Source organism: Phoca vitulina, unplaced genomic scaffold (genome assembly GCF_004348235.1).
Source record: "Phoca vitulina isolate PV1807 unplaced genomic scaffold, GSC_HSeal_1.0 scaffold21, whole genome shotgun sequence".
Classification (NCBI taxonomy): Eukaryota; Metazoa; Chordata; class Mammalia; order Carnivora; family Phocidae; genus Phoca; species Phoca vitulina.
The window spans coordinates 27,880,123-28,020,165 of NW_022589724.1; the positions used below are offsets into that span (position 1 = coordinate 27,880,123).

At 54.7% G+C, this 140,043-nt stretch overlaps 2 protein-coding genes across 2 annotated transcripts in view; both read left to right on the forward strand.

Annotated features, from left to right (window-relative positions):
• The window catches only part of HMCN2 (hemicentin 2), a 148,486-nt gene extending 115,576 nt beyond the window's left edge, over positions 1–32,910 (forward strand). The window contains exons 72-98 of the mRNA XM_032419010.1: positions 179–320; positions 410–554; positions 1,317–1,444; positions 2,018–2,174; positions 2,916–3,037; positions 3,828–3,992; positions 5,110–5,217; positions 5,500–5,634; positions 6,018–6,152; positions 6,621–6,811; positions 7,701–7,914; positions 8,861–8,995; positions 10,203–10,393; positions 11,888–11,969; positions 18,744–19,013; positions 22,392–22,541; positions 23,866–24,003; positions 24,104–24,225; positions 24,567–24,804; positions 26,712–26,774; positions 26,907–27,029; positions 27,761–27,895; positions 28,856–28,984; positions 29,513–29,833; positions 30,458–30,577; positions 31,464–31,590; positions 32,565–32,910. Coding sequence (XP_032274901.1) covers positions 179–320; positions 410–554; positions 1,317–1,444; positions 2,018–2,174; positions 2,916–3,037; positions 3,828–3,992; positions 5,110–5,217; positions 5,500–5,634; positions 6,018–6,152; positions 6,621–6,811; positions 7,701–7,914; positions 8,861–8,995; positions 10,203–10,393; positions 11,888–11,969; positions 18,744–19,013; positions 22,392–22,541; positions 23,866–24,003; positions 24,104–24,225; positions 24,567–24,804; positions 26,712–26,774; positions 26,907–27,029; positions 27,761–27,895; positions 28,856–28,984; positions 29,513–29,833; positions 30,458–30,577; positions 31,464–31,590; positions 32,565–32,910 — 4,332 coding nt within the window. The remainder of the gene's footprint in view (positions 1–178; positions 321–409; positions 555–1,316; positions 1,445–2,017; positions 2,175–2,915; positions 3,038–3,827; positions 3,993–5,109; positions 5,218–5,499; positions 5,635–6,017; positions 6,153–6,620; positions 6,812–7,700; positions 7,915–8,860; positions 8,996–10,202; positions 10,394–11,887; positions 11,970–18,743; positions 19,014–22,391; positions 22,542–23,865; positions 24,004–24,103; positions 24,226–24,566; positions 24,805–26,711; positions 26,775–26,906; positions 27,030–27,760; positions 27,896–28,855; positions 28,985–29,512; positions 29,834–30,457; positions 30,578–31,463; positions 31,591–32,564) is intronic.
• An 8,618-nt stretch (positions 32,911–41,528) lies between these two features.
• On the forward strand, positions 41,529–92,160 carry ASS1 (argininosuccinate synthase 1). Its single transcript, XM_032418415.1, has 16 exons — positions 41,529–41,611; positions 46,701–46,762; positions 48,541–48,650; positions 50,562–50,630; positions 53,894–54,082; positions 58,835–58,891; positions 61,013–61,087; positions 64,349–64,419; positions 64,979–65,009; positions 70,176–70,266; positions 73,075–73,159; positions 73,730–73,794; positions 81,619–81,750; positions 86,418–86,574; positions 90,343–90,408; positions 91,878–92,160. The coding sequence occupies exons 3-16, from the start codon at positions 48,546–48,548 to the stop codon at positions 91,921–91,923; spliced, it is 1,239 nt and encodes a 412-aa protein (XP_032274306.1). The 5' UTR covers positions 41,529–41,611; positions 46,701–46,762; positions 48,541–48,545; the 3' UTR covers positions 91,924–92,160.
• The last annotated feature ends 47,883 nt before the right edge of the window (positions 92,161–140,043 follow it).

Below are 140,043 nucleotides of genomic sequence, written 5' to 3' on the forward strand. Positions count from 1 at the left end.
CCACAGGAGCCTATTTCCCCCAGAGGGGCGTCAGGTGGGCATCTATAGGCCAGCCCAGAACGGGGCAGAGACCACTGTCCCGCCCCACCGGTTCCTTGGTCCTCCTTGCCTGGTGCCTGGGGCTGGCCTACCCTGGCCCAGCACTAACGAGGGTCTCTCCACCCTGGGGACCCTATAGGCGGATGCCCACACCCAGTTCCCAGAGCAGGGCAGGTTCCTCCAGCTGCAGGCCCTGAGCACGGCCGACGGGGGCGACTACAGCTGCACGGCCCACAATGCCGCGGGCAGCACCAGCGTGGCCTTCCGTGTGGAGATCCACGGTGAGTGGCCTCACCCTGCCGCCCCCCCACGCTGGCCCTCCTTCCGGCTGCAGCCCCCAGCACCCACTCCCTCTGTGGCTCTCCCCCAGCGGTGCCCACCATCCAGCCAGGACCCGCCACAGTGACCGCCTCTGTGAACCAGACGGCCCTGCTGCCCTGCCGGGTGGACGGCACCCCCCCTCCCCTCGTGAGCTGGCGGAAGGGCGGAGCCCCCCTGGATCCTGACGGCCCCAGGTGAGAGCTGGGCCGGGAGGGTCTCGGGGGCGGGTTCTAAGCAGAAACCCGCCTGCGCAGTTGGAGCAGGAAGGTGGCTGTGTGGCCAGCACGTGGGGGCTTCTCAGAACCCAAGAAACAGGCTTGGGGATGTCAGGAAACTCGGGTGGCTGTCTGTCTGTCTGTCTGTCTGGTTTTGACTCTTGGTTGCTCATCTCTGTTTCTGTGGGAGGGGGCTTCATGCTTCTCTCTTTGTGTCTTTCTCTCAGGCCCATTTTCTACACCTTCCCCACTATGAACATGGCAGAGACAGCCCCCTGGTCCCCTCTGCTCCCAGGTTATAGCTTCTGAGTTCATGCAACCTGCAGAGTCTAGAGAACTGCCTGACGATCCCAGTTCTGAGGGTGGAGCATTCCACTGGTCCAGCCTGAGTCTAGCTGGTCCAGCTCATCCCCAGTCCTGCTGGCTGGGGTGCAGTCCAGACGTGGCCCCAGGAAAGGACAGTCCTCAGATCTGGGGGACATGCTCAGAAAGGGTGCTTTCTGGATGCTGCCGCCTGCTGACTCTTAGGGAGAAGCTGGGCCCAGGTGGGAACACGGGAGGCCCCCACAGCTGCCCATGGCTGTGACCTCCTCTGACCTTGGCCTCATGGATGCAGGACTCCAGAGTTAGCACTTTCCTACCAGGAAAGCCAGGGGCAGAGGAGACACCACCAGGGTCCAGCTCCTCCAAGGGCCTCACTAGGCTGCTGGTCTTCGTGGCAACCCCCTCCCTCCATTCCAGGCTGCAGGTCCTGCCCGAGGGTTCCCTGAGGATCCAGCCCGTCCTTGCCCAGGACGCCGGCCACTACCTCTGTCTTGCATCCAACTCTGCAGGCTCTGATCGGCAAGGCCGCCATCTCCAGGTCTTTGGTAGGTAGACGAGGGAAAGCATGTTCCTTGCCTTCAGCATCCATCCCCTGTCTGGGCTGGGTCCAGCTTGGTTTTTGGGTTCATCCTTGCTGTCAGGAGCAATGGCTTCTCAGTGTTCTTGACTATGAAGCCTATGAATAAAACTTGCGACCACACATACTCAAAAGGTACATACTTATTTTATGCATATAGCACATACACTTAATACTATACTATTGTATTGAATGTGCACAGATAGAAAACATTTGAAAAGATAAGATTCAGAATCACTACCAGACGCTCTAATCTGCTGTTCTCATTCCAGTGGATCCTCTCGGTGGAGGCCACTCTGCTGGGCCCTGGCCTTGAGCAGGGCTGATGAGGAGTGGGACGCTGAGGGCTACATTCAGGGAGAAGTGGTTAGGGGGCCGCCAACCTGGGGGGCAAGCAAAGGTCCTATCACCCCAGATTTGGGAGCCTGTTGGAAGATTCCTGCAGAGTGTCTCCTGTTCTCCCCGTGAGGATGGGTAGATGGTGGTGGAAAAAGCCCCTGCCCCTGCCTCCATCCTGCACCCTTGTCTGCTGTCTCCCCAGAGCCTCCAGCCATCACCCCTGGCCCCTCCAGCCTCACCCTGACTGCCCACACCCCTGCCTCACTGCCCTGTGAGGCCAGCGGCTCCCCCAAGCCCCGGGTGGTCTGGTGGAAGGATAGACAGAAGTTGGATTTCCATCTGCAGCAGGATGCTTACCGGTACGGAGCTGGCTCTCGGGGTGGCACCATGAGGTGCTCAGGGTGGGGAAGGGGGTGCCCGTTTCATGGTGGGGAGCCCGGTCAGAAACAAGGCAGGGAGGCACTCTGGTCCTCAACAAAGCACCAGGATCTGTGTCTCAACCTCGGGGGTCTAGAAGGATCTTCACCGAGATGCCCAACAGGGGGTTTAACACCATTATAGTTGCTGGGGCCTAACAATGTCGATACCTGGAGGCCTGAGTTCGGTGCTGGGGCCTAACAATGTCGATACCTGGAGGCCCGTGTTTCTCAAAGGTAGCTGATCATGAAATGACCCCTGGGCACATTAAAGGAGTCAATTCACCAATTAATTCGCCAGATATTTGCTGTGTCAGGTGCCGGACCATCACGGAGCTTTTGTCTAAAGCAGGTGTTCAACCAACATAAGCTGTTCTGATAAGGGACTTGGATCTGGTCGCTATTATAGAAGTTGTCAGAGCTGGTGATTGCAGAAAACATACAGGGTAACAGAGAAACACAGGGATGAAAATTAAATTTGCCCACAAGCTCAACAGCCACATCTTTAAGAATAGAAACTTCTAGAAGAAATTTCTAGATTCAGGGCTGGGGAGCAGATACCAGAGGAGACATTAGTCATGAGATACCCAGTCCCCTGCATCCAGATTGCTGGGCAGGCAGGTCATAGCTGGCTGGGCTTGGGTCAGCCAGGCCCGCCGCTTAGCAGCCAACTGTCTGTCCCAGGCTCCTGCCCTCCAACGCCCTGCTCCTGGCAGCTCCCGGCCCCCAGGACTCAGCCCACTTTGAGTGCGTGGTGAGCAATGAGGTGGGCGAGGCCCGCAGGCTCTACCAGGTGACCATCCACGGTGAGTTGGAACAGGAGGAGTGAGAAGATAGGATGGGGGTGTCACCTGCATCTCTTGGTCCCACCTGACGCAGCCCTGACTCCAGCACTGTTCCTGTCACGTAGGATCTCTCAGGAGAGTCCTCTCCCCAGTCCAGATTATTCTAAACCCCAATCTGACTTTGTCATCACCCTGGTGAAAATTCCTCCCTTCACGGCTACCCACTGCACTCAGGATAGAATGCAAAGGTGTCACCTGGGTCCGCAGGGTCCTGTGCATGCTGGCCCAGCCAACCGCCCCCCCACCCCCAGGTTCAGCTCACCCCAAGGCCTACCTCACTCTGGGATCCAGTCATGCTGCTTAGCTTTTAGTTCCTCACCTCAGGGCCTTTGCATATTCTGTTTCCCTCTGCACATGCCATTCCCTCTGCTCTGAACACTTCACGCTTCACCCAGCGGACGCTTGCTCTTCCTTCAGATCTCAGGTTAAATGGCACTTTCCCTGGAGACCTTCTCTGGCCTCCCCAGCTCTGAGCTCCCACTCTTGTGAAGGCTGTCTTGTGAAACACTCCAGAGACACCTAGCTGGTATCTCTACAGAAAGCAGTTCTTAACTATACCCCAAAGCCCAGCAAAAAATACTTCCCGAGTGAGTGTTGTGACCTCTCTCTGTTGCCCCTCCCTCCCTGGTCCTTCGTCACTAATGTCACCTGTGTCTTAGTCTTCTGTTGATAGCTCTCATTCACCTGGCCCAATGGCTGCGTGGTCCCCCGTGGACCTCAGCAGGGCCTCAAGCCTTGTATTGCATTATAGTACCTCCCACCATTGCCGACGACCAGACAGACTTCACCGTGACCAAGATGGCGCCCGTGGTCCTCACATGTCACAGCACGGGTGTCCCGGCCCCGGTCGTGTCCTGGAGCAAGGCAGGCACCCAGCTGGGGAGGCGGGGGAACGGCTATCGTGTCTTGCCTTCGGGTAAGTAAGGGTGAGCCACAGAGAATGGAGACTGGGGGGATCGGGCGCAGGGTATGAAAGCAGACCATTGGAGCCAGGTGGGAGAACAAGATGGAGCGCCCCGGCCTGGCTCTGCTGTTCCCTGCTGTGTGACCTAGGGGGACCCCTCACCCTCTCTGGGCCTTAGTATCCCCACTTACGCACTAGCGTGTTGATGTTCATCAGTGGTCCCCTGATGTTAGTTGACAGATCGGTGCCGCTCCTCATGGCAACGTGAGGAAAATAATATCTACGTGAGAGTTTTCATAAAGCTAGTTTGATTTCATCCGAAGGATTTTCCATTACTCTGAAATTATACTTTTCTTAATATTTTAGTGTTAGAAGTTCCTCTCTTTCATGAAATCAAGGTGATAGTAGATGGGTGCTTTTGAAATGTCTTTGCCTGTCAAAATTAAAAGTTGGCAACTTTATGGGGATTATCCAAATTACATTTATTTGTTAGTTGGTGAGCTGGTGAAATCCTAAAGCCTGAGCACCACTGGCCAGATCTGCGGTTTTCAAACTCTTCCAAAGCAGTAGAACCCTTTCTTCTGACAATCGGTTATAGGGAAGCCCATCACGTAAAGGAAGTTGACATTCTGGTTCCATCTGGGGCTGGGGTGGTCCAGGAAGGTTAAAATGGTGTTCACCGAGCACCCAAGACTAAGGAAGACAGGGCAAAGGGAGGACAGATGAAGCAGTAATCTGGGAAGGCTTCCTGGAGGAGGCAAGTTTTGAGCAAATCACGGCAAAGGTAGCAGGGTGAGGGCCTGTGGAACTATGGGCGGGCCAGGGATTCTAGGCAGGGTGGTGGCAGGTCCTGGAACATCACAGCCAGAAGTTTCTAGAGACCACCCTGTCTGATTCCTCGTTGTACACATGGGGAAACTGAGGCCCCAAGAGTGGAAGGGACTTGCCCACAGTTATGCTCCAGACAGGGAACACAGACAGGCCTCGAACCCAGGTTTTCCCTTGCTGCTTACAAATGGGCAGGGAGGCAGGTGGAGTGGCCTGCAAGAGAGACACCAGGGTGGGGGTGGGTAAGGGACGTCTGTCCTGGGTCCCCTCAGCCCTCTCCATGCCCCGCTGCCACCCGCAGGTGCCCTGGAGATCGGGCAGGCCCTCCCCATCCACACCGGCCGCTACACTTGCACGGCCCGCAACTCTGCCGGCGTGGCCCACAAGCACGTGGTCCTTACTGTGCAGGGTAAGCGTCTCCTGGCAGGTGGAGGAGAGCTAGAGACAGGTAGGGCTGGGTAGGGAGGTGAGGACCCCAGGTTTCAGATGCCCAGACCTGCCTCTGATCTGACTCCCCGATGGGATTCCTTGGGAGGGAAGAACTGGCCCCCCGGAGTCCTCCGTGCTGCGATTTCAGGAATCCCCTGTTCCTTGTAGAGGCTCCTCTCTCTGGTGCTCAGGGACCCCTGGTGGGAGGGGCCTGGGCGTTAAAGGTGTCCCCAGGGACCTCTGCAGCCCTGTCCCCTTGCAGCCTCCCCCATGGTGAAGCCTCTGCCCAGCGTGGTCCGGGCTCTGGCAGCAGAGGAGGTGCTGCTGCCTTGTGAGGCTTCGGGCATCCCCCGGCCAAGCATCACCTGGCAGAAGGAGGGGCTCAGCATCCTTGCAGGTGAGTCTCAGCACCAGCAAGGGAAGAACTGTATGGGCCTGGGATCCTCCCGCGTGCCCCAGGGAGGGAGGGGGGGTACTGGGGGGGGCTCTGCAGACCTGCTGGGAGGTCCCAGAAAGTCCATGCGTCCGCTTCACCTCCTGCCCACCTGTCTCTGTTCACCAGCCAGAGCTTGATAGTCTGAGCACTCAGTGGCAGAGTTGGCAGGATGGGGGTGGCGGGGGCAGCCTGGCTGGGCTCTGGGGCTCTGTCCCCCTGAACCCTGTGATCACAATGAGGCACTTGCTGCCTGGTCAAACAGAATGGCCAAGTGGCCCTCCTGCCCTCCTCGGTGGTCCTGCTGCCCCCACCACCAGCCCCTGATTTCCTCCCCGCTAATCCAGGAGCAAGTACCCAGGTCCTACCCACCGGACAGCTTCGGATTATCCACGCCAGCCCAGGGGATGCCGGGAATTATTTTTGCCTTGCCCAGAACAGCGCGGGCAGCGCCGTGGGGAAAACACGGCTGGTGGTGCAAGGTGGGCCCAGGGAAGGGGGCTGAGGCGGACCCCAGCGGGCTAGGGCCTTTGGCATCCCTGCATCCTTCCCTATCCCAGCGTGGCTTGTATTCCAGACAGAACTGAGGGAAAAGCATCTTCTCCCATTTTGTGCTCAAGGTCTGCCTTTTGACCGTAACTCGGGTCCCTCTGCGTCCTCTGACCTTTCATGAATCATCCCTCATTCATTTGTGGCTTTCCAGTAACAAAAGCCATTTCTGTCCCCTTAGCCATTGTGTGTACATTGGCATCACCCTGTCACAGCTTCACCAAACTCAACAGTCCCCAGATTGTCCAGAGCACGGGCAGTGGCCTATGACAGAGGTGGTGGAGGCAGCAGATGGGGGTGGAGGAAGGGGCGAGGGGGATGCCGACTGCCTAGGGCGCTGGAGAGGGGCAGCCCACCCCAGCCCAGCCCCCGTCCCCACGTGGCCCTCCCTCTCCCCACAGTCCCGCCCGTGATCGAGACTGGCCTCCCTGACCTGTCCATTACCGAAGGCTCCCACGCCCTCTTGCCCTGCTCGCCCAGCGGCAGTCCTGAGCCCAGCATCACCTGGGAAAAAGATGGCCAGCCCGTGTCCGGAGCCGAGGGGAAGTTCACCATCCAGCCTTCAGGGGAGCTGCTGGTGAAGAACCTGGAGGTGAGCCTCCCACCCTGTGCGGCGCGAAGGGGAGTAATAATGACAACGGGAGCAGAAAACCTCTGCTGAGCAGCCCCCCGTTTGTCATGGTCTGTGCTGAGCGCTGTGCAGCTTTTAATCCCAGGGGTATTATAATCCCCAAGTACAGATGAAGAAACTGAGTGAGGCTCAGAGTGTATCCAGTTTTTGCCAAGAGGCAGAACCAAGATTTGAACCTGGACCCCCGTAGCTAATTCCTGAGGGACAGAAGGAGCCCTGGACGGGGTGGGGGGCGGGGCACAGAGATGACTCTGTGTCCACACTGTGCCTGTTTGTTGTCCACCCTGCTTTGTTGCTGACCTGAGCCCAGGGCGTGGGTGTGATCCCCACCCCCCTCCCCAACAGCACTTAGATTCTATAATTACAAACGGGCCTCTCTCTGGATGGATGGGTGGTGGCTCGGTGGGTGCACCTGCTGTGGGGGGGGGCAGGCACAGCGTCCTCTGACCTTGCCGCACGGAGAGCCAGATAGCATGGTGAGTGCACCAGCCTTGCTGCAATGCCCCACGGGACGTCTCAGAGCTTGGCTGAGCGCTCTCTATAAAAGGCACCCAACACGGGGCCTGTCTCAGGGATGATGGGAGCATGGATGAGCTGGTGCAGGTGAAGTCCCGGACAAGGCGTCCGGCACATCGTGGGTGTTGTTACCATCGTGCAGTCAGGGCTTGGATGGTTAGGAAGGCTGCAGGGGGGTGCAGTGGGTGAAGCAGAGCCATTTACTGGCTGTGTGACCTTGAGTAAGCCCCTTCACCTCTCTGGGCTGCATGCTCCCAGGGAACCTGCGGGAGAAGGGGTCCCTAGGAGCTGCGGGTGGGGGCAGTGCTCAGGCTGACCCCTCCTCTGCCGACAGAGCCAGGACGCTGGGACCTACACCTGCGTGGCCGAGAACGCCGTGGGCCGCGCCCGCCGCCGCGTGCACCTCAGCATCCTGGCACTGCCCGTCTTCACCACCCTGCCTGGGGACCGAAGCCTGCACCTCGGGGACAGGCTGTGGCTTCGCTGTGCGGCCCGGGGCAGCCCTACCCCCCGCATTGGCTGGACCATCAACGACCGGCCAGTCACGGGTCTGGGCCTCCTGGGAGCGGGTGGATGGGGACCCAGGACGTGGGAGGAGGGCAGACTGGTGGGGAGACCCAACCTCGTGGAGAGGAAGACGGTGTCAGGTTCTGGGTCTCCAGACTTGGCCCTGTGCGGGGGGAGCAGAGCAGACCCACGTGTGGCCGTATGTGACGGGTCACATGTCAGACCTGACAAGAAGCCACCTGCGAAAAAGACTCAACCCCGAGACCTCAGGGCCGGGAGGGGGCTTGAGTTCCAACCCAGCACTGCTGCTCCCACTGTGGGCCCCTGGGAAAACTCCTTTCCTTGGGGGCGGGGCTCTGTTCTCCCATCTGGTCCCCAGGTGATGGTGAGAGAGGCGCAGGGCCTGCACAGGACACAGGGTATATAGTAGGTGCTCAATAAATGTCTGCTGAATTGATGAATTGCTGAGTCCCCTCCACCGCAAAGTGATATTTTCAGACGCTCCTAAACCGGAGTCCAGGAGCTATGAAATGGGCTCAGCAGCTCACCTTTGTGCACCTGCGAGGACTACTTTGCCCGGACCCCGCCACCTCCCAGGGAGGGAGTTTGGGGGAGTGATTCAGCCTCTCTGAGCCCAGCTTCTTCATCTCAAGATGGAGATAACAGGGGTGCTGAGGGTGAACTGGTTTAATGCGGGAAGTGCATGTTAATAGGCCCCCAAAGACCTACCCTCGCCCGCGCAGCCAGCTCACGGTGCAGACTTGAAAATGATAGAAGTCTGGTTCTTCCAGCACATCCCCTACCGTGGCCTCTTGCCTGCCGTGAATGGGTCTGACATGGTCAAGCTCCCACCTCGGGAAGAGACACCTGTTTTCATGTCTTTGCTAAACACCTGCTGGGTACCCCGGCCTGAGTGAAGTATTCAGGGCAGGAGGGGTCCCTAGCACCCTGGACTCAAAACCCTGCGGGGCATCTCTTTTCTACCAGAGGGGGTGTCTGAGCAGGATGGGGGCAGCACACTGCAGCGGGTGGCCGTCACCAGAGAGGACAGCGGGACCTACGTCTGCTGGGCCGAGAACAGAGTGGGCCGCGTGCAGGCTGTCAGCTTCGTCCATGTGAAGGGTAGGGCATGAGCCTTGTGGCCTTTCCTGAGACCCCCGATGAACCCGATGTGTTGGTTTTTCTAAGAAATAGACCTCCTGACCTCTGAACTGGTAACCCTCCACCCTGACTGTGCCTTAGGATCTCCTGGGGGACTTTAGAAAATACTGAGGCCAGGTTCCCCCTCTGACTCCAAAAACCAGCCTCTCTGGGGTGAAGCCCCAGCATCAGGATTTCTTATGTTCCCCAGATGAGTTGGCTGCAGGTAGAATGAGATCTGACCAATTGGCGGGCAGCACCACCCTCAGCGGCATGGGGCCCGTGTAGAAGGAGGGCACGGGGGCCAAGGTACCCCGGCAGGAAAATGCCTGAAGTTTGCCAGCCTACCAGTTGTCCCCCACGGCCCTGCTCGGTCAAGGGCAGCATGGTAACCCTCCATGATGCCATGACTTAGTTTGCTTCCTTTCAGGATGGGTAGGGTGGAGCTTCATAGAGGGGAATGAGCAGCCCAAGGCACCAGGACGCAGGTGCAGCTGGGTTCAGCCTCAGGAAACCAGCAAGCCTGGAAACTGACACAGGGCAGCCAAGAGTGGTTTAAGATTTGCATGGGGGCGCTTGCATGGCTCAGTCCCTTAAGCATCCCACTCTTGATTTTGGCTCAGGTCATGATCTCATGGGTTGTGGGATCGAGCCCTGCATTGGGCTCCATGCTCAGCACAGAGTCTGCTTGAGATGCTCTCTCTCTCCCTCTCCCTCTGCCCCTCCCCCATTCGTGCACAATAAATAAATAAATAAATAAATAAATAAATAATAAAATCTTAAAAAAAACAATTTGCATGAAGCAAGGATCAGGGATGTCTTAGTGTTGCTGTGTCCAACCAAGGTGTCCTAATGGTTATGTAGTCTTTATTTCCCAAAGTCCCCGGCAGGTACTCTGCAGCTGGGACAATCCATCCATTCGAGCAAGTATATGACACTCATAACACTACCTTCTGTCCTGTACCTGCCTCAGGCATCACTAATCAATCACAGCACTATTCCCACTCTGTTTCAAATCGGTGTTCCCAGCAGTCTATTTCGCTTGACCCATGACATGGAAGTTGTGTGCCATCCCTGATGCGTTGACTATTCACAGTCATGCTGGGCCAGCAGGAGCCTCTGGGGATGGGTTTATGGGAGAGGCTGAGGGAACCTCCTTTCTGACATTTTGTCTGATGTTATCTTGCAGAAGCCCCTGTGTTGCAAGGGGAGGCCTTCTCCTACCTGGTGGAGCCTGTGGGGAGCAGCATCCAGCTGGACTGTGTGGTCCGTGGCGCCCCGGCACCTGACATCCACTGGATCAAAGATGGCCTCCCGCTCCGGGGCAGCCAGCTCCGGTATCGGCTACAGAATGGCTCGCTGACCATCCGCAGGACGGAGGCAAGGCGGGACCCTGTGCCTTGGGGTGGGGACGACCCACAGCCTTTCCTGATGGCTTAGGAGAGTTCTTTAGCTTGCCACAGTCCCCTACAGTCTACAAAGCACTTTCCCACCCATGACCCAGATTCTCCCCGCCACTAACTCAAGTAACCTCCAGCCTGTGACTTTTCTCTGTGCCTCAGTCACCCTAGCCGTTCAGTGGGGCTAATAGTTGTTTCTACCTCATAGGTTTATCGTAAGAAATCAGTGAGATGACCCATGCCAGGAATTTAAGAGTGACCGGCCCCTGGGTAATACCAATAAATGTGATTATTAACAACCCCATAGCGCAAAGTAGACAAGTAAGAGTGCCCCATTTTACAGATGAAGACACTGAGGCTCAGAGAGGCCCATGACCAGTAAGTGCCCAAGGCAGGACCCCATCCCAGCTTCCCTGACTCCTGCTCTATGCTGTTTCCAAAGTCTTGAGCCCTGGGGCAGCCCCCCTCACCTTCCCAGTGGTCATGTGGACATCCATAATACTGTCCTGTTAGGCTCTTCCTTGGGGCCCTTGCTTTCGCCCACCTTACCTGAGTCTCTACCACGGGCTAGGCCCTGGTAGATCCTTTTGCTCTGATGAGCATGATTTCCTGTCCAATCTTAGCGGCCATGATCCCCATTTTAGCAATGGGGAGATGACGTGTACTCGTATGGGGACATGGCAGTGTATTTGTAACGAGTCCAGGACCGTCCCCAGTGGAGCCAGATTTAGTCCCATCCTGATCTGACCCCCAAATCTCCACTCCCACCTGCATGCTGTGCTGCCCCCACAGTCCCTGGGGAGCGGCCTCCAGGCTATCACCTTCTGGGTGTAGACGGTGGCCTCAGGCTGCCCCCCAGCTCCCACTCCTGGTGGCACTGCCGCTCAGAAGTGAATCTGAGCCGTGTTCTTCCCGGGCTTCCTCACCGGCCGTGGTGGTGGGTATCCCGTAGAAAAAGCTTCTCTCTCGCTAAGCTGGGAAAACACCGCAAACCATCTCCCCTCTGGAAGGCTCGCGGCACACACAGTAAAAGCCCCAAGGAATCTCGCAGCCAGAAGTGGGTTGTTGTCTGACTCAGTGTTTCCCGAACTTACTTCACCACGGAGCCCTTTTTTCAAGGAATCCCTAGTAATGTGCCATGGAGTGATGATACTTCATTGTACCCAGTTTGGAAGAGGGGGATCTAAATCATGCTTTTGCAGCATGTGGCTCCGCCGAGGGCAGCAAATCCATGCTCTCAGTCACCACTGACCCCCATGTTCCAGGTGTGAAAGGGGCTAGATCCTCTTTGGATGTCTGTTGACAAGTGGCCGTGGAGGCTCTTCTGATGAACTCCACGAGCCCCCGGCTGGTTTACCCTCTAAGCTCCTCTGGTTAGATGGGTCTTACTCCAGTCGCCTGTTTCCATGCCCCAAATGGCCCCCTCATTCTGCTCTCCTGAACACCACGCACCCCCTCCCATGCCCCCCTGCAGATGGACGACGCTGGCCAGTACCAATGCCTCGCAGAGAATGAGGTGGGCGTGGTGGAGAAAGTAGTGATCCTCGTGCTGCAGAGTGAGTCTCGGCCTCCCCCTCGCTTGGGCCCTAGGTGGGTAGGGACAGTGTCGGGGGGCGCTCAGGGGGTCGGGCAGCCATGCTGAGGCTGGCGTGGTGCATCCCAGGCTGTCTGATCAGAATGGAGGGCAGAGAGGGAGGGCCACAGACTGGGAATTCTCTGACAAATATTTGTCGAGAACACGCAGTTGAGGTCCCATGAAGATCCAGGGACCCAACAGCCAGGCCTGGGCGGGGGCCCCATTTATTCAAACTCACAACCATCCACAAGATCACAGTCACAGCTCTTGGATTTGCCAAGTAGCTGGTAGTTTACAGAGTACCATCTGAGCCCCAGAGTAACCCTGCCAAATCGTCTAAATAGGGATTTTGAGTAAAACTTTTTATTGAAGATAAACACACATAGGGAGAATACAATGTTATAAGGGTATAGCTCAGTGAATTTTGTTTTTTAATCTTTTATTTATTTACTTACTTACTTAGAAAAAGAGAGAGAGAGAAAAGAGAGCGCAAGCAGGGAGGGGCGGGGGAGAGGGAGAGAGAGAATCTCAAGCAGGCTCCATGCCCAGTGCAGAGCCCCACACAGGGCTCAATCTCACGACCCTGAGATCATGACCTGAGCCGAAATCAAGAGTCGGATGCTTGACTGACTGAGCCAGCCAGGCGCCCCTCGACAAATCTGCATAACATGAACCCACCAGGTTAACTTGCACCCAGAGCAAAAATAGAAAAATGGAACACTACCAGCCCCCAGCCACTCCCATCATATCGTACCCCCTTTCCAGTCAATGCCCCCTGCCCCCAGGTGATCCCTGTCCAGAGTTTTACCTTTAAAAATCAGCTTGGGGTGCCTGGCTGGCTCAGTCGGTAGAGCATGGGGCTCTTGATCTTGGGGTCGTGAGTTCGAGCCCCATGTTGGGCATAGAGATTACTTTGAAAAAAACAGCTTCATTAAGATATATACCACAAAATTCACCCATTCATACAGTGGAATATTATCCACCCTTTAAAAAGAAGGAAATCTGACACCTGCTACAACATGAACGAAACTTGAGGGCCTCAAGTGAAATAAGGCAGTCACCAGAACACACTGTATGACTCCCAATTATATGAGGTATCTAGAGTTGTCAGAGTCATAGAAACAGAAAGCTGACGGTGGGGGGGACAATGGAGAGAAGTGGGTGAATGGATCTAGAGTTTTGGTTTTGCAAGATGAGAGGGTCCTAGAGGTGGACGGCAGTGAGGGTTGCCCAACAGTGTGAACACACTCCACTACTCAACACTATACTTCAAAATGGTTAAGATGGTAAACTTCATGTTATATGTTTTCTACCACACTTTTTAAAAATGAAAAATTCACCCATTCTAAGCCTGCAGTTAGCGATTCTTAGTAAACTCATAGCATTGTCCATCCATCACCACGATCTGTTTCTGGGACATTTCTTATCACTCCAGGAAGCTCCCTCTGCCCGTCTGCTCCCGCCCCCAGCCCCAGGCAGCTGCCAATCTGCCTTCTGCCTCTGTGGACACACCTTTCTGGAAACCTCATCTAAGTGGAATCCTGTGTATTCTTCAGTTCCGAGTTCTTTCACTCATCAATGTGTTCACACTTCATCCATATTATAGCACCTATCGGTGCTTCATCCCGTTTTATTGCTGAACAGATCCATTCATCAGTTACTAGACAGTTAGCTGGTTTCTGATTTGGGGCTGTTACAAATAATGCTGCTGTGAACATCGGCATGCAAGTCTTTGTGTGGATATGTGTCCTCTTTTGTCCTGGGTAGATTCCTAGGAGTGCATTGCTTGATAAAGCTAACTTTTCAGGAAACCACCAAACTGGCTGTACTATTTTGCTCTTCTTCTAGCAGTGTATGAGGCTTCTACATTCTACATTCTTGCCAACTTTTTTGTTGTCTGCCTTTTTTATTCAGTCATCCCGTGGGTGCAAACTAGTATCTCACCGCGGTTTTCATTTGCATCCCTCTAATAACTAATGATATTGAGCGTCTTTGTGTGTGTGTGTGTGTGTGTGTGTGTGTGTACAGCTCGTTCATGTGTCTTCTCTGGGTAAGTGTTTTTCAGATGTTTCGCTCATTTTACAATTGGGTTGTTTGTCTTATGAATGAGTTCTGAGAGTTCTTTATGTCGTCTGCATACAAGTCCTTTATCAGATACGTGATTTACAGATATTTCCCTCCAGGGGCGCCTGGGTGGCTCAGTCGTTAAGCGTCTGCCTTCGGCTCAGGTCATGATCCCAGGGTCCTGGGATCGAGCCCCGCATCGGGCTCTCTGCTCCGCGGGAAGCCTGCTTCTCCCTCTCCCACTCCCCCTGCTTGTGTTCCCTCTCTGGCTGTGTCTCTCTCTGTCAAATAAATAAAATCTTTAAAAAACAAAAAAAAACAGATATTTCCCTCCATTCTGTGGCTTGTCTCTGCATTTTCCTATCAGTGCTTTGGAAGAGCAAAAGCGTTAAAATTTGACGAAGTCCAAATTTATCGATTTTGTATTTTATAGACTGTGTGTTCGGTATTATAGCTAAAAAAATCTTTGTTTAGCCTAAGGTCACATTCTCCTATAAGGTTGACAGTTTTCATTTTTACATGGAAGTCTATGATCCACTTTCACTTTGAGTTAATTTTTGTGTGAAATAAGTTCCTTTTTCTAAATTCCTTTCTCTTTTTTTTTTTTTGCATATGGATATCCAATTGCTCTGTACAATTTATTTAGATCTTAGTTTCCTCAGTGATGTCTTAATAGTTCACAGGTCTTATCCCTCTTTTGTTACATTGATTACTAAGTATTTTATTATTTTTGATGCTATTGTGGATGGAATTATTATTGGTTTGATTTTTGGGTTTTGCATTGCTAATATACAAAAATCCAATTGATTTTTGTATCTCGATCTTAGAAACCTTGCTGAATTTGTTTTTGAGTTCTGGTCATTTTTGCTAGATTCCTTAGGAGCTTCTGTGTATAGGATTTCCTACACGTCACCTAGGAGTGGAGACAGTTTACCTCTCCCTTGCCTCTGCGGATACCTTTCATTTCTTTGCATTGCCGCATGTCATTGGTTAGACCCTTGATGCAAGACTGAGTAGAAGTAGAGAGAGCAGACAGCCTCACCTTGTTTCCAGCTGTAGACAGGGAGCATTCAGTCTTCCACCGTTGAGTATGATGGCAGCTGTGGGGTTTTGCAGGTGCTTTTTATCAGGTGGAGGAAGTTTTCTATGTAGTTTGTTGCGAGTTTTGGTCATGGACTGTGGGGGTTGGGGGTGATTCTGGTTCCAGACAAGACAGCGTAGATGTGCTTCTCCCTACTCCTCCCGCTGCATACGGCTGAACACCTTGGACGTTACATAGAAGACAAACATTGACTCTGAAAGAGAAAAGAAGGACTGACTAAGGATCTTGGGACCTGTGGAGTGACAATGCAGCGGATTCCCCCATTTCTCTTTTTGCCTCGTGTATCCTGGGCAGAATGTTTGCTAAGGGACCAAGGGGCCCTCACACACACACGTACAGACGGCCCCAGCAAAAGCCTGCTCTCTCTTGCTATAGGACCAGGAAAGGAACAGCATAGCAAGATGGAAAGCTTTACGATGATGACCACCCTAGTCCAGCCAAACACCGTGAAAAAAACTGCAGCCCCACCCCAAGCCCCTTCAACGAAGACCAAGTGGGTGGGGAGCCTACACTTCTACCCGTGCCCCCTATCCCAAGCACCCCTGTGCCCCCCCTGGGGGGGTGGAGTCAGGTGAGGCCAAGTGAGGGGCAATAGCACATGTTCCCCAACCCCCCAGCCAGGGTGACGTCGGCAGAGAGAAGTGGGAACCTTGAACCCCCATGCCTGCCTGGGAATAGTAGAGCACCCCTCGTGTTCTGGGGTGCCCACGGAGGCCACCTAGGGCAGCTGGATTTTTACTCTCACCTGGCAGCAATGAAGCAGCAGAGGAGGCCTGCTGGGAAGTAAGAAGCAGAGGCTTGTCATGCTCAGAGTGTTCAGGATGCAGTTGAAACTCACTCGTCTGATCAATAACAAGGAAACTCTCAACTGTCGCTGAGCCAGGGACAGCGAGGTTGGAATGATCTGACAAGGATCTTAAAATAAGCCTCCTTAAGAATGCCTGGCTGAGCAATTAGAAACATGCTTGAAACAAGACGGCACCAATAGGAGCTACGAAGAACCAAAGGGAAGTTGTAGGACTTAACTGATAATAAAATGAAAACTTCAGTGGTGTAGTATGAAGAGGACAAAGGAAAGAATTAGTGGTTTTGAAGATGTAACAATAGAATTTACCTAGTCTGCACAACAGAGAGGAAACAGACTTGGAAAAAAACAAGGAGCAGAGCTGCAGACACGTGTGGGACGAAGCCGAGATCTGACAGGGTGGCATCAGAGTCCTGGAGGGAAAGGAGAAAGGGGTGAAGAGTATTCAAAGAAACGAGAGCTGGAATTTTGCAAAATTTCACTAAAGGCCTAAGCCTACAGATTCAAGAAGCTGAGCAAAACTCAAACAGGATAAACCCAAGGAAATTCTGCACCAGAGACATCACAAAGTTGCTGAAAATTAAGGGCGAAGAAACTAAGGCTCCATCCTCCATGGATGCATCTGCGCATGGCCGTGGAGTGATTCAGAGTTCAGGCAGTCTGAGAGTGGCCTCGACTTTGACTCTTCCTGCCCCCCACCCCCGTCCACCCCTGGATCCCTGCACAGGTTCACATGGTCTATGGAAGCCAGGGATGTGCAGAGAGCTGATCTGGCCTTTCCAGGGCTCCCTCATTTCCCGGCTCTTCTCATTAAGCTTCCAGCTGGTCCCCTGCTTTCCTCAGGCCAGCAGAGGTGCCAGATCCCCATTTGCTTCCTGCCAGTTCTGCCCCCCCCGTCCCCCGACAACACCCTGGTCTCAGAATACGCCTGCATCCTCGCCTGCAAATCAAGCCGGTCCCTTGTGATAGCAAGAGCTGGGGGTTTGGCAGCCAGCCCTGCCCCAGCAAAACCACCAGGACGACCACGGTGAAGTGGGGGTGGGAGATGGGTGCAGCCCCAGGCCCCACACCTCCACCGTTCTCGCCTGAAGTTCTAGAAGCTTCTCACGGAGAAATGATGCTCAATTTGTTGTTTGCCTTTCATGGACTTCTAGAGCCCTGAAATAGTTGGTGTGGATAATTTTGTCAAGTTTTATGTTTGGTTTTTGGGGGAGCGGACTTGCTGGCCTCTTCACGCAGTGGTGGCCAGCGTTGTGCTCCTGTTTATTTCTGACCTTTATTTAAATGGAACCATATCGTATGTGCTCTCATGTCAGGCTTCCTGGGCACAGCACTGTGTGTGAGATCACACATGGAAGGCCTTCATCCGTTCTCATTGCTGTATGGTTGGCTGCCGAGTGGATACGCCGCAGTTTGCGTATTGCACCGCACTTCCAGGCAGTTATGAACAGCACTGCTTCCGTATTCTAACGCATGCCTTTGGTGGACACACATACATGTTTCTTTCTTTTTTTTTTTAAGATTTTTAAAATTTATTTATTTGAGAGAGAGAGAGTGAGAAACAGCATGAGAGGGGAGAGGGTGAGACAGAGAAGCAGGCTCCACGCTGAGCAGGGAGCCCGATGCAGGACTTGATCCCAGGACTCCGGGATCATGACCTGAGCCGAAGGCAGTCACCCAACCGACTGGGCCACCCAGGCGCCCCCGCATGCACGTTTCTGTTAGGGTATCGATCCAGGAGTGGCTGGGACATACGGCAGCCATACGTTCCGCTTTAGGAGATCCTGGCTCTGGGACCTGTGAATGTGATCTTATTTGGAAAAAGGATCTTTGCAGACATGATTAAGTTAAGGATCTTAAGATGAGGAGGTTATCTTGGGTTGTCTTGGTGGGCCCTAAATGCTATCACAAGTGCTTTTATAAGAGAGAGGCATATATCTCTTATATATGGGGGGGAAAGAGGAGGGGGAGGGGAGGAAGAGGAGGGGGAGGGGAGGAAGAGGAGGGGAAGATGGAGGCAGAGACTGGGGGGACGCAGCCTCAAGCCAGGGAACGCTAGAAGCCACCAGAAGCTGGAAGAGGCAAGAAACGGATTCTGCCCTGCAGCCTCTGGAGGAAGCAGGACGCCTTGACGTTACCCTGTGAAATAGCTGGGTTTGGACTCCTGGCCTCCAGAGCTGTGAGAGAGCAGACACCTGCTGTTTGAAGCCCTGGCCGGCCCTTCTCCACATGGCTGTGCACCTGTGCCCCCGTGTGTGCGAGCTCGCCTCACCCCCGTCCTCACCAGCGCTGGGAGTGTGATGCCTTTTCCTCACAGCCGCTCTGGAGGGCTTGTGGCAGTGAGTGGACAGGGATGGCCATCTTTCAGATGAGGAGACGGAGGGTCAGGGAGCCACTTGGTGAGACTCACCCACAGCAGGTGACGGGGCCCTGTCTCCCATCTGGCACCAAGTAGAGGCACCGCATTGGAAACGTCCCTGTAATAGACCCAAACAGTGGAACACCAAGTAGGCACTCAGAACGAATGTCTCATGGCATGGGGAGGCACTTAAGATTTATTGTGGGATGAAAAAGGAAGGAAGCAAGCAAGCAGCTGTGAGCACTACGGTCACATTCTGGGAAACAGTGTCTGGAGGGAAATACTGTCAGAACAGTAATTGGATGTGATGGTCACTTGTGATTCTATTGTCCCCTTTCTATCTCTGCATTTTCTAATCTGTTTGAATGAAGAAACATATACAAATAATAAAACGTGCCCTAAAGCCGCCCCGGGCCTCCCACAGGTGCCCCGGTGTTCCGGGTGGAGCCCCAGGACGTGACCGTGAGATCCGGGGAGGACGTGGCCCTGCAGTGTCAGGCCTCGGGAGAGCCGGTGCCCACAGTGGAGTGGCTGCGAGCGGGCCAGCCCTTGCGGGCCAGCCGGCGGCTCCGGACCCTGCCAGATGGGAGCCTGTGGCTGCAGCGAGTGGAAGCCGGGGACGCGGGCGCATACGAGTGCGTCGCTCACAACCTCCTGGGCTCCGCCACGGCTCGGTCCGTCCTGGCCGTGAGAGGTACGGGGCGTCTCCGCTCAGCCCGTGGGGGACAGAGGCGGGATCTGCTCAGTGGGGATTTGTGTGTTGCTTATGGGGGACGTGGCCCCCCGCCCTGCCAGCTCCCTGACTCTTCTCTTTGCTTAGAGTCACAAACTTACAAGGAGCCAGCCGGCAGGGACTGATCTTACCCACCGGGCCCTTTACAGTTGGGGAAACTGAGGCTCCAAGAGGCTAAGTGTTGGCCACTTGTACTGGACGGGTACCCTGGCCATTCCTGCTTACCTGGCACAAACATGGGTCTTCTTTTGGGGGTATTGCACAATTCTGTGAAGTAGGGAGAATAAAACAAGGACATCCATGGTGCCCCCTTTGGGGGTTGTTGGGTAGAGTCTGAATTAGGCCGTGGTAGGGAGGCGGTAACGGATGCTGCTTTCTGGCACCAGAGACCCCTGCCACATCGGGCCTCCCCGCTCAGCTCCCTTCTACCTGGGGCCAGACCAGACTTCAAAACAGAGAAAAGGGCTATCCTGAGAAACCACAGCAAAATGACTCAGACTGCACAATGCAAAGTCTCCGGATATTACTTCTGACTGTCGTTTCTGTGTCTCTGTAACAAATACTCCCCATCTGTGGCTTTACATGTCTGTCCCCGGCCATGGCGGCTGTCACTCATCTGTCTTCGCGCACACTGTCAGATCACTTCTTCACGTCTCTGTAGAATACCTTTCCAGGCAGCACTTCTAGACTATCAGGACTTGGGACTTGACACGCTGCTGCTTGAAAACCACTTGAAACCCATTGAGCCAACCCACGGTGGAACCCTTTCTGGCCCCTGATCTCCTCATCTCCTGCAGACAGGGCTAGAACACCCCCCACACAGCTCCAGAAACCCCGGGGTCCTCTGACACCCGGCCACAGATGCTGCCTCGGGGGCAGCTTTCGGTCTGAGCGGACCCTCCCTTTATTTCAGAGCTTGGTCCCCGTCCTTGTCCTCTCCCGTTCGGAAGCCCCCACCCCAAACCACCGAGCCCTGCATGTGGCTTCTGGTTGAGTCTCCCAGGGCTGCCATAGCAAAGTACTACAGCCTGGGTGGCTTCTCAGAAATGTAGTGTCTCTCAGTTCTGGAAGCCAGAAATCTAAGATCGAGGATAAGCAGGGTTGGTCCCCTCCAAGATCTGTGATAGAGAGTCTGTCCCATGCCCCGACCCTAGCTTCTGATGGTTTGCTGGCAACTTGTGGTGCTCCTTGGCTCATAGAAGCATCACCCAAATCTCCACCTACAAGTTCCCATGGTGTTTTGCCCCCGGGGAACATGCCCGCCTCTAAATTTCCCCTTCACATAAGGACATCAGTTATTAAGTTAGGGCCTACCCTAATGACCTTATGTTAACTTGATCCGCTCTGTACAGACCCTGTCTTCAAATAAGGTCACAGCCTCAAGTCTGGGGATTTGGACCCCTACACATCTTTTTAAGGGGACATCATTTAATTCATAACAGCCTCCTTACTTTTTAAATGGAAACGGCCATGTTTAAAGTCTCCTATATGCTAATTATAGAAAGGCCAGATAAGTTGGAAACGAATCTATGAAGAAAAAATGACTTACCAATTTTCTCACCTCCTTCAATGACCAGAAACAGCCATCTCAGCCATTACTTGGGGTATATCTCTCTACACTTTTTTTCCCTCGAATGTAAAGAGATGCACTTTTTCCTTTTTATAAATGAGGTCGAATTTATAGGTTGCCCTTACAACCTACCTGTTTGGACAACATCCCATGACAGTAATCCCAGCCTACATCTTCTTTTGTGGTTTCATATTCCACAGGGATGCTTTCCTAACTTAATTGCTGTTTTTTTTTTTAAGGTTTTATTTGTATTTATTTGACACAGAGTTTTTTTTTTAAGGTTTTATTTGTATTTATTTGACACACTCACAGAGAGTGCGAGCACAAGCAGGCGGAGGGGCAGAGGGAGAGGAAAAAGCAGGCTCCCCACTGAGCAGGGAGCCCGATGATGTGGGGCTCAATCCCAGGATCCTGGGATCATGACCTGAGCCGAAGGCAGCCGCTTAACCGACTGAGCCACCCAGGAGTCCCTAACTTAATTGCTGTTGGCTTTGTTAAATAAGCAACAGGTTTAGGGTTGTTGTTTTTTTTCCAGTCCCCTTTCTGAAATGGACACTGTGATGCACATCTTTGTGTGCTCGCCTGATTATGTCTATGGGATAAGTCCCTCCAATGGGGCATGGCTAGGTAAAGGGTGTTCAGGGGTTTTGAGGATCCCTCACCATGAACACTGTCTTCTCTTCCTCATTTCCCATCAGCCTGGGCAGCCCCTCCAGGCGTCATGGGAGGCAAGAGGCTGCCGAGTCACCCCATGTCTGAGAAAGTTGACGGTGGCTTGTCATCCCCAGACTCCAATTTCTTGTCCCCTTTGAAAGATGCCAGGCCATGCTGCTGCCTTTAGTCTCTGCACCCGACTTCTTCCTCTTCCCCTTTTTAAGAGGCCAGGGTTAGTAGGTTCATGGCCTGCTCCTCTGTCCCTCCCATAAATCCCAGAGCTGCGGATATTGATGAGAGACATCCCAGTTGGGCATCAAATCTCATCAAAACCCCAGCTCCGGGCTGCAGGAAACAGCGCTGCTTCCTGGAATCCAGAATGAACCAGCCCCCTGATTTACCCATTTAGGATCCTGGCAGTTGAGTGTTTTATGTTATTTTTTCAACAGATCATGGGCAATTGGTTGTTAATTTCCCCAGAGAGCCGGCGAGTGAAGAGGCAGGCTAGCTTCTGTCTCTCGCCCCCCCAGAATGCCATCTGTGCAGAGGAGACAGCTGGCCCATTAGCCAGAGGAAGCACCCTCTGATGAGGGCTGGAGAGCGCCTGCTTGCAGACCGCCCGGCTGCTCTTGGAAATCCAGCTGCGGGGCGGCTGGAGCCAGGGCCACGGATGGAATGAAGGATGTTCAGGGGGCAGCATTCAGGTCCTGGCCCGGTGCCCTGGCTCAGAGGAGCATGCCAGTCCCTCCATCAGGAGCTCCCGGCATTTTAGAACCCAACAGGTCTTTGGCACATCTGTGGTCCCACCTCCTCACTTTATAGATAAGCCAACTCAAGGGTGTCTTGGGGGCCTGACCTGCCCAGATTTCCAGGAAGGTGACGGCAGTGCCAGAATTAGAAGCCAACACCATCCCAGGCTCAAAAGCCTCTCCCTCTCTCTCTCTCTCAGAGCCAGGATCCCCTGGGCAATGAGTCCATCACCCACGAGCTGTGTGGCCTTGGGCAAATCATTTCCCCTCGCCGAGCCTCAGTTACTCCTCCGCGAAGTGGGTAACAGTACCTGCTTACTCTGAGGGCATAGAGGTGGGTAATGTCACCGTTCTCCCTCCTCGCAGGGGAGCCCCGCGGGAGCCAGGGCAGCATGTCCGGGGTGATCAATGGCCGGGAGTTTAGCAGGGCCACCCTCAACACCAGCGTGCAACAGGAGGCACGCTCTGGGATCACCACCATCCGGAGCAGCATCAACCACATCCCTGCGAGTGTGGGTAAGTGGGGGGCAGAGCTTCTCCTGCACCTGGGTTCTGAGGCTGGCTCAGGGCTTGACGGCTGGAGGAAATCTGACTGCCCCGAAGCCCCGAGTCCAAGCCAAAGTGGATTCAGGTGCGGGCCACTTCCCCCCCACCCCCAACTACCTCCCAACAAAACAAAATAAAAATCAGACCGAGACGGTGTGAAATAATCAGGATACATGAATGCAGTCAGATGATGATTTTTGAGGTCACTGATGGCCAAGTAAGGTTCCCCCCCACTGTTAAGAGCAGATAGAAAAGGAAGGATTAGGGGTATGGCCTGGAGGGGGCAGAAAGGGGGAAATGAGGACAATAAAATTAGCTCAAAGGCCCAGAGCACCAAGGAATGTCCACTTTCAAACAGATTCATACGTCAGTGTGCCCCAGCAGATGGAATGTTCTGGAGTGATGTTGCAGACCCTGCTGTCTCGCCCTTCCCAGGGCACCCTGAGGGTCCAGAGCAGGGAGGGGGCAGTGCTAAAGCACCTCCAGAACTGCCCTTGACCGCAGGCCTGTGTGAACGTTGTGGGGTCAGGGAGCTCTGGCTGGGGGTGACTCCAGGTGGGCTGTCAGCAGGGCGAGTGAAGTGAGAGGCTGTCCAGATGTAGGTGCTGCTTCCAGCCGCCCAGGCAGGAGCCAGGGAGAAGCAGCTGGCTCCCAGCCAGGTGGGCCAGCCTCCAAGTGGCGGAAACGGGCTCTCCTGGCCATGAGCACCGGTCCTCCACACCTCTCTTCCGAGGGGGCCGTTCCGCTGAGCTCAACCATCCCTGACCCCAAGCAAGTGGGGTTTCCCCATCCCCGGGCCAAGGCACCCCCTGCCCTGCAAGGAGGGCTGGGCATCATGTGAAGGTCTGGGAATCCATGTCCAGAGCAATATTTTGGCCCTGTTTTCCGAGTCAATGGCCTTCCTCTCCCAGGCTCTTCTGGAAGGCGTCTGTAAGTTCGGAGACTTGGTTGATTTTCAGCTTGGTCCAGCACCTATGTCCCAGGCTCTGTGGTGACCCAGTCACCCTTAGGATTTGTTGAACTGAGTTGAATATCAACAAGTTACGTGCCCTTTTTTGTATACATATATTCTGTTCGTTTTCACAACCTCTCCACAAACTGGATATTTGCCTTCACCCCTTCCCAGGTTCTGATCCAATAACTGACTCAGGTGATCACAGGGCTGGGCCTGGGCAGGGAGGGAAGGGGCTGAGCTCTCCTGGGGCAATAAGGAGCTACAGAGGGATCTTGAGCAGGAGAGTGGTGGCCTTTCGGGATCCGGCCCTGACCCAGCCTCCACGTCTGCCCCATGCAGGGCCTCTGATGCGGGTGCTTGTGGTCACCATCGCCCCCATCTACTGGGCCCTGGCTGGAGAGAGTGGGGACGCCCTGAACGGCCACTCTCTGACAGGCGGCAGCTTCCTGCAGAAGTCGCACGTGGAGTTTGCCACAGGTGGCAGGGGTCTCCTTCCAGGTGGGCTGGGTGGGGCTGAGGCCTGAGCCCGGGGCCTCTCCCCCATGGTGACTCCAGGCTGGGCGGGGACGGATTGCAGGGGAGCTGCTCACGATGACCCAGGAGGCCCGGGGCCTGGATCCCAATGGCCTCCTGCTCCTTGATGTGGTGATCAGTGGCGTCGTCCCCGAGAGCCTGGCTGATGCAGATCTTCAAGTGCAGGTGGGGGCCAGCCCCGAGGTGTGCGGGATGAGGGCAGGGGAGAGAATGGGATGTGCTGCCCCAAGCACCCCCTCCTGACACCCCAGCACTTAGCCCAGTGGGAGGATGCCCTGGGCCCAGCCTCTCAGGTGTCTTCCCCATTTCATACTTAAGAATGCCAAAGGGAAGTCATCTGCTCAAGGGTGCCCAACTGGCTGGAGGAGGGGGTGAAAAGTCCACCAGCCCTCCACCTCCAGCCTTCCTGGCCCCTTGAATAGGAGGCTGAGGGCCCTACCCCTTGGAAGCTGAAATCTGGGACGTTATTTGTCTCTCTCCTTCCCCTCCTCCTCCTCCTCCTCCAGGACTTCGAGGAGAGCTACGTGCAGATAGGGCCCGGCCGTCTCTTTGTGGGCTCCACACAGCCCTTCTTGCAGGACAGCCTTCCCACGTTCCTGCGATGTAACCACAGCATCCAGTACGACGCGGCCCAGGGCCTCCAGCCTCAGCTGGTGCAGCACCTGCGGGCCTCGGCTATCAGCTCGGCCTTCGACCCCAAGGCCGAGGCCCTGCACTTCCAGCTTACCACAGCCCTGCAAGCTGGTGAGGCCCCTACCCCTCGTCTCCACTCCCCACTGCCGCAGCTAAACACCCAGCAGGGGCCCCAGATGCACCTGGCTGAAAGCCAAGGGGACGGCCCACCTCCTGCACCCGCTGACCATGGGCCAGAAACTCGGGACTGGGACAGCTCAGCTCCTTGTCCACTCACCTCCAGCGTGTCCTCGCTCCCGTCCAACCATCCACACCCCCAGTAGGGACACAGCTCTTCGGGCCACTCGTCTTCGAACCCTCCAGAGCCTTTTCCTTGGTCCCATGGTGAAGGTCCAAGCCCTCCCCCCACCGGGCCGCTGTTCAAGACTCCGGCCACATGCCACCCCTCTGCTCAAGGGCCCTGCAGCAGAGGCCCCACCCAGGCAGCCAGGAGCCTCTGCTGGAGCCCCTGGCCGCCCACCTGAATATCTGTATATACACAACCAGTGGATGCTAAAGATACACCTGGTACCAAGAGTTGAGGTCCCAACTTGTTTGTAACATCGAACATGGGACCGTGGTAAGGGCACAGCTTTGGGGTCAGGCAGACCCTGGTTCAAACCCAGCCACACCATTTCCCAGCTGTGGGGCCTCGGCGGCAACGCCCTGGCCCTCTCCGAGCCTCAGGGTTCCCACCTGTAAAATGGGCATAGTATCCCCTGCCTTGGAGGGTATCAGGAGTAGCAGTGTTTTCTCTAAAACCCTCACCTGGCACCCAGTGACTGCTTTAGCAAGCGTGCGGTCCTTACAATAATTTAGGGAGTCTGATCTCCTGGCTCCAGACCACAGTCTGCACCAACCCCTGTGCTTGCTGCCGCCATCAGATGCCATCATTTACCCATTCTGCGCATCCCCTCCCCCACCCACGGCCCAGGGCCACGTCCACTCCTCTGGATTCTCAGAGTGTGTGTTTGCGTGCACGGACAGCCTGTTTTGTACTTTTCCATAATGATCTCTCCTGTGTCTGCCAGCTTACGTCTGGCCGGCCCGCCGTGAGCCTCCCCCATGGCATGACCCACAGCCAACACCTCTAATAGCCTGGGCTGAGGATGGGATCTCAGAAGGCTCCCCTCCTCCCTCTCCTCCCCTTCCTCCCTCTCCTCCCCCCTCATCCCCCTCCTCCTCCTCTCCCAAATCCCTCTCCTCCCCTCCTCCTCCTTCCCCTCCTCCTCCTCTCCCAAATCCCTCTCCCCCTCCTCCTCCTCTCCCTAGCTCCCTGTCCTCCCCCTCCGCCTCCTCTCCCTAGCTCCCTCTCCTCCCTCTCCTCCTCCTCTCCCTACCTCCCTCTCCCCCCCCCTCCCCCTCCTCCTCCCCCCCCCCCCCCCCTCACCCTCCTCTCCCCGACTCCCTCTCCTCCCCCTCCCCCCCCCCCCTCCCCCTCTTCCTCTCCCCTCCCCCTCTCCTCCTCCTCCTCCTCCTCCTCCTCCAGGATTTCGAGGAGCCCTACATGTAGGTGGGGCCTCTCTTTGTGGGATCCTATCTCCAGACCACAGTCTGCGCCAACCCCTGTGCTTGCTGCCGCCATCAGATGCTATCATTTACCCATTCTGTACATCCCCTCTCCCACCCGCAGCCCGGGGCCACGTCCACTCCTCTGGATTCTCAGGAGTGCGTGTTTGCGTGCACGGACAGCCTGTTTTGTACTTTTCTGTAACGATCTCTCCTGTGTGTGCCAGCTTACGTCTGGCCGGCCCGCCGTGAGCCCTCCGTGACATGACCCATAGCCAACACCTCCAGCAGGCCTGGGCTGGGTGGGAGTGAGCGCTCAGATGGGCTGGGCATCAGCCTGGCTCCCGGCTGAGGGGGCGTCGGCCTGGCCAAGCTGTCAGGAGAGAGCTACGGCCAGGGCTGCTGTCTGTCCCGGGGCACCTTGGCCACAGTGCCCTGGCGTCCTTACGACCTGTCCCTTTGGCTTGCAGAAGAGAATGAAGTCGGCTGCCCAGTGGGCTTTGAGCTGGATGCCCAGGGAGAGTTTTGTGTGGGTGAGTGCCTTTCCCTCCCTTGGCGCGGACGAGGGACGCCTCCCAGCCTGGGATGGACGACGTGTCCTGGCCAGCTGACAGGAGGCCCTGTGAGCACAGACCACCAGAGCTCTGCCCGCCTCCCCCCCCCAGACAGGGACGAATGTTTGGACGGCCCCAACCCCTGTTCTCACTCCTGCCACAATGCACCTGGTCGCTTCTCCTGCTCCTGTCCGGCGGGCTTTGCCCTGGCCAGGGATGACAGGAACTGCAGAGGTGAGTGGGCCCACGGCCAGAAGCTCTCCTTGGAGTTAGTTGGCCTGGGTGTGTGCGGGGCGTTCCGGAGCCAGGACCCCAGCCAGGGGCACACACCTCAGGACATGGCCTGTTCCTGGCGGCACTGGATGCCAGGCTGGGGGTGCCAACACCCTGTTTCCATTGGGAATTTCCTGCTCTGCGGGCTGCAGATGGGAGAGGCTCAAGTGCTGGGGGTGCTAGGGAGCCCCAGAGACATACACGTGGCCACCCCGTGCTCGTGGCGTGCGCACCTGCTGAGCCCGGACACGGCCTCGGGCGCTTTCCCACCACTCCTCGGTCACTCCCAGCCGACTGGGGTTGGAAGCGAGTGGACACCCATCTGCCCCACTTGCTCTACTTGGCCCCTTCACAAAGTTTCTGGACAACAAATCTGACCGTAGGACACGTAGATGCTGACCCTCCCCAGCTGCATGCCTCCACTCCCAGCAGTGAGACCTGGCCCTGCCGAGTCTCCACTGCTCTTTGACCTGGGTGCCCATGGGGCATCATCTGCAATCCCGTATCAGAGGCCCCACACCCAGGCCTGTGGGTCCCTTGGGGCAAGATGATGGAAAGAGTGAGCAGGAGGGGTGGGGCCTTCTTGCCAGGGGCGCCCGGGCCTGGGGAAGAAGCCTGTGTCGTTAGATTGGCCAGAGTGGGCCTGGGGGGACATGTGTTCACACAGCCCCCTGCCCCCATTTGCCCCCCAGATGTGGACGAGTGTGCCTGGGATGCCCACCTTTGTCAGGAGGGACAGCGCTGCGTGAACCTCTTTGGGTCCTACCACTGCCTCCCCGACTGCAGGCCTGGCTTCCGGGTGGCCCCTCATGGGGCCAGCTGCGAAGGTGACAGGGGCAGGGTGTGGGGCTGTCCGCACTCCAGTGGTCCCAGGCTCCAGCAGAGGAGGTGCTGTGTGCCCCTGGGCCTCTGGAGAAAGCAGACTCTGTCCGCGGAAGGAGCGGTGAGGCCGGGGAGGAAGTTTGAGCTGACCAGGTCAGGCATGGCAAACATGTTACATCTGTTGCCACTTGCCCGAGATCCCCTCCTGGATCATGGCCTGGCCTAAAGATGGCCTCTGGATCCTTCTCAACACAGCTTCTCCAGCAGCCACTAGGAATCAGCTGCAATTAGCCTTTGAGATGAAACTCAGGAGCCGCCCTGCATGGGTGACCTTCCTGCTCCAGCGTTCTAGAGCTTCCTGATCACGGGTCCTCTGGCTCCTCTGAGAGGGACAGGACCGCCCAGTGCAGGGGCGAAGTACGGGGGAACTGGAACTCAGGAGAGGAGGTGACCCCAGCTCTGTGGCTTCAGGGCCCACGGAGCACCCTGTCCACCCAGACGGCTCCTCTGCCTCCTGCCTCCCTCCTGCCCTCACTTCCTTCTTTCTCAGCAGCTCTCAGAGCTCTTTCCCCGAACCAGGCTCCTCCGGCCTTCTCGAGCGTGATCCAGGTTTTTCCTGAAGAGGTCCCGTCCTCACCCCTCTTTGCAGATAAGAAAACCAAGGCTGGGAGAGGGAGAGTTACTTACTCAAGGACCCAGAGATAAGGCAGAGCTCCGCCCCAACCCGGGACTCTGCCTCCAAAGCCCACCTTTTAAGCCCCTGCTTTGTTTCTGGACCCAGAACCTTCTCTCACTCTCCAAAGCTGGTCTGATTGGGAGAGGTGGTTGCAAACACTGGCATTCCACCTGGTGGCACTGAGGTTGGGGGGGGAGGGGTGAGGCCCAGATGTGGAGAGGCACGCCTGGCCGCCGGGAGCAGGGGGAGGGGCTCGGCCCCACCTCTGTCCACACCCCTCCCTCCGCAGATGTGGACGAGTGTCTGGAGCAGTTGGATGAGTGTCACTATAACCAGATCTGTGAGAACACCCCAGGCGGGCACCGCTGCAGCTGTCCCCGGGGGTACCGGATCCAGAGCCCCGGCCTGCCGTGCCTAGGTACCGGGACACTCAGCCACTGTGGGAGCCTGGGTCAGACCCGCCTGGCGCGCAGGCAGGGAGTGTTTCTGACAAGGGTGTTGTTGAGTTCTGTGACCAAAGCTAAGGCTGCCGGTGCGGCCCCCATGTGCCCGGATCCGTGCTTTGCTGCTGTCTGGCCCCGAACCTCACCCCCTACCCGGCAAGGTCACCTCCCCTGGGAGCCCAGGAGGAGGGGGAGGGTGGGCAGAAGTGGGTGGGTCTCCGAGAGGCTGAGCAGGGAGAATGGGCCTCCCCGGGATGCTGAAGAACCCTGGCGTCTGGGATGAGGCCCGGAGCTGGGGGAGGGGGGGGGCCTCCTTGAGCATCAGAGGCTGGAGGTGGTGCAGGAGGGGGAAGGCTTGCGGGCAGGCCCGGATGCGGTGGGGGGAGGCCCCTGGATTCTGGGGAAGGCTGGAGACCAGGAGAGGTGGCTATGGTCAGGTGGAGTGGCCATGGCGAGCCCTCTGAGCCACCCTTGGCACCCTGCCTGGCCTTGTTCCTTTCCAGATATCAACGAGTGCCTGCAGCCAGCCAAGACCTGCGCCTTCCAGTGCCAAAACCTCCAGGGCGGTTACCGCTGCCTGTGCCCCCCGGGCCAGACCCTCCTTCGTGATGGCAAGACCTGCATCCCGCTAGAGCAGAGTGAACAAAATGTGACCACTGTCAGCCACGGGGGCCCCTTAGTGCCCTGGCTGCGGCCCCGTGCCCCGCTCCCCAGGGGCTCCTACTACGCTTGGGTCTCCCTCCGGCGGGGCTCCGGGGCGCCGAGCAGCCTGGGCCGGGCCTGGTGCCCCGCGGGCTTCATCCGACAGAATGGCGTCTGCACAGGTTAGGCCAAGCCCCAGCTGTCCCACTGGGGACGCACCCGCTTCATCATATGGAGCTCCTAGGCCGGGTCTGTGGGCACCACACCCCATGTTCAGAACCCCAGGGCTCCCGGCAAGTGGGGTGGGCAGGGCAGGTGGATCGTTACGTCCCGGCTCCATGCCGTCTCCAAGCCCCGGCCGTTCGGATGGGCAGCGGGCTTCCAAGAGGGGGACGGAGGACTTTCCCAACCATTCGACTTCTGGACGCTTGACCCACTTTTGAGAAACACTCCTTTTGGTGCGCAGAGGTGAGGCAGTCAGGGAGGGAGGTTTGCAGGAGGGAAGGAGACTGTCGCAGGTTGACAGGAGGCGGTGAACTGGGACTGGTGGGGGTGGGGGTGGGGGTGGGGGACAAGCCCCCAGGCCCCGCGGGAGGCTGGCGCTGGGCTGCAGAGGCAACGGGAGGTAGTGTGGAGGGCAGACCCCCGCCTTCCTGCCGGGGCACAGGGGTCCTGTGCTGGAAGCAGTGTCTCCCGCCACCCCCCACGCCTGGCTGGGGGGGGACGTGGGGTGGGCGGGGCGGAGAGCCGGGGCCTCGGGGGCTCAGTCTGTCTCTGCCCCACCCCCACCCCTGGGCCTGGGCCAGACCTGGACGAGTGCCGGGTCAGAAGCCTGTGCCAGCACGCCTGCCGGAACACCGAGGGCAGCTACGAGTGCCTCTGCCCCGCTGGCTACCGCCTCCTCCCCAGCGGGAAAAACTGCCAGGGTGAGCGGCGGCCCTCCCAGTTCCAGGCGGGCCGGGCCGAGGCTTCACGGGAAGGGGGGGCTCTCTCCAGCCGCTTCTCCACCATCTCACGTGAGGGTGGGGCAGGGAGAGGAGCTCAGAGTACCCCAGGGGCCCACAGCCAGGCCGAAGCCTCCAAGCAGGACCTACGTATGCGGTTGCATGGGCAGGCTCCGAAAGCAGCCCTGGAGGTGGACCGCAGCTCTGCTGTGTGTCCCCAGGCAGCTCACTTCACCTCTCTGAGCCTCAGCCTCCTGGGGAAATGGGGCTAACACAGTCCTCCCGGCAATGGCTGGATGAGACCTGTGGAGGGCAGGCACGGAGACAGGATTCCAGCCAGGCAGCAGCTGCTGAGCAGCGGGGAGCCCCCTAACTCCCAAGCCAAGGTGCTCTCCTGAATGTGCTCCAGGGCTGGAGCCGGCCCAGCCGCTTGCCCCATCCCAGGAAAGTGGGAATCGGCCTGCCTTGCCTGTCTCCATCCCTTGCTCTCTGCCATGAGGATCTGTGAATGTCCTCTGAGAAGGGTGGGGCTTCCACTGGGACAGGCAGGGGTCGTGGGCAGTCGGCACTCTGGGTCCGAGGGCAGCCCCCATCTCTTCCAGACCCTGCAGCCCAGCTCCAGGCTCAAGAGGTCCCCAGGGTGCCCACCTGGGGAGATTGGAGAGGTGCTCAGGACCTGGCAGCTGGGCTGTCCTAGATCAGGGTGGCTGGGTTCAAGGGGAGACGGGCTGCCCGCCTTGCTGGTCCTCTGAAGGCATTTCTCTCCTGCTTCGCCCCTACTCCCATGCCTTCTGTGGTTCCTGCCCCGGGCCCGTCCATTCGCACCACCTTTTCATTCCCCATCTCTTTGCCAACCTCCCCCACCCAGACATCAACGAGTGTGAGGAGGACGGCATCGAGTGTGGGCCCAGCCAAATGTGCTTTAATACCCGTGGCAGCTACCAGTGTGTGGACACACCATGTCCGGCCACCTACCGGCAGGGCTCCAGCCCAGGGTAAGGGCTGAGCTGGCTGGGGATGGATGGGGGTACACTGTCTGCCAGGAGCTGGGTGCTTACGTTCTGGCTCCTGGACGGCTGGACCCTTTCTCCAGAAAGGCCATGTGTCAGGCGGGGCCCTGCTAGGGCCCGTGGGGTCCAACCCTGCCAGAATTCCCGAGCGGGGCATCTGTGCCCACAGGGCAGGGTGCCCTCATGAAAAGCACCTTCCTGCAGTCACTCGGGGTGCAAGTTCATTTGGACATTAGCGTTTAGTGCAGTGATGCTGCGGCCGGAGCATAAGGCCCTGGGGGCAGACATGTACACGTACACGTGAGACCCATGACTACACACAGAAAACCCTAGACACAGGTACACACACATAAACACCACCCAGAAACCCCCCAAAGCCCCAGGACTCCGACACACACTGGCACACAGACACAAAACACATCTTCACGCCGCTCACTGTGGCTACAGATCCTGGTAAAGACGCACACACACGGGGACCTTGGTGGACCCAAGCTGTAGCCGCAGCTGTCAGGGAAGCTGACTTGCCCTGGACTCTACCAATCGGGAAGCCTAGGCTAGGGGGGAGGGGGCATGGACGCCCTGGCAAGGCTAAGCACGTGTCCTTGAGTCCTCCTCCCCCGTTGCAAATCCAGAGCAGGTGACTCAGCTCTGGGGTTACCTGCGGACCTGGAGGGCTCTAAATTGTATTGCCCACCGGACTGCCCCCCGGGCGTGCGCTGGGAAAGTCCGATGGGATTATGGGACCCGCTCCCATGGGAAGGGGCACGTCTCTAGCTTCTTTGGGCCTCAGTTTGCTGATCTCTAAGGTGGGCTAACAGTGGTGCTTGGAGAGAAGACACTGGGGGCGAGGGGACGGGCAGCGCCTGGGAGTACTGCGGGGCTTGGGGCTGAGGGCCGGTTTATACCGCCGGCCCGCGCTCTGCCGGCCACCCGAGTAGGTCCGTGTGTCCCGCCCGCAGGACGTGCTTCCGACGCTGCTCGCTGGACTGCAGCGCGGGCGGCCCCTCCACGCTGCAGTACAAGCTGCTGCCGCTGCCCCTGGGCGTGCGCGCCCACCACGACGTGGCCCGCCTGGCCGCCTTCTCCGAGGCCGGCGTCCCCGCCAACCGCACCGAGCTCAGCGTGCTCGAGCCCGACCCGCGCAGCCCGTTCGCGCTCCGCCCGCTGCGCGCCGGCTACGGCGCCGTCTACACCCGCCGTGCGCTCACCCGCGCCGGCCTCTACCGGCTGACCGTGCGCGCCGCCGCGCCGCGCCACCAGAGCGTCTTCGTCCTGCTCATCGCAGTGTCCCCTTATCCCTACTGAGGGCCGTGGCCACTGGCCGCAGCTTTTGGGCCAGTGACCTCCGGGGGTGGGGGACAGGGAGGAGCGGGCCCAGCCCCCACCGCGCAGGTGGCCCTTGCCCTCACCGCCACCGGCTGTGGCAAGCGATGTCATCTCCCACCCCTGTGCGTCATCGAGCCCTTCAGCAAACAGGACCCTGCCTGCAACCTTGACCCCAGGACAGACAGGACCCGAGCTCCCCCTACCCCCGTGGAGGTGGAGCTCAGCAGTCAAGAGTGTAAGGCTGCCCTTGGGTGGTGAAGCCAGCTCGCAGGGCTAGCGGGAAGCCTGCTTGTCTGGCCGGCTCCTCCAAGGCTTGCCCCAAGCCCCAGGGAGACCTGGCTGGGACACAGCACACAGGAGGCCCGAGGGGAGGGACAGACCCCCGGAGGGCGGCAGCGGCCCTCCTCTGCCCATAGCTGGTGCTTTCACCCTGAACCCCGCGCGTGTACCTGTAATATAAAACCGTTTTCTTTTAACCAACTCGATTTCTTCGCCCACTTATTTTGCTTTGGTAAGGAGGGGCTTTGCCTGGGGTGGGGGGAGGCCACCACCCTTCTGGTCCAGCAGCCCTGGGCCGCAGGTAGGAAGGTGCTCTCTGCTGGACATCCTGCAAGAAGGTGGGGGAGGCTGAAGCTGCTGTGGGTTGGGGGAAAGAAGAGGCAGTCGTCATCAGAAAGGTAAGGGTGTTGGGTCAGATCCTTGGGGCCCCTGGGCCATTGCAGGGACTTTGGCTTTGATGGAATGAGCTGGGAAGGGGCAAGATTAGAGCATCTGTGTATGTATTGGTGTGTCTCCAGTGCGCTGGGATAGGGTCTGAGCCTCCAGGGATTCGGCAGAAGGGCCGTGCGCTGCTTCTCTTCCCACCCCCCTGGCCCCACCCTGGGCTGTCTGCAGCCCTTGCATCAGCGACCACGCTGTGGCCGGCTGCCCCTGGCCACGGCCTCTGGCAGAAAGAGGCTCTTTTGCACGTGGTTTTGAAGAGGAGAGATCCTTCCTTCCTCCTTGTTCGCCTTGCTCAGTGTGACACTGTCACCTCCCCCTTTGTATCCTCATGCTCTCATCTGGGCAAGGAGGAAAGCCGTCTTGAGTTATTTCTCATTAAGGGGTGGATGATAATCAGACTATGTAAACGGAGACTTCCAGCAATGCTGGATTAAACGCTGCTGGGTTAAATCGCTTTGTCCATTTGACAGATGGAGAAAACGAGGCTCGGAGAGAGGGGACGTGACCCAGCCACTTGCTGGATAGGTGACTGGCTCATGGTTAGACTGGGACTCCTGGCTTCCACCCGACAGCCCCTCCAGAATCTTCCCAGGGCGCTTCCACTTTCTTTTTTATTTTTTTTTTTAAGATTTTATTTATTTATTTGGTAGAGCGAGAGAGCACAAGAAGGGGGAATAGTAGAGGGAGAGGGAGAAGCAGGCTCCCCGCCAAGCAGGGAGCCCGAAGCGGGGCTCGATCCCAGGACCCTAGGATCATGACCTGAGCCGAAGGCAGACGCTTAACCATCTGAGCCACCCAGGTGCCCCACGCTTCCACTTTCAAAGCTGTTTTTTTGGGTTCTGTTTTTGTTTAAACCAGGGGTCTGCACACTTTTTCCGTAAAGGGCCAGTGCTTTTGGCTTTGCGGAACGGTCTCTGTTGAAACCACTCCCCTCACCGTAGCAGCACTGGAGGGCCAAGGTCAGCGCAAGAGTGAATGAACATGGCTGTGTTCCAATGAAACTGTTAGTGGGCACTTACGTTTGACGTCCATACAATTTTCACATGTCACGAAATATTCTTCCTTTGATTTTTTTCCAACCATTTACAAATGCAAACACCATTCTTAGCTTGCAGGCTTTATAAAAACTGGTGGGGACTGTCGTTTGCCATCCATGATTTAAGTAAGCCACAGAAGTCACTAATGGTGGGATTTCAGGCTGGGTGGAGGAGAAATTCGAGGGGGCGGGGTCCTCCAAGCACCCCCCCCCATACCCATTTGTCCAGCACCCACCTATGAGGACCTTCCCTGGGCTAGATGCCCCTCTTTGTGCAACCCTAGAGGCCATAGGTTACAACTTGAGCCCTGCTGTTTGCTGGGCTGTTAATTTTTTTATGGAGCCCATGAAAAGGTCAGTCCCAGGGTGAGGCACTGCAGAGGTGAGACAAGAGGGGAGGTGCCGCCGACTCCTCTTTCACCCCTGCTGTCTCCTGCCTGCTGCTTCCCAGTCTGCCCGTGGCTCTTCATGTTTGCAAACTGTCTGTTGAATGTCCAGTGCTGTATGGACCTGAGTTTTAATTCTCCCAGGCAATCCAGAGGCAAGACAGAGTATGCCCATTGCAAAGATGAAGGAATGGAGGCTCAGAGAAGGTGAGCCACCAGTCCAAGCTCACACAGCCTGGAGCTGGGAGAAGAGCTCAACCCAGGCCTTCTGACTCCAGAGCCCAGGGAGATTAGCCTGCAGGCCCCCCTGCCTCCACTCCCCCAAGAAAGGAGGATGGGGATGAGGGGGAGGGCCGGGAGCAGGATGAAGAGGAGGGACCACGGCAATTCAAGACCTGAAGAACCGCTGAGGGAGTGTCCATTCAGTTCTGCTTCCTTCCTGCCCCACCTTCTAAATTTCCATTTGAGGCTGGTGGAAAGGACAGATTGCTCAATGTCTTGCAGCAAGCTAGTGGCAGACTTGGCCTGGAATCCGGGCTGGGGATTCCCAGTCTTGTGCCCCCCACCCCTGACTCCACCCACCCCTGCCCGCATCCACTGGGATGGTCCCCTTGTGGAGGAGGAGCCTCCCCGGGGAGCTGCAGCTGGAGCCAGCTCCAAGGGAGCATTGGCTTCCACTTCTGCTTTGCCAGCTGCCAGCAGGCAATCATTGGCCAAGGCCCCATCTGGTGACCCAGCCCCCTAGCACCACCTGACCTCCAGGCTGAGGCTGTCGGGGACCATCAATGGTGGTAAACAGCCCTGCAGGTCACTTATTAAACTCCCTGATGTAGTTTTTCCAAGAACCCAAACTACTGGACTCTGTGTTCCCTCTGGGCAGGGACGGGCCACCTGGGGTCCAGCCTAGAGGACACTCTTGTTCCTGGAGGCAGTGCCCAGGCCTGGGCAGCAGCAAAGTGGCATCTGGTGCCAACCACGAGATGGTTGTGGGGTGATGTGCTTGGCGTCGCCACGTTCCCAGGCCCCTTTGTGACTAGCAGGTGCAGAGCCCTTGAGTGGCAGAGGAGAGACGGGAGACAAGAGGGGCCTACTCCTTGGTTAGACGCACAGGCTGTATCTATGTTCAGACAAGTGGCCACAAGAGTCAGGGCCGACCCTTTGGAAAGCCACCCTGGATTAGAGGGGGCAGTGAGCGTAGCCAGAAAGACAGGTGCAGTGCAGTACACGTGAGAGTTGATGACGGTCGAAGACAACAGCAATGGGGAGAGGGAGAAGGGTCCAGAGCCTTCAGTCCTCCATCTTGTTGCTGAAATTCCAGGCATCTACTATGTGTGAGCATGACAGATAGCATCTGACAAGGGACTGATCTGGTGGGAGGAAGGGAGGGGTCAGAGAGGCATCACCAAGGAACAGCAAGTGCAGAGACCATACAGCAGCAAGGAGCTTGACACGCTGAAGAAACCACAAGCAGGCCAGTGCAATCAGGGTGTAGTGGGTGAGGGCCGAGGAGGAAGCACAGGGCTCTACATTTGATGCTAAAAGTGATGAGGGACCATCAAAGTCTTTTTAAAAAACACTTTAATTCATTAATATTTCCAAATATATCTCTAAAACTTAAAAAAAAAATCTCAATAAAACCCCCTTATCAACAATACCATATCACATCTAGTCAAAACCAGTAATTCCTTGCTGTCATTCAAGATCCTGTCAGTGTTCAATTTCCAAATGCTCACAAAGAGGGTGTTTCTTTTATACTTAAAAAATCAGGATCCAAATGAAGTCTACATATTGTGATTAAGTACATCTTTTACATCCCTTTTAACCCTAAGCTCCCCTATCCCCCCCTTTTTTTCCTTAAAAACTTAAAAATCAACTTTATTGAGATATAATTATTCCAGGAATGCAAGGTTGGTTCAACACTAGAAAATCAATCAATGTAACTTACCATATTTATAGAATCAACACAAAATCATAAATGATCATCTCAACAGATACAGAAAAAGCACTTGACAAAATTCAGCCCCTACTCATGATAAAAACTCTCAATAAACTAGAAGTGAGCTTCTTCACCAGATGAAAAGTGTCTACAGAAAACCTACACTAACATCACAGTTATCAGTGAAAGACTGAATGAACGCATCCCCCTAAGATCATGAACGACGCAAGGATATCCACCCTCACCTTTTTTATTCAACATTATGCTGGGAATTCTCACCGTTGAAATAAGGCAAGAAGAAGAGACACAAAGATAATACAGGCAAACGTAAGATTGCTTCTATTCACAGACAGTGTTATTGTCTACATGGAAAATCCTAAGGTATTTACAAATATCTACTGGAATTAATCAGCGATATTAGCAAAGTTGCAGAATATAAGGCAAATATACAAAAATCAGTTGTATTGCTATGTACTAGCAACAAATGACAGAAAATGAAATTTAAAACATCGTGAACAATAGTATCAAAATACTTAAAATACTTAGAAATAAGTCTAATGGAAGATAAGCAAGAACTGTACACTGAAAACAACAAAACATTGCTCAGATATCTGAACCAAGATGGATCCTTTGGCACTCCCATTGAAATTGAGGACTTTTATACCACCCATCAAAAATGCACCAACCTCCCAGGTTTCCTTCTTCTCTGAGTAGAAGATTTGGCTGATTGCCTGAGAATAGACCTCCACCTGGCAAGTCATCCAAACTGGCCAGTCAAATGTCCATCTCAAAGCTGAGCTCTGGAGTAGCCATATTGGTGACTCCAAGAAGCCCTGTCTCTTCTAGCATGAGAAATGACCTTGTTCACACTGATGCCATGGACCCCAAGCCTTTCCCATAATCACCACATACTTTCCCAACTGGAGGATGTCCAGCCCCACCTAGTTTATTTGGAACACCTCATCACCCGCAGGGAACTTATAAAACTCCAGCTCTTCTAGCTTGGGTCCTGCTAGTCTATCTCCTTAAAAGATTCTTACCTGAGATTTCACATCAAATAAAGAAACCATTTTGTGACACTCAAGGGCATATATTTCAACACTATCTGAGAGATAAACTTTTGGTTTAAAACAAAAATTGAATTCATCACAAATGATGATCATCTCAAGATGTAACCTTCTATAGATTGGCCTGGCCGTTTGAGTTTCTTTCTCATTGCTCATGTAAATAGCAACTAATACTTTTCAATAAATAGTTTGAAGTCTTTTTAAATGCTGGAAGATTTAAGAATATATAAATAACTAGAGAGGTATACCATGATCATGGATTGAAAAACTCAATACTGTTAAGATATCCACTTCCCACCCCCAAGCTGATACATGGTTATTGGAATCCCCAATCAAAATCCCAGCAGGATTTTTATATAAACTGGCAATCTGTTTCTACTATTTATATGGAAATACAAAAGACCCAGAATATCCACAGCAATTTTGAAACAGAACAAAATCAGAAGACACACACTCTGACTTGAAAGCTTATTACAAAGCTGTAGTAATCAAGATGGTATAGTATTGGCATAAGAATAAATAAATAAATAAATAGATAGATAGATAGATAGATCAATGGAACAGATGAGGGAGTCCAGAAACATATTCACACTTACAGCGTCAACTAATGTTCAACAAAGGTGCCAATGTAATTCAATGGAGAAAGGAAAGTCTTCAACTAATGTTGTTAGAACAACTGGGAACTGATAGGGGAAAATGAACCACCAAAGGTTTTAAGAAGGGAGTGACTTGTTCTGAGTTTTTAAGAACTCTCTGCTCTTGGTGGAGAAAGGATCTGGGGGAAAGGAGGGGCGGGAATCTGGAGAAGCACAGAAATGATTAAGGAGGCTATAACAATGGTCTGAGTAAGAGAAGATGACAGGCCAATGTGGAGGAGGTGGAGATGGAAAGGAAGGGGCAGACTCTGGATACATGTAGAAGATACGAACATCCCAGACTCCAGCACCTCCATTTCTCCACCTGGTCAGGCCTAGGTGTTACTGTACTTTAAGAGGTAGCACCCAAGGTCACTTACTAGAGGTGTGTAGGCTCCTTTAGGAGCCCTGACCTGGGTATGGGTGAAAGGCAAAGGCCACGGTGGCTGGGCCCCAGGTGGGGGATCCCCCTGACCATGCTCCAGTGCTGGACCCAGGACCTGCTCTTCAGGGTGAGGGCTGGGGCAGGGTGTGGATGGAGGGGTGCAGGTGGAAAGTGGCTCATCGGGGAACCAGCCAAGACACCCTGGCCTTGATCTCTGCCTCTCATCCACCCTGACGCCCAGTGGGCAGGACCCCTGCTGGCAGTTGGGCCCCTTTTCCTTTCAGAAGAGCTGTGACACCATTGTCCCTAATGTCACCAGCACCTGTGCGTCAGAAAGGGATAGTCCCCTGGACTGGAGCCATTTCTGCAGCAGAGACTAAAGGTCCCCCACAGCCTGTGACCGTGGGACTGAGACCCTGGTGCCTCTACCAATTCACCTCAAGCCTGAGCTAGAACAGAGGGTTGGGCCAGAGCTTCAGGCACTGGGGTGTAGTCCTGCTCTGCCACTAACATGCTGTGTGGCCTTGGGGAAGATATACCCTCTCTGTGTGCTGCAGGTTCCTGTCTGTAAAATGGGGATAACAGTCACAGTGACTTCATATAGGGTAGTCGTGAAGAGCAAGTGAAGGTAAGGAGATAAAACAGTGCTTGGGGATAACCACAACAGTGTAATTGTGCCCCAGATCTATCCTAGACTGGCAGGGCTCATCCCTCAGCCCACCCTCTTTCTAAGGTCTGGGTAATGGGGCTTCTCTCTGGGGCCACCACTGGCTTTGGGGAGCTTGGGGGAACGCCAGGCCTCACTGCCTCAGTTTCCCTCCCCACTTCCTCTGTAATAACTCCAAGGAAGGTGTCCCCCTATGCACCCACACTCTCCCCAACTTTCTCAAAGGGCAGTGACATCTTAAAGGAAGAAACAAAGACCTAGCACAGAGTCATAGGATGGAGACAGAGAGGACAGCGGAAATGCTCCCCCTACTGCCCCGCCTCTGCTGGGGAAGGAAGCTGCCCAAGGCTGCACAACCTGCTGCAGGTGTGTTGTTTTGGCCGTTGTTTGCTTCCTGCTAGTGTGGAAGGCCAGGGGCTCAGTGAGTGGGCTAAGGGGGCCAGCTGCCATCCCGCCTCCCGGCAGGAAGGTGCCTCAGCTCACCAGCCCCACGCAGCTCATAAGGGGCTCCTTGCCATTTCGGCCACCTCTGGGGGTGCCCGAGGCTGGGGGCGTTCACGGGGACTGAAAGCCATGGCTTTGCTTGTGAATTGGTTTGATGCCTTTTCCCTCCTGATGGACTCACAGCTACTCGCCTGGCCCATGTGCTTGGTGGCCAGGCAGGAGTGCTCAGGTATGCGATGGGGGAGCTGACTGGTAGAGGGACTAAGTGACTAAGTGAGCAGCCTTCACCCCTCTCTGCTGAGAGTCCCTTTCTCTGGCTGCTTCTTGGTTGCAGGAAGGGGCCTGGGACAGGGCTGCCTCCTTACCACAAGCTCCCCCTTTTACAAGATGGCTGAATGGCAAACCAGCAGTATGGTCTGGGGGCTCCCACCTCCCAGGGGGTTCAGGGCTGAGATGACTCGGAGTCAGTCCTGTCTATGGCGTTGCCTTGAACAGGTGGGCACCTGCTATTTCACTCAGTTGTGGTTGCAGTGATGGGTGCTCTGGGGCCTCTGAACCAGGCTGGCAAAGGTCTGACACACAGAACCTTCGGAAGGCCCGGCTGGGGCAGCCGCTCCTCATTTCTTTGTGCAAGCAAGAAGCTTCACCTCTGTGAACCTCAGCTGTGAACCCCCGCTGCCCAGTGGCTTAGCAGTTGGGCAGTCTTCTATTCACTATTTACTGGGTGCCCCGGGGAGTTTGGTCAGGTGCCAGCCTCTGGGGAGACAGCCAAGAACGAACGAGCCCTGGATGAGGGATGAAACCCCGACCTTCTAGTGCCGCCTCCACCTGGGCTCCGGCTCAAGGGGGCTACTGTGGGGGAAGGGAGGGGTTTCGAGGTCTGCAGAAAGGCCACCACGGGATCAAAGTGGACACGAAACTCACCGCACCTAAGGGACTTTTATTCCCACTCCCACCCCGGAGCGGTGGCAAGTCTCTGGCAGGGCGGCCGCGGTCACCCGGCCAGTTGCGCGCGGTCCAGCCACCGCCGCGCCCCGAGGAGCCGCCTGCCCGCCGGCCAGGGCGAGAAGACCCGGGCCGCGTGTACTGCCCGGCGCCCTCGGGAGGCCGTGCGGCCCCGGGAGCCGGGCGGGGGTTGGGGCCCCGCGAGGGCCGGAGGGGGAAGGGGGCGGGCCAGGAGGGAGCGAGCGACCGGGCCCCGCCCACCCGCAGGTGGCCGCCGACGCTGAGCGGCTCCGCGTGGGGGCCGGGCCCGGGGGCGGGGCCTGTCGCGCGCGTCCCCCCACGTGTCCCCGGTCCCCGGCCCTGCCCCCGGCCCTGCCCCCGGCCCGGTGTTTATAATCCGGGATTCGCGACGCAACCGGCCCTGCTCCGCCGCCTGCCACCGCCGCCCGGGCCACGGTAAGGAGCCCCCGGCCCGAGACTCCCGCTCCCACCCCCTCGCCTAGGAGACACCCCGCCGCGGGTCCCGCCGACAGCCAGCCGAGGAGGCCGAGGGGACTGCGCTCCGGGCGCCCGCGCGGGCGGGAGCAGAGGGCGGCGCCGAGTGGCCGCGCGCCCCGGGCTCGCACCTGGACGGGAGGGAAGGAGGCCGACGCCGGGGCTTCTGCCGTTCAGACGCCGGGCGGCCGGATTCCTGGGACCCTCGGGGGTGGGGCCGGGGCGCGTGTCCGGGGGCTCTGAGGGGGGCAGGTCGGGTTATTTGTCCCCTTCGCGGGCCGAGGTCCTTTCTGGAGTCTCCGTCTCTAATCCGGCTTCCTCTATACCGGAGCCCCCCGGATGGAGACCTTGGGAGTCCGGAGGGTGTGGGGGTTCCCGACTCTCGCCCCCTCTCTGGCCATCCCCCAGTCTCTGTCTCCGCCTCCCTTTCTCTGCGTGAAACCAGAGTTCCAGCCCCACCTCTGCCCCTCGTCCCGGGGCTTGGGCGTATCGCCCCTCCCACAGCCCCGAGCCTCAGTTTACCCCGGACAGATGGGCGCCGGGACACGGGCTGCGGGCCCCCGAGTCTTGGGTGCGACTGCGCTCCCTCCCCTGCAGGGGGCGGCAGTCTCTGCCTCCTGAGAGGGATTAGCGTTCCCCGCCCAGGTGGAGCCGGTGACCCCGCGGGGTCGCCGTGCCGGGTTTCTGGCTGGCTCCGGGCAGTGGGAGGGGCCGCTCCGCAGGAAATGTCCGCCGTCCGGGTTGCTGTTGTCTCCGGCACCTTGGGCGGCTGCGCCCTCCAGGGAGGGAGGGTCATTGTGAAATGGAGGAAACTCCTCTCCCAGCCCGCCAGGGCTCTTCCTGAGGAGGTCCCGTGACCCGGCCACCTCAGTGTTCCTTTCTGCGCAGTGGGAGCGTCTCCTCCGGGGCATCGCGGTCTGGCTGCACATCTCAGGCAGGAACAAACCTGTCCTTTCCCCAGGGATGGATCAAATAGACCCTGGGCTTTGATCCTCCTTTCCCAGCCCACGGCTGGTGACAGGGCAGATTCTGGAGCCAGTAGACCCAAGGCAGGAAGGCAGGCACCACTAGGTGAGGCTTGGGTCAGGTCAGCCGCCAGCTTCCCAAGCCTCAGTTCTCCATCTGTCGGATGGAGCTGGCACAGGCTCAGGGCTCAGGAAACAGTAACAGACTGTGGGACAGTCTCTCTAGAATATTGAGAGCCGTGCCTGGGTCCATTCACTCATCAACTGTCTGGGGCATGCCTCCCCTCGTGCCATAAACTGGGGCCATGGAACAGGAGACAAGCTCTCTGCCCTCCTACTGAAGGTTCTGGTGGGGAGGGAGACCGGAGAGACAGAAAGAGCCACAAAGGGGTGGGAACTTTGGAGATGGATGGGACTGGAGGAGGCTTCATTCTGAACTCCGTTCCTTCTTCCATCCCCCTCTCAGAGCCCAGGCAGGGGAGCCCAGGGGTGGGGTGGGGACCTGTCCCAGGGGGAGCTGTGCACTGTGCTGAGAAGCAGTTCTACCTCTGCTCCGTACAAGCTGATGGAATGATGAAGGCTGCCCAGCGAGCACCTAGAGCCTGGGCCAGGCACCGGGTGGGCCAGAGGAGGGAGGCCCCCACTCTGCAACGTCTGAGGTCCCCAGAGTCCTCACATGTGCCCCATCCACTGTCGGCCTGCTCAGGGGGCTTTGTGGCCACTTGGCTGCGCTGGTAGCCGTTTCCCCTGGCTTGAGGCCCCAGGAACCTGACTCACAGAGGGGGGCCAGGCCCAGACTCACCTGCTGCGCAAGCACTTTCCCATGCCCCAGTTCATTTTAGCCCTATGGGGCCTGGGAGGCCAGCCAGGACGGCCAGCTGCCTTCCTCGGAGCACACAGCCCCTGAAGTGAGTGCCTTGCCTGTGGGCACCCATGTGGAAAGAGAGAAACTAACTCACTGGAATTCAGGGTCTGAAGCTCTGAGCTCTGCTGTAACACTGTAGGCGGGGTTGATCTTCCAGGCCCCGGCGTGTTCCCTCGAGTGGCAGGTGCCCTCCCCAGACTTGGGGGTAGGCCATGCACCCACAGGCTTTTTAATATTATTAGTAGAAATCAGCAAATGAATGAATGCACTCTCCTTTCCTCCGTGAGCTCCAAATGCTCTTAGGAGCTTGCGTGTCTCTTACCAGAGCCTGGTGAGATCTCCTTAGTCTCTTTACCACCCGTCTCAGGGGCTTGTCACCAGAAGCAGAGACTCAGAGACCTTCCCAGCCCAGGCAGACCCCCGAATGACCCCTAACCCTGGATGGAAGAAGTTGCTGGAGTGCCACTGTCCTCAAGGGAACCAGTCTTCCTGATTTGATTCTCAGGCCCCAGGAACCCCGCGGCTGAGAGCCAGCTCAGTGTCGAGCCTAGGGCCAGCCCCTTGACCTCAGCTTCCTCATCTGTCGATTGGGGAGAAAATCGCTCCCCTGTCTGACCAAGGACGTGCGGAAGAGATGAGCTGAACCTGTCAAGCGGACGGGCAGGCTGAGACCCCACAGCGGCACCTCCTGGTCAGAGTGTGGAATTGCAGCCTAGCTCTGTCCGACACAAAAGAGGGCCCCAAAGTGGTAGGGGTTGCAGCCCTACAATGAGGAAAGCCCAAAGTCAGAGAGAATCCTTCTGGCCTCGGTGGAGCTAGGGTTTTAAAAAACTATAACGAACCCAGCTCGGCTGAGTTAGAATGCCAGGGAGGGGTTCCGGAAGAACATTTGCCAGGCTGTATGCCCATGCAGAGAAATGGACTACTGATCGGTGATGATTCTTTGGGGGCTTTGCTTTCTGAGAGACGAAGTGAGGGGGAGGTGATCCGTGGTCTCCTAGGGTCCCGAGCGTATGGGGCACGGGGCAGTAACAAGCAGGCGGTCTGCAGTCAGCCGAGGTTTCTGTCCCAGCCCTGCCATCTGCTAGCTTGTCGCTTACCTTTTCTGAGCCCCACGTGGTAATAATAGTCTCCTCCTTGAAATGGCACTCGTGCGGCACTGAACATAGTATCTGCTCTTGTCATTGTTCCAGCTTTGACATCTTAGAGCACACGGGTTTCCCTAGAACCGAGCGAGTGCCAAGGCTGGCCTAGCGCCGTCGCTGGAAGGTGGTGGGGTGACTCTGGCTGGGACCATGGAGAATGCCGCCTGCCTTGCCAACTCGGGCCTGGCTGGCTGGCAGGCATCTCGGCATGAGGCCACCTTCTTCCTCCCTCCCAGGTGTCCCTCTTCTGGTGAAGGATGTCAGGGCTGACATGGGAATGGGGAGGCAAGGATGTTCTTCGCAGTGGGCCTGTGCCGGGAGCTGGCGAAACCTGCCCTGGGCCCTTCATGGAAGGTGGGGTGGGGCCAAGGATGGACTAGACACCTCCCCCCAGGCAGGCAGACCAGGGCCCTGGGGTGTCGGAACCAGAATGGCGTTCGGGTTGTGCACATGGCTAGTCGAGCCCTGGGGAGTGAGGGACTGGCCCGAGGTTAGCTGTGACAGCGGTAAGGAGAGTCTGGTGGGCACAGGCTTGGCTGCCCGGCTCTGGCTGCTTCCCCCCTCCCCCAGCATCTCGCTGCATCCTCAGCGGTCGCCCTGTGGACTGACGGGCTCTTCTTACCCCCATTTTGCAGATGAGCAGCTCAAGCAGCTCGGGCCCAGGTCTGGAGGACCCAGCCACTGTGCTTTACCCATAGTGGGTACCCCCCGGACAGTAACTGCTCTTCCTTCCTGCTCCTCTCCCCGTCTCCCACCCCCACGGGGAGGCCCCAGCCCCATCAGTCTCCAGTCCCGGAGGCAGGCGGCAGTCTCATTATGCAGCCCAGGGACGAGTTCACTGGGTGCCTGGGGGGAGGCGGCGGGGGCGGGGGGGGGGGAATGCCAGTGTCAGATTGCATCATTTCCCGGCCACCTGCCCTGCTCATCTCTGCACACGCAGGCCCAAACCCAACACGCGCCCCCACCCACGTGCCGGCATGCACACACGCGTTCACACTGAAGCACACAGTTGGATAGCTGTGTGCGTTCTTCCACGCGGCTCAGAGCCAGAGGCTGAGGCCCCCCGGTGCCCGTGCATGCGCACGGCCTGGCAAGCAGGCGGGGCTCCCTGGTAGCTCCCTAGTGGCTGGGTGAGGGCGTGCTTTGAGGGGATTTACCTAACCTCTTTAGAAGCAAGGAACTGACCTCTAGACCGTGGAATCAGAAGCGTTGTTCTGAGTGCCGGCCGCATGACACTTGCTGACTGCAAGATGGTCCCTGTCCCCGTGGACCTCACAGCTGTGGGGGTGGGGGTGCGATTAAACCCAGCGTGCCATGTGCTAGGATGGGCCATGGACAAGGGATCACAGGCAGTCTGTCTGTCCCTGTGGAGCTTCCTCTCCCTCACTCCAGTGCCCACCCTCTTGGCTCCAGGTGCCCTTAGGAGATGGCAGAGCAGGGGCGACTCTAAGAGCAGGGTGAATCTTGGGCTGGCATCACCTCTCCCTGTCTTGAGCCCACCCCAGTCACGCCAGGGCCCTGTAGCTTCCCAGACCACACCTGCCCCCATGTTTCCCTTCTCTGGGCCCTTATCCCTTCCAGCAGTGGCTCATGGGGCCCAGCCCTCTGGGTTTGAGTCCTGGCTCGGCCACTCGATCCGCCAAGCAAGGCCTCGAGCCAGTTCCTTAACCTGAGCCTCAGTTTCCCTGTGTCTAAAATGGGGACAACTCGAAGGGAAGAGCTCAGCACATGATGGATAGGTTCCTTATGTTGATTACGGTGACAGTTTCACGCTAAATAGGACGCTCTCAATATATGCAGTTTCTTGTATCTCAGTTAAACCTCAGTTGAGCTGTTTGAAAAATATGCAACAGGATACACGCCCCACCCCAGCCCCAGCACCATGGCACACAAGCACACGGGGCTGGGAGCACCAGTACTTTCCAGGGCCAGGAGGCTGAGCGGGTGGCTCCCCAAATCTCCCCGATCAACAGGGCTGCTCCAGGGGAATCCGGCAGCTGGAGGGGCCAGGTTCAGGGTCCCTGGCTTCACCTGGACTGCCAAGCCAGGCAGCTGAACAGCTTTTGCTTTTGCAGAGTGGTTCACGGAGCCGCGAAGTCAGATTCCAGAAGCCGGGAACCCACATCTCCAATCCAAGGTACTTTCTGGGTCCCTTCTGCCTCCCTCTCTCTTTCCTCCCTCCCTCCATTTTTGGTGGCCTGTTGCCTGGCTGCAGTTGCCATGGGCACCATCTGGCCCCAGGGTCAGGGTCTGCTGAGTCACCAGCAAACCAAGTGGCCGGGGACAAGGCCTGGCAGGTGGTCGAATGCCCAGTGGAGGCAAAAGTCGTATACATCCATCAGAAACACCCCCTCCAACCTCGCTGTTCCCTTCTGTGTCCAAAAGGCCACAGGGGTGTGAGCCTTGGGGCCGGCAGGCGGGTGGGCCTGTGAGCTGCCTCTGCACAGGGGGCGTGTGTTCTAGGCACGTCGGGCTCTGTCCAGGCTCTGCTGCGCAGGGTGGAGTGACCGGGACAGCACCTCTCTGGACCTCCAGGCGCGGGGGGAGGTTTTCAGTACACAGGTAGCCATGGTGGGGTGCCCCTTCTGGGCTCCATGGCTCTGTGGAGGGGTGTCCACGGCTTTTCTCAAGAGTATCTAATAAGGACCCTGACCTTGGTCAGACTCTGGTGTAAATGCTCTCACCAGACACAGGTGTCCCCCCTGTAAATGCAGGATGCTGGGGCCATGTCCAGGGATGCTGGGACCAGATGGCCTCGTTCCACATCTGGTCCCGCTGCCTGCTGACCATCTGACCTCAAGCACATGACCCCACCTCTGCGACCCTCGCTTTCCTCTTTAGCAAAGGGGGCACAATAATGGCATCGACTCTCAGGGCCACGGGGAGAGTGCTGGGGGAGGCAGGGCGAGCCCCAACACAGCCCGAGGGTTCAGGGAGAGCCTTCTGGAAGAAGGAACAGCGGCTGCAAAGGCAAGAAGATAGGAGCCCCTGGTGCCTCAGTGTAGCTGAGGAGACAGATAGGGTGGGACACACCTGTCCCTGCTGCAGGGGGACAGATCTATGATCTATACCTCCAGGAAGGACCTCCCTCTGCCTGTTCCTTCCTTCTCTGGGACCCAGTGTCTGCATCTGCACCCCGGAACAGTTGGTCACCGAGGTGCTCTGGGTCTCTCGTTTATCCTCCCAGAGGGGCTTGCATTTGAAAAGAGTCTAAAATCCCAGTGCGGGAGGGTTTGCTGGGGCCCCCAGTGGGAGAGGTACATGGAGGCAGGAGCGCTGCACCCCAGCATCCTATTCTGCCTACAGCTGGGAGGCAGCACTGCATGCTGGGAAGAGCCCTGGCATGTGCTGTGTGACCTTGAGCAGGCTGCTCACCTGTCTGAGCCCCAGTCTCTGTCTCCCCAGGGGGTACGACAGCAGCTACTTCATGGGGTCATGGTTGGGGTGCAGGGCGAGCTACACGAGGCTCCCAGGACCATGCCTGGCACACTCCGAGCGGCCCCACCCATGTCTCCCGAGCATCCGGGCCTCGTCCTAACAGCTCAGCCTCATGTGCTTTCTCTAGCTGGTGGGGGATTGGCTCCAAGACATGCTTTCTACCCCCCTGGGTGCCCCCTCACCCCGTCAGCCCCAAGCTATTGTCAGTATTCCCAGGACCCTGCATGTGTGGGGTGCGTGCGTGCAGTGGTGGGGTCGGTCCCCCAGGGGCGGGGGTGGAGAGGGTGAGGCTGCGGGAAGGACCAGCTCCTCGGCTGGCCTTGATGACAGGTGAACATCTTGTTCCCAACCCTCCAGCGGCAGCTCGTCCAGGGGATGAGGCTGCCCAAGGCCAAGGTGGAGGCTGTTTGCAGGGGCTGGCGGGTTGGGCTGGGCTGACTCTGTGTCACTGTCCTTCCTCACCCCCCCCCCCCCCAGACAAGATGTCCAGCAAAGGCTCCGTGGTCCTGGCCTACAGTGGCGGCCTGGACACCTCCTGCATTCTCGTGTGGCTGAAGGAACAAGGCTATGACGTCATTGCCTACCTGGTAAGGAGGTGCTCAGTGTGTCTGTCTTTCTACCTGTTTGTCCTGCTGACCATGTGCTCACTGTCACTCGCCTGGGCCCAGCGTCCCCTCCCTAAGCCTGCCCTGAACTGTAGGCACATACTTGTCATTCTGCCTCCCTTTCCTCATCTGTAAAATGAACATCCGTGGTGTACCCCAGGTCTGGGGTGTCCCCAGAGCACAGAGGAGGCCAGCTCTCTGTGGGTGCCCGAGGGGGTGGGGAGGAACACCAGAAAGGAGCTTGGTGGTGCGACTCGGCCAGACTGCCTGCAAGGGACCATGGGCCTGCTGAAGGCCATGGCAAGCACACACTCTTCCCATTTCCGGAAGTCCCCTGTCAGCCCCCAGTAATTCTGCAAAGATTACAGAATCCTGCAGCGGCTGAGCTAGCAAAGCTGCTAGAGACCACCTAGTCCTAGGGTAGGTTATGTGTGATGCCACTCCCCCATGCTGGGTCCAGCAGGCATCCCTGATCAAGCCGTCTCCACTTCTAACGAACTGGACGTTGCTTCTGAATCCTTCTCCATGTATTCAGGACTCTTTTGAGTGCAAATTCTAAAAATCTAACCTGTACCAGTTCAAGCAAAACAAACCAAAAAACAAGATAGTTCTTGGCTTGTGTAACTGAGAAATCTGGGCTTCGACAGCTTCAGGTAAGGCTGGATCCAGGTGCATATCCAGATCTGCTTCTGCCTCTATTTGGCTTCATTCTTGGCCTCTCCACAGGGCAGGCAAGGCTCACGTCATTGTAGCCTGGCTCTCCCAGAGAAAGGAGGGCTTCCTGCAGAGGCTCTGATGGGAGGGCCCAAGGGGCACTCTCATTGCCCGAGCCACTGCCTGCCACACATTGGTTACTATGGCTGTGTCATGAAGGGTTCTGATCATCTGGGCTTGGATCCTGGGCTTGTCCCTACAATGAGCAGGAGACATGATTTATTCCCCTCCCTTCCTATGGCAAGAGGGCCCAGAGGAAGTGAGGATGCTGTTCTGCAGAGACCAAAGTTCAGCTGTTGCCAGCATTGACTGGTTTGCAGTTAAAGTCAGTATCACCTCATAGTGCCCAGTCCCCTTGTCCCTCGGGTAGGGGAGAGTGAGGCCCAGGGAGGGGAAGCACCTCGCTCACAGCCCCCTGGCATGTGAGAGTCTCAGCTTTGGGGGCATCCAAGGACCCCAGGGTGTGTGTGGGTCCTGCCGATGGCAGCATAGTGGGGCGGTCCAGAAGCCCGGCTACCACTATGCAGATTTTAAAACTGAGTGACCTCAGAAAAAACCTGCAGCTGGGCTCTGAGAAGATTCCAGAATCTGGTGAGCAGAATGCAGGGTCGAAATCTGGGCAGCAGGCCAGAGTGCGGCCAGCAGAAAACACGCTGGTGTCTGCAGAGGGGGCTGTGAGAGAAGTCGGACTCCAACAGCAGGGATGGCCTCCTGCCCACCCAGATGCCTTGGGATGGTCAAGTCGCTGTGCTCAGCTGCAGAAATCCCCCGGGGGTTGCCACACTTTCTGACACAGCGACCTCAGTACTGGCTTTGGGGGAGTTTTCAGGAAGAGATAGATGGGTTTAAGGGAAGCCCGAGACCTTCAAGGCAATAACAGCAAATGCCGGGTCCCAGCAGCCCAGTGAACAGGGCCAGGCCCATCTAGTGTTCCGACCCATAGGAACTGCTTCCCAGCACACCCAGGCAGGGCCAAGTGTCAGCTCCTGGAAGCAGTCCAGCTTCTCCGGACCCTGCTTTGTGCCTTTCTCTTCCTAACTGTGACCTTGGCCCCCCAAATGGAAAGCACCTCCGTTTGAGGGGTGCTGTAGAGAGCTCTTGCCCAGGGGGGCTGAAATTCTTCCCCCACTCTCCTTTATGCCACTGGGCTGATGAGGCCTCTCTGCTTCTGCTTCTCAGGCCAACATCGGCCAGAAGGAAGACTTTGAGGAAGCCAGGAAGAAAGCACTGAAGCTCGGGGCCAAAAAGGTACCAAGTGGAGGCAGGGTTTGGGGCTGGGAGTGGGGTTCTGACATGTGGGGGCAGCAGTGGGCATTGCTGTCTCAGAGTTCCCTGTCGTCTACATCCCTTCCAGTTGGTCCTCTTGCTTCCAAGAGTATGAGATCAATTCCTTCTGTTTCTAGGCATGTGGACACCATCTCCCTGCCTTCCCTAGCCACTCTTCCCTGCCCCACCACCTCCTCATCCCACCTGCTCATCCATCTTCCTCCTCCACATCCATCCATCCACGTATCCATCCCTCTTTTATCCCTCTATTCATCCACTCACTCATCCATCCCTCCACCCAACCATCATCCATCCATCCATCCACTCATCCATCCATCCAACCATCAACTCTCCATCCATTCGTCTATCCATCTATCCAACCATCCTTTCATCCATCCTTCATCCAGGTGGATGCCCTGCCCATTCCTCTTTTATCTCTGTCCATCCTTCCAACCATTCAGCAGAATCAGAAAGTTCCAGTTGAATTCAGTGCATTGACTGAGCATCTAATCATGTGGCGGGCAGGCCCTCTGCTGGGTGCAGAGCCCAGATGGTGAACAGAGCCAACGTGGTCCCTTCTCACATAGGCTCACAGTATAAAGTCTGAGCTGCTCCCATGGGGACGCCCGTGGCACCCTTGCCCCTTCACTTGGGCAAATGGGCAGGGGGACATAACAGGGATGTTGTGAAAGGCCACCAGCCCACCTGCTTGCTCAGAACTGGTCCCCTCTGCAGGGCACTTCTGTGGGGTTCTCAGAACCTAAAAAGGAGCCTGGCACATAGTAGTACCTTAAAATGAATGAATGAATGAGTCCCACATCCCATCACTGGCCATGCACCTAACACTGGATATCCCTCCTTGGTCAGGAGTCCGCTGAGTCTCCGAGAGGAGAGGAGTTGTCTGAGCAGGAGCCCAGAAAGTGCAGTAAGAACATTTGAGTGTTGAAAATGAGTTGGGCTTTCACATCGGTTGGGCTTTCGTGTAAAGATTTGGCCTTAGTTCATTACCCTAGATCAGATTCTTAACCTTGTCCTCTCAGGCTCCCATATACGTTTATGTATTTGTTTGGAATTGAAATTTCTTGCCCATACCATCAGGGTATAGTCCCCATTGCTTTTCTTTTAATTTTCCTTTTCTTTCGTTCTTTGCTTCATTTTTTAAAAATTTTTTAATTTTATTTTAAAATAATTATGGACTCACAGGGAGTTGCAAAAATAATACAAAGAATCCTGTGACCCCTTTACACTTTTGAAAATTACTGAGTGCCCCATAGAGTTTTGTGGATTACATCTATTGATATCATCATAGTATAAATAAAAGCTGAAATTTTTTAAATATTAACCCATTTTAAAAGAATAATATTAATATTACTAGAATTAAAAGAATAATATTAAACACATTATATGTTAACATAAAATGTTGACATTTTTACCTCAGAAAAGTAACTATTTCCAAAACAAGAATTTTTGGTAAAAATAGCATTGTGTTACATTTTTATAAATCTCTTAATGTCTGGTTTAACAGAAGACAGATGGATTCTTGTAGCTGTGTCTCCATTTTGTGATGTGTTGTTTTGGTTTGCATTTGGAAAAAATACGGTCTCATGAATGTAACACTGGAAGAGAGAGGAATACTTTTTTTTTAAGATTTATTTGAGAGAGAGAGAGCACGGGTGCGTGAGTGAGGGGGGAGGGGAAGAGGGAGAAGAAGAGAGAATCTCAAGCAGACTCCTCACTGAGCACAGAGCCCAACATGCGGCTTGATCCCAGAACCCTGAGATCATGACCTGAGTCGAAACCAAAAGTCAGACACTCAACTGACTGAGCCACCCAGGTGCTCCAAGTGAGGAATATTTTAATAGCCTTTTCAGAGAGTTGGGGATATTCTTGGATACTGCATCAAAAGTCAACAAGGGGTAGTTTCTTAAAGATTAGTTCAATGGGGAAACTGAAACTGTACAATGAATTTTTCATGCATTAAAATCCTCTGGTCCATCTTGCACTTTGGGTGGATTTTTTCACCATGCAAGATTGTGTGACATCATGCGTTGGTCTTTTGAAAGCTATTGTTTAATTGAGTTATGCAGATCTCCCAAATGTTGCTATGTTTCATTATAAAATATCAGAACATCACATTTGTCGGTCTTGCCACTACTCACAGAAGTATTAGGAAGCTGACAGATGCAAGTTGTCCATAATTCTGATTTTAACTGGAAAGCCCTAATTTTATCATTGGCAACAAGTACTCAGTCTTCCCTGAAGTGACAAGGTCACTTCATTTTTGTGAAACTGTAGGCCAAACGCTCAAGTCTGAAAGACCATAATTTGTCAGTCATTCTTTCAAGTAAAAACGATGTTCTATGAAAAAAGTGGCTAGTTCAGCTTGTAACTCGCTTTGGAATGCAACAGAAGTGTTTCGTGTGTATTTCTCCTTCTGTGCTCGAGATGCAACAAAGTCATCATTTTTATGGCTTCAAGACAGCTTCTTCTCGGGTGAAATTGTCACTGTAGAAGGGAGACGTTAGGAACACAGCGGCCATCTCTGCCCTGATTTGTGCTGAGCAGCTAGCCCCCGTACCCATCATTGCTTTTGCAAATTCGGTGTGAATGTCAACTTGGTGAAAAAGGCAAATAACACCTTAGGATCACTATAAAAAATCGTTTTGCTCAGTCTCCCTGACATCTTGAGGATGTCCAGAGGTCTACATTTTGAGAACCATTCCTCTAAATCAGGGCTTCTCAATTTTGGCACTATTGGCATGTGACTGGCTGTCCTGAGCAATGTGGGATGTTTAGCAGCATCCCTGGTCTTTACCCATAAGACACCAGAATCCCTGTCCCCCAACCCACCAGTTGTGACAACCAAAAATATCTCCAGATATTGCCACTACCCTGGGGAACAAAATCATCCCCGGTTGAGAGCTTTGTGGATTACCGTCTACTATCGACTGCTCTAGATCTTAGGTGATAAGTTTCCTCTCCAGCCCAGAATGCTGTGCTGGGAAGGACTTAAGAACCACATCCAGTTTCAGCTAGATGGAGATCAGGATTGATTAGCCATGTCTGCCATGAGTGCAGGAGGGGAGTAATGGTACTGTATGCTAGGACTGATTGAAGATGTCTACTACAGGATCCATTAGTAGTGTCTGCTGTAGATGCAGGCCATCGGAGGCCCCTGGGGCTCTGTCCTCTGGCTGGGCCCCGTCCTTGCCAAGCCTCCCTCCCATGGGCTCCTCTCCCTGTAGGTGTTCATTGAGGACGTCAGCAAGGAGTTTGTGGAGGAGTTCATCTGGCCCGCCATCCAGTCCAGCGCGCTGTACGAGGACCGCTACCTCCTGGGCACCTCTCTGGCCAGGCCCTGCATCGCCCGCAAACAAGTGGAGATTGCCCAGCGGGAGGGAGCCAAGTATGTGTCTCACGGCGCGACGGGAAAGGTGAGGCAACAGATGGATGGTGCTGGGGAGGGCAGGGCAGGGGAGGAGGGGGCAGGGGAACCTGCCAAGGGGACTCAGGCAGCCAGGGCGGCCCACAGCCCTTGAGCAGTTGCAAGCTTTGCCCCCCGGAGAGTCAGGCGTGCAGCGGCCACTGCCAGTCTGGTCTGAGCAGGAGGAATAAGAGCCGTAGGAGCGGGAATCCGGGAGTGGTAACGGCTGTGTGCTGTGGGTTCCGTGGCGGGTTCTGCCTCCAGTGGGAGCGGGTTGGCAGACTTGACATGGAGGCTCAGGGACATCCGCCACCGGGCCAGGTCACAGAGCACAGGTTACCATGAGATGTAGTGGAAAGGGTCGGAAACCCCGAGTTAGCAAAGAGGGGTTCATCCCAGCTGTGTGGCCCTTGGGGAGGCCCTTCCCCTCCCCCAGCCTCGGATTCTTCATTTGCAAAAACAGGGGAGGGGGCAGGGGGAGCCCTGTCTTAACGTGCCAGGCCTGCCACACCCCAGCACCACACAGGGGGCGGCTCCAGCCAGGGAGATGGGTTTTCTCACAGTTCTGGGGCCCAGGTGTGGGCAGGGCCGTGCACCCTCTGAAGGGGCTAGGAAGGCGTCATTCCGGGCCTCTCCGGGCTTCTGTAGGGACGGCTATGCCCTTGTAGATGCGACACTCTGGTGTTCCACAAGCACATGGCTGTCTTCGCCCTGTGTATCATCCCTCTTCTGCCCTCTGGTTCTGTGTCCAAATTCCTCCCTTTTATAAGAACACCAGTGATATGGGGATTAGCGCCCACTCTAGTGACCTCAACCTAACTCCATCACTCTATAAAGACCCTATTTCCAAATAAGGCCACATTCTCAGGTACTGGGAGCTGGGGCTTCAATTTCTCTTCTGTGGGGGACACAACTCAACCCGTGATACACCCCCGACTTCCAGCCCCTGAGTGGATGGTGCAGTTTGGGAGCAATGAGTAAGATAATTGCATAAGTTCTTGGCAGGGGCCTGGCATGCAGGGAATGATTCACTTGAGACTGGAGGGGAGTGCCCTATTCATCTGATGATCAGACCTATACTGGGGGCTCCTGTGGGCAGAAGAAGGTCAATGAGAACAAATGTGAGTGCAGAATAAAGAAGCTTCCCAGCCATCTCATCTGCCTGTATTGAAATGGGCTGAGCAGTGAGCTCCCTATTCCAGGAGATGTTTAAGCTGAGGCCAGATCAGGATTCTGGAAGGGCTCCTGCCCGGAGAGGGTCCCTCCAGTGGTAGCCCCAGGACTGAGGATAGGTGGCATTCAGGGCTTGTGGAGTGAACGTGTGCATGTGGTGGGTCTGGCCCTGGCTTGGGAGATTCAAGGCTCTGGGGAGACAGACCCCCCAACACTAGCCCCACTGAAACTGAGAGTAGCCACCTGCAGTTGTGGCTCCATTTGGCCACAAGAGGGCACCAGAGGCTTGTATTTGAGGCCTTGGGTTGCTTACCCTCAAGAAAAGCATCTGGAAAGGCCACCACCCCCCAGGGTCCTCTGGTCCCTACCAGGGTCCGCAGGACTGGGGTTCTGAAAAGAACACCCTTTCCTGAGGTTCTGTGGCCTCCAAGACTAGAGGTTGGAAGGCCATGGGAGGGGAGGGGTACAGTGCTACCCTGGATCTCCATCTCTTCTGGGGTTGATGGGCAAGGCTTAGTCCCGTGCCTTAGTTTCCCCTATTTACAGAAACTGGGGAAGCCCCCCAACGTCTCTGAAGACAATTTCCTAGAACTGAGGGGTGTGAATAGGGAGAACCAGGCAGGCCTGGGGCGGGGTCCAGAGAAATGCTGTTTGAGGCAGGAAGGTGGGGGGAGAGGGGCCGGTGGTCTGCCGTGGCTTGTGGCCTGGTGGGCCTGGGGGCGGGCGTCCATGACTTTACATTTCAGGAGGTGGACTTCCAGAGCAAGGGCGGGAGGCTTGTGGTCCCACATGGAAGAACCCAGGTCGGTGGGGTCGGGCTGGCAAGCCCAGAGAGATACCAGAGGACCACTTCGCAGTTTTCTGCAAGGGGGTCACGGTGCAGAGAAAGCTGGGTCATTAGCAGACCGCAGGGGCTCCCCCCACTGATGTGAAGATTCCAGCGTGGCCAGTCCTGAGGCTGTGGCCATGTGGAAACTCAGCCACTGGGCTCTCCCAGCTACTGGCTTCTGAGTCACCGATGAGGGCAACCAGGGCCCAGGGGCCCTTGTTCCAGCCTCCCAGAGGTTGCATTCATGCGTGTGTTCATTCATTCACTCCCTGCATATTTATCCAGCACTGGCCCTCCTCCATGCATGGGCTCGCTGGTACAGGATGGGCTAGGGGAGGCACCCAGGGACTTAGGAGCCCTGACCCAGCAGGGGGTGGACCACGGGGCGGGGCAAGAGTTAGCCAGTTCTCCCTATTCACACCCCTCAGTTCTAGGAAATTGTCTTCAGAGACGTTGGGGGGCTTCCCCAGTTTCTGTAAATAGGGGAAACTAAGGCACGGGACTAAGCCTTGCCCATCAACCCCAGAAGAGATGGAGATCCAGGGTAGCACTGTACCCTTCCATAGTCTTGGAGGCCACAGAACCTCAGGAAAGGGTGTTCTTTTCAGAACCCCAGAACCCCAAAGGGGAAGAGCACCCCAGGCCGCAGGAACAGCCCTTGCAAAGGCCTGGAGATGGGAGGCAGCATCCCTCCCAGGGCCCAACAGGGCAGCACCTGCTACAGAGCTCGAGCTGGGGTCCACCCTCCATGCCCCGCCCTGTTCCCTCCCTACCAGAGAGCTGTGCAGAAGCTGGGGTGGCCCTTCCAGGGCCTCCTCCCCCTAGTTTTGGAGGAAGGGCCTGGAAATCTGAGCCAGACTCTGGCAGGGGTATGGGGAGCAGTTTTGTAAACGGCGCCAGCTGTATGACTGGCCCAGGAACAGATGGGCAGACCACCCCCCACCCCAGCCCCTGCGGTCCCCGTGGGCGCTGCACCCACACTTACACACGCCTGCACGTGGATCAGCACGGGGACACACATGATGTGGAGGATAGCTATCCCCCCCTCTCCTGCTCCGGGGAGCTGCCCTGGTTGCAGAGGGTCCTGGGGTTAGGGGGAGGAAGGACTGGACCCACCGTGGCTCTTAATCTGGGACAGAGTTTGAACCAAGGGAGGCCGTTTGGCTTCTGGGAGGGTCTCTGACTCTGGAACAGATGGGTGTCCCCATGTGGGTCTGAATGGGCAGACACCAGCCCAGCAGGCCTGTAGGGGAACATGAGGCCATGGGGAAAACTCACCAGGATAGGCAATACCATGTGCTTTACAAATCTAAAATGGATCTACCATTTATTGTAGCTGCTCCAGGAAGTGGGCTGGCCACGGGGTCCTTGGGCACGTTTACCGGCTGTGCCTCAGTTTCCCCACCTGTAAGGTGGGGATAATAATAGAACCTGCTTCTGGGGGCTGCTGTCAGCTGTAAGGCTTCAATGAGTTTAAGTCTGGGGCTCAGACCGGTCACCTGAATATGAGCTCTTAGGACAGAAATGTCTGTTGGATGTGTGACCCCGGGCAAGCGACATCACTTCTCTGAGCCTCGCTTTCATCGTCAGCGAAGCAGGGGGAAATACCCCACTGGCCCCAGGTGGCTCACCCCTGTGACCGCGAGCGCACAGTGGGTGCTCACGACAGGGCTGGGTCGGCGGGCGAGTGGGGTGGCGGGTTTGGCGCAGCTCATGGCCCCGAGAGGCACGGGACGGGGGGCAGCCTCAGCCCCCGGGCTCCTGGCTCCGCCACCCAGAGGGGCCGAGACCTGCATTTCCGCGCCACCTGACGAGACTCTGGAAAATAACATGTCATTCCCGCCGCCGCCTCGCTGGGCCCGTGCAGTTTTCACAGTAGGCGGAAGGTCCCTCTGTTATTTCCACAGCTTAAGCGCCCCGTCCGGGGGCCGAGCTGATGGGAAGCAGGCGGGTCCCTGACAGCCACCGGGTCTGCGGCCCCCTCTCCCTCCTCCGTGTCGTCTGCGCGCCGGGGGGTCGGACGAGTCTCCACTGCACAGTGGACGACGCGGGCGCAGAGAGGCTGGGCATCCCTCGCGGGCTGGTGGGGGCCGGGGGCCCTTGACTAGTCCCTGAAGATTCCAGCGTGGCCAGTCCTGTACAGAGCGGAGCCGAGGAGCAAAGGGCCCTCAGTGGCCCACCCATTCCCTGCCAAGTGGCGATTGTAGATGGGGAAACTGAGGCTCACCGAGGCGACAGACTTCCCAATTTTATGGATATGAGGAGTCCAAGCACCATGGAGCCCGAGCCCCGGACTCAGTCCCTGGATTGGGGCGGATGAGGCCAGACAGGGAGGAAAACTGGAGGAAGAGGCCGAGGTGTGGGCAGCTGGGGGCTGCCTAGAGAAGGACCGGGATCTCGGCAGGGCCAGACCCCCAGCCTCGCACACGCGTGAGCGCCCCCCGAAGTGTGCACATACGTGACAAGACGGGTGCGTGCCCTGCCATGTCCCCAAACGTGGGCGTCCCTGTCCTGCCGCATGCCCACCCATACACGTGCACACCCTACGCCCCCCACGCGCCCCCTCGCGCACATCGCACAGCACGCCGCGCACAGAAGTCGTGGCGTTCACCGCCGGGCACACGAGTGTCCTGTCCCGCACACACCCGAGCACCCAGGCCGCCCGGCTCCTCCAGGCAGGTGGTCAGCAGTCGTGAGGCGCTGCTCCTATCCCCCGCCCCTGTCCTACGGCTCCCGACCACCCCCTGTTCCTTGTTCCAGGGAAACGACCAGGTCCGGTTTGAGCTCACCTGCTATTCACTGGCCCCTCAGATTAAGGTAAGATGCTGCCCTCCCCTCGGGGTGGGTGCTGGGAGCCAAGGTCCCTGGGTGGGGGGAGGGCAGGGTATGGAGTTCTGGGAGTTTCCACGGACAGGGACAGAGTGCACCTGAGTCTCCCGGTGGGTGGTGCCCCTCTTGCTCGTGGAGAGACCGTGGGCTCATGCCAGATGCAGGGCACAGCACTCTCTCTGACCACTAGCCCTTCCCAGAGGTGCTGCCAGGGGCCTGGGTAGACAGGGGCGTGGGACAGAAAGACGTGGCCGCCCTTTGGCCACTGTCCTCGGTGTTCCCAGGTCTGGCTTCTTGGGTGCAGGTTGGGACATTGCTGTGCTATTTCTGGGGTGCTCATAGCCCACCCAACCCTGGTCGGGGCCACCCAGCTAAGGCCCTGGCTCTGCTCTGGCTGCCTGAGCCCCAGCATCCTGGAGCCCTTTCCTGGGATGGGAATCACCAGGATCTGGGGGAATCAGCCACCCCTGTCCGTGGCCTGTCACCCAGGCGTGACAGCCCACATCACAACTGTCCAGCCGGCCACAGCCACCCCTGCCCCCTGCAGGCTGGCCTTGGCCCTGGGCTTGTGTCCCTCTGTCTGTCCATCCACTCCTTCATTCAGTATGCACCAGGTGCCCATTCAGTGCAGGCCCTGGGCCAGGCTCCAGGCATACAGAGCTGTAGTGTGTAACCAGTGTGAGCCCTATGGGTGATTTAGATTTTTCTAGTGGCCCTGTTAAAACAAACAAACAAACAAAAAAACGAGATAAAAAGCAACAGGTGACATTATTTTAATATGTATTTTATGGAACCCTGTGTACCCAAATGGTATCATTCAGCCTGTCATGGATGCGAAAACCTTCCTCATGAGATGTGTTCCATCCTTTGTATGAAGTCTTCGAGATCCGTGTGTGCTTTGCCACGGCAGCCCATCTCAGTTGGCACCGGCCACGTCTCAGGCCTCGGGGCCCGGGGGTGGCTTCTGGCTGCCGGACTGGACAGCACCGGCCTAGGTCTGAGCTCCTTAGAGGTCACCTGGGGCTCAGGCAGCAGAAGATGTGCCTCCTCCTAAGCTCTGACAGGGCCCTCAGGGGGTTCCTTTTTTCTTTCTTTTTTTTAAGTGGAACATCTTTCTCCGTCCCTTTAACCGGCCAGCAGCTGCTTGCTGGGTGGGGGTGGCCTGGAGGTGACGAGCTCCAATGATCCATTCTGACCCCAAACACTGGGCAGCTAAGAAGCCCTCTCCCAGTGGCTAGCTGGCCCGCTGCAGGCTGGTGGCCACGGGGGCTTTCTCCTGACCCCCACTCTCTAGGTTCCCACAGTAGCTTGGGGGGCCAGGTGTCCGGTTTCTGAATCTTTGTCCACAGAGGCCGAGCCAAGGGAACAGGGGTGAGGGCCACAGCTGGTCTCTGGGAGCTCCCAGGGCCAGGCCTGCTCCAGGGGCTGCTCATTCTAAGGCGGGGGCCCCGGGAGAGCTTACCCACAGAGGCAGGGCCCTGCTGGCTCCAGGGCTGGGTGGGGGCTCTTCCTGGGGACCTGCTTTCCACCTCTAGGCTGATGGAGCCCCTGTGAAACGAGCTCAGTCCCCCCAGTCAGGCTCCGACTCCCCTCCCTTCCCCATGCAGAGCAGCTCTGGGGATCAGGAGGAGGGAAAGCAAGAGAAATGGGTTGAGAGCACTGTCCGTTGTCTCTGGGCCCCACTGTCCTGGAGCAGGGCCCGGCTGGGCGTCTGCAGCAGCGTGAATCCTCCCTGAGTCACCAGGGGGTAGGGGCGGGTGTGCTAGCCCTCTGCTAGCAAGAAATACGAGGCCTGTCTAGGTCGAACCCTCAAGTCTCAGAGAGACTGAAGCCTAGAAGGGCAGGGACCCAACCAGGGGACATGCCATGGAGCCCAGGCCTCTACACAGCCACCCCCAGTGTAGCAGGTCCTGTCCTTCCCCTGCCTAATGGGGCACCTCTGCCCACCCAACGTGGACTGTGTCCTCTCTGGGGAGGTTGCAACAAGAGACTCCAGGTGAGCAGTGGGAGTCCCGGGCCCCTTAACAGAGGGGCCAGCTCTGCATCGGAAGGGCCAGCAGAAGCCAAGATCCGGGCTCTCCCGCATCTGACTCCTTGCTCCACGCCCAGGTCATCGCCCCCTGGAGGATGCCCGAGTTCTACAATCGGTTCCAGGGCCGCAATGATCTGATGGAGTATGCGAAGGTATGGCTGAGTCTCCCCTAACACCCCCAGCCCTTGCCTGCTGCCCCCTGGGGGCATATCCCTCTGGAGGGGCTGACCTGGACCAGCAGCACCAGGCTGGGGCTGATCCCCATTCTGGGGGGGCGGTAGGGGAGAGGACCAAATCTCTGCCCCAGCTGACCCCCCCCCCAGGTGGCACCTGTCCCCAGGGGGCCGGCCCCACAGAGGCGCGGTCACTGCTTGGGCTGGGCATCTCCACGGAGAGTCCTCAGTCTGCCTCCCGTTCTCCTGCCACCTCTGTGGGAGGTGTGAGGGAGGTGCTCTCTGGCCCACAATTACCTGGCTGCTCATTGTCCCCGGTGCTTTGCCAGGAGCAGGTAGGCGCTCCGAGGGGCAGTGGCAGACAAAGGCTTTTGTCGAGCCAGCCCTTTTGAAGTACAAGTTGCAATAAAACATATTAGAAGTTTTGCATCAAGATCCTTAGCCTCTCCCCGGGGTACCTTTCTTTTTAGCGACTCGATGGCAGCCCTTGACAAACAGCCTCAATCAATCAGACGTTGGCGGGGGGGGGGAAGCAACTTGGTGCACACACCAGAAAATTGCTCGGGTTTTAAATAGCAGTCACTGGGGCTGGCTGTGAGCTCTTCCAGCAGCCAAGGTGCCGCGTGGTAGGGGACACGGCAGGGACACAGCTTTGCCCCTGCCGCCAGCATCCCATTAAGACCTGGAGGGCTCAGAGGAAAGATCTCCTGAACCATCTGTTGTTTTATTATTAAGAGGGGAGTTTACAAGAGCAAGCCCATATGTTGCCAAACAAATTGTCAAATAGCAGAGCTATTAAGAGAACCGAGGTTGACGAGCCTTCCCACCCCCCTTCGTCTCCTCAATACAGAATATGGAGCACGTTTCATCTTTAAGTATAATGAATTGGAACCCCCCCCACCCCGTCTCCATTCTCACGACTGTGGTCCTGGTTCAAGAGAAGGCCAGGGTGACCCGTGCCTTGCCCTTCATTTCCGTTAAGCCCCAAACAAAAGCGACTCCTGGTTTTCCCAACAAAGATGAATTTCAGGAGTGTTGTTGGCCCTCCTTCCCAGATTTGGGGGGAGAAGTCCCTTCACGGACCTTCTGTCCCCAGTAACCTTGGAACAGGAAAGCTCCGCGAGGAAAGGAGTCTGGGGGGCCCCAGGCCTCGGAGCCTCCCTGGGCGGCTGGTATCTGCATTGAGCTCCGGGGAATCTGAGCACATTCGAGGAGGGAGGCCGCGTTTCTGCACCCAGGAAATGACCAGAATAACTGAGCAGCAACCGGGCTTTGTCCAAAATGCAGAGCCAGGCAGCTGATTCAGACAAGAAAAAAATCAATGGTGCTTTGAAAACCCCCTGCTTTCAAGACCTGTAAGTTGCCAAGGCCAAAAGGTGCGGTAGGAGACCCACAAACACACATTCACTCCACTTTCCGCAGCCCCCCACCCCAGTCATCATCCGTCGTTAGCATCTCACCATAATCAATTTCTTTTAAAAGGCCAGCGTACAAGGTAGGGGGCTGGAAAGCAGGGTGGTTGCCTGTGTACTTGTGGAAGGTGGTTTTGTTTTCTGTCCTCAGTTGCAGTAAGAGTTTCTTGGGGGGCCGGGGGGATAAAAATCTCTTTGGTCAAGGGACTGCTATTTTTGGCATATGTGTGTGTCTCTCCCTGCTGAGGAGGGGCTGCCCATCCTGTCCTCCAGCCTTCCCTCCCTTTCTCCTCTCCTTGTTCCCACCACGACCACGGAGGCCAGTGGGAAAGAAGGCAAAAGTGTTTCCAAACCCCTCCCCAAAACAAAGGCTGCAGGGAACCCATCTGCTGGCTCTCTCGGCCCCCAGCCGGGGGAGGGGGGGTGGGGCGGGGTTCCTGCTCCTGCAGGGGGTCCTGGTCCTCACACCTGGCCCCCTCTACCTGGAGGGAGCCCAAGGGCAGCATGTACATTTGATGCTCGGCAACTCTGGGGGGAGGCAAGTGGCCCCCCAACATTGAGCACCCTCTAAATGAGGTGTTCCTGTTTGCCCATGTGGTTTAAAATGAAGAGTATGCAAAGCCTAGAATAGATATGGACTGTCTTTTAAAGCAATTCCCCTGGTAAAACTTAAAAAAAACAGCTGGAGGGTTTTATCTTCATTTATTTTGAAATTTTAAGGTGGTAATAAAGAAAACCTGGAGGAGGCTGGACTCCTCCCGTAGTGGGACTGAGTGCAGATGAGGGTAACCCCATCGGGAGAGATGGGGTGATGCTGGTGGGGGCTACAGGGACTGGGGCTGGCCAGGTTCTGGGACCGCGGGGAGGGGGGGGCAAGGTGCTAAAAGGGGCTTGGGAAGCAAAGTGTCGGGTCTCACTGCCTCACAGGGGCCTGGCTGGGCCACTTAGCTGCCTCTGTGCCCCATAAGCAAGGGGAGGGGAAAGCAGAATGTAATGTGTGTGTTGGATTCCAACCAGGTGTCAAGCCACGGCAGCGTGGGGTGGCTAAGGGGTCAGCTTTGTCCTTAATCCAAAAGGCTGAGTGAGTTGGGCCTTCAGAGTGATCGCCAACAGCCTTCAGACCCAGGGTCTCGGTTGGGATGAGTTTTCTCCTTCAACAATGGAAGCATTTGGGAGACAAGACATAATTAGAACCACTAGGAGAGGATGGAGGGGGGTACGGGATGTACCCGGGATGCTCTTTAGAGGGTTGCAGAGTGATGTGCATGGTGATTGTGCCAGGCAGGGGGAGAGGGGTGGCTCCCAGAACGTGCCAGGTGGATACCATAAACAGGTGCCAGGAGCTAGAAGCCCCTCCCCTGGGGCAACATTAAGTACCGGGTGGGCGCAGATGCCTTGGTTGAGACCTACAGTGGGAGTTTGGACCCTTGCTGCCCCCAGCTTATAGGGTTGCAGAGGGGGGTGAGCAAGTGGGAAGCCTCTGGCACACGGCTTGGCACGTTCTAGTGCTTCAGGGCCTGTGAAGTATAGATTTGGAGAATCTTCTGGAAGGAACCCCAAGGTCAGTATCCACCCCATGACATCTCAGACACACAATCGTGTAGTTTCTGCATGGGCATGTCTAGTAATGGAGCCCTCACTCATTCCCCAGGCAGCCGGGGGTGTGGGGAGGGGAAGGACACCGGGGGGGGGGGGGCGGTCTTGACTGCATGAGGACCAGAGTTTGGGGACGTCCACAGCCTTGTAAGAAAACCAAGGCAGCTGGGCCTGACCCTCAGGCCAACTTCAAGCTGCCTCACGCCGGCCCCGTGTCACTTCTCACCCACAGCAACACGGAATCCCCATCCCGGTCACCCCCAAGAACCCGTGGAGCATGGACGAGAACCTCATGCACATCAGGTAAGCAAGACGTCCCACCTGTGCGTCCCACTGTGCGCTGCCCTGCCCCACCTCCGGGAGCATCTGCCTCCGCAGAGCAGATGTAGCCTTGGTGGTGGTCCCCGCCCCCACCCCTCACCCAGCCGCTGCTCCCTCGCTGGCTGCAGGGCTCCCAGGGGGCAGGGGGTGAGATAATAGGCACCTGGCCTTGGCTGGGTATCCGGGAGGGCTTCTCATAGGAAGTGACATTTGAGATATAAACTTCAAGGATGAGGAGGGACTGACTGGCCGAGGTGCAGGGGGCAGAATGTGTTTAAAGCAGGGAGAACAGCATGTGTGAAGTCCCCCGCCAGATGTGAAGCCCGGGGGCTGTGCCCCAGAAGATGGAGGGTAATGTCCCAGGCTCTTTCTTGCAAACTGCAGCTCCCACAGCCAACTGTGGTGGGCCCAGAATGTTCCAGACGGGGTTGGCAGCAGCTGCTTGGGCAGAGAAAAAAGGGAAGACCAGACTCGTGTTGGGGGGGAGGGTGTCTCTCTGCCCCTCCCCACCTGATCCCCTGTCCTCCCTCTCCCCCTGCAGCTACGAAGCTGGAATCCTGGAGAACCCCAAGGTAATCCCCCCCCCCCCCCCCAGTCTCCTGTGAACTGGCTGCCCGTCTTTGGTGGTAGCTACTCCGTGCCGATGCTGTCTGATGTGATTGTAGCCTAATTTGAAATTTCACGGGGGCCGGGTGTGGGCCTGGGGCTGAGCCCTGCCTGCGTCCCCCATCCTCCCCGCCGGGCCCCCCTCCGCCTGCCTACTCCATGCTGCTGCATTTTGAGACCCCCCCCCGCCCCCACCGCACTCTTTTTCTAATTGCCGCTGGGATGAATAGGGGAAGGAAATATTTCAGGGCAGCATGGAGAGAGTGTGTGATTGTAAGACAATAAAGAAGCAATTAGGCAGATGAGACACTTGTGGGAGGGCCCAGCCTGTGCCCACCAGCTCTCAGGCCGATGCTGCCGCAATGGGGTGGGGTGGGGGGGGGTGGCACAGATTAGAGCCTCAGGACCCATTTGTCTGGGTTTGTGCTCCACACCCGCCCGAGGCAGGCCGCCCTGATCCCCTGTCCCCAGCCTCCAAGACTGGCCAGGCTGGGCCTCGGCCCTGTTTGAAGTTTAGGGTTTCTCTCCCTGGGGGGTTTCTCTTTGTATCTCCCCCTGCCACCGTGGGAGATGGGGGGTGAGGGGGTGCGGCAGGACGAAATCTATCCTGGGAAGAGAAAAATCTCTTTGTCCCTGAGGGAATGTGTCTCCATTCCCTGGCTTGGCTGGTTTGGGGGTGGGGTGGGCTGCTTGTCTGACGTTAGGGAAGAAGTGTGCTGTTGGGGAGGGGGTGTGCTTGGGCAGCTGGGCCTGGGGGATCCAAGAAGGCCAGCTGGAGGGGAGGATGCCCTGGTGGTGTTGGTGAGGCTGGGAGAGCTGGAGCCCTGCCCGGGGGTCCTGGGATGGCTCCCGGAGGGACCCGGCCTCCCGGTCAGTGTTGGTGATAATAGAACAACTACCAGCCACCAGTTCTGGGACCAGGCCTCGGTTTAGCATTTTCTTGGCCTACTTTCCTTGGCTCCTGGCAGTATGCGTCCTCATTTTATGGGCGAGGAAACCAAGAAACCAAGGCCCAGAGAAGTGACTCACCCCCAGGGCACCCCATATCTCTCTGGGGAGCTGGCCCTCCTGCCTCTGTGGTTTCCCCCCCTGCCCACCCCCACCCACACCCCACTCTGCCCAACCGTGTCACTCAAGAGAGCCCGCACCCTTGCCCCCTGGGGGCTGATGGCCCCATGGGGCTGCTGCCTGCTGGCCACAGGTTTTTCCAGTTCATGCTCTGCTGACCCCACGACACTCAGGCCAGCCACCCCTAATTAGCCAGTCAGTCAGCACCAAGGGGGGCGGGGGAGGCTGAGCCTGGCAGACGCGGAGCTGTGCACGGGCAGGCTGTCCCCTCTGCCCCCCTCCAAACAGCCTGTAGAACTCTCACCAGAACTAGGGGAGCAGAGGCACGGCCCCTGGGGCGGCGGTGGGAGTACAGATGGCTCTGTGACCCCCGGGCAGGTCCTTTCCCTCCGGCCTCCTGGCTCATGAGGGCAGTGGATGGATGAGTCAGTGCTAAAGAGTGTCTTTTTAAGGATTCTGCCACCGATCAAGGTGGGAAGGTTGATGCATCAGTCACCCCGAGATAAGAAACAGGGGTGTGCGTCCTGATGCTGCCCCTTATTGCTGTGCGCTCTTGGGCAAGTTACCCAACCTTCTGAGCCTCTGATTCCTCATGCACACACTGGGAAACCACAGCACCTCCCTTCTGCAGCATAGAAAGCTCTTGGCCTATCCCTACACCTCAATCTTGGATGGAGCCAGGGGTCCCTCTCTCCCTCCTCAGGCAGGCTAAGATTGTTTGGGGAGGAAGGGGCCAAGATCCTCCCAGGACCCCTCTCCTCTGGCCGGGAAGGCTGGGCTGGGTGTGAGAGAGAGGAAACCTCATTCCCACTGAGAAGTGGGGGGTGAGGCTGAGGAACCCAGGGTCTGGCTTTCTGGGCCTGCCCTCCTTTGTCAGGGGGCTCCCCCAGGCTAAACTCCAGGACCCTCCCTTGCATCCCGGGGCTCCCGCTGCATGGTGGGCATCGTCCTCCGGATCCCCGGGATAAGGAGACAGTCGCTAGGGGCCCGGTGCTACCCTCCAGGCAGAGAGAGCTCCTGCGCCCACCCCCCCCCCCCCCCCCCCCGCCGCCCTGGCCCCCTTGGGAGGAGATGGGGAGACAGGGCTTAAGGGAACCGGTGCCCCCTCCCCCTCTCCAAAAAAAGCCCCGAGACCTGCCGAAGGGAGGGTCTGAAGGCAGATGGTGGAGCCATTTTCTGCCTCCGTGAGGGCTGATTGAAGGGCAATGAGGCAGCTAATGCGAAGAAAGATAGAAATTTACTTGCTTTAACTTCATAGGGCACACAGTGAAAGAGTTCATTCAGTCGCCGGCCCGCCATATCTGATGGATGAATAAACCATTTGCAGCATCGATCATGCCTCTACATCATGGTTTAGTTCATGGGCCATTTGCTTCCAATTTCTCCTTCTCGGCCCTGTTTCATGCTTTCTTTCGTCCTCTCCCCCCCCCCCCACCCCCCCCTTTCTCTCTCTTTTTTTCTTCCCTCTCTTCCCTCCCCCCAGCCCCCCCCCCCCAGATGACATTGGAAGTGAGCCCTCCCGCTGGGATGGATAAATAGATGGTATTGATACTCAGCAACAAACTATTTGTCATTTGAACTGGGCTTTTAGGAGGGAGAGTAAAAAGAAGGCAGGCGCCCAGCCACCTCGGAATGCAAAGCAAATGTCACTTTATTTCTATTTAGTTATTTTATTTAATGGGCGCTGTCAGGGTGTCGGAAACCACACCAGCTGCCTCTGGCTTGCACCGTGGAGTGCGGATCGCCCGCCCTGCGCGTCTGCCCACCTCCTCTCTCCTCCCAGGGGCAAGCCATCTCATCCTCCGTTTGGGGCTTCGTGGAGAAGTGTGGCGGGAGAAGGTCAGGCAGCGCAGGTGGAGGTGGGAGGAAGGAGCCGTGGGTGAGGGAGTGGGGACTCAGCGCTGGAACCCTGCTTTGAGTTCATCCTGGGCTGGGGGCCGGTAAGGCCCCCCCTACCCCGGCAGGCGGGGAAAGGGGCTGTGGAGTCACGTTGGACACCCAGAGGCCCAAACCCTGGTTCACTTTGCCTTTTGGCCAAGGATGGTTGGTCATCGGGCCTGTCTATGCCCAAGGAATACAGTGGTTGGCAGGACCCAGCCGGGCCTGGGGAGCCGGGCATTTCTCCGAAACCACCCGAAGCCTGTCCCCATCGTTAATGATGCTGACTGTCTCTGGCCAAAGCCCTTGCGCTGAGCAGCCCGTAGATTTCTAAAGCAGCTGGGAAACAGCAGGGGGTGATGGAAAGAGCACGGAACAGGGAGTCCAGAGTGCCCACACAGTGGGGCTCCCACACTGCTGGGGACAGGCAACATGGTTTGGTCAAGCCACTTCTTTGGCCTTGGTTTTCCATCTGGTCCGTGGAGGCTTTGGGCGTAGGGTCCCTAAGGACCCTCTCCCTGTTTGAGTCTGTCTTTGAGGCCAGTTGTAGGTCCTTATTCGCACCCCAAAAATGAAACAGATGAAGGGATGCTGCTGGTCCCACGTCACACAGCACTCTGGAGGTGCCGGGTCCACCACAGGCCCGTCTGAGCTCAGGAGTAGAGCTATAGTAGGACCAACATTGCCCTTGCCCAGGGCTGAGGGGTGCCTAGGGGTGCGAGAACCAGGATGGCTGGTCACCCGGACATAGAGCCAACAAGCAAAGTGACCACAGGTGAGGGATCCAAGGCACTTCTGCAAGCCACCCCTCCTGGGGCGGGGGGCCCTTCTGGGAGGCAGGCACCACCAGGAGTCCGTTCCAGCTGTAGTCCCCACCTGCAGAGCAGGTTACGGCTCGCACCCGTCTGCCCTGGCATTTTCTTGGGTAATGTTCATGTCCAGTAAAAACCATAAAAACCATCTATATGCTTAAGGTGTAAGAAAGTCAAGGGCAGGTATCCTTTCCCCATTTTGCAGGTGAGGAAAACAGGCCCAAGGAAGCAAGGCAACTTGGCCAAGGCCCCGCAGCTGGGGAATTTGACTTCCTGGCTTGGAGGATATTTTCCACCACTCTAAAATCCAGCACATATCTGTGGCCAGCCTCGGGGTTCCCTGCCCTGTGCCGGGTCCCGGCCCGCACAGAACTCACGGTGGAGAGTGGGGGAGTCCCTCCACCTCAACCTGTATTTCTTCATCTATAGATAGGGTGACAGCACTTGACCTTCTTACCAAACAGGGCTGCTGAGAACCCAAAAGAAGCTGCAGATGGAAAGTGACACGTGAATGTCCGCAGGGTCTCAAAAGCAAAGATTTAAGAATGGCATGTCCTGGGGTGTCCCAGGTAGAAACAGCTGGGCCCCGAGGTGCCCACAGGAGAGACCGGAGCAGTCAGGCCAAGAGGTCCCCCCCCCCTTTTCCCCTGGGTGGCCAGGGTCCGAGCGCAGCTGGGGGGTGGCGGGGAGCCCAGGGCCTTGGGCTTCAGGAGCCAGGAGGGATTTTGGAGAGCCCCAGGCAGCCAGTGGCCCCCTCTGCCCGCTACATCAAGACGAGAGCCCCATTTTCCAACACGCCCAGGGAAAAATATACATAAAGGTTGATGTGTTTTCAAATGGGTTTTTGCTTTGCTCTTCTCTTTTCTCCCCGTGAGTATTAACCTCGAGGACCCCGGGGACGGCTCGGCTCGCCAGAGCACCTGCTGGGGTCACGCGCAGTCATTAGCTTTGCGGTCAGTGCAGAATAAACCCCATTTCTCCGCGCCTGGGAGAGCGAGCACCCGCTCCCGGGAAGCCCGCTCCTGCCTCGCTCCTCCAAACTCACACTTTTCTTGCCTGACTTGTTCCTCTGCTGCTATTCTACCTCCAGCTGTGGGGGCGTCGAAGAAAAAGATGAGATCAAGTTGAGGGGAAAAATTGTCTGATTTCTCGAGCCCTTTGTTTCCCAGGCCCCTGGCAAGCGAGGCCAGCTCCGGGCTGGGGGCTGGGAGGCCCACGGGTCTGTGCCAGGTGGCGGCAGGTGCCACAGGCCCCTGGTTCTGGGGAAGGGGTGCAGATCTCTGCGGGAGGTGGGGCACAGGGTGTGCGGGGACTGGCGGGGTACGGCTTGGCTCTGGACACCCCATCCTCCAACTTCTTTCTGTCTTTTGTCAGAACCAAGCGCCTCCGGGCCTCTACACGAAGACCCAGGACCCCGCCAAAGCCCCCAACAGCCCTGACATCCTTGAGATCGAGTTCAAGAAAGGTAGGTGCCCACCTGTCAGAACTCGAGGGAGTGGGCTCTTGGGGCCCTGGCTCCTCTCCCCTCTGCCTGGGAGCCTGGGCACGAGCCCATTGCATCCCTCCTGTGTTTCTGGAAGCCAGAGCTCAGGCAGGGGCTTCAGGGGCTCCCAACCACCCCCTTCCCCGGATGGCGTGGTCCATAGAAGCCTCCAGATTTGAGAGGAAAGCATCCTCAGCTGCCCATCACATGGGGTCGTGGGCACAGGTCTGGAGTGAGAGCATTCCAGTCCCTAAGTGGTCACTTGCCATGGCTTTGGGACTTTGGACAGTCACTCAGCTTTCGTGGGCCTCAGTGTCCTCTTCGGTAAACTGGGGATAGAAGCACCTGCTGCCTGGCATTCTCGTGATGTAGAATGTGGCCTGTAAGGGATGCGTCCTGTACAGGATCCTGGCGCCAAGGGGGTGCTCAGTAAGCGGTGGGTCGTAGAGAGCCGGCCTCAGGGGCCCCTCTGACCCCCCAGCTAACGCCTCAGCTGGTCCTACGCTGTACCCCACCCCTTTACCCCGAACTCAAAACCGCCAGTGCTTTTGCTCCCTTTGGCCGTGGATGGGTATCCTGATCTCCTTATCTTCGCTGCTATCAACAAGACATGTTTGCTGGCCTGGCCCAAGTGCCCAGTCTTGAGCCTGGCACCAGGCACACCTCTTGCCATGGAGGACAGGGGGGAATGCAAGGTGAGCCTGGTGATGAGAGGGGCAGGACCAGGCTCAGAGTAAGGGCTCAGGGCACGCAAGGAGAAGACCTGTCCTGGCAGCTACAGAAATCAGGGAGGCTTCCTAGAGGAGGTGGTGCTAGGCAGGAGCTGGAGGATCCAAGATGGGGCGTGAGGGCATCCCAAGCCTAGACAAGGAGGCTGGACAGTCCATCCACAAGGCGGCTGCCCCGGCTGGACCAGAGCAGAGGGAGAGGGACTCTGCCCCTCCCAGGGCACCTCAGGGACCGAGGATGGGGAAGGGGCAGATCCCTGTCCTCACTCATGCTGGTGTGACCTTGACAACCAACTTCACCCCTCTGGGCCTCAGGCTCACTTGCCCCTAAAATAGGTCATGGAAATGATGCTCACAGGTGTCAAGTACGGTGTGCAGAGTGAGATGGGGGCGGGGGGAAACAGAGTCTATTAGTGCTTGAATATTCCTGGCCTTTCCCGAGAGCCTGGCCAAGCAAGTGGGCATCTCCATTGCTCCCCCCATCTATTCAAACCCTTGAATTTCACACCACTTGGGGACCAAAGGGCCCATGGGCTGAGGCCCCTGACGGAGCTGGAGCCCCGAGTGCCCACTCTGTCTGACCCGGGCCTGGTCTGCAGGTGCCGGGCATCTTCAGGCGGGATGGCCCCAGGCAGCACCTCCGGCAGGTCCCCCCCGCCTGGGGGGGAGCCTGGGTGAGGGTGGGAGGCAGGCAGGAGGCAGCGGGGGTCCCAGACACAAGGCTCTGGCAGCCTTTCCTCCAGAAATAGGGCAGCCCCAAGGGCTGAACCGGAGAAGAAACGTGATCCATTTTAATGATTTGGGGACCGTCTGGAAAAAAAAAAAATAGACGGGAGGAGCCGTCCCCGACTACTCCCATTCACCCTCTAGTTAATTTATTTGAAGTTTTAATCTAATTATTAACTATTTTAAAGGCTAAGAGGCTTTCTCCGGCAGCAGCACCAACAATGTCAGCCCCTCTCTGGGGCAGGCCCCGTCCACGGCCATAATAGGACCGGGAGGGAGAGAAAGGGAGAGGGGAGGGGGGGGGCAGTGGCGAGAGGGGCTTAAGGTTCATTATTGGGCAGACTTACATTTAATAGCAATTTACAACCAAGTTATAAAACCCCTGGAAATGGGGGTGAAGAATGGCGAGGTGACAGCGCCTTGAGGGAAGCCCCTCCAAGCGGCGCCTGGCTAATAAAGACCCGAAAGCCGCTATTGAGACCTGATTGGCACCCGGTCGCTGGCTACATGGTAATGAGCTGGGCAGATGGGTGGGGGATTATCCGCCAACTTTGAACAGCTTTCCTTTGTCACTGTTACAGCTCTCTTGTTAGCCCCCTAATACATTTATTGCTCATTTCACACCGCTCGAGAAAGTGCCCCTTGCTATTCAAAGTCAACCCTGAACCCACCCACTGCCCCCCCTCCCTGCCACCCCCCTTGACTCAGCCCTGCCCTCCCCTCCCCGAGCCAGGCCGCCTCCCTCCTGCCCTCCTGCCACCCGAGACCCGACTTCTCAAAATCCACCGACGCCTCGCCTGCGGGAGCGGGCACCGCTTCACCCCAGCCATCGGCGGGCTGCGGCCGTCCGGGGTGCGGGGCGGCGGGGGGCGCTGGGGTCCACCCGGCAGACCTCAGACGTGGCAGGGGGCTGCGGGGGCGGGCGTGCGTGCGTGTGCATGCAGGCGCGCGCACGAGCCCGAGCTCCGCCGCACCTCGGCCAGGCGGCCTGGGGAGCTGGTGGGACAGAAGGTGCCCCGGCCTAAGACAATGGTGGAGCGTGAAATTCAATTAGTTCAGGGCTGGTTCCAATTTCACAGCCCCTAAATGCAAAAGGGACAGAGAGAATGGGGAGGGTGGGGGGCGCGTTTTTATTGCATTTTCCCTTTCATGCTGGGGGGCGTTCTCGCCCCTTCTCCCCCTCCAGCAGGCCCCAACCTGCACAGGGCCTTTCAAAGAGTCATTTGGAGTCCATATCTGTCAGATCCATTTAAGGCGTTGCGGGCGGAGGGAGAGGGCGGGGTGACAGGCACAGGCGAGCTCCCCGCAGGCCCACTGCCCTCTCCTCCCGCCCTAGGGGTCCCGGTGAAGGTGACCAACGTCAAGGACGGCACCACCCACCGCACGTCCCTGGAGCTCTTCGTGTACCTGAATGAAGTCGCGTGAGTGCCCACAGCCTGGCCCGGCCTCCTGGGAAACCGCCCCCTCGGGCCACCGCTGTCGCGGGCCATTGTGCCTCAGTGTCTGGGCCTGAGGCTCAGGGGCTCACAGGCACCGGGTCTCCTGGTCTGATGGGAGCCTCTGGTGGCCTTCAGCCTTGGAAGGTTAATACCACCCCCACCCCACCCCCGGGGGTCTACTGCCCCTAGGGACAGTCCAGCTAGAGCTTCTGAGCTTTCTGCCAGACCTGAGACCCAGGTAACAGGAAAGATGAGCACTGGGTAGGGCTGGTGCCCTGCAAGGCCCCAGGACAGAGGCAACAGAAGTTGCCAACTCCCTGTGTGACCCTGGCAATCCTTTCCCTCTCTGGGTCTCAGTTTCCCCACCTGTACAGTGGGCAGTTGAAGCAGGTGACCTGGCTCCAAGGTCCTTTGCATCTTGGGTCCTGGGATGGTGCCTGATGCCCTGCGTAGGCTCTGGCGTCCTGCAGCTGAGAGCCCAGCCAGGTGCGTGGCGTCTGACTCGATTCCTTGTGGCAGCATGTGGTTCTAAGGGACCCGTTCTCCCCACAGGGGCAAGCACGGCGTGGGCCGCATTGACATCGTGGAGAACCGTTTCATTGGGATGAAGTCCCGAGGTGAGTCTGCTCACCGCCCTTGGGGGCGTGTCTCAGCTCCCAGAGACCCCAGAGGCCCCTCAGATTCCCATCCCGTTCGGGTGTTGCTACGTGGGTGACTTTGGACACGTTCCTTCCCCCACCGGACTCAGTTTCTCCCCTGTGAGGTGGGGACAGTGGGCCCTTTGCCACTGACTCTCAAGGGCATGATGAGAAGCGCTGTCCCAAGAGCGCGAGGAGGAACCTGGGGGTCCAGGAGGGGCTCGGAGGAGAGGGGAGGCCGGGGATAGGCCTGGAGGTCAGGCTGTCCTGTGCCCCGGGCGGGTCGGCCAGGTTTGGAGGCCGACCACGCAGGGCCGATTTCACAGTCATAAAGGCGGCTTTGAGGAGGTGGCCGGCCCGACAGGGCAGGAATCCCGCGGGGGGTGGGCGCGGTGGGCTGTGCTGGTGGGGGGAGCCGGCCAGGGCCTGGCCCGGGGTCCAGCATGGCACAGGCTGGCCGGGGCTCTGCCTCTGTGTGCAGCAGATGCCACCTCCCCTAGGCTGCCAGGCCTGTTGCCGCCTCCAGCGGGGCCGGGAGTGAAGAGAGGTTTGGTCCCCAACCAAGCAGGTGCCTCTATCTTCTCTTATTAACCAGAGCCCTGTGGTTTTCTGTCGGTCCCTCGCCGGGTCATCAGACCACACCCGCCCCTCCCGGACTCAGTTTCCCCAGGGGGATCTCCTATCCAGAGAGCTGATGGCCACCAGATTTAGCACCCTTAGAACAGGGTGCTGGTCCGGGCGACAGGAAGCGGGGGTCCTCACTTACCTGACTTGTCACCTCTGGGCCCCATTTCCCCAAGTGTGATGTGGTGGGCCCCGGGGTGGAGGTCAGATCCTTCCGGCTCTGACCTGTTTGGATTTGTCTCAAAAGGTGTGGGGCCACTTTGCCTCTTTCCTGTGATTTTTCTTGTTTTTTTCCTCCTCAACACAGCTACTATGACGAGAAGCAACCTAATTGAAACTCTTGGGGAAGGCCTTGTCAGAACAATATAACTAATTAGCTGCTCCCTTTTGTCCTGGCTTAAACCTTTGCCTCTTACCTGTATTAACATCTGATTAAATGTCCCTTTGTCTCAGTCTGCCCTTGGGAGACAACACAATGTAAATCATGCAAGGCAGGCCAAGGGGGGACCTTGGGGAACCAAGCCACAGACCAGCACCCTCATTTTACAGAAGGGGAAACCGAGGCCGGGACTGATGCCCAGACCCAGAGAGGCACAGAGTGGAGGCTAAGAGCTAGAACTCTGGGGTGGGGTAGATCCAGTTCCAGCCCATGTTTGATAGTGGGGTCTGGTGCAGGGGATGTGCCCCATAAATGGCAGCGGCCCCAGGGGCAGGCTGAAAGGTCAGAGGCAGCCTGTGCGTCTGGGAGCTCAGTGTGGCTCAGAAGTGTCCTCGGTGGCACCTGCTGGCTGCCCTTCCCGCACCATCACTAATTGCGGATAGTTATTACCAACCGACCAGGATTGGCACTTGTGGTGAAAATGAATTGCCTTCCAAGGTAAGGACCGGCCTGAGGTCACTCCTTGAAATGCCATCCTGCTGGGTAGGGAGGGTCGAGTAAACATGAACTGAAGGGGGTGGTGATAAAGGCCTGAACGAGGTTATGCCAAGAAGGCTTCCTGGAGGACATGACAGGAGACTAGGCTTCAGCTGGTAGATGTGGAATAAAGAGGGTGGAGCAGGAACATTCTGGGAGATTAGGAGAGAAGGTAGGGGGCACCCCAGGTGGCCCGTTAGGTCTGATGGGGGCTGGGCCCCTGGAGCCAGAGGGAGGCACATGTAGAGAGTCTGGGCTCTGGTGGCAGATGTGAGCCCCCGTCTTGGCCCCATCACCACTAGAAAAGCAACTTAACCTCCTAGAGCCTCAGCTTCTTCATCTGTGAAATGGGTTGTTGTGTGGACCAAATACAGAGAGCTCTGGGTGATAGACTACTACCTTTTCCCCAGAACTGGGGGGGCATCATCACCCCTGAAGTTCAGAGCCTTGAGATTAGCAGTCAGCTCTGACCCCTTGGCTTCTAACCCGTGGTTCCCGGAGCACGGCCTTCACGGCGCCCAGGTACTCTGTGTGTACCTGCGGGGGGCTGTCCCTACATGCGTGGAATTTAGCCAGAGGGTTGTACAGTCTTTGGGGAAGACAATCAGGATTCGGACTCCCAAGAACTTGCTGTGTGACCTTAGCACGTTGCTTTCCCTCTCTGTGGCTCCGACTATCAAAGGTGGCGCGAGACTAGGTGATCTTCCCTCTGGAAGTTGTAATTTGCCTGTTTTCTTACTTGGGTCAGAGGCGTGAGAGAGGAAGGTTGCTTCATGATTTTAGGGTGGTGTCCTGTTTTTATGTCTCCGCTCCGAGTAATTCGTCGTGAGGAAGAATGAGCAGGGGCAATAAATGAGGGTGTTGGGGATGTCCACACGCCACAGTTGTTATTAAGTCTACAGTAATGGGAGAAGCTGTTAATTGTCAATGATATTGAGGGCAGAGCAGGAAGACGCTATTGTCCGTACCTCCGTGTACAAGGGGAAAATGTCATTTGTATTGATTTTACAAAGCTCATAATTGAAATTCGTTAAAGGGCTTGTTTTTTTGGGGGGGGGGGGGCGGGGGGGAGTTGGGTAGGGAGTTGGGCAGTGTTAGTGCCCTGAGTCTGGGGCGGTCATGGGGTCAGAGGGGCAGGGGGCTGGGGAAGCTGCAGATGGAGTGGCTTTTGCTGTATTGTGGCTGTTCACATCGTCATTATCACATTATCTTTTTAACTCTGGAGGGGGGCTAATTAAGTGAAGTAAATGAAATCAGTGGGGAGGAGAAGGGGGGGCAGGGCAGGCAGGAGGGAAGCGGGGAAGGAGCCAGCGCCTGTCCTTCTGCTCACCTTCTCCCTCCTTCTCTAGCCAGCTTGGCTCTCTCCTTAGCTCCCAGCCCTGTCCCTGCCGGTCTCACCTCTGCCTGCCGCTGCCTCTTCCCTCGGCGGACTCCCTCCCCCTCCTCCTCATTGCCTGCTTCTCCTCTTCCCTCCCTGTCCCTCTCCTCCACCCTTCCCATCTGTCTCCCACTCTCCCCTCCTATCTCACTTCCTCCTGACTCCTCCACTTTCTGGCTAAGAAGAAGCAAGGGCTGCCCGCCCATTTACCCACCTGCCTGCCCACCTGTCCAGGCCTCCCAGAGGCTCCACTCAGATGGAATGTTCCAGATGGAGAGTAGAGGGAGAGCTATGAAACAAAGATGTCTGTACCCCCAGAGGCCCACCCTGATCCCAGGGCTGGGGCCTGCAGGGCACCAGGAACATAGAGGATGGCTAGAGACCCACCATGACTTGCCTTCCCATCACCATGGCAACCGCCTCCATCCTTGGCCCTGGTACCCAAGAGGGGAGCCCTTGGGCTCCAGCCAACCTCCCTTCTCGGGCCTTTCCAGATATCTCCCTCTGGATACTGCTTTCCCAAAGGACCAGAGCCTCTGGTCCAGCTGCCCTAACGCCCACCCCACCCCGACCCAGACCCCAGCGGATTGGCGGATCCCACTCCGTTCTGCCAAATCATACCATCCGGTTAACCCGGCAGCCTCAGGAACAGAGGAGACGGATTTAAGCTGCAGCAATGTTTTGGTCCCCACCTCTTCCTCCTTGGTCCACTCACCCCCCCACCCCCCAACTCCTTGCCCTTTTCCCCATCCCCCCCTTGGCAGTAATTATGGTGTGATTGAAGCTGCTCTGCAGAGAACCACTGACACCTCTGTCTTTTTCCTGTAAACACGGGGAGATGAAAATAGACACTCGGAGCCGCTGTGCATGTCACTATGAAGATGTCTGTTGTCTCTTCCACCGCGACAGCGAGACTCACCTGTCATCTCCTCCTCCTTTTTGCGCAGTGGTTTGTATGCCGACTGTCAAAAGCCCCAACTCCATAGTCTTTTAGCATCAGGTTTCTGTCACTGTTTTTTTTTTTTTAAGTCATTTTTTTTTTCCCAGAAGGAATACACAGAAATCATCTGTACCCCCTACCCCTGCGGGGAGGAGAGGGTGGATCTTTCAAATGCTCACACGCACGCACACACACACGCGCGCGCACACACACACACACATGACAGCAGCGACCTGAAAACAGCTTTTTGATCAGTCACAATTAACTTTAACACCTAAGAAAAGGAGCAGGAACATTAATTGTGCAGTGTGTTTGAGGGCTGTGGCTTTTCTTCTAGCCCTCGGCGCCTCCTGCGGCCGTCTGGGAGGGTTGGCGGCCATGAGGCTGGTTCTGAGTGCACAGGGGCGGGCAGCTCTGCCCACCAGACGCTCCCTGCTCCTTTCCTGGGGATCTGCTAGCGTGGGCCAGCAGCGGGTGGCCCTTGGGCAGGTCGTGGCTCTTGCTGGCTGGAAAGTATAGGTGTCCTCCTGGCACTCTGCACACAACCATTGTTGTTCCTTCTCTGGGCTGCTGGGAAGTGATGCTGTGGAGCTGGCCCCGATCTTCTAAAGAGACAAAGCCATCAGCATGCCCACCACACGGGGGTGACAGTGTGTCCAGGTACTTACCATCCAGGCAGGTCTCCGTGGAAGTGAGAATGAAGAGCACTTTGCCTGGGGCTCAGAAGGTGACTGAGGTAGGCCAAGGTCACACAGCAAAACTGAGCTGGGAACTCTGAAGGTGTCTGTTCCGTGAGACTTCTGGTCCCCAGCCTCAGCCCTGCAAATACAGCTTGGACCGTGCCCCGTGCCTGGCCCAGCCGAAGACAGAAAAGCAAGGGGTCAGATTCCCCGGGAGCTGAAAGCAGGAGGGCTCCACTCTCGGAGACTGTCTGTGCCAATATACGGAGAGCCTTGGAAAGCTTCGGGGTTTTTCCGAAATGTAGCAAAACTAATCATTAGAAGGCCTGTCTCCAATTCGCTAAATAGCAAGCTCTTAGTATGTGCCAGGGTGAAAGACCAGTAAGTTTCTGTCCGTGTGTCTTGCTTTAGGTAGCTCTGGGGAATTCCTGCACTCCCGGAGATGAAGTTTCTAGGAGAGTTGAAACTTGCCCTTTAACATGGTGATCACGTCTGCCGTGGTGGAGGCAGACATTTCTCAATGTTCTGCAAACGTCTTTGTAAACAGATGGCTGAACCACTGGGCCTTCCTCCGTGGCCCGGGGCCATCAGAAGCCACTTGTTTGTGGCCCCTTACTGCCCCCCCAGGAGGAGCCCTGACTTCTGTGCTGAGTTTTTGCAGGTTTTCCATGACTCCCCGTTTTCATGCTCTTGGCTTTTCTCAGCCATCCATCCATCTCCGCCTCCAACAGCCTTTCTGGTTTGGGGCTCCCAGCCGCTCGGTAGAAACGTATGATCGAGCCTGTTTGAACTGTTTGCAAGAGAGACAAGGAGGCCGAGCGAGGGCCTGAACATCACCCTGGGACTCCAGGGCTCCAGGGCTTGGGGCTGGTGCATGAACTTGGGACATTGGTGTTTTTCCTGCTGGGGAGGCCATTTGCTCCCAGAAGGTCACAACTGGATCAGGACGGCAGAATTGCCCAAGAGCCACACTAGTGAAATGGGACAGGCTCTTTCGTGGCATGTTGTAATTATATCAGCACCTGGTCTCCAGGTGGGGCTTTGACAAGTATGTCCCCCCCCACACACCCCCGAGACCAGGATATCAGGGGATTGCAATAAGAGACTCATCTCCCAGAGAGGCTCTTTTTTTGCTTGGGAACACCTCGGAGCCAGGGTGAGAGCCCAGGCTTTTCTTCCTCGGCCACAGCCATGGCTCCCCAGATTTGCATTCCTTTCCATGCCCTGGTAAGCACAGGATCGCTTTGCCAAAGGACCTGAGGAGCAACCTGGAGCAGAGAAGGGAGATCCAGATGCTGCTCCCATTGACCTTGGGCAAGTCACTTCCTTCCCAGGGCTTCAGTCTGCCCATCTGTAAAAGTAATGTTGGGCCACACTGGCATTTTAAGGACGTCTTGGTGGAGCCCGGGGTCTGCAGAGGGGCCTCTGCTCCCCCCAGTGGGGTCTGGGCTCTCTCTTCTATATGCTGGGCTTTTGCCAAAGACTGAATAATGGGTTTGCAGCTCAAAGTTAGAAGAACCGGGCACCAATGGTCTGAAAGGGCCTCTCCTGGCAGCTGACATTTTTCCGATTCCCAGAGTGAAAGATCGAAGACTAGAAGGTTCTTTAGAGGGGGACGTTTATGACTAGTGACGACCCTCAGCCATGCCCATGGTGCCTTTGGGCTCCAAGTTCGAAAACAATCTCCTTTTTGATTTTGGGGGGTGGGGGGGAGGTGGGTGGTTAAAAACATTTTTTAAGTTGTGGTGAAACCTACATGACATTTACCATTTTAACCATTTTGAAGCCCACGGCTGAGGAGCAGTAAGGGACGTTCACACTGTTGTGCAGCCATCATCCCCATCCACCTCCGGAATTCTGTCTTCCCGAACTGAGAGCCCCCACTGTAGCCCGCCCCCCAAACAACAACCTCCCTCTGCCCCCTCCTCCCCGCCCCCCGCACCCACCATCCCACGTCCGCCCTCTGTTCTCCAGGTACATCCTCGCTGTAGCAGGTGTCGAGAATCCCTCCCTCTTTAAGGCCGAATAATATTCCACCGTGTGTATATGCCACATTTTGTTTATCCCTTCAGCCGGCGACGGGCATTGTGGTGGCCTCCGCCTTTCGGCTGTTGTGAATAGTGCTGCCAAGAACGCGGGCGCACAGATCCTTTCTGATTTTTAAAGCAGCCAGTGTGGAAGGACGGTGGTAAATGTTCGGGATCCCTTTAAATGTGCCCCCTCAACGCTGTAACGTTATGTGGTGGGAAGAAAGGAAGCTTTCAGAGTCGCGTTGGTGGGAGGGGGTCCGTTCTTGCTGCTTCCCCAGGGCAGGTGTGCCTGTGGGCGCTCAGCATGCTCCCCGGACATGCCGCGTGCGCATGGCCAGTCCTGCCTCCTGGGGCCTCCGTGTCCTCAAATCCAGTGTGGGACTCCTAATCAGACCTCCCTCCCAGCCAGGACCATGCTGAGCTCAGGGGCAGTCCCCCCAGTGTCACTTTGGAGACCCTCGGCTCCAAGCAGGTTGTTTAGGAGGTGGAGACACGGGGCCTGAGGTCATCGGGAGGGGGCTCGAGCAAGACCACCTTCCCACGACCTTCTGGGTTTGGGCCCCATCGCCAGCTGACCCACGGGGCGGCAGATAGCACCGGTCAGGGACTCGGCGCCTCGATCCAGGTCCCAGCTCCACACTGGGCACGTTCCGTCTGCTCCCGGGCTCGGTTTCCCCACCTGCACGTGGGGTCGGTGCGGGAGACCGCCAAGCCCTCCGCCGCCGCAGAGATCAGGCTGTATGTGCAGAGACGTGGCCGGCGAGGGAGCCTCAGGCTGGAGGTGGCATGCATGCGTGCACACGTGTGTGCAAGTGTGTGCACAGCTGTCCCCTCCCCTGGCTCCCCAGTGGAAGGGAGGAAGGGATATTTGGGGCCCTGGGCTCCACCGTAGTTGGTTTAATTACAGGTTTTCAGCCGCGGGCCGGTGGGCACGCGTTGGGAAGGAGGGGGGAGCCGCTCCGAAACCCTGTCATTTTCCAACGTCTGAGGGCCTCTTCAAAGGGGGGCATCCAGACATTTTCTCCACAAGCCGCAGAGTGGACTGTCGTGGCCCCAGCATGAGCATAATGACAGGCGCATTTTGCAACAAGCTGGGAGTGAATGGGTCCGACCGGCTTGTCTCCTGTCAGACGAGTCATTATTATTTTTTTTTTTTTTTGTCATTTGCTGACAGTTTGGGTTTCATGCGTTTCTCTCTTTTTTCTCCTTTTCCCCCTGCCTGGAAAAATGGCTAGGTATCTACGAGACCCCAGCAGGGACGATCCTTTACCACGCTCATTTAGACATCGAGGCCTTCACCATGGATCGCGAAGTGCGCAAAATCAAACAGGGTCTGGGCCTGAAATTCGCCGAGCTGGTGTACACGGGTGCGTAGACCCCCCTCCCGAAGCGAACAGCACCCTCCTCCAGTCCTGCCCCACCCACCACCATCCTCAGGAGAGCCTGAAAGAGGCAGGGTGACGGGGGTCGAGCGAGGGCAGGGGACAAAGTGAGGGGGTGGGGGGTGCCGACACCTGCCTTGTTCACGGGGTGTTGAGGGACCCCCCCAAGATGGCCAGCTGCCTCCGCACCTGGGATTTGCACAACTTCGGTAGTGTCATCCCTAGGGTGGCCGGCTTCTACCCAGCACGTGCCAGGTGGGGACACGAGCCATCCCGGGGGCTCCTCCCAGGGTCCCAAGGAGAGGTGCAGCCAGCTCCTCTTACAGATGAGGAAACAGAGTCTCAGGGCAAAAGGACCTTGTACAAAGTTACACAACCGGAAGTGGCCTAGCTGGGTTTGACCCCAGGCCGGGCTGTGACCAGGCAGAACCTGGAGCTGCCACAAGCAAGGGAAGGTCTGCCTTGACCAAGAACTTGGTCCCAGGCCTGGGCATTGCCCGAGCCAGAGGGAGCCCGTGCACGGGATGACATTAGCACACGGTATGGGGGGCGGGCGGGGGGCCATGTTCCAGGTGAGACTCGGTGCCTTATCTGTCACAGAGCTGGAATCCAGGCCTCCTGACTGCAATCCCATTCCTCACACCGTGTAACAGGGGTCCCCAGATCCAGCCCATGGCCCGATTCTGTTCAGCCCATGAGTGAAGCCTAGTTTTTTACACATTTTTGAAATGGTTGGGGAAAAAAAAAACTGTTTATTAATACTATTTCACGTCCCGTGAGAATTCTAGGAAATTCAAATTCCAGTGCCTGTAAATGGCATTCGGGCACGGCCACGTGCACTGGCTTACATGTTGTCTGTGGTCGCTTCCGAGTGCCAGGGCAGGGTTGAGTCGTCTGTGAGAGAGAGCACATGACCTGCAGAGCCTAAAATATTTACTAACTGGCCCTTTCCTGAAAATGTTTGCTGACTCTGCTCTATAACGTGAGAAGGTACATCAAATGGTCCCTCTGAGCTGTGGTGGGGGACAGGCTGCCGCCCTAGGTGGGGTTGACAACTGCGGGGGCCTGGACATCAGGGGGACCCGGCAAATTGCATATTAATAATCCGTACTTGGGATAAGCCTCCACTGCCCTCGCCTCGTCCCCTCCTCCTCCCCTCAGAGGTTTTATTCCCTTTGAAAGCTCCAAATCACTGTAACTCATCTCGGGATTTCAAGGGGACTCGGTGGTTATTGGCTGGGTGATTTCTCCCTCCCATTGTATCTGGCAGCTTTGAAGCTGGGATCCACACCCCCCCCCCCCCCCCCCCCCCCCAGGTACAGACAGGTGTTTAAATACCATTGTCTCCTGCAGGCTCTCTTGCTCAGCGGGGTTTCAGCAGAAAGGTGGATTCTGGTTACAGAGTAGGAGAGTCATTAAGCCTGGCAGGCCCATAGGGGAGAGCACCTGGCCCAGGCTGCTAGCTCAGAGGCTCCTCTAGGGAGGCCGAGTTGGGGCAGGCCGCCAGCTGCCCTCCCCTCCCACGATAGAGGGGCCTCCACCTCTCTTGCTGCAGGAGCCCGAGCTGGGCAGTCGAGGGTATTACCTAATCTTAGCTGCACCAAGGTGAGGAAACTGAGCCCCAGGCAGGCCAGGACACAGAACAAGCTTTCACGGCTGATGAGTGGGGGCTTTGAGCCCAGGACAGGCCGGCTTCAGAGGCCAAGTGCTCGGCCACTCCAGCGGATCCAGGGTGGGCGGGAAGGTGGGCTGGGGCCCTTAGGAAAGGGAGATCAAGGGGTCCCTCAGTGTCTGGGGCACAGCTTGGCCCACAGGCTCAGGGCCTCTACACCTGACTGCTGGGGTGGAATCCTTATTCTGTTAACTCACCGAGCCCTCCAAATCCCCAAATGAAGTACAGTGATTAGGACCTTTCAAAGGATTATTGACACTCGCCTTCCCAGGTGCCGCTGATGTCATCAGGCCCCTGTAGATGTCACCTTGGCCTCGGGCAGCAACTCGGAGGGGCGCTTTGATGTGATTTCTCATGTTAGGGAGACATGAACATTATAGAGCGGTTTAAGCAAGTTACTGAACCTCCCTGTGCCTCGGTTTCCTCATCTGAAGGGTGGGGATCATAAATGTACGTGTCACATAATGAAGACTAATTACATAAACACTTGTAAAGCATCTAGAACACAGAGGAATGCGATTTCAGCGTGGGTCGATAAACTACAAATGCCTGGCGTGGTTTCCGAAGATAGAGTCAGGGACCTGGGGCCTTGCCTCCGGCTGGGTTTATGACCTTGAGTAGGTCTGTCTACCCTGAGCCTCAGTTTCCCGTCCTGTAAAATAAAGGGCACCAGGCCAGGTCTCTTCCTGCCACACTGCTGTGACACAGGGCTTCTTCCTCAGAAACACAGATAGGGAGACTGAGGCACAAGGAAGCCCTTCTACCTCAGCCCCACTGCTAGATGCCCTGTCCATCATCCTCTCCTCACCCCATCCCCAAGTTTCCCTGTGGGACCCAGCCCACAAGGGCATCCTGGCAGGACCCCAGCTTCGGGACCCCTCCCTCTCCTTTAGGGCACAGAGCTCACCTCCTCTCCCTCGCCTGTTTCTTCAGCAGGAGAACGGGTAAGATGCCCAGCTCATACAGGGGGCTGTCGTCCCGATTAGCATAGTGCGTGGCCCAGCCCCAGACCTGAAATACCCATGCAGCACGCCAGGCTCACTGTCCCTCGCCCCAGGCTGGGTCTGCTGGGAAAAGAAATCTGAGTGCAAGACCCCCATGCGGGGGAGGTAGGAGATCCTGAGATAAAGCGCAGGCCAGGTGCTCCCACGTGGGTTTCTGCCCCCGCCCCAATCTCTGGCTCCATCTCCTCCCTGTCTTCCAGCCTGAGAGCTTAATGGTCTAATTATCCTGACTTAGCAAGAGGGCCAAGCCACTGAGGCATGGCCGGCGGGGGGTGGGGAGGGGGCATCAGTGTCCCCTCCCGTGGGGGTCAGGAACACTTTTCAGGATCTCACTGTGGCTGGGGATACCTCTCTGGGTGCCCGTCTCCCTGTGTACAGGGAGGGCTGGTGGAGGCCATATTCAGATCTCGAATTTAAAATGCTTAGTGCTGGCCTGCATCCCATCAGGGAATCCATACACCCCCCTGGAGAGTGCTCATATCTCATTGTGCAAGTGAGGAACTCAGGTACAAAGCGGGTACGTTGCCTGTCAGTGTGGAGCAGGATGCAAACCCAAATGACAGGTGGCCGGAGGGTGGCCCAGTCTCTTCTCTCCCTGCCCGGCCCTCCCTGACCTCTGCAAGCCACTGGACCCTATCCCAGAGAAGGCCTGCTCCCTTTTCCCACGGAGAGCCTCAGCAGGTGCCCCTGGAGGCCCAGCCTCCAACAAAAGCCACAGACCCGGGGCTGACCTGGCCCTTTATCAGGGCAGGAGATCGCTCACCATCTGGCCGCACAGCTGCCCAGGTGGGCTCACCTTCCCGGCTCCGTTTCAGGGAAACCCTACCCCTTGAGCTGTCCCTCCCCCAACCCTGGCCACAGCCCGCCTGCCCTCCACAGAGACTAGAGAGGAGGTGGCTGTCTGCACGTCTGAGCCTGTTGGTGCCGAGGTACTAGCCCCGGGGCAGCCTGGGAACTGAGCACACAGCCTTCCCTGGCCTGAGGCCTCTGGGGGACAGAGTGGGGTTGAAGAGGGGTGGGTAGCACATTTCCCAGGCACCTTGTATACTGATGGATGTTCCATCCACAGACAGGAAAACTCCCAGATTATCATATGAGGCAGAGCTGTTCTACTGTAGGTCCGGCCCCAGGCCCCTCACTGCAGCCGGTGTGTGATCTTGGAGAAACCTCAACTTCCCCGAGCCTTACTTGCTCACTCAGAAAAGAGAGAGGTGAAGAGAGTTTTTCTCATAGGCTGTTTCTGACGATTCAAAGAGCTTAGCCTGTGCTTCATACATACAAATATTTGCATAGGAAAATATTAGCAGCATGTAGACAGTTTACTGATGTCTGAGATGGGGGTGGGGGGGGACGGGGGGCTCTTCCTGGCTCCTGGCCGGGACGCCAGCATGTGGACACCCGGGGCCTCCACACACAATAAGCCCACTGGTCCTGGGAGGGGGTACTGTGTCATTCCCACTCAGGAGATGGGGAATCAGAGGCACAGAGTGGTGAAGGCCACAAGCACGTGGTCTTTCTGACTCCGAGCCACTACCCAGCTGCCCCTGCTGGGTGCTCCTGTCGCTCAGCCCAGGCTCACACTTGTCTGAGTCTTACCTGAGGTCTCCTGCCCCACAGCTGTCTGCCATCCTCAGGAGACTGAGCTCCCTGTGGGCAAGGGACAGCATCCCTTCCTGGCAGTGTTCCCAGGGCCTGGCCCATTGTGCTGAATATCTGGCATGAGGCAGAGGGTTAGCTCCCCTCCTCCTGATCCTTGGGAGGTGACTGTTTGCTAGGGCAGGGAGGGCCCCTCCCTACCCACAAGAGACCTGCAAGATCACAGGACAGGGACGCGGGCTCCTTGAGGCAGCTGATGCAAGACCCTCCCCCAAGGTCGGCCATGATGGACTGCGGCTCGGGGTGCCCTCCCTATACTCCCAATCCTAGGCCCCAGCACAGTGGGCCTCCCTAGCGCCCTCACTGTTTCCTCCCTACAGGTTTCTGGCACAGCCCAGAGTGTGAATTTGTCCGCCACTGCATCGCCAAGTCCCAGGAGCGCGTGGAAGGGAAAGTACAGGTGTCTGTCTTCAAGGGCCAGGTGTACATCCTCGGCCGGGAGTCCCCACTGTCCCTCTACAACGAGGAGCTGGTGAGGTAGGTGCCCCCACACTGGCCCCCCGGCCGGGGAGCAGACCGTCATGGCCACTGTCCCTTCTGACCAGCTTTCTCAACAAAGATGCGCCTAAGCATGTATGGGGCGGGGGGGAGGAGACAGTCGTGAAGAGAACCGACGCTACCTCTACCCCTGTGGACCTTCCAAAGGCACCAATCAAATGATCACCTGAACGTAGAATTAGGCAAGTGTCGGGCTGTGAGGAGGTGCAGGATAGTCTGGCTGGGTATAGTAATGGGTATGGAGAAACTTCCCTGAGGAAGTCACCTTTGAGCTGGCCTCCAAAGGACAGGAGCTAACCAGGTAGAGAGGGAGCAGCGAAGTTTCCAGGGACACGGTCACGGGCAGAGGTTCTGGGCCTTGGAAGAGTCCAGAACATTCCAGGCACTACAAGAACACCGGGAGCCAGGGGCCAGAGCGTGAGGGTCCCGGAGCCAGATCTTAAAGGGAAGGAGCCATCAGACCTTTTTCTTTCGAGGGTCCTTCTGGCTGCTCTGGAGAATAGATTTAGGTGAGGTGGGATTGAGAGGAACAGAAGGATTTGACAAATGGTTAAGAGGTTAAGAATGGAAAGGGCTTGGATGTGGAGGGAGATGAAGAGGTATAGAATTGCCTGGCATGAGCAGCTGGGCACACGTGGGTGGCAATTCTTGAATTGAGGGGATTCTTGAAGGAAGATCCTACATCTGGGCTCAGACACCTTGAGGGTGAGCCATCTTGGAGACAGACCAGGAGAGTATCCAGTCAGCCCTTGGACTCACGAGACTAGAATTGAGGAGGAAGTGGGTAGAAGACAAGGCAGAGTGGCAGACATCTCGAGGTTTTCCGAAGCCAGGAGGAAACTGGCCGGGGAGGGGAGGGTCAGAGTGAGCCGGGGCGGGAGACAAGGAGGGGTGTTGAGGCCACGCCGAGGGTGCTGCCACGGCCCCGGGACAGGCTGCCGAGCCCTGGCAGGCTGGGTCAGAGGCAGCCTTGACTCTTCAGCTGCACCTACACTTGTGCATGAGACTGTGGCCTCCATGGAGGATCAAGGCATCCACTTTGGAGGTCACTTGGCCACACAAGAGGTGGGGACCGACAGCCCCACCTGACTCAAGTCCCAGGCCCAGCTTAGCCCCGGCGGAGGCCTGTTGGGAATTAGCGTGCGAGTTTTGTTTGGCGGTCAATATTATTTCTCTCTTTCCCGTCTCCTCACCGCGTTGAGCTTCTCCCCCCTTCCATCTTTCTAAACACTTTATAAGCCATAAATATAACCGAATCAGTTTAGATCAGTCGGGGTAAATGTCAAATTATCTTCTCTCTTTCTCTCTCTGGCTCTTTCTTCCCTCCCCCTCCGAATCAGCAGCCTCTAATAATCTGCCCAACCCTTCATTAAACCTTACAGCCTCACTCAGGGAGATTAAATGAAGAAAGTAAAAAGGGGAAGGAAAAAAAGAGAGAAAAGCAGGCGCATTTATTCTCACTGTGTCTCCGACCATTTCCCCTTTCTTTTTGATTTCTACATCGCTGACTTGAAAGCCCTTGAGTGACAGCCTCACAGGGACCAGCGAGGAAGCCGTGAGAGGTAGCAGAACTGGAAATGCCGTGGCACAGTGGGTAGAAAGTAACGTAATTATAGAGCAGGTCAGAGCCACTCGAATGAACAAAAATAAAAGCACAGAGGTTTTCTGTAGACCATCAGGGGAGGTACAAAAAAAAAATCATTGTAAACTCTTTTTCCACCACCCCCCCCACCACCACCCCAAACCACAATTTTAAAAAGAGGTTTTTCAGCTCCCGAGAAACACCTCTGGGAACTCTTCTGCAGCCTCGAGCGCGGGACAAGTGTGTCCCCGGACGTGGGCCCCTCTTTACCGGGGCTGCTGCGGCGTCCTGGGAGGGGAGCAGGAAAGTTTGTTTTGACACGTGCGAAGTGGTGATGAAAAGGCAGATGCACGTGGAGGGGAGCTGGAAGGGGCTCTGAGCCCTGGCTTCTCCCTGAGCAGAGCACAGGGGTCCTTCCAAAGGGGACGGGTGATTCAGACAGTAGCAGCGTGTTCCAGGATTTGATTTGTGTGGGGCAGGGTAAGCTTTCTCATCCAGAACAAGGTCTGTAAAAGGGAGCTGCAGAGCCTGATGCTTTAGTTTGGTCCAGCTTTTTCTCTGCCCAGTGAGGGGTGCCAAGAGGCAGCCTTTCCGAGGTCCGACATCTTCCCCCTTACAGGGGACTTGCTGGTCTGCTCCTGGTGGCTTGCGCCACCTGAGACCTGGAGGGGCCAGCGGAGGTGGGGAGGAGGAAAGAAGGGGTGGGAGTATGGGAGTTCATGTGCAGCTTCCTGGGCCTATGAAGGTCAGGGCCGGGGCATGGTGAGGGTAGGGCGACAGAGCCCACGGTCCTGAACAAGTTGCAGGGCCGCTGAGCACGGACACCCTACTTGTTGTTGTCAAAAGTCCACAATCCACAAAGAGCCAGCCAGAGGCACAGCCTTAGGGTCTCAGGGGGGGAAAAAAAATAGCAGATTCCCCTCTGCCCTCCTCCTCCCCAATCTCACCTCTCCGGAGAAGGCTCCTGAGGGGACAGGCCGCCTCCTTGTCATCGAGAACCTTGAGACAGCTTTGTCCTGAGGCTGGAGTTCTGGAGACAGGAGGACAAGGGGCTGATTCAGAGTAGGACGCGTGAGAAACAGAGAAGGGACCCCCTCCCCGCCAGAGGCTTGGAGGGTGGCCGTGCGGAGCCAGATCTGAGACCACAATGCCCTGAACTTGTCCTCAAAGAGCTTATCCCAGGCATGATTAAGGCAGATGGGTGATTGATTGCTGACGTCTGCTGCCCCACCCACGTACCGTGGGCCCTGTTCCCTTCTTGCTCCTATTTCCCCAGCACCTGCAGACCACAGGTGCCTAATAAATGCCTGAATAAATGAATGAGTGAATGAATGACATGAGTCATGGTGTGGCAGCCGCATCAGTTCCTGTGGAGTCAGTGATAACACTGAGAGGCCCATTTGACAAGTGAAAGCCTGAAGCTCACCGAGCGGAAATGGGTACCCTAAGCTCTGTGGCGGGGCAGGCTGGCAGAGCTCGGCCGTAGCCCCGGCCGGGAGGACTGTGGTTGGGAAGGGTTCCTCGAAGAATAGCTAAGTGAAAACAGCCCAGAAGATGAAGGCTGTCGAATCTGGAAGATGGCAGCTGTGGATGGGGGAAACGTTTATAACAGTGGCAGCTGAGCAGGCCCTTCTCGGGGCCAGCCGGCGTGGGGCAGGTGCCAGGTTTGTGGATGGATCTCAGTGCCGGGGGCGCTGAGAGCTTCAGGGGCGCTGTCACGAGTCCGAGGCTGTCCCGGGTGCACCCCGTGGCCTCCCGGGCCTTCGGGCCACTGGATGCCATCAGCTGTTGCTGGAGATTTCTCTCAGAGCCCCCCCCCCCCCACCCCACCCCAGCCCTGAGGGCAGAGCTGGCTCACAGATGTGTCCTCGGCTTACAAACGCAGTTCTCTGGTTCGTCGGAGGACTTCGCCGGCTGGCACTGGCCGAGCCGGGACCCTACCTGCCCATTCCCGTAGCAGGGCTGAGACTCCTGCTATCCGGCCCTGGACACGGTGCCTGGCCCATAGTAGGGCTCCTGAATTGGACAGAAACGCAATGAGAAGCCAAAGTGTGGGCCAACCCGGCTACCCGTGAGCCTGAGCTGTCGTCCCTAGCCCCAGAGATCCCCGACATCGGAAGCGAGGCCTGGGGGCGTGCTGACAGCCTTTCACTCTCTCTCTGCAGCATGAACGTGCAGGGTGATTATGAGCCAGTCGATGCCACTGGGTTCATCAATATCAACTCCCTCAGGTGAGCAGCTCTGGGCCCTGATGGGGTCTTCGGACCCCCCAGGTGTGGGCAGCAGGCTCTGATAGGGACCTCAGCTGCTCCGACTGCTGGCCTGTCCTAGAGAAGCCCCATCTTCCCGTCCCTCTGCCCACAACATCTTCAGTGTCTGCTTTGGGCCCAGCCTGCTCCTATTCTCAAAGGGGCAGAAGGCATAGCCGGAAGCCACACAGGGCCCTGGGTGCTTGGGTCCCCTGTTTCTGGGTCCTACCCTTTGCCTCACTCACTCCCACCCTCTCCAGCTGCAAGAAGGACTCCACTAGGAGTCCCTTGCCTGGGCAGGTTAGAAAGGCAAATGGCCCAGAGGTAGAAAGGAACCTCAGAAAGTCACCAGGCCAGAAGGCACCTGGTGCCTACCTGTCACCATACCTGAGCTGCAGGTCTAGCTGGAAACCATGCTAGCTAGCCACGTGGATGCCCATGGCCTAGTGGGATAGCATTCGTCATCTGAAGCCACTCAGACTTGGGTTCAGATCCTGGCTCTGCAGGATGGTCCTCTGATCCCTTCTGGATCCCTGGGAACACAAGTGGGGATATTGACCATAGCCACCTCACAGGTGTGGCATAAGTTTGCATGAGTCCCAGGAAATCAAGCACTCAGCCCAGACCCTGGCCTGCAGGAAGAGCTCACGGGCTCAGCCCGGGTGTAGCCCGGGGAGGGGAGGGGCACGCACAAAGGCAAGCAGGGTCATTTATTACCAGCACCTACCATACACTCACTTCCAGGCATTCTCCTGGGTCGTCCCATTGAATTCTTAACACAAATTTGCAACTCCAGAACAGGCCCAGAGTGGTTAAGTAAGCCATCCACAGTCACACAGCTAGGAAGCTGTGGAGCTAAGTCCAGAAGGTGTGTCTGTCCAACTCCCAGTTCTGTGTCACCAGCTTCCTTCTCTCCCGGCTTGGCATTGGGAAGAAGGCACGAGTCTCTCTTGTCTCCCTGACTCATGTCCTGGGCACAGAGCCACCCTTTTCTCCCAACGCCAGGCTCTCGTCCCTGGAGCCGAGAGACTGGGAGAGACGCTGAATCCGGCTGACCTTCCCGGGGTGCTCTCCACTCCAACAATCATGTCCACATCCCCCCCTCCCGCCTCCTTCGCCCTCTGTGTTTTATGACTATAAACCCTTTTAAATGGCTCCAAACACATCGGGTTTTCATAATGGCCTCTTCATTTCTCCCATTGCCAGTTAAATGCTTTGTCTTCAACAATACCAAGCAATGTTTTCCCCCAAAGATAAATTAATTACATTATCCTGATTGGAGGGCAGGAGGGGCCAGGGCAGGAGCGGGAACAGAGGGGGAGAAAAAAGACAACTTCACACACATCTTAACTAACAGCTGCCCCCGCCACCCGGGTTCTGCCTGAATTAATTGAACGGAGTGCATGTTATTGTTAATTTACATTTTTCTTTGTTTTCAATCTGGTTTACAGGCTGAAGGAATATCATCGCCTTCAGAGCAAGGTCACTGCCAAATAGACCGGCTGACAATGAGGAGCTGGGCCTCCTCATTTGCCCATCTCCCAAGTACAGGCGCTAATTGTTGTGATAATTTGTAATTGTGACTTGTTCTCCCAGGCTGGCAGCCTGGTGGGGGTACCAGGCCCCAGCTTTGTTCCCTGCTCCCCTGTAGCCTGCCGAAGTGGTCATCGGAGGGAAGGGTGGAGGCGGCTGCAGTGGGGAGATGTAAAGTGACAATTAAAAAAAGATACATGAGTCTTCCGTTTCTTTATTTCTGCAGAGAGGGTGGGGGGGGGGCGTGTGTGTGTGTGTGTTGCCAGTCATGCTCTTCTTAGTCCAACCTTGGTGTTTTCTGATTTAAGCGCTGCCAAAGCCACCTTTTGCTCGGGAACCTGTTTCTCTGGAAGGATCGGAGGCTCTCTCCCCCAGCGAAAACCAGGGAATCCAGATATGCCCCCCTGAGAGCCTGGCATTTTGTCACCGACTGTGGCCCCGTGCCGTGTCACAGGGGAACCAAGGAGAGTTTGGGTGACATGCAGGAGAGCTGTCCTACCATTGCCCACAGAGAACTGGGAATGGCGGCCATGACTGACCACAAGAGGCTCCCCACCACAGCACAGTAGCCTTAAGTACCCTAAATTGTGGAGGAGGAGGAGCCCCCAGTAAAGAAAAACCTGGCAGAGAACAGAAAAGGACAGGCACAAAATTTAGCGGACACTCTTGGGGGAGGCCACTTGGCCTACAAGGTTCCCGCTACTGCTCCTCCACCAACCTAAAGCGGCCATGTCTGCACAATGACTCCGCCCCCTCAGTCAGAGTTCATTGGATCATGACTGGACACCTGACCTAAGCTGGACCAATCAGAATCTCACTCCCAGGAACTGGGGGGTACAAATAGCCAGAAGCGAGGACAGGTACACTTGGGCCAGATAGGATGCCCGGTTGCCCGGAAAGCAGAGGGAGAAGAAAGAGGCAGGAGGAAGGAGGGAAGAGTGGGCTTCAGGTTTAGAATCCCAGTGCCCATCCTGGTAGGAACCATGGTGCTGATGGCGTGTTTTGTGGGGTTTTTTGTTTTGTTTTTTTAAGGAGACTCCATGCCCATTGCAGAGCCCAATGCAGGGCCTGAACTCAGGTTCCAAGATCAAGACCTGAACTGAGATCAAGAGTCAGACAACCAACTGAGCCAATCAGGCACCCGGGTGCTGGTGGCATTAATGGTGGCATTTCTCAATCTGGATTCTGTAAGACACCTGGGGTTCTCATAACCAATTGTCATTTAGGGCTTAAGCTTGATGAGGGAGTTCCTGATACTTGCAACCAGAAGATCTTTCCTGGGAAAACTTGAATGCTGGTTACTCTGTGTCCTGCCCTGGTTCTGAACACTCTACTGCCTTTGTCAATGAGGGTTTCTTTCCAAACAAGTTTTGTCTTGAAAACGTATTTTTCTCTGATGATAGAAGTTATAAATGAATTATTCAATATTAATTTTGCCAACTACTTTGCTGTACACTTTATTCACATTATCTCACTTGATCTCCAAAACAACACTGTGAGGTAGACACTTCCATTTCCATTTTGCAGAGGAGACAACAGATGCAGAGAAATTGATTTGCCAAAGGTCACTCAGCTAGCAAGAAGACAGCCAAGAACCAAATCCTGGCCTGGCTGACCCCCAAAGCGTTGTTTATGTCCTTAATCATCATGATAGGCTGCATCCTACTAAAAAAATAAATAAAATTTTATGGCGAGAATGATCAGCCATCAGCTTAGCATCCCAGTTACAAACATTGCTTATACTTGGTGTATTTCTTTATGGTCATATTTTTCTATGCTTATGAATATTTTTGCAGAGTTCTTTGGGTTAAAGTATTTTAAAAGCAGATGTTGCACTGTGCTTTAAAATGTTAACACTATATCATGAATGGTTCCCTACATCATTAAATCTCTTCTCAAACACAACAGCTACATAATATTCTGCTATAGTGGGGGGAAAAAACGAAGTTACTCAACTTTTTCCCATTCGTAGATTTAGTTTTTCCACATCTAAATTGTTTTCCTGCCCTTTGTTGAATTTGAGTATTTTGGGTGGTTGGTTTATTAACTATACTTTTTTTGCCTTTTTGGTGGATTCTCTAGGGTTTACCTTTGGCTTACCCCAGTCTACCTTCAACTAATACCACACCACCTCATGTGTGTACGAGAATCTTACAACAACCTTAGAACATTTCCCTTTGTGCTCTTGTTGTCGTAGGTATTACTTTTTTCAAAACCCCACAGCACGTTGCTATTACTTTTGCTTTGGATTGCCAAATATTTTTAAACGATTAAAAATAAGAAAAGAATGTTTTGTATTTATCCTTGTATAGGATTGGCAATGTTTCTTTCTTCAATGTTTGATAGAATTGACCAGTGAAGCCATCTGGGCCTGGAATTTTCTTGGTGGAAAGCTTTTAAAGGGGCACTTGGGTGGCTCGGTCTGTTAAGTGTCTGCCTTGGGCTCAGGTCATGATCCCAGGGTCCTGGGATCGAGCAGGGCGTCTGGCTCCCTGCTCAGCGAGGAGTCTCCTTCTCCGTGTCCCTCTGCCTGCCCCTCCCCCCTGCTTGTGCTGTCTCTCTCTCAAATAAATAAATAAAATCTTAAAAAAAATAAAGTATAAATTCAGTTTCTTTGATTCACATAGGGTCATTCATGTTGTCCATTTCCTCTTGGGTCACTTTGGGTAATTTGTGTCTTTGGAGGAATTTACCCATTTCATTTAGGCTGCCAATTTGATGGGCATAAAGCCTTTCATGATATTTCCTTATGATCTTTTTTCTTTTTTTTCCTCCAAAATGTGTTTATTGGGATAGTTTCCCACTTATCTTGATTCAGGGTGCTTTTAGCGCTGCCTCTGTCTGAAGGAGAATCCTTCTGGAAGCCTTGCTTTTCCTCCTGTAGGCTGGCAAAGGACAGTGGAGCATCCTGGGCACTTCACGTCCATGAGTAGGAGTTGGGGCTCTGCACCAGGTGCTCCTTCTTGTGTTTCCTCTATCCTCTTCCCGGGACGGGTGGAGGAGGTCCTTCGAGAGGGGCATGTTCTCATGGGGAGGTCATCACCACTGGAAAGGCTCCTAATTATCTTTTTAATGTATTCGGATTGATAGTGATGTTCCTCTTTCAGTAATTACCTTGGTAATTTGTGTCCTTGTGTTTTCTTGATCAATGTAACTAAAAACATATCATTGTTTGTCCCTTGCTGTAATGTCTCTTTTTTCTGCCTGCTTTTAAGACTTTCTCTTTATTGCTGATTTTCAGCAACTTGATTATGTGTTGTTATGGTTTTCTTATGTTTATTCTATTGGGGTTCATTGAACTCGAACCTGTGGATTTTTATCAAATTTGGAACATTTGGGGCAGTTTTTCCTCTCAGTTTACGTACATCACATCGTTTCTCATCCTTGCTGTCTCCACCATGGTTCCCATCTCACTCAGCATAAAATCCAAAGTCCTTCCTACAGCCAGCACCAACTACCAGACACAGAAGTGTGACTGCATGGGTCAAGCCGTAAGATGACAGCAGCTGTCTGAATGATCCCACACAAGAGCAGCCGAAGAATCATCCAGAACCACAACCTCTAGGCTCATTACAACGAGTAAAGTTTGGTTCTATTGCATTCAGTTCTATTGCACTGGATTATTTATTATGCAGAAACAGATCATTGATACATTTACTATGGCCTGTGATTCCCTTCATGATCTGGCTCCCTACTAGCTCCCTTCCTCACCTCCCTTCACTCTCCCTCCCATTCTGTCCAGCGCACTCTCTTACTTGCTGTTCCCCAAACAGACCAGCTCTGCCTGGAGCCTCCTCCCTGAGACAACCACAAGGCTCGCTTAGTTATAGAGCCCCGAGCTGGCACTTGCTATACCCTTTACCTGCCTTTCTCTGCTCCATATCATGTATCATCACCTGACCTGTTATGCATCAATTTGCTTTGTGTGCCTAATAATTTTTTATTAGATGCTGGGCATTGTTGTGTGTCTCTCCCACCAGGACAGGGAGCTCCACATGGGCAGAGATCAGGTCTGTCTTATTCAGAGCTGTGTCCCAGCTGCTGAAACCATGCCTGGTCCATAACAGGTGCTCAGTAAATATTTGTTGAATGAGTGCATATCTACCCAGTCTTCATTAGCTCAGAAGCCACATCCAAGAACTTCAGAAACACAGATTCCCTCTCCCCCCAGTTCAGGGCCCAACCCTGCTCTAAAAGTACAGGGAATGGTGCTTACACATTCCGGATCCATTCCAATCCAATCCTCATCCCACAGCCCAGGTCCTGCTTTCACTCACCTCCTGTCACTCCTGTTACTTCATTCCAGCTACTACCTGCAACCTTGACATGACACTGCCCCTGCTCTCACGACCATGGACCCAAACTCCACTGAAAAGTGGGAGGATACCACCACCTTAGGGATCTAGAGTAGGGTGGCTTGGACACTGAGATGTTAGACTCTTAGCATTTCCCATAACACAGCTCTGCCACATCTGGGCATGCAGGTGTGGCCAAGCGGTCTGTTTGCTGATGGTTTCAAAATCTTTAAAAAAAAAAAACAAATAATGTTTTTAATGCACGGAGGAAAGATAGCCAGTGTTAAAGAAAGGATGGGGAAGAGCATGGTCCAGGAAAGCACTGGCTGGAAACAGCCTCTGGCGGGCGAGGACGGCAGCCAGCCAGAATGGAGCAAAGGACTCTCACGAGGCAGCTGTGGACGAGGCAGGTGGAATGGGGCCATGGGGGCAGTTCAGGTGCCAGACATGGGCTACCCATACTAAATCCTGGCTACTCCTCTGGCTCCTCAAGAACTTGGGTAAGTACTTCACCCTCCTGAGCTTTGGTTTCTCCATCTGTAGGATGGGATCATAATGGGTCCTTCCTCCTGGGGATATTAGAGGACCCCCGGGGGCACACGGTGGGCTGTTGGGACAGAGCTTCGTCTCCATCCCTGATCCACACAAGAGGTGGGGCAGCATCATGGAAGCTGGTCACTGCAAATAAAAACTGCCCTTTATGTGCACCCTGGGTGGGCAGTTCAAAAGGCCCTTTCTCCTCCTTCTTTACACCATGGGAGCTTCACAATCATGGTGAGAAAAGGAGGGGAAAGGAGAACTCAGACGTGAGTTCGAATCTTGCCTCTGCCACTTCCTAACCAGTGACCTGGGGTGACCTCCTTAGTATTTCTCATTGGCTTCAGTGTCCTCAGCTACAAACCAAGATAATCACAGTGCCCGCCCCGCAGGGGCACTTCATGATGCAGCAACCGCGGGCGTCCAGGCTCCTGGTTTCCAACCCTGGTTGTCAGCCCATGTAGCATGCCTGCAAGGGAAAAGGCACTCTCTTGATGTGTTTGGCCTGTGACAATTTGACTTTTTGCATTTTACTTGTCAGTGGTCACTGGCTCTGAGCAGATGAGCCCTGGACCCTGACAAATGCCACTTTCTTATCCTTCGAGGTGGAGGGGCACATCCTCCAGCTCTCCCTAAATGCGCAGCCCTGGACATTCATTCCTGGGATGGGTTCCATCTACCTTGCAGACTGCAGGCTCCCTGAGAGCAGTGTGTGCGAGTGTGAGCACTGTGCCCGTCGTTCTAGCACCTGGCACCCAGCCCAGGATTTCACAGATAAGAGGTTCTCAATGAAACTATGTTAAATGAATGAATTCTCCCATCCCAGCTTAGTTGTTATTTTACTACTGTTTCTAAATCCACCCCCTCTCCTTCCTCTAGGTCCTGGCTGGGTGAAGGAGGGTTTCTCATCTACGGGATCCTGAGAGGTCTGGTGCTGGGATCCTGGGCCTCAGTCTTGAGCAAGGACCCCAGACCCCTTTCACCTTGTGGGGCCAGGGAAACAAGGAGAGATCCACGCCACCGGCCAGCCAGCCAGGCCCACCTGCCAGGCCCCCCTACTCTTAGAAGAAGCAAAGCATTCCTGTTCAAAGGCAGAAGACGGGTTTGGTTTTTGTTGAGACACAACACACACACTAATGCACATCCACACACGCACACGCACAGTACGTGTTCAGTGGACAGCTTGATGAGGTGTATCCACCTGTGTAAGCACCAGCCAGATGAGGATGGGGAACACTTCCAGTGCCCAGAGGGCTCCCTGGTGCCACCGTGAGACTCTTAGAAATCATAGGGTTGGGGGGAAAGAAAAGACGCCTTGCTTCTTTTTTAAAAACTCATGGAGGCACGTTGGGCACGTGGGAAAGTGGACAAAGCTCAAAGCCACCGAGGCCGCCCGGTCACAGTGCTGGTGGCAGGGACCCCTGAGGGCCGCTGGCTTGCCTGTTGAGAGCTCTGGGCTGTGGCTGGTTCCTGCCCTGCAGGATTCCCTGAATGAGTGAATGAGAGAATGAAGGAAGGAAGGAGGCTGCACCTGCCTCTGCTCTCAGTTGATTTCTCCTGAGATATTTAGCTCACACATGGGCGATGTGCGTGGCCTCGGGCCTCGGTGGGGGCGATGTGCTAGGGTGGCCTGCCCCTGGGGCGCGAGTCCAAGGGTGTCCCCCTTTCCATTTCAAGTGCTCCGGTGCCTGAATTGTGGGAGAAGGAGGAGCAGATGTGAGGAGCTGCCAGCAGGCCGGGCTTCCTGGGATGGAGGCCAAAGTCTCAAGTGACAAAGGTGAGGTTGAGATCGTGTCGTGTCCTGCCCCAAAGCTTGCACTCCTGGCCCAAATGCTGGCATCAGATTGTGTCCCCTCACCCTCCGCGGCTGCAGCCTCGCTCCCCACTTCTCTCCATGCCCCAGCCAGCCGTCACCTCGGAGGCTCCAGGCAGACCCTCCTTTCCCACGTGCACACCTCCGCTCATGCGAAACCCTCCGTCTCCCCAACTGCCCTTCCTAACAGCAACGAGCACATGGAATAAAGGCTCAGAGCCCACCTGGTGCGGCCGCCGTCAGCCTCACCCGGCTCTCGAGGCCCCAGGCAGCTGCAGGGAGGAGTGGCTGGGCCTGGCAGCCAAGGCCCAGACACAGAGCTGATCTGCACGCCTCTCAGGCTGGGGAAAGGGCTCGCCTGGGGTCAGCACAATCGATATCTCATCTGTGGCTCTCCTAGCGGAAGTGATGGCTATTGGAACATGGTAATGGGTGTTGTCTTGTGGAAAAGACTAATCTTCCCAGCTGTGGAGGGCTCCGCAGGTGGCCCACGGCTCTCTGCTGCCGCTGGGGCCCTTTTAAAGCCACAGCAGCCTCACTGCACGCCCGTGTCCATTCTGGTCTTCCAGCAACTTCCTGGCACAAAGTCTCGGAGGTGAACCTGACCCATCCTCCAGAGCACAGGTGGGGAGACTGAATCAGTGATCTGTCCAAGGTGACACACTCAGAAGATGGCCCCAGAAGTAAATTCTGGTCTTCAGACTCCTCATCCAGTACAATGGATGCTGGCCATGGCAAACTCATGGCCATAGACCATACTTGGCCCTTAGGTATGTCAGGGTTTTCTATTGGCTGGCTCAATGCTTCTTGAAAACACTGGGTTTCAAATGCTGTGAGGGTTGGCCACAGTCCCCACCATTCCTTAATGCCTCACACTCAGCCAGCTTTACTCATTTCATCACCTGTCTGGACTTGGATTAGTAAGACTGAGGTCTTAGCATAGTGGGATGAGGAGGAAGAGAATCAGCCTCGTCCCCTAGAGAACTGGGACCCCTGCTCAGTCTTCCTTATCCTGGCTCACATGGAGGTGACAGGCTGTGAGCAAGGGCTGCACCTATCTTGCCCACTGTGGAGGATGTTCAGTGCCCGTTTCAAAACTTCACTGAGCAGCCGCTATATGCCAGGCCCCTTGCCAGGCCCTGGGGTACATCAGCCCAGCTAACACAAAGCTCTTTATTTAAATGGCTTCATGTGTGCCTCCAGGAACTTGGCAGTAAGTACTGACCCTCGAACAGTGGAATCCCAGACACCTGTTACCCCAGGCAGCTTGATGTCATGGAAATTTGCTAAACTGACTCCACCACTAATTTGCTGTGTGACCTTAGGCAGGCGCCTGAACCTTCTGGGCCTTTAGTTCCCCCTCATGTAAAACAAAGAGTCAGGATTTTAACAACTCCCAGGTTCCCTTTCTTTTCAAATGTCCTTTTTACAGCTCATGAGGCTGCAAAAGCCCCTCATGAAGCTCCAGGGGTCCCTGCTGGTGACAGCCTGGAGACCTCAGTAGGGCCAAGCCATAAGGCTTTAGACATGACTCCGGCCCACCTGTCTGGGTTCTGGCATATGGGTTCGGGTATACCGATAGGAAAGGACTCTGGGAGTGATTTCCTCTGTGGCTTTGGAAATGGCAGAGTAGTACTGGCTGCAAGGAGTGGGATATTTTTTGGAAAACAGGCAGATTCCCAAGTCTGGCCTCTGAATCGGGGGCCCCAAAATCCCCCGGTTTTAACAGGCTACCTGGTTGATTCTGATGCCACTGAAACTTGGAAACCGCAGGCCTGGAGAGATGGAGGCTATAACTGCCTCCGTGGATGGGGAGGCTTGATATACGGGCTCCCCGATGCTTCCTCATTACCCATCCGGGCTCTGTGGGAGTTTGGCCCGGTGGAGTGCTGCGTGTTTCATCAGGATTGTGCAGACTCGGCCCCCACTGGCCAGCCTCCTTGGGGAAGATAGTCAGAGCTTCCTGGGCCTTTGAGGGCTCCCTGCACAGCCACAGTAACACCAGGGAGCACAGCGGTTGCAAGAACTCGGGCAGACCTCTCTGAGTCTCAACTTGCTCATCTGTAAAATGGGCCCAAGACAGTACTTATCTTATAGGGCTGTCCTGAGGAACAAATTATGCACCTACAGAGCTTAAAACAAGCCAGGCACCTGGTAACTCTTCAGCAAATGAGAACTGTCCCATTATTAGTGGTCATCACAATCCCACCAGCAAACCTCCTGCCCCCGCAGGGCTCCCTCGCCCAGCCCCTCCCCCACACCCCGGCCCTGGGGGTCGGGGGCTCCAATTGTGACTAATCATGACACTAGCCACCCCCACTGGGGCTAACAGGGACCCAGCCGGCCACTCAGTTAAGACGGTAATGAAGCGGCTGGGAACAGGAGGCCTTTCCATCTGGGACCCCGGCTGACCCGACTCCTGCCTGAGGTTTGAGAAATCCCTGTGTGCACTCTGCCCCCCACCTCACTTCCCACAGCCCAGCTGTTTATCCCTGGTGCGATCATTTATTTATGTCCACATTCCCCGCACACAGGTCCGGCCTCCAGCTCCTGTTGGTCTCCGCTGATCTTCCCTGGGGCCTTGCTCTGCCCCTACTGGGCCTGTTCATGAAGACAGATGTCCAGGGCCATGGCCCCGATGGAGGCAGCCCCCAGCCCTTCGGCACCACTCAGAGGATGGGAGGTAGGTGATAAGACAGAGGTAGGGGTACGGCTCCCCCATTCTTGGGGTTGGAGTGGCCCAAGGGAGACACTCTATAGTTGTGGGTGAGAGATTACCTAACAGCTCCTTCCTCTTGCTAGATGACTCGCCCTAGGGAAACAGGGATGCTTCATTCATTCCGTGGTTAATCATTATACATGTCCTGTGCATCCCACCCTGCTCTGGGTGCTGGGGACACAGAGGGGAAGGACACACAAGCTCCCCCATGTACCAGAGAGCACATGGTGGGGGAGTAAACAGGTCCGAGGTGGGGAGTCATTTAGACAGGGGAGTCAGGGAGGCCTCCGAGGGGGCCCAGCAGGGGGAGCTGTGTGAAAAGTGCAGGGAAGGGCATTCCAGGCAGAGGGAACAGCATGGTTAAGACCCAAGGTTTGAGGAACCAAGGGGGTTGAGTGGGCTCAGGAGAGAGAGAAGAGACACAGAGGGTCTAGGGAGGTCATGGGGAGCCTCATGGGCCTTGGGCTTATTTTAAGAGCATTTGGGGGCCATGGTTGTCTCAGGTCGCCGAGAAGAGCCAGGTCAAGAGGCAGCCAAGGCATTCCCAAACCCAGGAGTTCAGCTCTCAGAGATCCAGACCCCGCAACACCCCCCACCCTCGTGTGCCTGGGGCTCAGTGAGGCTGATGGCCCTGCTCCTGGGAGCAGCAGGCCCCATGTACCCTGGACAGCCCCCGAGGGGAAGGGTCTCACCAGGGAGTGGGAGCCCTGCTCCTTCTGAGTCCTCCCAACAAGGCAGCTTTGTGTGCCGGTGCTGAGGACCCCCGCGCTCTTCCCCAGGCCCCCTGTAGTGGCCTGAGGGGGAGCTCTGAAAGGCGGCTTTATCTGTGTCCCAGGCCAGATCGCTGGGAAGCGGGCGTTCCGGGCAAGCCCATAAAGCCAGGGAGCAGTGGCAGCCCTGAGTCCCGGGGCTATAGATGCAGAGAGGGGCTGGGAACAAAAGGGTGCCCAGCGGGAGTGGCAGGTCAGAGCCCAGCCTCAGAGGAAGACAAGAAGACGACACAGGCATCCCCATCCCTCCTCACCACGCCTGCAATATGGTCACTCGATCGCAGTGGTCAGTGACATGAGCCTTTGTATGGTCCCCGTCCTGTGGGAGAAAGGAGGCAGCTAAGGCCGGGGCGCCCGTAACCGGGTCTACTGGGCCCGCTCCCTGCTCCCCTTCTCTGGTCCTGGGAAACACCAGGAAGTGGGAACCAACTGACAAGGAGGGGAACTTTCCCCATGAGAAGGAACTTCGAGAAAGATCTATGTCCTTAGCCACCACTGGGCAGACTGGAGGGAATGTGAATCAGAAAGAGGACCCGCCGGGAGGGCTGATGTTCCCTGAGCAGACTCTTCTGGGTGCGTGGGGTGGCGGCTCCCAGCCGGGTCTCTGTCACCCCTGCTTAGCCCCGGTGAGCAGGGATAATGGTAACCATGATGTCCGTGCAGTGCCTCCCTGGGGAGCATTTCTAATGCCCATGAGACCTTTGTGGCACGTGCTAAAGAGAAATTGACCCCAACCCAAGGCTTCTTGGCATGATGGGAAGGAATGGTGGAGAATTAAAAGGACAATATCGTTTATCACAAGGGAGTCCGTGACATCTAACACTTAAAATCCTAAACCTACTTGTGGGCACCAGGAGTACCTGTTGCTTTTGGGAAACACCAATCATCGTACAGAAGTGGAGGCCCAGAGAGAGCAAGGGGCAGCCCCCGGGCGCAGGGCCAGTCAAGCAAAGCCCAGGCTGGAACTCAGGCCACCTCAGCCCTGGCGGGGCTGTGCGGGGTCCAGCAGGGACAGCTGATGCCACCAGGGGAGCAGAGGGGCCTGCTTTTGTCTGTGTCCTTGGCCCATCTATGTTGGGCACCGGGGACCTGGCAGGTGTGTCTTCAGAGCTGGAGGAATGCTGAGGTGGGGGAGGCTGAGGCCGCCAGAAGGGGAAGTGGGATAATCATGGCGGCCATACTCACCACTTGACCCCAACACTCAGAGAGGCAGAGTCACTCGCCCACATCCACACAGCAAGTCAGGGGCAGAGGTGGGATCCGAGCCCAGGTCTGTCAGACTCCAGGGAATGCCTGGGAAGATGGTGGGGGACAGGGAGCAGTGCTGGGAGGAAGCTCAAGCCCAGTCATCCCGCACCACCCCCGCCTCCCCTCTGGCCCCACAGCGGCCATGACAGCAGGAGATTTCCGGAACACAAACTGCATCATGTCATGCCCCTCCCCCGCACGAGCCAAAACCCTCCCGTGGCTCCTTAAGGCCGGAGGCGCTCCTTGCCACCTATGGGCCCCACCCCACAACCTGTCCAGACCCCCTTGAATTTTGTCCCCGAGCCAGACTGACCCATTTGCAGCTCCTCAACAGCTCTGCCTCCAGCAAGCTGGGCCACCTGGGCCGAGGCTAGCCCAGTTTCCCCACTGTCAGATGGCGCCATGAGCCCTGCCCCTCAGAGGCTGCTCCAGCAAGGGTGGTGCATGGAGAGTTCCATGCAAACCGTGAAGTCTGTGGCGTCATTACATGACGACAAAGGAGAGCAGACAAACCCAGTCTGGTCAGGGACGCTGGGCATCTAGCCCTGGCAGCCCCTTCCTCGACTCCCGTGCCCCTGTCCCCGCTATCCCCAGGGGAGGCAGATCCACCCCCAGATTTCCTAGGACATGTTAAGACCATGGTTTCAAGCCATCTCTGAGGTCACGAGGTCATGGCACTTTCCCATCGATCTCTTTGTCCCTCCCTTGGCTGCAACCCTTTGCCCTGCCAGCCCCCCAGAGCCATATCAGGCTTCAGCAGCCTGCCCCCAACCTCACTCCCAAGCTGGGCCCCGAGGAGCCAAAACACAGGGCAGGGCTTTAAAACACTGCCCCCCCCTCCGGGGCGATTTACCAGTGGGGCTGCCCAACCTCTGACCTCGGGGGAGGAGACATAATGCATCTCCCTGGTTTAGCTAGATCAATGGTGCTGTGAAAAACAGCCCCATGTGGGCCAGTTAGGACAGCAGAGAAGGACCCCTTCCCCGGAAGCCCCACGGTGACAGCCCCTGAGCTGGGGTCTGTATGCACACACAGGCTTGGGACATCTCTGGGCTTGTCCACTGCTCCACTGAAATGTCTCAGGCATAAGCCTGCAAGAGCCGGGATTATGGAGTCCAGCTGCCTTGGTTTCAGATGGGGAAACTGAGGCTGGGGATGCTCCTCAAGTTCACAGAGCAAGTTCAAGGAGGTTTCTGGTTTCCCCGTGGGGCACGCGCCCTGCTCAGCTCTTTTGTCTTCTCCTCTGAGCAAAGGTGGTAGTCATGGTATTTGGGATGTCACTGGCACCTCGAAAGGCCAAGCTTGGCTCTCCCAGAGCCTTTGAGCTGGACCACAGTGGACCCACTGTCCCACCAGGGTAGAGCTCTCTGCCCCTGACTCATGTACAGCGGAAACCAGACCTTTAGGACAATCTTCCGGCTCAGCCGTAACACCCCACCAAGAGCAGAAGCCAGAGGTGCTGAGCTGTCCTGTGCTCAGACCCCCTCACTCCCCAGAAAGAAGAGCAGCCTTTATTTAGGGAGGAAAGTTGCCGAGACCTGGAGGGCCCTGAGTCCAAATTTTCTTCAGTCCTCATGTGACTGGGATAGAAAATCAGGGCGGGTGATCCATAGTGCTCGCCACTGGGACTTTTTTTTATTTAGATGTAAGTTACATACAGTGAACTGCACAAAGCTTAAGGGTGAAGCTTGATGAATTTTTACTATTTAATACCACCACCCAAATCCAGATATAGAACATTCCCAGCATCCCAGAAGCCCCCTCCTCCCTCCTCCCAGTCACTCTCCTTCCAGTGGTGTGTTAGTCACCTCCTGCTGTGTAACAAATGACCACAAATTTAGCAGCTTTAGACAACATCCATGTAGGATCCCACAGCTTCTGTGAATCAGGAGTCTGGGCACGGCTTCCTGGGTCCTCCGCTCAGGGTCTCCCAAGGCTGCAGCCAAGGCGTCAGCTGGGCTGTGTTCCTTTCTGGAGCTCAGGGCTGTCTTCCAAGATCTCATGGCTGTTGGCAGAATTTGGGTCCTTGCAGGGGTATGACCGAGGGCCCGGTTGTCCTGCTGGCCGTCAGCCGGGGGGCTGCTTTGGCCACATGGCCCTTCTCACAAGCAGTTCACACCACAGAAGCTTTGCTCCTGCAAGCCAGTGGGAGAGTCTCTCTTTTTAAGACTTCTGCATGATTAAGTCTGGTCTACCCTCTGGATGAACTGAAAATCAAACAGATACGGGACCTCCATTACACCTGTAAAACTCCCTCAGCTCAATCAGGTGCTGTGGCCTAAAAGCAAGTCACTGGTCCCACCCACAGTCAAGGGGAGGGGATTACCTCAGGTGTAAGCACTGGGGTTGGGGCGGTAGGAATTACAGGGGCATCACTCTAGGGTCTGTTGCCATGAACGGTGACGACTATTCTGACTTCTGTCATCATCAGTTAGAACTCCCCCAAATGGAAACACACAGCGTCTTAGCTTCAGGCTCCTCTCAAGCAAGACCCTGCGACAGTAAGATTTATCCACCTTGTTGCCGGTGTCGGCAATTTGTTTCTTTTCACTGCTACATAGCGTTTCAGTAGGTGAATGTGCCATTTACGGCCCCATCCTCTGCTGATGGGTATTTGGGTGGGGTCCACTTTCTGGCTATTAACACAGAGCGGCTAGCCTGTGGGATTCTTGACTGGATTCTAGAACAGCAAAAGGACATCAATGGAAAAACTGGAGAAATCAGAGTAAAGTCTGCAGTTTAATGAATAATAGTGTACCAATGGTAATATCTTGGTTTGACAAATGAGTCATGGTTATATATGAGATGTTAACCACAGGGAAACTGGAGGAAGAGCGTAGAGAAGCTCTCTGCCCTCTCCTTGCAACTTTTATGTAGATCTGAAATCATTCCAAAATAAAAATTGTATTTAAGAAGCAAATAAATCAAGCTTCTAGGAAGCATCTGCTACTGGCCACGGTAGAGGAATGGCACATAACTAGCCCTCCCACCATAAATATCCAGGAAACTGGACCAAATATATGAGGAAGCTATTTTCAGGCAGCGTGAGACTATAATCCCTGCAAGAAGGGAAACCCATGAGCCCTATAGTCACCTAGCTCTCTGCCTAGGGCCAGTTTCCCAACCACAGATCAGAGAGCAGAGTGTGGGTCCCAGCTGAACAGAAGCATTCCACTGAGCTGGGGAAGCAGAGGTCAGGAAGGTGGTGGAAGGTCAGTGTTTGGTCTAGCCTCAGTCATTCTGTGACCTTCCAGTCCACCAGGTGATGCAGATGCCGTGGAGAGCAGACCAAGTGTCTATGCCCATGCGACCCATGCTCAGCGGGTGGGGGAGCAGATCATAGACGTGGAGACAAGTATATAAAAAGTCAGTGGGGCTAGAAAGAAACATGAAGCAGAGAAAGAGGTAGAGAGTGATGGGAAGGGACTATTTTTTTTTTTTTTATTGGACCTTCCTTTATTATAATTACCTCCACGGTGGTGAATGCTGAGATTGCCCTCCCCTCTGATAGCCACTGCATTACTTGGTCATTGAAAATAGCATTTAAACCATCTACCTCCTTTGATGTCAGAGTCCTAGAGAATGAAGACACCTGCCCATAGGCTGGAGTCTGGGTTACCTGTGAGTCCCCCCCAGAGGAGCACCATCTGTTATGCTTGCATACATGGCTGAATTTTCTTAAATTTAATTGTGGTAAATACACACAAAATTGACCATCTTAGCATTTTTAAGTGTACCGTTCAGTGGCATTAAGTACATTCACATTGCTAAGCAACCACCACAGCCATCCGTCTCCAGAACTCTTTCATCTTCCTAAACTGGAACTCTGTGCCCATTAAACACCAACTCCGCCTTCCCCCTCCCCTCAGCCCAGGAAGGGACTATTTAAACAGGGTCTCGAGGGAAGCTTTCTGAACTGGTGACATTTGGGGAGTGACCTGACCTAGCCCCTCAGATATGGGGAGAAGGGTGTTCAAGGCAGCAGGTGCAAAGGCCCTGAGGCTAGAGTGGGGTCATGGGCTCAAAGAGAAGCAGGGGGGCTGCTGGTGGGAAGGTGGGTAGAGGAGAGAAAGGGAGTGAGAAGAGGGAGGAGGACAGATCATGCAGTGTCTTGTGGGCAGAGGAGGACTTTGGCTTTTGCTCTGAGAGGAAAAGGTGTCTGGAAGCTTTGGGGCAGAGGTGCGTCCTGATCCCCTGCCCTTTCAGTGGCATGGTCTCTGCTGGCTGCTGAGTGAGGAGCCTGAGGAAGGGGCTCAGTCTGGAGACCATTAGGAGGCTACTATTCAGTCCAGAAGCCCCATGGTAGGGGCCTGGGCCAGGGTAAGGTGGAGGTGGTGGCCAGTGTCGGGGTCAGGACCCATTCTGAAGGTGGAGCCGCCAGGAATGGCCGAGGACTGAATGTGGAGGTAGGAGGTAGGGAGGAGCCCAGAGGGCACCAAGGTTCTGGACCTGTTGAATTTTGTGATTCTTGACTTTTTCTTACAGCAAGTGTGTGCTGCTATTGTAATGAGAAAGGGCAGGAGGGAAGATGTATCTTTTACTTAAAGGGGAGAAAAGCTCTCTCTGTTGGAAGCGATCCCCAGGGTGGTGAATGGCAGGAGGCGCCATCTTTCCACAGGGCAGCGGACCTTGCGGCTGCACCCGCGGAGTCTCCACCCAGGGCCTGCAGGGATGGACAGAGGAGCAGCCCTAGAACAGGGGCTGGGGGTGGGGTGAGGACCAGGGGCAGCAAGAAGGCTTTGGTGAGTTGAATGAAATTCCTGCTTTGGGTGAAAAGAGCCTCTTTCTCCATCACTGGATTCTCAGCCCAAACTGGGTCCCCTCCACGGCCAATTCCTCCTGGGCAAGGATGTCCCTGGCATCTCCCTTCATCCCCGCCTCGGTCACCCCCAGTGTTTTCCAGTGTTGATGTGGAGAGCTGGGGCCCCTCCCGGTGTCACCCCTGTGTCCAGCATCATGCGGGCTCTGTGGCCCTGGCTGTGCCCTTCCCATCTTTGAGGCTCTGTTCCCTCAAAGCATTCTCACTGCTCTTATGCATCCAGACACCTCCTTTCCTTCCTTCTCTGCTCCCAAGGCTCAGCCTCCAGGGCTCAGTGTCCCTCCCCATTCCCTATTCCCAGCCCCTCGCAGAATTATGGGGTCCATAATTGAGGCTCAAAAAATACTTATTAAATGATATATAAATCATATAGAGTTGGCTAAAAAGCTGAAAAGGCACCACACAGGAGCTCGTATGCAAAATAGGTTTCGAAAGTAGATAAAATGTCAATTAGCAAAGACGGAGTAACAGAAGTTTCCAAGGAGAGAGCTCACTGTGAACCCAGAAATGGAGGTAGGAGAGCACGTGCCAACCTCAGTGACTCGAAGCTGTATGAACAGCAAAATAAAACATTTTAACCCTTCCTCCAAACAGAAAGCTTATTAATGAATAACTCTATCTGGATGGATGGATGGATGGGACGGATGGATGGATGGGATGGATAAACAGATGGACAATGGGTTAAATCAAATCTTCTCCTGGGGCGCCTGGGCGGCTCAGATGGTTGAGCATTCGCTTCAGCTCAGGTCATGATCCCAGGGTCCTGGGATGGAGTCCCACATTGGGCTCCCTGCTCAGTGGGGAGCCTGCTTCTCCCTTTCCCTCCACTTGTGCTCTCTGGCTCTATTTCTCTGTCAAATAAATAAATAAAATCTTAAAAAATATATCAAATCCTCTCCTTTTAAGGAAGCAGAAACTGAGGCCTGAAGAGAAAGAGGGACTTATAAAGATGGCTACACTGAACTGAGGCTAAGGAAAGCTGCTTTAACTCCAGACCATGTCCCACTGTCTACCCTTGGGTTACCGATGTCTGTCTGCCATGCTCCTCCCTGCTCCCAGGGCCCCTGCCCCACCCAGTGTTCACACCAAGCAGCCCCTCCACACATAGCCACTCCCCTCCAAAGGTGGCTACTCCCCTCCATGGGTAGCTACTCCCTTCCATAGGTGACTTGACTACTCCCCTCCATGGATAGCTACTCCCTTCCACAGGTGGCTACAGCTCCTCCATAGGTAGCTACTCCCTTCCACGGGTAGCTACTCCCCTCCACTGGTAACTACTCCCCTCCACAGGTGGCTACTCCCCTCCACAGGTAGCTACTTCCTTGCTCACTACTTTTTACCAAACCTGGAGCAAAAGCCCTGGGCATGAGGGTGGCGAGGAGCCAGGCCCTTTGTCCAAGCCTCAGCCCAGGTGGGGGGATCCCTCCTCCCTGCTCCCTCTGCCATCTCTCTCGGTGACTTTTGTCCTTGGATCGTCTGCGTGCTCAGAAGAGGTTTCATTCTCTGGTGACGGGGCGGCCATTAGGAAGAGGCGGACGCATTACCCACTCACAGCACAATGGTTGGCTAATTCACTTATTCTCTTTCACCTGAAGACTTTCTTTGCAGCCGGAGCCTCCCCTTCAGAACAGGGCAGGCCCCATCTGTCGGACAGTTTGCTCCAGTGTCTCCGGCCATTATGCCTCCACTCGGAGGACCGGATGGAGCACGTGCGAGCGAGCGAGCGTGTCTGCCTCTCTGCTCTCTCTCCCTCTTATCTCTTTATCATTCTCCCAGGGCTGAACAGAACTTGCTTCAAAGAATGATGTCAGATGTGTGCAAAACAGACCAATAAAACCTAATGCACTCACTCCCCTTTGTCCGCCCGACTCTCCTACAGAACATTTCCCACTCAGAAAGCCACTTAAAACACATAAGCAGTAACTCCACAAAACAGCCACTTGTTGACTCATTGTGCTAAGCAGCTGCCAGCAGGGCTGGGGGAGGGGCAGAGAGGGGACCTCCGGCCCAGCCCTCAGGCTGCACTTCTGGGAGAAGCCCCTCTGCACCCCACTGAGCCCCGCTCCTGGGGAAGGGTGCCTAGCCTGGGCATCGCCTCCCTCCCCTGCCTCTGCACCAGGAGGCTCCCCTAGGAGAGAAGAGGCAGCCCTCCCGGGGGGGCGGGGGGGGGATGAGGCGCTCCTGGGTGGGGAGAAGAAGCAAGCGTGGGACTGAGACGGTAAAATCTCTCCTAGCTCCTGCCAGCTTGCTGTGGGGCCCTGGGGGGGGTTCCCTGCCCATCTCTGAGCCTGAGGTTCCCCATACACCCCCATATAGCCCCATATATCACTTGGGCGATTTGGACTTATGGCTTCACAGTATCTTCCAGCTTCTAGATGCTGCCTGGTATAGCACCCCGGGATCCTCGGACAGACCCTGGCTCAGATCCTGCCCCAGCTACAGACTGCCTATGTGACCTGTTGCTTCAGCCTGAGCATTACTTTCCGCATCGAGAACGTGAGATAACGCAGTGCCTGCTCTCATCAGGGACTGCAAGAACTCGCCGGGGTGGTGCCTGTATGGATCTTGGAGCCAGGAGCGCAGGCCCTCCACTGCACTCAGGAGCTCACAGTCTAAAGGATGGGGGCTGCTGGGGCCCATAACAGGGCACCCAGACCCAGTCTCGGGAATCAGGCTGTGTTAAGCTGCGATGGGAAGGATAAGATCCAAGCCAGCACAGGGTTTGGGCAAAGGCAGGGCAGGATCACGATTGGCAGGAAATGGTATATACAAAGGCCCTGAGGCAGGGCTGAATTAGAGGATCAGAAAGGAGCCTAGAGGGAAAGCCTAGAGAAATGACAAGAGCTGGGTCAGAAGGACCCTGAAGGCCATGGTAAGGAGCTTGCCTTTATCCAGAGGGCAATAAGGAACCATCGAAGGGATGAGAGCAGCAAAGTGTTCCCACTAGATTTCTCTTTTTCAAAGACCCTGCCTGCCTCCCAGGTGGAAAGAATCTGGGGAGTAGGGGACAGAGCAGAAGCAGGGAGCTCTCCCTCTGGGGCTCTGAACACCCAAGCGAAGCACTGGCTGGGTGGCCGAAGTGACCGATCCTCCCTGGGATGGAAAGAGGGGGGAGCCAGCGTTCCTTGCTCTGGTTCCTCGAGACACCTTGCTCACTGGCCCCACTGGTGTGGCTGCAGCCCAGCCCGGAGAGGCAGGGGTTAAGTACCACTGCTTCACAGAAATCAGAGGATTACAGGTGTCCCATGGGCTCGGGTGCACCCTGCTATCTCTGGGCTCGACTGTCACAGCCGTGCGCTGTATCAGGACTCCATTAGGGAGGCCCAGGCAGCAGCTCACAGCTGTCAGGCTGGGGGTCCCCAGGGGGGCAAGTCCTCACCCCCTGGGCCTGCACTTGAGGACAGCTCTGTCCGCTCCCGATGCTGCAGCCTCCTCCTGTCCCTTCCCCAGAGGCGCGGGCACACAGCGGGCCCCGGGTCTGGGCAGCCCGGGTTAGAATCCTGTGGCAGCCGCCGCCCAGTGCTGGACTTCGGATGTGATGCTCAAACCCTCCAATCCATGTTCCAGCCTCTCACCGGCGCAGTGAAGTCAGTGGTGGTGGCTCCCCGGAGGGTCATGAGAGGTTCCCATGAGACACTGGGCTGGGAGGAAGTGCTCAGCAAACTGGGGCCACTCCTATCGTTCCCTGCTTCCGTAACCCCGCCTCTCCGTGCTGCAAGGTACGAGTGATTTCATGACTCCACCTTCTACTTCCGCCAGTTTCCCCTTTGGCTTTGGCTTGGGCAGCTCAAAGCCAGAATGACCTGTTGGTCAAAATCACTCACTCTTCCCAGGTTCCTGGTCTAATTACCGCCCCCTTGACTGTTGCTTCTGGGGCCTCCTCTGTCCTTTGTGCATGTGATGTAAGGGGGTCCAAGTTGTGAATGAAAATAACTTAATTGCTTTTTCTGATTTTCAAAGGAAACTTACTCGTTAGGAAAAACATCCAGACAACCCAGAACGGTCAACAGAAGCAAAACCACGAGAAGACTGTAAAGCAGCCTCAGGTAGTTGGTAGCAGAGTTAGAATAAGGAGACCCCCTCTTTACAAAACTGGGGAGCTCCCTGCTTGCCCCCCACCCTGCCTGGGCTCCGTGGCTCCAGCCCTCCAGCGCCGCTGACACCTTTCCCTCTCCCATCCACATCCTGCCCACCCCAGAGCCCCAGTTCAGGATCTTGCTCCCCACAAAGCGTCCCCAGACCGCTGTGGCCCAGGGCTGTCTATCCTTCCACTGAGCTCAGCTCTTTTCATTTCAACAAGCATTTATGGAGCATCTGTTTTGGGTCCAGCCATATGGATTCACTCCTTTCTGCCTGCACTTAACTAGTATGGCATGATTTCGTTACCCAGCCTCTAGACTTGTCCAGGGCCTGAATTATCAGCTCCTGGGGGAGGCAGATCCACAGCTTCTGTCTCCTGGTAGCCCTGGCCCAGCCTGTCCCCGAGCGGGACTTCAGGGCACCTGCAGGAAGGGCAGCAGACGGGGGTGGCATGTGCTAGACACCAGGCCAAACCCTTTGCACACACGATCTCGTCTGATCCTCACAATGACCATGGGAAGCAGGCGTTGTTATTACTCCCACTTTGTAGATGATGAAACTCAGCCCAGACAGGTTAGAAAGCTCGCCCCGGGAACCACAGCGGCTGAGCTGTGGGCCAGGATTCAAACCCGGGTCTCTGAGGCTGAGGGCCAAGCTCTGAGCTCCTACACGGGACTGGCTCTTTGCACGACTCTGATCCTACAGGGCAGGTGATAAATGCCCTCAGCGAGGTATGCCCAGGATGGGAAGGACAGTGCCAACATCCACAGGGGCCTGGGAAGGCTTCCTGGAGGAGGTGATGCTTGACTGAATTTTGAAGGATGCCTAGGTATAGAAGACAGCCAGGTGGAACCGAGCAGAAAGCATTGGAAGGTGAGGAAATAGTCTGTGGGACTGGCCAAAGGTGTGAGTCGGTTGGGGGTGGGAAAGCCAGGTGCAGGGATGCACGTAGGGCAGGGCTGGGAGGTGAGGTGAGAGGCAGTCAGCTAGCTGGCTGCACCCTGCCAGGCCTTAAATACTCTGTTCACGCCTTTGGACTTGAGCTTTCGGCCAATGGTTCAAAACGAGCTCGCTGGAATTCCAGGGGTTTCTCAGAGGCTCCCGGGCACCCTGGAAGAAGAGAAACAGAAAGGAGGTGGCTCCAGCCCCCCACCCTGGCCTTAGACAAGGAATCTGTACTTTCGTTGGTTGTACGATTGGATTTTCTGCGTAAGATTTCATCTGAAGGGCTCTGCAGCAAACATGTTTGAAAGCGCTCCTGTAGGCCGGGGGAGGTGTTCAGCTGGGAGGGACAAGACCGGATTTTTATGATTTGTTTGTTCTTCAAAAACTTTGATTGAGCCCCACCCTCCGCCCTCCCGGCCCCAGGCTTGAGGGACGATGTGTGCAGCAGGCCCTGTCTTGGGGATGCTGTGTGCCTGGCCTGGGCTCAGGATTCTCTTGGGTCCCTGTCCTGGATCCTCCTACAATGTGCACAAGTGCCCCCTCTCTGGGTCTCAGGACACTGGCCCTCAGACTTGATCTGTGTTTATGGCCACAAAGTGGATGGAAGCTTACGCTCAGCCAGGTTTTCTCGAAAGCCATGCCAGTTCCTGATGGGGCAGTGGCTGGCTGAGGCAGAGCCTCCCGGACTGGAAAAAGAATCATGATGAGCACCACAGCCACCACCAGCCCCGGGACTCTGCACCTGCTCTGTGACAAGGGCTCCACATACCACGTCTCCCTGACTCTTCCCAACCACCCATTTTACAGGTGGGAGAACTGAGGCTCATCATTGAGGCCGGCTGCTAAAGACATACAGCAACTCAACAGTGGAGGCAGGACTCGAACCCAGGGCCTGTGGCTCCAGTACACCCCCCACTGGGTGCTTCCCAGCAGAAGGCAGGGGCAGAGGGCCCTCCAGGCTGTGATGCTCCCAGGAGAACCGTCTGGGCCCCCACCTCCTCAGGTAGGCCAGGAAGGGGTTCTAAGGAAGGAGAAGGATGGAGATGGAGCTAGAAGGAAGGGAAAGGAGAAGATGTTAGCACTGGTGTGTGGACAGCTGGGAGCTGGGGTCTGGTCCTGCCTGGTTCCCACCTTCAGACACTCCTAACTTCACCAGGGGAGCCCGGGGACCTGCAGGCTGAGACCCACAGACTGGCCGAGCCCAGGTCTCTGGCATCTGGCCATCCCCGCCTCTGCAGGGGCATCTGGGGAACTCTGCATCTGGGGCTCCACAGAGAGGCACCTCTGCTGTCCCTTCTTCCTGATTTTGTGCCCTGGCTCTGAGATGACCCGACGGATGTCTGCCGGGGCCTTCCTGCCTGCGGGTAGTCACTTCCAATCCTGGGATGCGGGCACTGGGGCGACCTTCTTGGCCTCCCACTCTGCCTCTGTGGGTTCTCCCTCCGTCAGGCAACTCCAATAGGAGCCCCATCCCATCCTCATCTCCCTCCCACCGCACCTGTGGGTTTCCTGACATTTCCTGGAGAAGATTGGGCTGGGGGGGCAAGGGGGGCCCCACAGGACCTCCTCGCTCTTCTCTCTCTGCTCTGACAGCTCAGGCCTGGTGGGAAATGCTTATGTGACTCTCGCACAAGAGGGGTACCATGCGGCCTAGCACGGAGGTTCCAGTAAATCCGACCCTGCGGTACATTTCACATAGTGCCTGTGCTTTGGGGGCATCTGGGTGGCTCAGCCAACAGCATCTGACTCTTGGTTTCGCCTCAGGTCGTGATCTCATGGGTGGTGAGATGGAGCCCTGCGGAGGGTTCTGGACTCAGCGGGGAGTCTGCTTGAGACTCACTCTCCCTCTCCCTCTGCCCCTCCCCTCACGCACATGTGCACGCCCATGCGCGCACGCTCACTCTCCCTCTCAAAATAAATAAATCTTTAAAAAAAAAAAAACAAAACATGGCAGTTGCATTATTTGCAACCCTGATGTTGGATGAAGCTGCACAGGAACCCACACAGAGTTCAAGGATCAGGGAGTGCGCTCCCCGCTCACGGAGCGGCTTTGCACTCTCTCCAAAGTCTGTGGTCGCTGGTTCTCTCGTGGGACATTCTCTCCACACACGGAGTTTATTGATCTTCCCTGGGTTGTTCGCATCTTTCTTCTTCAGGGAAAAAAAAGTTCTTCAAACACTTGTTGTAGTGAAAGGCTCATTTTGAGCTGTGTTCCCCAGACAGGGCAAGTTTATATAAAGGCAATACTTTTGTGAACAACTCCCCGTTTTCGTTGATCATGAAAAATATCCTTTATGTTTATGTGGCTATGGCTCCCTTTTGCAGCATGGGTGAGAGGAGGCAAGGAGAGTGACTTCTGTGATTTTTCATTCATTTGTTCACTTGGCAAATACGCGTTAAGCTCCTATTGTGGGCCAGGCTCGGTGCTCTGTGCTCAGGATCTAACTGTGAAAGCCTGCTGAAGGCACTGGACTTGGGAACTCACAGGCTAGGAGGGGAGTTGGGCTGTTAGTGTACCAGCTTCAGGACAGGGCAAGCCCCACATGGGGAGGGCATGAAGTTGAGAGGGAGGGGCTTGCTTCACAGCCTCAGGGAGACAGGAGAGCATCCCTGAGGACACTGGGTCTGGCTGAGACCTGGAGGAGAGGAAATGTTAGCAAGAGGAAGGGAAGGGTGTTCTGGGCGGAGGGAACAGCATGTGCAAAGGCTAGGAGGTAAGAGAGCGCTAGACTTGCCTGGGGAACAGAAGGACCAGTGTGGCTGGAGGGAGGCACCCAACCAGGGTGGAGTGGCTCCAAGGGAACAGGAGAGAGTTGGAGGGAGAAGGTGCAAGACCCTTGGGGTGGTTCAGGAGTGCGGAGGCCACTGAGGAGGATTATGCAAAGGAGTAGCTCAATCCAATTGGCAGATGAAAGATCAAGGTCTGGCTTCAGAAGGGCCTGAGTTTCAAATCCTGGTTCTGCCACTGAGTGATCTTGGGTGTATTGCTCGAGTTCTCTGAGCCTCAGTTTCTCCAGCTGTAAGATGAGGATGATCACAGCTTCTCCTGCAGAGAGACACTGTGTGGAGCTGTGAGCCCAACATCCTACTCAGCCCATAGCTGCCGGGGGCAGGCTCTTTGTCTAATTTGTTCAACTGCTGTATCTTCACAGCTAGAGAATAATAGACAGTGAGTACGTGTCGAGTGAATGGGGGCATGGACAGCGGTTTTGTGGGGGCAAGCTACGATCAACTAGGGGTCCCTCTTGACTATGGAAGACAAGGGGATAAGAGAAATAGCTAAATCAATAATCAGTATACTACTTGCAGGCACAAGGAGTTAAGTAATTTACATACATTAGCATTTCCCCTCCAGGTGAAGGATTCAATAAATTGCCTAAGGTCTGGGCACCTGGTTGGCTCAGCCGGTTAAGCATCTGACTTTGGCTCAAGTCATGATCTCAGGGTCTTGGAATGGAGTCCCATGTAGGGCTCCCTGCTCAGAGGGGAGTCTGTCTCTCCCTCTCCCTCTGCCCCTCCCCACCCGCTCGTGCGCAGTCTCCGTCTCTCAAATAAATAAATAAGATCTTTAAAAAAAAAAAAAATTGTCCGAGGACACCCCGAGAGAGAGAACTGCATCCAGGCTCTTGGGTCCTAAAGCCTTTGAAGATGCCCAGTGCCCCCAACGTCACGTTCCACAGGGACTGTGCTCTTCCCGCAGGCTAAGCTACCTGCGGGCACAGCAGCGTGTTGTGGGCCCAGGTTTCAGTGGTTCCCCAGAAAGGGCCTGGTCCCAAGGGCCTTAGAGTCGGTCAACAGCTATTCATCCATCACCTACTACGTGTGCCGCCTCGGATACAACATTGAGCAGGAAGCACACAGGCTGCTCGCACAGGTGGAGGGGACCAACATCAAACCAGGAATTCCCAGTGGGTGGAGACCCCTGGAGGACACGGACAGGCAAGTTCACTGTCATGGCAGCAACAGGGCTGAAATTTTTGGAGGACTCCTGTGTCGATTTGCCTCGCGTGGGACCCACCGCACAGGCCTCGTGACACCCACCCACGAGAGGGGTAAGGCTGGCCCAGCCTGGGGGCTGCACCAGCATCCACTCTGATTGGTTGTCCTCGTTCTGGGCGGTGGTGATAGTTTATATATTAACCCTACGTGCGGGGGGAGGGCCGTGAGAGCTTTGAAGGGGGCCTGGCCTGCTGGCGGGGAACAGTGACCAGCAAGGCTCCTTGATGAAGGGGCATGCATTCCAGTGCTACCTGAGTTGGAGTGAGTTTAGGTGGACGAAGAGCGAGAGGCACACAGCCAGCCAGGTGGAAGCCTCCACAGCTGCAAAGGCTCATGCTGCTGGGGCGGGGAGCCGAGGGAGGGAATTGGTGAAGCTGCAGCTGGGGTGTGGCTGGAGCTGCCGGGCCTTGTGGGCCAGGGGAAGAGATTTGGTTTTATTACAAGGTCAGTGCACCAGAAAAGGGTTCTAGGCAAGGGAGGAAGCAGAGGGGGCCAGGGAGGTGAGTAGGAAGGGGGGCTGTGGCCTAGTGGGGGCAAAGGTGGTAAGGATGGCCTGGAAGAAGGTCAGGGAAGGGAATAGAGAAGGAGGCTCAACCCCACAGGCCAGTAGAGGTAAAATGGATCGGCAGGCACCCCTCCCCAGTTTGTCCCCACCCATCAGGATCCCAGGACCTGATGCTCAGCCCCCATCCCTTGGTCCCCCCCAGAGGTCCCCCAAAGAGACCCTTCTGGAGCCTGCTGTGGGTTCTGAGGCTCAGCCCCCTCGCCTGGCAGAGCGGGCAGGTGTGAGCGCGGCAGCCTCCAGGCCCGGCTCCCTGGAGCGCCAATTCCGAAAATGACAAATGAAGACCCAATAAGAAGGTTGGAAAATGGGCACCTCTGTGCCTCCCTGTGTCTATTGCAGGGTTTGGAAATAGCTGAGCTGGAAGGAGAGCCGCAAGGAGGGGTGCCCGCCGGGCAGAGGAGAGGCCCCAGAGCCGCTGCTGTGGCAGGAGCAGGGCGCTGGAGGACTAGGCGTGAGAGGGCCGGGCGGGGAGGGACAGGGAAGGAGAGGGACAGCAGGGACACACACAGAAAGGTGGGTGGTGTGGCCTGAGCTGGGGGTGGGGTGCGTGTGAGACGAGGGCTTTGAGGAGCAATTCAGAAGCCTCCGGCCCCTCGGTCCGTCTGAACACCCCCTTCTCTCCTCACTGCCCACCCCCCCCCCCACCGCCGAAAAGAGAGAGAGAGAGCAAGAGAAAGAAGGAAAACAAAATATCTCCAGTTGTCGAGACAAGAGGAGAAAATAGAGGCAAACATCCGTAATTTTCTCTGTGGGGCTTTGCAGTAATTGAGCCATTTGGATAAAAATAAAGGCAGCGGGCCCCTTAGGTAAGAAGAGCTTTTGCAATCTAAGAAGCTTGAATTATGCGTCTTGTGTCACTTGAAATCCCCCGTCCCCCCCTTCCACAGGCGACCCAAACCACTTTCCCTTTTCTTATTATTTTTTTAAGTACCCTGTCAAATGTCGTCTGTAGAGCAGAGAATTTCAGCTGTCACAACTAATTTCAATTTTCCCATGTGCTTTTCCCCCTGCTTGGTGGCCCGGGGGGAGGGGCCTGGCAGGGACCCCCTTACCTCCTTCTTGCATCCCCTTCCTCTTTTTATTTATCATTATGGTTATTATTTCAAAACCAGATTTACATCAGACATTTGTTTGGGGAGTGTTTAAGGACTGCAGTTTGCAGTGGGGGGCTGGCCCTGGCCCTGTGGGTTTCCACCCCCCCCAGTCCCCCAACAGGCACCCTCATCTCCGCCACCCTGAGCCACTGGGCAGGACACAGGCCTCACACGCCACCTCCTCCTCGGTTCTTGAGGTTCCGGCAGAGATGCGCAACCATGGAGGCCTCCCTGGTAGAGGGGAGGGCCAAGTAGCACTGCCTGCCCCAAGCCCCACTCTTCTTTTTTTCATCTTTTTCCTCAACCTCTTTCCTCCTCATTCATGCATTAATTCAGTGGGTGTTGATCCAGAGCCACGTCCCATGTGCTGGTCCTGTCGGGGTGCTGGGCGCCCCAGAATGCGTAGGGCACGATCCTTGTCCTTGAGAAGATGACAGTCTAGCAGAGTCGGGGAGACAAAGAGGCAGACAGATTGGCCCAAAGCACTGGGTGTGCTGGCCAGTGGCTGTGCAAGGACAGTGGGGCACCGTGGACACAGGGTCACTGTCCTCTCAGCTACTCTGAGGCCTTGGTCGAGGAGCGGATGCTTGCTTGCTGGACCACTGGGGGAAGGGAGTTCCCGGCTGAGGGAACAGCATAGGCAAAAGCCTGGGTTAGGAGTTGAATTGTGTCCCCCTCCCCCATTCACGTGTTCAGGTCATGGCCCCCGGGACCTCAGAATGTCAGCTGATTTGGAAATAGGATCGTTGCCGATGTCATTAGTTAAGATGAGGTCACACTAGGGTAGGAGGGGAGCCTCATCCAATATGAATGGACAGAGACACATACAGGGGAGAAGGCCAAGGGAACGTGAAGGTAGAGATCGGGGTGAGGCTTCTACAAGCCAGTGAAGGCCAGCAATGGCCGGCAGAGCCCCAGCAACCGAGGGATATCGAACAGGTCTTCCCGGCCTTCAGCAGGAACCAAGCCCACGGGGACACCCCGATCTCAGACTTCTAGACTCCAGAACTGTGGGGCCGTAAACTTCTGTTGTTGAAGTCCCTCCGTGTGTGGTACTTTGTTACAGGAGCCCCAGCAAACGAATACGTGTGGAGACGTGGAAGGACCCACCCTGAGGACTGCCTGTCATTCTGCAAGGTGGGTGCTTGGGGTTCGAGCTGCTGGGGCTGGAGGAGCAGGATCAGATCCTGCAGAGTTGGGGACACGGGGTGCAGGGCCACGGGGACTGCGGGGCACGCAAGGGAGCATTTTAAGCAGGAAGGGGGTGGATGGGATGAGCTTTGTGAACGGCACACCCTGGTTACAGGTAAAGGATGAAACGGGCAAGACGGTCCCTTGCTTTCCCATCCTCTTCCACACACACTCTGGAGGCCTGGCCTGGCTTTCCTCCTCGGTGGCTTTGGCGCCCACGACAGGGCCTGTCCCTCCTGATGCCTCAGCTCTTCCCCCGGGGCCCCCAGGTTAGTGGCCAGCACGGAGCACCCCGTATACAGAACACGGGTTAAATGAGGGAGCAGAGTAACAGCGTGTCCACCCCGGGACACCACCTACAGCACAGCCGGGGTGAGAGCAGAGACTGACAGAAGGAGATGTGCTGTCCTGGGACTGGTGTCGCCAAGTGGCACCGCCATGGATGCACGAGGCGGTGGCCAGGCCCCTGCAGCTTGGTCTCCTCTCTTTCTCCTGGTTCCACCCACGTTCCTGTTGTGTGAGCTGCTTGATTTTCTCCTGTGTCGTCCTGCCTTCCTCCTCCTGTTCCTGCTGCCCCCAGGAGAGAGCAGGGAAGGGTCGAGAAAAGGCCACCACCCTTCTCCAGGAATGGGGGACCTGAGGCACAGAGAGTTTATGGGACCCGCCCAAAGCCACACAGCTGGTTGGAGGCAGAGTCAGGGAATAAAACCTGGGAAGTTAGGGCCATCGTTGCTCTCAACACACACACTGCCCCCACAGGGGCCCCCTCCTTAGCTCAGCACCCACTCCAGGGAGGCAGTGTAGCCTGGTGGTTAAGGGCATGCTGTCTGGAGTCAGAGTGCCCACCGCTGGATCCCAGCACCACCCCCTCCAGCGAGGCAAATGGACCTCTCTGAGCTTCTGTGTCCTCAAGGCAAAATCGGAATATTAGGGGTTCCTACCGGTGGCATCTACCGGCTGCTGTAAACCAAACCCTTTCCCTTCTCCTCCCGGGAGCTCCCAGCTAGACTGCGTTCCCCAGGCTCCCCCACAGGCCCTGTGCGCCTGAGTTCTGGCGGTTGGACGGTGGGAGGAAGGGACTCCCCAAACTCCCTGAGCCATTCTTTCCTGGGTCCACCCGAGTCAAGTCCCCAGCTCACACCCTGCCTCACATTGGATGGGAGCAGAATGAGCTCCTATCGTGGAGTTATTTGTTAAGATGGTGAGCCTGCTCTTATGAACACACCCCCATCAGGCTCTCATGAGGGTGAAGAGTGAATCTCTCCCAAAGTGCTCAGCACAGTGCTTATGCATAGTACACCTTGGTGAATGGTTATCCTCATGGTTCCACAGCTCCCTCCAGCCAGAGTGTGAACTCCAAGAGCCCGGCCCATCCCGGGTGCTCATAAATCCGTGCGGCTGCCTTGTATGCTTGCGTCTGCAGGTGGGGCAGTGTTCCTGTCCCAGCCCTTCAGGCTCTAGGAGCTGCACTCCCTGTTGTTCCATCAGGAAGACCTCAGGTCGGCGGCCCCTGGCCCCTGTAGCCTTCCTCCTGCCTATTGCTATAGACTCGGCCCTGCCTCCACCCATGGTGTGAGAAAGATGCACCAGCACCCACTGTCAGGATCCCCCAGCCTGTGGCCATGCCTCAGTCCCCTAGTTCAGGGTTCTAATGCAAGGTGTTTGCCTTCAGAAGGTCATGTGTCATAACCTGGGCAGCCCTACACTGCCTCCTCCCTCTGAACGTGTATACGGGGGGCACCAGCGCCACAGCTAGCCAGCCCTGCCTTCCTCACATTTAGGAGCTCCTTGGGGAAGCTGTGTGACTTTGGACATGCACCTTAACCTCTCTGAGCCCCAGTTTCCTACTCTGCAGCTTGCAGCCTACTGGTTATGATGCAGAGTGAGTACTCTACCAATGCATGGGATCGAGGTTTTGCCCACTCTTCTCATCCCAACAGAAACTGGGGAAGTGACTTTTTAGTGCTGAGGAACTGCTTCTGGGGTAACATCTCCAGGGGCAGACCCAGGGGAGCCAAGCCCCACCAAGCCCTGTGCTCCGCACTGGGGCTAGAAGTCATTCGGCTGGGAAATCGCTTGTCCACAAGCCCGAGCCCACTCATGGAGTTGCGCTACCATGAGGGAAATTGCCCTAAATGTGAATCCACATATGAGCCGCGGAAAGTGATTTTGCTGCTCATGGGTGGATAAGGGTAGCCTTTCCGTGCACAATGTTTTCAGCTTGTCTGCCTTCCAATCACTCCTAAATAATACGTTTTATTTGGTGTGACTGCTCACGGGGTCTCGGCTCCATCCAGCACTGGCAGTTGAAGCACAGCACTTAAAATCACATCTGCTTTTCATTTGTAATGAACAAAGTGGGTTGCAGACTCCCACAGCCCGTTCGCCCAATGCTGGGGAGCCACCCTCCCCAGGACTGCTTTGGGCCACTGACAAGCCTGTCACCGAGCAGGCACCAGCAGGGCTAACAGGCTTTAGGAAAGGACGGACAAGAGTGGCGGAGGTCCTGGGAAGCCACGCTTCGTGCGGCAGTTCTGGGTTTGAATGCTGACTCCACTTCCTGGCTGTGTGACTCCAGACGTGTCGTTTGCCCTCTCTGAGCTTCATTTCATCCGCACAAGAGATTAACAAGGTCTTGGCCAACCAGTGGTTGCTCTCATCCTGATTTCCCCCAGCAAGGAACCAGTAGGGGGAGGTCTTGCCCCCCATCCCCACCTCCCCACACCTCACCCTCCCTACCCCATCTCCCCTGCAATGGCTTCAAAAGTCAGCTTCTGTGTGTGCATGTTCAGAGCAGCCAAAAGGTAGAAACAACCCAAGGGTCCTTGGATGGATGAAGGCATAAACGAAATGTGGTCTATCCGTACAATGGAATAGTATCCGATCTTAAAAGACTGTCACACCTGCTACACTGTGGATGAACCTGGAAGACATTATGCTAAGTGACCTGGAAGACATTATGCTAAGTGAAAGAAGCCAGACCCAAAAGGACAAATACTGTGTGATTCCACATAGGTGAGCCACCTAGAGTCGTTCAATTAATGCAGACAGAAAGGAGCATGGTGGGTGAGGAGAAGACAGATGGGGAGTTATGGCTTAATGGGGACAGACTTCCAATTTTGCAAGATGAAAAAATTCTGGAGTTGGTGGGGATGGTTGCCCAGCAATGTGAACGTACTTCATGCCACTGAACTAGACACTTAAAATGGTTAAAATGGTAAATTTTATGTTATATATATTTTACCACAATTTTTAAAAATTTTATAAACTAAAAAGTTGGCTTCTAAAAACCAATCTAAAAAGAAAGAAAAGAGAAGAACAGCAAATATCTGCCACTAGGAATGGAAAAGGGGGATAACACCACGGAGGGATTTTAAAAGTTAGCAGCAGGAGGCGCCTGGGTGGCTCAGTCGTTAGGTGTCTGCCTTCGGCTCAGGTCATGATCCCAGGGTCCTGGGATCGAGCCCCACATCAGGCTCCCTGCTCAGCGGGAAGCCTACTTCTCCCTCTCCCACTCCCCCTGCTTGTGTTCCCTCTCTTGTTGTCTCTCTCTCTGTCAAATAAATAAAATCTTAAAAAAAAAAATTTAGCGGCAGATTCCATCTGTAGATCAAAGCTAATACTATCAGAAATCTAGATGAAATGACTTCCAATTTGCAAGAAATTATAAAATTACTAAAATTTAAAATGTTTTAAATTAGATCACTGAAATTTTGAAAAAGTAGAAAGCCAAACAAGACGTGAACTATGGAAGAGACTGACAATTTTCTTAAAAAAATTCCCTCCCCTAAAGAAAGTCTTGGGCCCCAGGAATTTGAAGTCTGGATTATTTCAGACATTCATGGAACAAGCCATCGCAAGGTTCAAACTCTCTTCCACATCCGAGAAAAGATGGGAAGTTTTCCAATTTACCTTATGATATTTGCATAACCTCATTGCCAAGTTATAACTCCACACATAAAACCAAAGACTACGGTACTTCTCCTACAAATTGAGACACAAAAGTCATGAATTGAATTCTGGCGATTTTAATCCACCCATAAATTATGTTCACAAACTCAGGGCATGGCCATGAGTATAAATCAGCAATTCATCTTTTAAAAAAGGAACAGGAACAAAGCTTTCAGGACTTTTATGTATAAAAACGTGTGCCATGACGTCACTATGATAGTTCATCTCGCATGGAAGCAGGTGCTGCCGTAGAGGTGACCGCCCAGAGATGAAGCCAAGGCTGCCTGGGAGAAACCAGAAAACACACTGGTACACTTGCCTTTCTGGAGGTGTTAAATACCGAGATCTCCAGGGAGAAGGGGGAGGATGTATGGACTGGGCTGTCACACAGAAATCTTCATTTAGGGGCGTCTGACTGGCTCAGTTGGAGGACCATGTGACTCTTGACCTCAGGGTCATGAGTTCGAGTCCCATGTCAGGTGTAGAGATGACTTAAATAAATAAAACTTAAAGAAGTCTTTATTTATTTACCCAGAAATTTATTTATCCACACGGGAAACATAACCGAGCACCCAACCTTCTTCCTCTGCTGAAAATAATTACTGAGCACTTACCGTGTGCCAGGCACTGTCCCGGGTACCCGGCTATGGTGTGAGCAAGGCAGGCAGAGCCCCTGCCCTCACAGAGCCCCCAGCCAGGTGCCAGAGCCGGAGCTGGGCACCAGGAGGGTCCCCCAGGGACTGAAGCCCGCCAGGAGACTCTGGTTGGTTGGGGACACAGACCTGGGGGCAAATATGCAAAGCCACATCTTGGAATGTCACCCTGCTTTCGTGACCCCAGGTAGGGACTGCTGACTGTGCTGGGGTCTCTCATTGTCCCTGGGGGAGTCTGGTAACACAACTGGGCTCCATGGAGATGGAAAGTTCAGGGTTCAAATCCCGACTCCACCTCTGGGCACCCAGTTTCTGGCCGGCCCCTCCCCACGCAGCCGCCTCCATGGGCTATCCACAGTTCCCAAGCTTGTCCGTGAGCTTCTTTCCTCTCTGCCTCGGGGGGCATGCTCAGAGGACCCCTACTTGCCCTCTGTTCCAGTTACTATCGCTGCAGAACAAACCACCCCAAAACTTAGTGGCACGACACAACCATTCTGTTACGCTGCAAGGGCTCAGCTCAGCTGGGACTGGGGACTAAAGCACCTGCCCGTGGCCTCTCCGTGTAGCTTGGGCTTCCTCACTGCATGGTAGCCTCAGGATAGGCAAACTCCTTACACAGCTGCTCAGGGCTTCCAAAGCAAGCATCCCAGTGGACTGGGCAGGAGGCTGCATTGCTTTTTTTTTTTTTTTTTTAAAGATTTTATTTATTTATTTGACAGAGAGAGACACAGCGAGAGACGGAACACAAGCAGGGGGAGTGGGAAAGGGAGAAGCAGGCTTCCTGCCGAACAGGGAGCCTGACGCGGGGCTCGATCCCAGGACCCTGGGATCATGACCTGAGCCGAAGGCAGACGCTTAACGACTGAGCCACCCAGGCGCCCCTGCATTGCTTTTTTTAACCTCACCTTGGAAGTCACACATTGTCACCTCTGCTTTATCAATTGGCTGCAGGAATCACAAGCGCACCTAGCAGATGTTCATTGAAAGATGCTTTCTATACTGTGACCTTTCTTAGAGTTACGTATATGGCACTTTCTTTATGCTCCCACACATACATTTGCAAACACTTCTATCTTCATGAAGGAAGATGTTAATTGAACAATGTTTTCCTAGATTCAAGGAACAGGGACATAGTCCTCATCTCCTCGTGGAAATTTGTGGCCATTGTTAGAATCACCCAACTCAGCTGCTCGGGGATCATCTATTGGCTCTCCTCCCGCCCTGGTCTCAGTGGCCCTTCCCCCACACCACTTGCACCCAGATCCTTGTCTCAGGGTCCATTTCTGGGGGGAACTCAGCCACCACTCAACTGTGTAAGTTACTAGCCTCTCTAGGTCTTGTTTCCTCATCTGTAAAATGTGGACACTAATTGTCCTTCCTCCTAAAGAATAAGCGTTCTGTGAGATAGTGAGCAGAACGTGTATGTAGCAGAGTGTCTGGTATAGAGGAAATCATCTGTAGGGGTTAGCTATTTTTATCACCTTGGCCAGAGCCAGCCCTTTGAGACCCCAACCCCACTCAAAAGAAATTGATGGTGCTCCACTGGTGGTCCTTCGTCCCAAATCTCTCCTGCTGGTCACTCCCTTGAGAATTATAACAGGTGGCCAATCCAGAGGGGGTTAAGATTATGGTTTAGGAATATGGCAGGGAGTGAGCAATTGCATTTTCCAAACAGAGTCGTCACAATATTCCCCATCCCAGTGCTTATGGACAAGGTGACTTTGACACTCTACCCAGGAAGAAGTGATGTCTGTGTCTCCTCCCCTTGAATCTGAGTGGGTTTTTGTTACTGTAGCAACCAACAGAAGAAGCAGAGGTGATTTCCCAGGCAAGATCATAAAGGCAATGCAGTGTCTACGTTGCTTGCTGGAATACCTGTTCCTGAAGCCTTTAGCCACCCTGTGAGCAGGCCAGCTGCCCTGAGGCCGCCATGTTGTGAGGAAGCCCAATCTAGCCCATGTGGAGAAGACCTGAGACTTCATGATAAGGGAGGGGTGCTCAGTGAGCCCCCACAGGCTTCCACCCCCGCCCCCGCTGCTCCAGCTCCTCCCTCATCTTCTGACTGCAGCCCAATGCATGAGAGACCCCACAAGCCAGAAACATCCAGCTGAGCCGTTCTCAAATCCCTGACCTGCAGATCAGGAGCAAAACAAAACAGTTGTTTTAAAGTGGTAATATTTGGGTCCATTTGTGATTTAGTGAAGGTAACCAGAACACAGGGTAAGGGGCCATTCTGTAGCAGGGAAACTGGTTAACAAAATCTTCTCCCCCTTAGCTTGCTCCTGTCTCTCCCCAAGAGTCATGCCTGCAGGAACGGATGGGAGGTTAGCCTTCATAAGCCACGGTTCCCCAGCCTGGCACCTCAGTGCTGTAGGGTCCCTAAAAGCATGGCTTTATGGCCTCCAAAGGGAAAGTGTGCTGGATCATTTGATGCCCCTGCAAATGCACGGTGAGAGCCAGACACCAGGGCTTAGCAACCTGGACTGCTTCCATCCACACCTTCCAAGGGGCATCTCTCAAGCCCCCTGGCACTTCTGTGTGGTTGATGTGGAAGGGGCTGCAGAGCTAGGTGTTGGCAAAGTCTGCTGTCTCTTGAAGGATGACCTCTCTGGGCCTTGGCTAGGACTGGTCTGCTCTCAGGGCACCATCACCCACTCACAGAACCCTCAGGAGGCTGAGGTGGGTCTGGTTGGGCTGGGGACACCTTCCTGCTGCCTGCCTCACACACCGTCTGTACTCAGTCTCTGCCATAGAGTAGAAGTACTCACAGTTTGGTTGCTCTGTCCTTGGGACCCAGCCCCCAGCCCCGTTGGTGACACCAATCCTGGTAACAGGCAGTTCTGAGCATCTTCTTGCCATTGGCTAGTGCTCGGACATATCCCACATGCATTACATAGAGTAGCCCTGTGATATACCCATTTTCCAGAGGACACTGAGCTCGGTCAGAGACTTAGGGATCTGCTCAAAGTGGCTCAGGTACTAAATCACAGAGCTGGGATTGGGGCCCCATCTGACTCTAAGACCTGCACTCCTAGCCACTGCACAGCCCTGCCACAGACTAGCCCGGGCATCTGGCCGAGGTTTCTGACCCTGCTCAGGACCCTCAGAGTCTGGAGGCTTTACCCCACAGCAACCCCAGCACCTCTTTGCTCTGCCCTGCCTCCCTTTCTCCTCCTCCTACTCCCTCCTCCCCTACACTCCCCACCCTCCTAAAATTCTTGGTGGGGAAGGGAGTCTGAATCAGCAGGAGATGGCACAACATTGTGGTCAAAAGCTGAATCTCTGACATCCAACAGACATGGCCTCGAAATCCAGCTTTGCAACATACTAATGCTTGGGCAAATCTCTTTCTCTCTGAGCCTCAGGTTCCTCATCTGTAAAATGGGAATAATTGATATTACCCTACAACATCATCATCACCACCACCACTACAACCACCACCACCATTATTACTTGTAATAATGCAAATAATAGGCAAATGTTAATTTCCATCATTCCTTTATCTGACGTGTAAAACATTTTCCACCCATTTGATATGCGCTAAAGAATAAGATCTTTTGGGGCACCTGGGTGGCTCAGTCGTTGGGCGTCTGCCTTCGGCTCAGGTCATGATCCCAGGATCCTGGGATCAAGCCCCACATGGGGCTCCCTGCTCCGCAGGAAGTCTGCTTCTCCCTCTCCCACTCTCCCTGCTTGTGTTCCCTCTCTCACTGTCTCTCTCTGTCAAATAAATAAATAAATAAATCTTTAAAAAAAAAAAAGAATAAGATCTTTTAAAAAATTCATTTGTAATTGCATCAGTAAATACATACGAATACATATTACTTGTTTTTAAAATACTAACATTATAGGTAAGACTTAAGTCTCTTGACTGCCTGTTCTGCAGGCCCCGCCTCCGCGCCCCTTGCGCCTTCCCCTCTGTGCCCCTTGCCCCGCCCTCCAGAGTTATTCTCAATTAGCATTTTGTTGTGTGTGCCTCAGACATTCATCCATGCATTTGCACACATACATACTTATCTTTTGAAATAAACTGAGTAGTTGGTGTCTGCAGTACATTTGGCTTGTTTTTGCATAAAGGGAGCAGACTGCTCATATCATTCATATCATTCTACCACTTGCTTTTTTTTTTTTTAAGTAGGCTCCACACCCAGCATGGAGCCCAATGCAGGGCTTGAACTCACCACCCTGAGATCGAGACCTGAGCTGAGATCAAGAGTCATATGCTTAATCAATGGAGCCACCCAGGCATCCCTACCACTTGCTTTTTTTTTTTTAAGATTTTATTTATTTATTTGACAGAGAGATAGAGAGCACAAGTAGGCAGAGTGGCAGGCAGAGGGAGAAGGAGAAGCAGGCTCCTCACTGAACAAGGAGCCTGACGTGGGACTCGATCCCAGGACCCTGGGATCATGACCTGAGCCAAAGGCACACACTTAACCAACTGAGCCACCCAGGTGTTCCTACCACTTGCCTTTTTTAACTCAGTAACACCTCTTTGGATTTACTACTGCCAGTGAGGAAGGAGAGGATCCCATGTCTGGAAACTGGGGCAAATTTCATGGAAAGCCTGCAACTCCCAAACGACTTGTGAGTCCACTGGGGCGCTTGACTTTAGGTGTGCTTACCTTTGCTTTCTCTGCAGCTTATCTATTTTATTTTTGCAAACAAACCAAAATCGTTCTTTGAATGAATCACCCCTCACGTTCTAAAACGTGAAAGCATTTTTCTCTCCACTCAGCTGGGCTGGACTATCAACTCTGGCCAGCCATGGGGGAGTTGGACACTCTCTGTGAGCTGTTTGTTTCTTCTTTATGGACTTTGAGGCCCAGGCCTGTTGTCCAAGCCTCTTTTCTGGAGCCACAAGTCTTTGGAAGCTGTGATAACCATTAAGAAGAAATGGAAAAGCATGTGTCACCATGCTTTTGGAATACACACCAAAGCCTTATAAAAGCAACCTGTGATTTAGCACTGGAATCAGAACTTGTCCCAGGCACTCCGGCGACAGAGGATAAGCCGTAACCTGGCATTTCAGACTTTTTTTAAAAGATTTTATTTATTTATTTTAGAGAGAGAGTGTGCACAAGCAGGGGGAGGGCCAGAGGGAGAGGGAGAATCTCAAGCAGACTCCATGCAGAATGTGGAGCCTGATGCAGGGATCGTGATTCTACGACCCTGAGATCATGACCTGAGCTGAAACCAAGGGTCTGACACTTAACCGACTGAGCCACCCAGGCACCCCTGGCTTTTCAGATTTTTTGACCCTTGGGGCAATCCCAGCCCCTGACTTTCTTAGAGATGAGACACCCTTAGCAAGGAGGGACATTCTGATGAAAATGCAGCTAGGTTACTTCCTGCTGCCACACAGGATGGAATTTTCTTTGGAGACTTCACATTTTTCCTGCTTCCTAGCAGCCTCATTCTCAGTGGAGTAGTCATCGTTTCTCACCCTGGCCTCCAGGTCCAGAGCTGAGCCAAGCACAACAGCCAAGCTGCAGAGCAGAAAACTAGTGTTCCTAAAGTAAATGTGAGACAGACACAGGATACCTATGTGACCAGGAGAGGGGAGCCAGCCTGCCTCTCGTCCACTCCAGATACTTCCAGCCTTAACCCCATCCACACCACACAGACCATTCTAACCATATCCCTAATTTAGGGTACCAGAAGCCCTGAAGTTTTAGAATCTCTAGAAATCTCTGTGTAACAAACAGAGCACACGTTCTAACAGTAACTGTCCCTGCCATGTCCTTTCCCTTTGTCACTAACAGAGAGGCCTCTGCACCCAGTTGATTCAGTGTGATATTCATCACTGCTTCCCCCCCCCCCACACACACACCCATTTCTACTTGCTGACTCATGCCTCCCCCCAGTCACAGACATCAATTAATTGTAGGCTTTCTTGATGGTTTGGTTATTATCTTGTGTCCTTTGCAACTCTTCCCTAGATTTCATTTCCAGCCCCATGCTAGCTGCCTTTTTCCTGATATCATGCCCTGCTCTTGAGAATGGATTATTGAAGCCAAGGGCCTTTCAGAGACCCTGGTGTCAATAATCCATTCACAGGAAGAGCCTCTGTTGGATGGATGGACGGATGGATGGATGGTTGGATGGATGGATGAACAGATGGATGATTGGGTGAATGGGTAGACAAATGGACAGGTGGATGGATGGATAGGTGGATGGGTGGATGGATGGGTGGATGGTTGGAATTAAGAAAGATTAACACAACAGTCCTACCAGCATTTTTTACTCTCTGTGCAGAAGGAAAGGACACAGTCTCATAGGCAACCAAATGTTTCTGTATTGGTCTAGCCAGGGAAGAAGATACGTCTGTCCAAGACTTGGGTAAGGATGAGGGAGGTTGACTGTGTCCAACAGGAGCACACATATTCTTGAATGCTGCATGAGCATGATTCTTTTGAATTCATCCTCTTCCATCAAATGTTTCTTTTTTACATCCTTGAATATTTGTGTGTTGCCATTTGTAGTGGACAAGAGTTGGTTATTTGCACTGCATCCATTTGTCTTCTGTTAAAAGCTATCTTTCCCTTGGTGAATTGATCCCTTCACTCACACTCAAGATCTATGGCTCTGAGATCTCTGAGATCTCCGAACTCTATGGCTGAGATCTATGGCTCAAATCCCTTCCCCCAAAGATGACTCATGTAATCTCCTTTTCCAACATATTATTATTATTATGACATTTTCAAATATAGGGGAAAATTGAAATAATTTAATGGTAAACCCCCCTTAACCCACCACCAAATTCTACCATTAACATTTTACTACACTTGCTTTATCTCATGTCTATCCTGCTTCTATCTTGCAATTAATCCATTTCATTTTTGGTGTATTTGAGAGTAAATTGCAGACGTCAGTACATTTCCTCCTTCATATGTATCATTGACTGGAGTCCAATATTTGTTTACATGTTTTTTCTTTGTAAAACTTATATATATTAACCTTAAAAATAAAACAGCCCATTGTTTTACCAGCAAAATGGGTTTACTTGGGAACAGCAGACAATTACAATTTGGGACATGCAAGCTACACCAAAACCATAGTCAAATCCAGAGAACAAAGGAGAGGAACTTCTCTTTTATGAAGAAAAGGGGTAATTGAGAGGGACTAGTATAGACAAAAAGTCGTTGGAGTAAACTGGGAATTTGAAGTATAGTAGCTTTGCATTGGCTGAGTTGCAACAGTCTCTCATTGGATGGGCTGCTGCCGGACAAGGAGAAAAATCTTCCTTCATCCTGTTGGGGTAGTAAAATATAGGAGTCTTTCTGTTGTTGTTGTTGTTGTTGTTGTTGTTGTTGTTGTTTTTAATAGAGAATATTTTAAGGCCTATTTATTTATTTTAGAGAGAGAGAGCACAAGCAGGAGGGGCACAGGGAGAGGGAGAAAGAATCCCAAGCAAACTCCACGCCGCACGCGGAGCCCAACACAGGGCTCAATCCCACAAGCCTGAGATCAGGACCTGAGCTGAAACCAAGAGTCAGATGCTTAACCAATCATGCCACCCAGGCACCCCTAGGCTTCTTCCTGTTGAGAATGCAAAGTATGTCTCTTGCTGTTGGGGTCTACAATTGACGATGAGTGGTAGGACATGAGAGCTTCCTTTTCTAGCCTCATGACTTCCTTTTAAATGAGGCTTCCTTTATTCCAAATCACACATGCACTAAAATACAAAAACCTTAACACTTCCTGAGTTTTATATACACCATGTAGCCAAAATCTCTATTAAGACGTAGAACTGGGATGCCTGGGTGGCTCAGTCGGTTGAGCATCTGCCTTTGGCTCAGGTCATGATTCCAGGGTCCTGGGATTAAGTCCTGCATTGGGCTCCTTGCTCAGCGGGGAGCCTGCTTCTCCCTCTGCCTGCCACTTCCCCTGCTTGTGCTCTCTCTCTCTCTCTCTCTCTGATAAATAAATAACATCTAAAAAAAATATGTATAACATTACCATCACCCCAGAAAGTTCCTTCATGCCCCTTTCCAGTCCATCTCCACCCTCAACTTTCAGAGGCAACCACTTGGGCTGTTTCCAGTTTTAAGCTGTTATAATGCCACTATGAAAAGTACCATACAACTTCTTTTGTGGACACAAATTTTCATTCATCTTGGGTAAATATGTAGGAGTAGAATTGCTGGGTGATTCATCTTCCTTTGTGACATGTCCAAAAAAGATTTTTTTTTTGCCTATTTCATTGGGTTTTTTGTTGTTGTTGTTGTCGTGGGAGGGTTTTTTTATATATCATAAATACTAGTCCTTTGTCAGATGTATGTTTTGTAAATATTTCCCCCCAGTCTGTGGCTTGCTTTTATATATATATTTTTTTGAGAGTTTATTTGAACAAACGTTGATTCCAGGCGGACAATGCCAAATTGGAAGTGGTTAGGAGTGCTCCCACCTTTCTACTTACTTAATGGTGTGTTTTATGAGCATGTAATCAGGGTCTACACCAATTAGTAAATCTCATTGTCTTGGTCACAAGATTATTTCAGGCATGAGTACACAACCCAGTCAAACCAATGACTCATGTTCTAGGAATGTTGAGACAAAAACAGACATTCCTTTTGGCTGGACATGAGTCTAAGGGGATGCCTTATCTATACCTAATCTGAGAATGGATTCAATGGAAGCACAGCCCAAAGACAGAGAAACGAGGTCCCAGGGACACTGTCCAAGTCCCTGCATCAAGCTCCAGGTCAAACTGTTGTCCACCTAGATCCCACATTTTATTGCCTTTACACCTTTGTTCATGCTGTTGCTTTCACCGGGAATGCCCTTCTGCCACACCTCCAAATGTCCACGTGGCCCTTCTGAAATGCCACCTTCTCCATCAAATTTTTTCTTGATCTCTCTTGTTTTTTCTGTGCCCATCATGAAGTGACTTCCTCCTCTTCTGGGTACTGAATATTATTGGTATCTCTTAGCATACATATTTATAATGACATCATCATCATCATTATTATTTTACAAAACTGTATTGGTAGAGATTTCTAGAAGTGGGAGCACAGGGAACTTAATTTTCTACCTGAGGTATTCTTGAGACGACTGTATTGATAAAGGCAGGTTTTGCTTTTTTATTTAGGAAAAAAAAAGATTTTGAAGCTCATTGAATGAATGAATGAACAAGTGAGTGTATTTATTAGATTTAAGTCCACTCCAAGAGTTGTACAGAGACGCAATCAAGGCTCTATTCCCCTTTTGATTCTCTTGCCACTGACTCCCCTCCTTTTTACTTTGCTTTATTCACCCTTCAATTCTCCTTCCCTCCTGAAAGCACAAAGCAACAATCAAGGATGGCTAAGGTAGCAAGCCTTACGGGTCTGTTTTTTCTATATCTTCAGTGACCAACTCATCTCGATTTTCCCACGACCATCCTGGTTTTAGTACCAATAGTCCCACATCCTGGAAACCCTTTCATTCCCAGGCAAACCTGAATGGTTGATCACCTTCCTTACTCCCCCATACCCCACCAGTCTTATTTTGTTACACGGAAGAGAATCCTTCATTGATTTCTGTGGTAGGCAGTATTCTAAGACAGCGTGTTAGGTGAACGTGATAACCACTACACTACGGAAGCCTAACTAAATTCCAAGACAGCGTGTAAAGCTCCTGTCCCGTGGTGTAGACATCCTGTATAACCCCTTGCCTTGAGAGTAGGTGAGCTCTAGGAGTATGATGGGGTATCACCCCGTGATAGGTTACGGATCAGTTAACTTTATATTAATCAAAAGGGCGATCATCCTGAGTGGGCCCAACCTAATCAATTGAGACTTCAGAAGAAGTTGAAGTGTCAGAGAGATGTATTCTTACTAGTCATGAAAATCCAGACTCCGTGAGTTCTACAAATGTGAAGAAATTAATTCAAAAACCACATGAGGGGCGCCTGGGTGGCTCAGTTGGTTAAGCGACTGCCTTCGGCTCAGGTCATGATCCCGGAGTCCCGGGATCGAGTCCCGCATCGGGCTCCCTGCTCAGCGAGGAGCCTGCTTCTCCCTCTGACCCTACCCCCTCTCATGTACTCTCTCTCTCTCTCTCTCTCTCATTCTCGCTCTCTCAAATAAATAAATAAATCTTTAAAAAAAAAAAAAAAAAAACCACATGAGATTGGACTCCAAGCCTCTGATAAGACCTTAGCCACAGGGATACCTTGATTTCAGCCTCATGAGACCCCAGGAAAAAAGCCCCGCTATACTGGGACACAATTTCTGACCCACAGAACTGTGAGATAATAAGTTAAGTTGCTAAATTTGTGGTTATTTGTTACACAACAATAGAAAACTAATATAATCCTTTAGGTGCACTCTTCCATATGAGAGAAACTAAGTAGCTGTGGCTAGTGCCTCAACTTGTCTGAGCCTCGGTGTCCTTATCTATGGAACAGAGATACCAGGCCCACCTCCCAGGAGTGTTACAAGCGTTAAATGAAGCGATGTATATCAGGTGTTCAGAATGGTAAAACATTCAGTAAACAGGAGTGGAGGGAGGTACGAGAGGGCTTCTGTACGTATTCCTTGGAAATCCAAGCCCCTCTACCATCAAGCAGACCAGATCCTGTCTCCCGTGGCTGTCAGTTGAGCGCTTGTAAAACGTGAATGGCAAAGGTCAAGGGTCTGTATTCGGTTGTGCTATGCCTTGACTCCCTTCCTTTGATGAATAAAGTTCTTCTTATCTCAAGTGGCAACTATTTTGCTAGAATAACAACCAAGCCCCGAATAGTTAGTCCTGGCTTGGGGAATGTGGTCTATAGGGCAATTCCTGTTGCTAGACAGAGACATGACATTTGGTGAGACTCTGTCTCAGGACCTCCCCATGAATAACTAGGGAGTGGCCTGGTAGGTACATCAGGTATCGTAACCATGACTGACTAAGGGTGAATACAACCTTCTCTTTCTACCAATGAGCCAACCATTATTTTCTAAGTACTCACTATATACTAAGTGCTGAGAGGAATAGAGGTAAGCCCTGAAGGGACTTATCTTCCTAGAGAGCTAGTATGGGCTCATCCCAAGAAAAGAACATAAATTAAAATTCAATTTTATTGAGGGGCACCTCGGTGGCTCAGTCAGTTGAGTGACCAACTCTTGATTTCGGCTCAGGTCATGATCTCAGGGTCAGGAGCTCGAGCCCCGGGTTGGGCTCCATGTTCAGCATGGAGTCTGCTTGTGTTTCTCTCCCTCTGTCCTCTCTGTCCCCCCCCCCACTTGCTCTCTCTCTCTCTCTCAGATAAATGAAAATAAATAAAAAATTCAATTTAATTGAAGCAGGGACTCAGACAGATATTTGTATGCTCATGTTCACAGCAGCATTATTCACAATAGCCAAAATGCTAAAGCAACCCAAATGTCTTTTGACAGATGATAACAAACAAAATGTGGTACATGCATGCAATGGAATGTCATTCAGTCTTAAAAAGGAAGGAAGTTCTGACACCTGCTACAACATGGATGAACCTTGGGGCGCCTGGGTGGCTCAGTCGTTAAGCATCTGCCTTCGGCTCAGGTCGTGATCCCAGGGTCCTGGGATCGAGCCCCACGTCGGGCTCCCTGCTCTGCGGGAAGCCTGTTCTCCCTCTCCCACTCCCCCTGCTTGTGTTCTCTCTCTCGCTGTGTCTCTCTCTGTCAAATAAATAAAATCTTTAAAAAAAAAACAAAAACATGGATGAACCTTGAAGACATTATGGTCAGTGAAATAAGCCAGACACAAGAGGACAAATATTATACGATCCTACTTCCATGAGGTACCTAGAGTAGTCAAGTTCATGGAGACAGACAGTAAAGTGGTGGGTGCCAGGCACTGGGAGATGGGAAGAAGAGGAGTTAGTGTTTAAAGGGCACAGAGTTTCAGTTTGGAAAGAGGAAAAAGTTCTGGAGATGGATGTTGGTGGTGGTCACATAGCATTGTGAGTGTACTTAATGTCACTGAATTGTAAACTTAAAAGTGGTTAAAATTAAGGTAACTCCTTTGTCGTGTATCTTTTACCATGATATAAAAATTAAATTTTAAATATTTATTTAAAAATTTTTAACTCATTAGAGTTCAAAAAAATAATAATTGTGGTAATACCAAATGTCAGCAAGGATGAGGAGTAGCAAGAGGTCATTTTTAACTGATGGGTTATGTGTCCCACTTTGGAGAAATAGTTTCCACGTTGGAGAGCAATTTGGCTTTATTGAGCAAAGCTAAGGGGCATGTCCTCTACTCACCCTGGCCCCTCAGCAACTTCACCTTTGGGCATATATTCTAGAGAATCTCTCAAATACATATGCAAAGAGACAAGTTGGAGAAGACTTGTTGCAACATTGTAACAGAGAAAAGGAAACTATACCGTTACTCACAGGGGAAAGAATACATAGTTTCTGGTTTATTCATATGGTGGAATGGAGTATAAGTAATTGAGATAGGGCTACATATGTGAACTTGGATAGACCTCAAAAATACATGTGGGGCCAAGAACAACAACAAAAAGACTCAAATTGCATAGTGTTTGATACCATTTATATGATGTTTAAAAGCATTCGCTATATATACACACAAGAATACAACATCCACTAGCATGCAGATCACCAAATTCAGGAAGACAGTTACCGCTGGAGAGGGAAGGAACAGAATAGGATGGTGGAGGGTTACACAGGGTTCTTCACTAGTAACTGTAGTGCTGATTTCTTATGTTGGTATTGGGTAAATGGCCATTTATTGCATTAGTCTATCTACTTTTTTGTATGTCTGAAATATTTTATTTTATTTATTTTTTTTAAAGGTTTTATTTATTTATTTGACAGAGAGAGACACACAGTGAGAGAGGGAACACAAGCAGGGGGAGTGGGAGAGGGAGAAGCAGGCTTCCTGCAGAGCAGGGAGCCCGATGCAGGGCTCGATCCCCGGACCCTGGGATCATGACCTGAGCCGAAGGCAGACGCTTAACGACTGAGCCACCCAGGCGCCCTTGTCTGAAATATTTTATAATACAAAATAATAAAGCAAGGATTAAAAGACCTTGCCAAAAGAGTCCATTCATTAATTTATAGAAATAATTGTTCATTGAACATACCCTATGTGCTCGATGCTGGAGATACAATAGCAAACAACATGGACACAGTGCCACCATCTCCAAAGCTCATGGTCATGTCAGGGACACAGGTATCAGTAAAATAATCAGAGGAATGAAAATATAACTTAAACTAAAACAGGTGCTCTGGTTTCCAGAAAGGAGACTGGGATAGTTTTCTATAGGTAATCTAACATGCCCAAGAGGAACAGCCTAAAGATGCTGACATTGGGGGTTGTCCAACAAACACCGCAGCTGGACCATTCTACAGTGAAGCTCAGAGTCACAATTCTCAACTACCCAGAGGCATGAGCAGACCACCATGGATTCCGAAACATCTGAGAAAAGTCTGTAACATGAAAGATAGAGACCATAATGCCCACTTACATGCATGCATACATACATACATACATACATAAAATAACTGGGAACAGTGACCTACAAGCAACATACACTATGCAGAGAGAACAAACTTCTAAAAAAGTACTATAATCCTCAAAAAGTACTATAATCCTCAGAGAGATAAGAAAACGTATTCTATCCACAATACAAGAAACAAATGTTATTTCTTAAAGAAAGGATTGTTTGGAGAGCAAAGAAGACCTCTTGTGATTTAAAAACATGACAGCATAAATAAAAAAAATGCTACAGAAAGATTGGAAGATCAAATTGAGGGAATAACCCAGAAAGAAGAGCAAAGAGAAAAAGAAAGAGAAAGTAGAAAATATAGGAAAATTAGAAGACCAGTCCAGCAGACCCAGTATCCAAATAATAATAGAAGCTCTAGAACGATGAATGGGGGAAATCCTCAATTAAATCATTCAAGACAATTTCTCAGAACTGAAGGACATAAATTTCCACAGTGAAAGGATCAGAATAAAGGATGGAAAAAGACCCACTCTCCAAGACACACCACTGTGGAATTTTAGAACATTGGAGGGAAAAAAAAGAAGATTCTATAGATTTCCAGAGAAAGGGAGGAAAAACAGTCAAAAAGGATTATACATTAGAATAACATCAGGCTTCCCAACAGCAACAATGCTTGCTAGAAGATAATGAAGGAGTGCCTTGTAAATTATTATCCCAATCTAAGATTCTTATCCAGCCAATGTATCCATCAAGGGTGAGAGCTGAATAATGAGCTAGAGAAATTGTCCTATTGTCAGCAAGGAGTGGAACAGCTCTGGCTGAAACCAATGATACCACTTCAATTCTAACAGAGCATTGGGAGGAAACTCTACCCAAGTGATAATACTCAAGGATTTGATAAATTGGGATTCATCCACCCACTATACTTCAATGTCACTTAAGGACCAGATACGTGGTGTTGGGAACACAAACAGTAATTTCTCTTGGGAATCTAGATATGTCATTTGACTTCCCTGTGCCTTACTTTCTCCACTTATAAATTGGATCTGATGCTCATCTGTGTTGAGTCGCAAAGATTATGGAAAGGACAAGAGGATAAGAGATGAGTAATTTCAGCTCCTCAACAGGAGTATGATGAACAAATATGAATCCAATTTGTTCTTTGTGCAACTCTATTAACAGGCACTGGCTTTTGTTTGCCCAGCAAATATTCTATTCCATTCCACCTCCCATTCCAACTTCAAGGTTTGGGGGTTTCTTTTAAAGTTATTTATTTGAGAGAGAAAGAAAGAGAGTGAGAGAGCCGATAAATAAATTGTGGTATATCCATTCAGTGAAATACTATTAGACAATGAAAAGGAATGAATTGTTGATACACAGCACAACATGGATGAACTTCAAAATAATTATGCTGTGTGAAACAACTCAGAAGAGTACATACTATGTACTTTCAGTTATATAAAATTCTAGAAAATTACAACTAATCTAGAGTGACAGAAAACAGATTGGTGGTTGTTTGTGGTTGGGGAGGCTAGTGGAGTGGAGGCTGGAGAATTGTGGAAGGGTAAGATGGAGGAGTCAGAAGAGCACAGGAGGAAATGTTTGGTGGTGGTGTATACATTCATGACCTTGATAGTAATGATAGCTTCACAGGTGTATATATATGTGAAACGAAATCAAAGTATATACCTTAAATATGTGCAGTTTATTGTATATCAAATTTTCATCAATAAAGCTGTTTTAATAAATACTAGATGCTAGAGACAGTGAGTGGTGCCTTCAATATTTTAAAGAAGAATTATTTACAATCCAGAGTTCTGTAACTAAACTATTAATTTTATTCTAGTGGAAGAGACAAATAATAAATAATTGCACAGTGATTGAAAATCAATTGTGATAAATGTTAAGATGATGAAGTCCGGTTTATTAGTAGAACACGTAACAGTGGACTTGACCGGGTGTGGGTCACCTTCCTCTTC

What these genes read in the sequence shown, in the direction of transcription:
- ASS1 (XM_032418415.1), top strand. Translation starts at nt 48,546, where the DNA reads ATGTCCAGCAAAGGCTCCGTGGTCCTGGCCTACAGTGGCGGCCTGGAC. An exon ending in GAATCCTGGAGAACCCCAAG is followed by an intron (nt 65,010 to 70,175) that starts GTAATCCCCCCC and finishes GTCTTTTGTCAG; the next exon opens with AACCAAGCGCCTCCGGGCCT. An exon ending in TGAGATCGAGTTCAAGAAAG is followed by an intron (nt 70,267 to 73,074) that starts GTAGGTGCCCAC and finishes CTCCCGCCCTAG; the next exon opens with GGGTCCCGGTGAAGGTGACC.